The 119009-nt window shown below is 38.7% G+C and overlaps 9 protein-coding genes, 1 long non-coding RNA gene, 1 other non-coding gene and 1 pseudogene across 25 annotated transcripts; 7 read left to right on the forward strand and 5 right to left on the reverse strand.

Annotated features, from left to right (window-relative positions):
• Positions 1 to 1476: 1476 nt before the first annotated feature.
• On the reverse strand, positions 1477 to 3910 carry LOC104433494. 2 transcript variants are annotated; one of them, XM_010046299.3, is made up of 3 exons: positions 3769 to 3910; positions 2157 to 2608; positions 1477 to 1893 (listed from the first exon to the last, which is right to left on the reverse strand). In XM_010046299.3, the coding sequence occupies exons 2-3, from the start codon at positions 2601 to 2603 to the stop codon at positions 1738 to 1740; spliced, it is 603 nt and encodes a 200-aa protein (XP_010044601.2). In that variant the 5' UTR covers positions 2604 to 2608; positions 3769 to 3910; the 3' UTR covers positions 1477 to 1737. The 2 variants fall into 2 exon arrangements, with proteins under 2 accessions (XP_010044601.2, XP_039163023.1); XM_039307089.1 differs by lacking the exon at positions 3769 to 3910 and adding an exon at positions 3549 to 3724 and having other exon boundaries at positions 1477 to 1890.
• A 3606-nt stretch (positions 3911 to 7516) lies between these two features.
• LOC104433692 (eIF-2-alpha kinase GCN2) lies at positions 7517 to 34604 on the forward strand. Of its 11 annotated transcripts, none has more exons than XM_039309623.1 (30): positions 7517 to 7983; positions 8296 to 8361; positions 8448 to 8507; positions 8598 to 8703; positions 10932 to 11036; positions 18358 to 18780; positions 18984 to 19181; positions 19271 to 19357; positions 19438 to 19524; positions 19621 to 19732; positions 20908 to 21025; positions 22922 to 22976; positions 23222 to 23391; positions 24175 to 24356; positions 24849 to 24997; positions 25116 to 25365; positions 25596 to 25878; positions 25992 to 26085; positions 26891 to 26971; positions 27096 to 27152; positions 28261 to 28392; positions 28475 to 28558; positions 30303 to 30411; positions 30484 to 30620; positions 31145 to 31252; positions 31746 to 31831; positions 31937 to 32039; positions 32150 to 32272; positions 33873 to 34001; positions 34134 to 34604. In XM_039309623.1, the coding sequence occupies exons 1-29, from the start codon at positions 7865 to 7867 to the stop codon at positions 33981 to 33983; spliced, it is 3795 nt and encodes a 1264-aa protein (XP_039165557.1). In that variant the 5' UTR covers positions 7517 to 7864; the 3' UTR covers positions 33984 to 34001; positions 34134 to 34604. The 11 variants fall into 11 exon arrangements, with proteins under 11 accessions (XP_039165557.1, XP_010044869.2, XP_039165565.1 ...); XM_010046567.3 differs by having other exon boundaries at positions 18999 to 19181; XM_039309631.1 differs by having other exon boundaries at positions 18400 to 18780.
• A 560-nt stretch (positions 34605 to 35164) lies between these two features.
• Positions 35165 to 35236, forward strand: TRNAT-UGU. Its single transcript has one exon. It is a non-coding gene; the product is annotated as a tRNA-Thr (tRNA).
• A 307-nt stretch (positions 35237 to 35543) lies between these two features.
• LOC104450962 (serine/threonine-protein kinase-like protein ACR4) lies at positions 35544 to 39636 on the reverse strand. Its single transcript, XM_039311342.1, has 2 exons — positions 39115 to 39636; positions 35544 to 38892 (listed from the first exon to the last, which is right to left on the reverse strand). The coding sequence occupies exon 2, from the start codon at positions 38653 to 38655 to the stop codon at positions 35887 to 35889; it is 2769 nt and encodes a 922-aa protein (XP_039167276.1). The 5' UTR covers positions 38656 to 38892; positions 39115 to 39636; the 3' UTR covers positions 35544 to 35886.
• A 4145-nt stretch (positions 39637 to 43781) lies between these two features.
• On the reverse strand, positions 43782 to 50050 carry LOC104450969. 3 transcript variants are annotated; one of them, XM_039311343.1, is made up of 10 exons: positions 49885 to 50049; positions 49565 to 49786; positions 48589 to 48789; positions 48371 to 48443; positions 48118 to 48248; positions 46657 to 47745; positions 46378 to 46415; positions 46088 to 46289; positions 44812 to 44879; positions 43782 to 44150 (listed from the first exon to the last, which is right to left on the reverse strand). In XM_039311343.1, exons 3-9 carry the CDS (start codon positions 48721 to 48723, stop codon positions 44877 to 44879), a joined length of 1671 nt encoding a protein of 556 aa, XP_039167277.1. In that variant the 5' UTR covers positions 48724 to 48789; positions 49565 to 49786; positions 49885 to 50049; the 3' UTR covers positions 43782 to 44150; positions 44812 to 44876. The 3 variants fall into 3 exon arrangements, with proteins under 3 accessions (XP_039167277.1, XP_039167279.1, XP_039167281.1); XM_039311345.1 differs by lacking the exons at positions 48589 to 48789; positions 49565 to 49786; positions 49885 to 50049 and having other exon boundaries at positions 48118 to 48277; XM_039311347.1 differs by lacking the exons at positions 43782 to 44150; positions 44812 to 44879; positions 46378 to 46415 and having other exon boundaries at positions 46134 to 46289; positions 49885 to 50050.
• Positions 50051 to 53570: 3520 nt separating this feature from the next.
• On the reverse strand, positions 53571 to 55302 carry LOC104433838 (40S ribosomal protein S15a-1). Its single transcript, XM_010046747.3, has 4 exons — positions 55169 to 55302; positions 54434 to 54590; positions 54189 to 54349; positions 53571 to 53893 (listed from the first exon to the last, which is right to left on the reverse strand). Exons 2-4 carry the CDS (start codon positions 54564 to 54566, stop codon positions 53795 to 53797), a joined length of 393 nt encoding a protein of 130 aa, XP_010045049.1. The 5' UTR covers positions 54567 to 54590; positions 55169 to 55302; the 3' UTR covers positions 53571 to 53794.
• An 11048-nt stretch (positions 55303 to 66350) lies between these two features.
• On the reverse strand, positions 66351 to 68617 carry LOC104433920 (NAD(P)H-quinone oxidoreductase subunit T, chloroplastic). Its single transcript, XM_010046869.3, has 2 exons — positions 68216 to 68617; positions 66351 to 66879 (listed from the first exon to the last, which is right to left on the reverse strand). Exons 1-2 carry the CDS (start codon positions 68602 to 68604, stop codon positions 66456 to 66458), a joined length of 813 nt encoding a protein of 270 aa, XP_010045171.2. The 5' UTR covers positions 68605 to 68617; the 3' UTR covers positions 66351 to 66455.
• Positions 68618 to 69987: 1370 nt separating this feature from the next.
• LOC104450980 (protein FAR1-RELATED SEQUENCE 5) lies at positions 69988 to 74213 on the forward strand. 2 transcript variants are annotated; one of them, XM_039315660.1, is made up of 4 exons: positions 69988 to 70090; positions 71123 to 71547; positions 73200 to 73416; positions 73606 to 74213. In XM_039315660.1, coding segments are annotated over exons 1-3 (630 nt in total). In that variant the 5' UTR covers positions 69988 to 70089; the 3' UTR covers positions 73404 to 73416; positions 73606 to 74213. The 2 variants fall into 2 exon arrangements, with proteins under 2 accessions (XP_039171594.1, XP_039171612.1); XM_039315678.1 differs by having other exon boundaries at positions 73200 to 73410.
• A 3944-nt stretch (positions 74214 to 78157) lies between these two features.
• Positions 78158 to 94745, forward strand: LOC120292702 (annotated as a pseudogene).
• A 998-nt stretch (positions 94746 to 95743) lies between these two features.
• On the forward strand, positions 95744 to 98388 carry LOC108957825 (probable LRR receptor-like serine/threonine-protein kinase At3g47570). The gene is given in 3 exon segments (XM_039311019.1): positions 95744 to 97379; positions 97558 to 97953; positions 98324 to 98388. Coding segments are annotated over 3 exon segments (2037 nt in total). The 3' UTR covers positions 98329 to 98388.
• A 7336-nt stretch (positions 98389 to 105724) lies between these two features.
• On the forward strand, positions 105725 to 107661 carry LOC120292704 (probable LRR receptor-like serine/threonine-protein kinase At3g47570). The gene is made up of 2 exons (XM_039311022.1): positions 105725 to 107540; positions 107627 to 107661. The coding sequence occupies exons 1-2, from the start codon at positions 105725 to 105727 to the stop codon at positions 107659 to 107661; spliced, it is 1851 nt and encodes a 616-aa protein (XP_039166956.1).
• Positions 107659 to 108766, forward strand: LOC120290430. Its single transcript, XR_005548425.1, has 2 exons — positions 107659 to 108114; positions 108485 to 108766. It is a non-coding gene; the product is annotated as an uncharacterized LOC120290430 (long non-coding RNA).
• Positions 108767 to 119009: the final 10243 nt, after the last annotated feature.

The raw sequence follows: 119009 nt of genomic DNA on the forward strand, positions 1-119009 counted from the left end.
AGAGGTGTTAAAATGGGTCGTAGACCTATATATGACCCATTTAAATCATAAATGGGTCATATTTGAGTCACTTGTTTTTTATAAAATAAATGATTTACTTTGATAAGTGGATTTTAAGTGGGTCTTAAATGGGTTTGGTTTTAAGTGGGTCACGAGAGAGAGACTCTCTCTTCTCTTTTAACTTTACAAAAATAATTTTTACAAATACCAAAATTATAATTATTTTTTATTTTAATTTTCTTTTCTTTTTTTCTTTTTTTTTTCCTATTCTTTTCTTTTCTTTCTCCCTTTTTTTTTTTTTTCTTTCTTCTTCCTCCAATCGTCGGCACGGTAATGGCCAATGACTAGCTAGGCGAGCCTCGAGCTCGTCGGCGTCGGGCGAGCTTAAGCTCACCGAATTTGGTGGGGCGAAGGTCTCATTGACGAGTCTTGCCCGACGCCGGCGAGGTCGAGCATCGAGTGAGGCTCTAGCCTCGCTGATCTGGCAAGCCTCGAGCTTGCCGGCGTCGAGCGAGCTTGAGGCTCGTCTGTGGCCAACCATCGTCGTGATTGGCGACCGGCCAGGAAGAAGAAGAACCAAAAGAAAAAACGAAAAAGAAAAAAATATATATTTTAAAAATAAAATAAAAATAATTAAAGAATATTTTAAAAAATACAAAATAATTAAAATTCGATTTTTAAAATAATTATTTTTAAAATTTATAAAAATTTCCATTAAAATTATGTTATATAAATTTATTTTAGCAATACTATTTAAAAAATAATATATATATAAGAAATAAGCTTAGAAGTTTTTTAGTAATATAATCTTAAAAAAAAACATAAGAATAAGTTTTCCTAAAATTTGGTTAAATATGAAAATATTTTATTAATATGGATTGGGTCGGAATGGGTTGAAAAAATTTACGTTAGGCTTAAATAGGTCATAAATGAGTTAATGGATCCATTTGGATTGACCCATTAATTACCCGACTCAAACCCGACTCGACCCATCCGTTTGACACCTCTACTTTCATAATTCGCATCTGGGCCACACATAGTGTTCTCGACCTGCATCTTACTTAAGCTATGAGGTTATTAAATTATTTCATGAACGAGGGATTTATTACAAAATATTTATAATAAGCGGAGTTAAACTTTGGAAAAATTACGTTATATCTCATTGGGTTCTTGTTCAAAGTTTTCCTCGGAATCGTGTTCAACACTCTCTCAGCTATGGATGTACTATCATGCTGGTCCTCTTTCATCTGGACGACATCATCCCAAACTAAATCATGTTAATTACCATTTCACCCAAATCTTAAATGATACTGCCTATTCTAGGTCAATTGAAAACTCGAACTAACAATTCTCGTACGTGATCCCCACCGACATCACTAGTTCACCTGCTATAACGCTGTGTGACGCTAAATCGGTATTCGGGACACAGAGTAGCACCGACAGCAACAGCCATCCAAGTAGAAATTCAAACACAAGGAGATGAAAGGTTGTAGAAAAAGCATCGGTTTCAATGCCCTCAGAATGCTTTGGCAAACGCTCCCTCATTCCTAGTCTGTACATGAAGACTAAGCATCCTCGATTCTTTACGGGGCATGAGGCGAAAGTTAAAGAAGACTGACATTTACAACTCGTCCCTAGGGTTCATTCCATAATGACAACCTAAACTTTCTGCAGTTTCACCAGCCATGAGCATCCTCATCCACTGGCCATGAGGCGAAAGTTAGAGAAGACTGACATTTATGACTCATCCCTGAGGTTCAATCCATAATATTCAGCCAAACGCGCCGCAGTTCCATCTGCCATGATGGCATCGATCATTTCGTACTTGGCAAAGTTTGCCTTAAGATTGTCTGCCTGCTGCTTAGCAAGTTTCTCTTCTTCTGCCTTTTGCTGCTGAGAAGGTAGAAGTACAAACCAAATTAGAGAGATTATCTAGAAGTTATTTCCCTGGTAGGATACCAATCATAATTCAAAAGTTAAAGCAGTGCTGACGGACATGAGTTCTCACAGAGTGAATGGGTTTCTCTGCCATTTAAGGGGTGTGTCAAGTATACGTAGCATTTCTAATCATGGGTTCTTTTTGGTATTTTTTTATGTGAAATCACCCGTATGATTGAGATTCTATTTATTTACCAACCACTCATAAAGGAACTTACTTTGAGCAAAAATCGAGCTTCAGCAGCATGCCTTTTATCAATTTTCTTCCACTTCTGAGCTACCTCAAAGTTAGGATCATCTGCATCCAACCAGCGGACCTCTATTTTCCTACCAGGCTTTGCTGGGCGATCCTCAAACATCTCCACTTTAGCAGCACAAGCTCTCACAGGCCTTGGCATCCCAACTATCATCAGCGGGCAGCTAGCAATCAGCTTCACAATCGCTTTTGCCTGCTCCTCATCTTCCATCTCGACAAGAGCACGATTTGGGATGTGCTCCGGCTCTATGTAGTTCGTGATGAATTGAATATTTTTTACCATTCCAAACTGGTCAAGAGCAGTCCTCAAGACAGGTTCAGTGACCTGGGGTGATAGGTTGTCGACATAGACAGTCCGTTTCACCTTCTCCAGAAAAGCAGCATACTCTGTCTCTGTAGTGCTCGCCATGCAATCTAAACAGAAAATTCAAAGGCTCAATAACAGGTTGGCAGCAAACTAAAGATTTATCAGCAAAAGGTATTGGCTTTAGCTCCAGATTTTGTGAAGAATAAGGTGCATCAGTGCATGATATGATACACAAGTTCAATGTCATTCCTGGACAGTGGTCTCTTCTTAGGTGATAAAGCTCCCAACCAAAACCTAGTCCTATGTTGGTGCCGCACAGCGTCAGATGCAGCGACTGTATGAGCTACACAGCACCAAAACACCACTTGCAAAGATGCATGTACTGCTCATTTGGCGAGCAAGATGATTTGGTATTAACCACTCGCAATGAATGAAGGATGTGCGGAGAAAAACCTACTCCTGCATTTTTAATTCGTTAGAAAGGAGATGTACCACGACAACACTGATGCTAGGAAGGCAATGATCATGTGATGCGCAGCAGCAGCGCGTGGACCTTCTGGGCACATTTCCAAAACTCGCATGATGCTGCTGCTGCTGCACCATCATCCGATCAGAATGCCCACTTGTAAAGACGCAAATGCTACTGCTTGGCACGAGGAGATGATTCCGTGCTAGCCAAACATAAATACACAGGATTCATTTCGCATGAAAAGCTTGCACCGAGAACATGAATAAGTTCAGCCACGAGCACATAACACGAGAATGAACATGATGTAAACCCCAATCTCTTTCAGATCCATGAAAAGCACTCAAATTCAGGGAAAAGAGACCATTGGAGAAATTAAAAGAACTACTACCAGCGAAACCCCTTATTGAAATCAAATGCATTTTTCACTTCAAAACACCAATCTTTCATACTTGCGTGTTGCCTCTCGCCAATTCAATAAGCCAATATATCCAAACGCAAGAGGACACCACACGACTGCTGAACCTAAAACATTCAGAGCCAAAGGAAGAAGCATTGATCCCGCCCGCTCACTGTCGAACCTAAAAACATTCACGATGCAGGTTTCGCGCCCTCAAAAATTCGTCAAATCGAGCCAAGCCCACTTCCAATTCTCGAGCAATGGAGCCGAATTCGTCGATGATAGATTGATATACAATGCGCCGATGCATGACGATCCTTAGGGGAAGAACAATACTCGGCATGCAATTGAAAGAGAGAGAGCGCGAGAGAGAGAGAGAGAGGCGTTGCGCGAGGCGAAACCTGGTTGTAAGAGGAAGCGACGGAGGGGACGGTGAACCCAAAAGCTAGCCTCCGGCGGCGGCGGCGCGCGACGGTTGCTCGGCGGTGAAGGGGCGGCGAAGCCGAAGCTGGAGAACTTGTCCGGTTGTCTCTGTCAAGCGCACGCAATAGAGGGCTTATTCACGGGCCAGTTTTCTGGACCTAAAAAGCTACGTCCCGCCCGGCTCGGCCCAATTCCTCGTAATTGGTCGGACCGAAACTTTGGTTCGCTCGGGCCGGTTCGGGCCCGTTCTAATTCTTTTGAGGATATTTGATTTTTTTTCTGAGATATGCATATTGTTTTATGCAAAGATCAAAATTATCTTATCAACTTTAAAGAGAAACGTAAAAGTGACTGGAATTAGGGGGTGCTGACTAGGCAATCTTTAGGCATGATTTGGCAGTGAGGAATCTAATTTGCAAAATAGTTTTGGGAGAGATTTATTTTAAGAAAAACTTGTTTTAAAGAGATCTATCCTAAAATAAAAAGTCTTGCCAATAATATTAAAACGTGCTTCTTTGTTTCTCTTATTAACTAGTATTCCATTTAAGGGGAAATTAAAAGCATTATCCCTGTGCTATTAACTAAATTTCGATTTTGGTCCTTATACTCTATTTCATCATAATTAGTCCGGCAACTTAATCTTTAGTTACAATTTAAAGACAAAAATTCCGTTTTCCTTCAAAGTGTGGATGTTATATGCTAACCGTACTTGAGAGTTTCCTACCTCATAAGGCTCATCGTTCAATTCTTGTGGTGTCCCATTTTTTTTTCTCAGGTTAACCAAAAGCAAAAGAGGTCAATTCCATGAGTTTCAAACTTGAATTTTTATTAAAATAAAAAAGAATCAGTTTTTTTTTTTTTTTTTAGTTTTATCTTTTCTCCCACCTTCAGAAGAATAAAGCATAGGCATTTCCATTATTGCTAGAATTTTCTCAAATGTAACTATCTCGGTTTCATAGAGAAATTGATATAGAATCTTCGAAAAAGTCTTTTCTTCGTAATAAAGAAAAGACTTACTACCTTTGGGATCTGATGCTACACCGCTGCTCAATACCTTAGGGGATCGACTTTGTTACATAAATGGATTCCTAACTTTTATCTTCTATCATGACGTAAGTAAGTAGTTCTTATTGTATCGGCCCAAAACCTCACTAATTGATCTTTACGGTGCTTTCTCCGAAGAATGTAAACTGTACAACTTGCTAATAGCATTGATTAAATGAAGTAAGGGACTTCGGTATATATAGAGGACCTCACCGTTTAAGACATAACCATAGAAATGATGGAATCCACTATTTCGTTATTCATTTCTATTTATTACTTTTTTCTGTTTTTTGATACCTAGTATCAATACTCATTTTGAGGTGAAATGACTATAAAAAAAGAAAAGACAAATCGTGGTCGGGAAGGTTATAGTAGCAAAAGCCATTAGAATTTTTATTTTATACATTGGAAGAATTCATTTTGTTATTAATAAACTAGGAAAAGGGAAAAGAATAACTGAAAGAAAGGAAATCGATTAGTTATTCATGAAAGTATCATTTATTCAATGACTAGAATTAGATGAGGATATATAGCTCGGAGACGTAGAAAAAAAAATTCGTTTATTTGTATCAAGATTTCGGGGGGCTCGTTCAAGACTTACTCGAACAATTATTCAACGGAAAATAAGATTGAATGAATCCATCGACACAAACTGTTCATGGGAGAAAATTGAGTTATTTGAACCTTGGAGGATTAACAGGTGAACTGCTAGTTTTCGAATATGAGATATCCACCCTAGTCACTATGAACGTATTTGCCCAATCGACACGTTTGAAGGAATCGATGTTAGACTTATTGGATCTTTAGCAATTCATGCGAGAATTGGTCACCGATAAAACCAAAAGACCCCTTGTTTCAAAGAGAGGAGGACGGGTTATTTACGTTTCATTTGATGGTTAGAAGCGAATTGAAAGCTAAGCCGTGGTAATTCAAAAGATTCCCTGGGGGAAAAATAGAGATGTCTCTTACCCGTAATATGTGGAAGTATCGACGTAATTTCATAGAGTCATTCAGTCTGAATGCTACATGAAGAATATAAGCCAGATGAATATCGATATTGAGGATAGTGATGATATTGATCATAACCTTGATACGGAGCTGGAGCTTCTAACTAGGATGAATGCACTAACTATGGATATGATGCCGGAAATAGACCGATTTTATATTACCCTTATTCGAATTAGCAAAAGCAATGTCTCCTTGCATAATATGGATTCCAAACATTCATTATATGGATGTGAATGAGTCGAATTACTTATTCCTCGGTTTATTAGTGAACTATCTCTCAAGGGATTGTGAAAGATGTTCCACTCAAAATATTCTTGTTATTGTTTCGACTCATATTCCCCAAAAAGTGGATCCCGCTCTAATAGCTCCAAATAAATTAAATGCATGCATTAAGATACAAGGGCTTATTATTCCACAACAACGAAAGCACTTTGGCCCTATTTGGTTCAGCATTTGAAATAGGCTCCGGGGCTCTAAAGGGTTTGGCAAAATGCAAGTGGTGTTTGGTTCAATTTTTTGAGGACTCTGGGAAGATGCAATTGGTGTTTGGTTCAATTTTTCAAAGGCCTTTGGGGGAATACAGGGGTAGAGGTTCATTGGCAACTTGCATTTTTGGAATGTAAGTTCATCACTGTTCATCTTCTTCGGTGGAGAAGCCATTCGAGGCCGACAACTGTCGGTCAAGGGGTCGCACGTGCCGGCGACCGCTGCCTGAGAGTCGTGACCTTGATGACCGTTTCTAGACCTGAGGCGATGCCTAGGTCGTGTGACCCAAGCGATTGGTGGCCTTCGCCCGACTCGGGCGGTTGTTGCTTGGGGTCGCCCGACTCCGGCCGACCATCTAGGGGACAGATTCGACCATCCGGTCACCGGATCCAAAATTCGATGGCTAGACTTAAAAAAAAAAAAGTATAAATATTTATTTTGTTTTTTTAATTAATAAAAGCCTTTTACAAATGTAAATTTTATCAAACGATATTTGCATTTCGGAAAATCTCCTTCATCTAAAGGTATTTGCATTTTTGCAAATGCATTCCCTAAAAATTGAACCAAACGGGCCCTAATTTAGCATTGGCAAATTGACACATAGAACTTACGTGTATGAGTTTCTAAAAATAATTCACTTTTGTTCCATGTACCTTTAGAAATGTTCAAAACTTTGAATGTAGCTATTGTACTTTGATTTTAGTTATCAAACTAGTCCTCGCATTATATTCCAACAAAATCTATATTTCTTTCCTCACACCGTGATCCAAAATGTTATGTCAAGTTAAAACTAAGCATTAATTTGGCAATGCCTACCTTTACAAGTTTGCCCAATCTAATTGAAATTATATGCAGATCTTCATCGTCAATGTAATATGAGGATCAATAGTTTAATTCCTTAGTGGGTTAATGAAACTAACGAGCAATTTCTGATTTTAATTTTTCAAAATCAATTTTTAGTGGACAGTTCTTGATAGTCACATTGGGTAAATTTAGGATTTTTGCTAATACGTATAGTGATTTGACGCCGTGAGTAAAGTTTGAAGCTCTCTTTTTATGGTATTTTGCCATAGAAATTATAAATTCGGTATATGTTTATCACCATGATCAAGGTAAAAAAAAAAAAAATTATTAATGAAAGTAATTTTTTTCCTCCCTGTTCAAAAAAATCCACCGCATTCAGCGCTCCCTGCGTGAGCGCTCTCGCTTCCCTCTCCTTCCTGGCAAAAGCCCGTATTCATCCTTCCCTCTCTTCTCCACTCTGCAATTCCCGATCGCTCCTTCCCTCTCCGCTTCGCTCCCGCCATCGTCCCGGCGCGTCCCTCCGCATCTCCGACCGCTCGGCGCGGCACGACCTCGCCGCTCGAATCCGTCGCTCGCGCGTCTCTCTCTCCGCCACCTCGCGGATTCCCGGTCGTCGCGCCCGCTCGAATCGACCGGGGCAGTCGATCTGGCTCCGGCCTCGAGGAGGGTGGGGGAGTTGAGTTGATTTGATTTGATTCGCGCGGGGGAGAGCGGTGGATCGAGCGAGGTCAGATGGGGCAGGGCTCGAAGAAGAAGAAGAAAGGAGGGAAGAGGAGCAAGGGGAGGACGCCTTCCAAGGACAAGCATGCCGACGAGGACAATGAGCTCCTCGCCGAGGAAATCACTGCCCTGTGAGTCGATCCCGTTGCTTTGTTAATAATTCCGCATTCTTTTTTCCCAATGCCAGCCGGGTTTTCGTGTTCACGGTGATTTATCTGCTTGGAAGGTTTCAAGTTTGTATTTTTCAGCTGGGACACTTGCTCCTCGAGTCTCGTTTATTCTACTCTGCCATTTGTGGAGTCTGTGAAGTATAATGCTACTTCATTCTAGTTACTACGCGTGCATCGACTTGGCTTAGTTGATGGGTTGTAGCGAATGAACACTGGAAGCTTGTTGTCTTTCTATTTTGCGATTACTGAAGTAAGTGATGTGCAATGGTCCAGGTCCGCGATATTTCAGGAAGACTGCAAAGTTGCAGAAACCCCGCCGAAAATCGTCATTAAGCTCAGGTTTCTTTTTAGTCGGTGTTCTGTTAATCGCATGGATTTTGATTATCTATCGTGGTTATGGATATGTTTTGGCTGGAATTAATCAGGCCTTACTCAAAAGACACGGGTTTTGATGATCTGGATGTTTCAGCCCTTCTTTTTGTAAGGTCAGTGCTCTAAATTTGGTATTAACACTATCTCTCTTGGTGTCGATTATTATGGTTCTGCCTCTCCCTTAATGTCTTTTTCTGATACAGGTGCTTACCCGGGTATCCTCACAAGTGTCCAAAGTTGAAGATCATACCAGAGAAAGGTTTATCTGAAGCTGACGCAGATAAGCTTCTCTCTCTCCTACATGAGCTGGTATGAACTGGTTCTTGGTTTTATACAACCCTTCTCAAGAGGTCTTTCCCTTTTTATATTCCTTTTCTGGTTGGGTGTTGATTGGGAAGTGCTATACAATTTGTTTTTCCCAAACAAGACCACAGACACTCCCTCTTGTATGTAAGTCAGGATCTTTCATTTAGTATATAGAGTGTAGGCACAACTATGTCAACTGACGCATAAGCACAATAACAGGAATATTAAAAGGGTACCAAGCGGGTATCACCTCAGCACAAAGCTAGATACAAGAGACTTTGTCCTTACAGAATATCACGAGTTTGCCACTGGAGAACTGTTAATATTCCCCCTCAAGATGGAGCATGGATATCAATCATGCCCGGATTGCAAATATGGAAGTATATCGTAATTCTCCTCAATCCCGTTTGGAAAGTATCTGCTAACTAGTCTATGGACTTCACAAGGGGTACACGAATGAGAAACCATCTAATTTCTCCTTTATGAAGTTCCTGTCAGTCTCAACCAACTAGCTTGTTGTAGCTGTTGATCTTTTTCTTGGTACCTACATTTCTCCAAATAGATTTGTTTCTAATTTGCCCTCTATCGTGTGCCCACACATCCAGAGATGTATTATAATTTCTGCTACACTTTGTTTTGTGCACATATCGGTGTTTTAAATCATGCAGTGTTTTGTGCCATGGAGCATTGAAGGGCTTATTGCTGTCCCATGGAATTTTACCTTGGGCTTAAGGAGCATTTAATTATTGCAAAGGATGCTAGAAGCACTTTTGTAGTTCATGCGATTTGCTTGTACTCATGGGTGAGAAGTCATATGTTTTCTGCATCATGTGGCAAAAAATAGATCCAAAGTATAGACATTGTACTCTTTTTGGGACTACCTGGTCTTTGATCCTCATCAAGGGAATAGTTTTAACTTTCACTCTTACCTAAGTTAAACTCCTAATACTCTCGACTTTTGTGAAATTGGACATAAACACTCATTTTTGTTTGGCAAGCATGGAGGGGAGGGATAATTACTGAACATCGTAGCTTTCTTTCCCACTAAAATTTACTTCAATTTCCACACCCACCCAACAGTTTACTGCACTTCTCCTCCTTACCAAACAAAGCATCAGATTCAAATGTTCTTTTCAAAGCTCCAACTTTTGTTTGCTCCTACCTGGTTTGATGTGCTCACACTATAATGCAGAAGTCATACATTGAGGGATATCAAATCGTTTATAAATGGAGAAAAGAGGTTTTACTAATTAGAGCTCATCCTTGATGTAACTTGGCAATTTTTCTGTTTCTCCTCCACACGTCTGACTAAAACAATGGCACCATCGTATATATCCTGAGTATGGGATTTTATCGATCAACTAATGATACCAAAATATATAGTGATTTTTCAACAAATTCATCCCTGAAAGCAAAAATGGGACTCGCAATTCCCTTTAGAATTGGCACATACAAATGTGGCTGAAAATTTAATGGGAGGAACCTACTGAAAATGCAAGGAAGGAACAAAAACATGAATCACCCCCTTTTAACAAAATATTTAGTGATTTTTTAATAAATTTATTGCTGAAAGCAAAAGTGGGACTCACAACTCCCTTTAGCACTGGCACAAACAAATGTAGCTGAAAATTTCATGGGAGGAGCCTACTGAAAATGCAAAGGAGCAAAAACATGAATCATCTCCTTTTAGCTCTCAGTTAGAGTTGATAGTTGTGGGTGGGCATTTGGTGTCCGGATTATGTATACATTATCTTTGTTTGTCTTCCAGCTAGCTTTGCAGGTTTGTTATATGCCTTTCCCAGATATTGTCAAATTTATTGCAGTTGAGATAAACAGGCATTGGACATAATACATGCTCATATTTCAAGAATGCTATCTTTTTGTGCAGAAATTTGAAGTATGTACATATGCAAGTAATATGGATGTACTAGCGATAGAGCAGCTAAATCCATGGTTATATATTGTTAATGTCTTCAGTGTAATTCATTTACGGTCATTTTTGCCTGATAACCTTGATGAACTTTATAGGGCAGTGTCCAAGGAAGTGTTTACAGTTATAAAGGAATAGAGAAAAATGCAAGCCTGTCTACTCTACTAGGAATAGAGAAAAATGCGAGCCTGTCTATTCTGCTAGTCTATAACACGACTACACTTTACATTATGTCTCGTTCAACATGTGGAGACTTTGAGTACAATGCGTTTTGTTGATCATCACTCTCTTTTGTATTCAGGCAAATTCTAATGCTCGCGAAGGACGTGTAATGATTTTCAATTTGGTGGAGGCTGCTCAAGAGTTTCTGTCTGAGATTGTCCCACTAAACCAAGCACAAAAATCGGTATGCTTGAAGACTCCTTTGATGTAGTGCAATTCATGATTTTAATATAGCTATGGTGGAATTATCAATTTTGTGAGGTTTGTTTTCTGCAGTAAGTTTAATTTGACCTTTTCATCCTCTTCGGACCACTTTTGGAAAGAACAATTTGTTGTATGGCAGGGACGTTGTTTGACAGGATGAAAATTACCATGTATTTCTTTGTCCTGAAATTGTCAATGGTGCGAAAGTGAATTTTTATGCACTTTCATCAGTATATGCAGAATTAAACCTGTATGCGAAAATGTTGGAATGTATTAGGAAATCTTCTAGAATTTCTCCCTGATTATATTACGTGATTATATTACGTGATATTATGTGATTTGTTTTTTATTCTGATTGCTGTAAATTAGATATTGATAGATATTAGAGGCAACTTAGGATCTTTATCTATATAGGTTTCTTACCTAATTTAGATTCTCTGTTCATGTATTTATACTCATTGTAATCACTCTATGAGAGATAAGAAAACAGATTCTTTTCTTCATGGTATCGAGCTCAAAGGTCCTTCATCTATTCACCTCGAGTAATTTTTTTTTTTTTTCTTTCGTTCGATCACTATGTCGGACGAATCATCAACCACCCAATCTAACCCTCCATCACTTCTTACAAAATCCACCGAAGCTCATCCCATTCAGATCACTTCCATAAAGCTGAATGGTGATAATTTTTTCGGTGGTCTCAATCCGTTCGAATGTATATACGGGGTAGAGGAAAAAGTGGCTATCTGACGGAGATAATGCAGAACCAGCGACAGATGACCCCACTTGGGCTGTCTGGGATGCAGAGAATTCAGCGATTATGACGTGGCTGACCAACTCCATGGAAGAAGATATTGGTGCAAATTATCTGGCTATTATACCGCAAAGGAACTGGGATGCGGTGTGTGAGATGTATTCAGATTTGGGTAATCAATCTCAAATCTACGAGTTAACCTTGAAGCTAGGGAAGATGCGACAAGGAGAGGAAACTGTCACAAAATACTTTCACTCCTTGAAACGTTTGTGGCAGGAATTGGATGTATTCAATGATCATGAGTGGATGTGTATTGAAGATGGTAATCGATACAGGAAAATTGTAGAAGCGAACGTATTTATGCTTTCCTAGCGGGGCTTAGAGATGAGTTTGACGAAGTACGGGGCAGAATACTTGGGAAGCAGCCTCTTCCACCTATTGGAGAGGTCTTCTCGAGAGGTTCGGAGAGAAGAAAGTAGACGGGGAATAATGCTGGGCAAGTCGGCTACCGGCGGAAAGGATGGATCATTGGAAGGTTCAGCATTAACTATATTTGAAGACAAGAAGGGCCATGTTCCTACAACAATAGTTTCCGAGGCAAATATAAGCAAGATCCCCATTAACTTGCGAAGATCGATGGGAAATCTCGTATTTGGTGTGATTTTTGCAACAAACCCCGTCATACACGGAGACCTGTTGGAGGATTCATGGCCGTCCAGCTTCTACAACTAGTGAAGCAAGGAGACCAACTTCATTTAGCCGTGATAATAAGTCTTCTCGCGTATGCCTCCTACAGCTAATGAGGCCACTTTGCATTCTCTTTCAGCAAAGAACAACTAAACCATCTTCCGCAACTACTTCAGGCTGGGTCCGTATCGGGTAATCCTACTTTTGCTTCGATTGCCCACCAAGGTAGAAATCTAAATGCCCTCTCTTGTTGTTCACAATCTGTACCTTGGATCATTGATTCGGGGCATCCGATCATATGACTAATCTTCCATATTTGTTCAAATCCTATATTCCTTGTCCCGGCAACCAAAAAATTCGGATTGCCGATGGGAGTTTTTCATCTATTGCGGGCAAAGGATTAGTTCCACTTTCGAGTCTATTAAACTTCATAATGTACTGCATGTTCCTAAGTTAGCCTGCAGCCTCTTGTCTGTTAGTAAACTTTCTAAAGAGTCTAATTGCCGTGTTGTCTTTTTTGCTTCCCATTGTGAGTTTCGGATCGGATCTCGGGGAAGACGATTGGCAATGCTAGGATGAGGGATGGTCTTTACTATTTTGAAGAGTTTGTCTCTAATAAAAAGCTCGGGCGTATGGAACTTTCAGTTCTTCCCCTGTTCAAGAACAAATAATGGTTTGGCATCATAGATTAGGCCATCCTAGCTTTAGATATTTGAAACATTTGTTTTCTCATTTGTTCAAAGATGTGGATGTTTCTTCACTACATTGTGACAATTGTTTTTTTTCTAAAAGTCATCGTACTCATTATAATCCAAAACAGTATCGTGCATCATCTCCTTTTTACTTAATCCATAGTGATGTTTGGGGTCCTTCACCCATGTCAACAAAAACTGGAAAACGATGGTTTGTTACTTTTATAGATGATCATACCCGTTTATGTTGGACATACTTGATGAGCGCCAAATCTGAAGTTGAGTCATTGTTCAAAAAATTTTATCAAATGGTTATGACTCAATTCCGTACTACTATTAGTATTCTTCGTGCTGATAATGGTACTGAATATTATAACCAATTTTTGGGGAGTTTTTGACAGAAAAAGGCATCATTCACCAGTCAACTTGCCGAACTACACCCCAACAGAATGGCATTGCTGAACGCAAAAATCGCCATCTCCTTGAAGTATCGCGTGCCCTCTTTTTTTTCAATGCATGTACCTAAATACTTATGGGGAAGCTGTGCTAACAGCATCTTATCTAATTAATAGGTTGCCTACTCGGGTATTAAATTACACTACTCCCTTAAATTGTTTCAAAAAGTGTACCCCACAGCTCGTATTTTTTCGATATTCCTCTAAGGGTGTTTGGTTGCACTACATTTGTCCATCTCCCAATTCGGTGTCGATCTAAATTAGATCCTCGGGCTGAAAAGTGTGTGTTTATAGGGTATGCACCTAATCAAAGAGGTTACAAGTGTTACAATCCACATACTTGGTAAAACTCATATCACTATGGATGTAACATTTATCGAGTCACAACCGTTTTTTTTCTAACAAATCTCTTCGGGGAGAATGGCGAAGTTAGTGAAGAGATTAACTCTCTGTCCTTCCTAATCCTTTGTTTGAATCTTCGAAAACACCTCGCCAAATCTTGATGTGTCAAAGATAGGGAGAAAAGTTCAAGATCACAATGTGATCAATAAGCCCGAGCTTCAGGTTTATACTAGAAGGAAAACTCTTCAAAATATTGCAGATCGAACTTTGTCCCGGAGCCTCATCCGTCTACAACCCCGAGATGATCTCTTGCCTTCGTCATCGTGTGATCCTAGTAGTACTCTTTTTCCCTCCATTCCTATCTTAAATTCTGATACTAATGCTTCTAATCTTGATATGCCTATAGCTCTTAGAAAAGGAGTTAGATCATGTACTAAGCATCCTATATCAAAACATGTGTCATTCCAAAAGTTATCTCATCATCATAGAGCATTTGTGTCAAATCTGTCTCACATATCTATTCCTAGAAATATCCATGAAGCTTTGAAGGATCCAAAGTGGAAGATGGCTGTTGAGGATGAAATGCTTGCACTTAAGAAGAATGGCACATGGGAGTTGGTTGATACACCAGAAGAAAAAAAGATCGTTGGCTGTAAATGGGTATTTACTTGTAAATGTAAACCCGATGGGAGTGTTGAGCGGTATAAAGCAAGGTTAGTGGCAAAGGGGTTCACTCGGACTTATGGAGTAGACTATTAGGAGACTTTTTGCCCCGATTGCCAAGATAAATTCTGTTCGAATTTTACTATCTTTGGCTGCTACATTTGATTGGCCCTTACATCGGTTAGACGTGAAGAATGCATTCTTGAATGGTGACTTGGAGGAAGAAGTGTTTATGAGTTTACCACCAGGTTTTGCAGAAATCAAGGCAAAGTTTGCAGATTAAAAAGTCGTTGTATGGACTTAAACAATCTCCAAGAGCGTGGTTTGAACGATTCAGGAAGGTGGTTAAAAGATTTGGCTATCACCAAAGTCAAGGAGACCACACTCTATTCTATAAACACTCAAAGGAAGGTAAGCGTGCAATTCTAATCGTCTATGTTGATGATATAATATTAACTGGTGATGACAAAGTTGAGTTGAAAAGCTTGCAAGGGAAGTTGGCTGAGGAGTTTGAAGTTAAGGATTTGGGTGCCTTGAAATATTTTCTTGGAATAGAATTTGCGAGATCCAAAAAGGGCATTTTTATAAACCAACGCAAATATGTTCTTGATCTGCTTAAAGAGACAGGTCTATTAGGATGTAAAGCAGCGAGACCCCGTGGAACCAAATATGAAGCTTGAACTTGCCAAGGCTGAAGAAGTAATAGACCGAGAAAGGTATCAAAGGCTTGTTGGTCGACTTATTTACTTATCTCATACTCGACCTGATATATCGTTTGCTGTAAGTATGGTGAGTCAGTTCATGCACTCACCAGGGCCAAGGCATTTTGAAGCGGTATATAGAATTTTACGCTACTTGAAGGGAAGTCCTGGTAAGGGTCTAATGTTTGAAAACATGGACATCTGGAAATTGAGGTGTTCACCGATGCAGATTGGGCTGGAAGTACTATGGATAGGAGATCTACTTCAGGCTACTGCACGTTTGTTGGTGGTAATTTAGTCACTTGGAAGAGTAAAAAGCAGAGTGTGGTGGCAAGAAGTAGTGCTGAAGCTGAATTTCGATCGGTAGCACATGGTGTATGCGAAAGTTATGTGGATTAAAGGTATCTTAGATGAACTACAAATTCCAAGTTCCATACCAATGAAAGTATATTGCGACAATAAGGCAGCAATCGCAATTGCTCATAATCCCGTGTTACATGAACGGACAAAGCATGTGGAAGTTGATAAACACTTCATCAAAGAAAAACTTGATAGCGGACTAATTTGTATGCCGTATATTTCAAGTGATGATCAGACTGCTGACATTCGACCAAGGGATTACATAGAAGGCAATTCATTCGTCTAGTGAACAAGCTGTCTATGGAAGACATCTTCAAGCCAGCTTGAGGGGAGTGTTGGAATGTATTAGGAAATCTTCTAGAATTTCTCCCTGATTATATTACGTGATTATATTACGTGATATTATGTGATTTGTTTTTATTCTGATTGCTGTAAATTAGATATTGATAGATATTAGAGGCAACTTAGGATCTTTATCTATATAGGTTTCTTACCTAATTTAGATTCTCTGTTCATGTATTTATACTCATTGTAATCACTCTATGAGAGATAAGAAAACAGATTCTTTTCTTCAGAAAATAAATCTATTTTTTTCCTTATAGTGTCCAAGGAGGGGATGATATGTGATGTTCGTGGAAGGTGGGAAAGAATGCTTCATTAGAGTGATGGCTGTAGCTATATAACAGAGTTTATGCACTCTTAATATGCTGTTTCCTTGTTAAAATTTTACGATTTACGGCTATCATTGGAGGACTGATAATGTTGTTGAGATTTATGCAAAAATAAATTCTTTGATAGGGAGAACTCATGAAAATAATTAGGAAAACCTGGTCCTCATGGCATGTGTCAATGTCGTTCAATATGGTGCTTACGGAAGATTTTACCACTAGGACAGTGTCTTGTGAATGGAAACAATTGATGCAAGATCACTCACCTTTTGGATGAAAGGTATTGTTGTAAATACTGTTAGAATTTTCAACCAAAAAGCTTAAGCTTTTAGGTGAAGGGAGACTATAAGTATATGAGACCTGTATAAACCCCATACAAGGGATGTGTAATATTTTAAAATTCCCTCTTATGTGTAAATCGGAGGGAGAGAGGCACGTAGAATTGATGAACTGGGACCCATGGGCTTGCAAAATAAACTAAGGCTTGAATCTAGCTGCTAATACCATGATAGAAACTTCAACTCAAAAGTTTTAGTTTTTAGGTGGAGGGAGACAACATTTATTTAAAAGGCGGTCCTTTCATCTTTCCAAAATGGAAGTTTCTGTTTAGAACTTTTTCTGTTTCAGTTATTACTTCGGTTTCCTTATCAAATTTTTCAGTTCAAAGACGGTAGGTTGAGGGAAACATTTTTGTGTATAATTTTTTTTTTTTTTTTTAATTTTAATTTCGAGATGGTCAAATGTTGGCAACTTTTTTATGATCAAATTATGGAGGACGCCTGTCCATTGTTCAATTATCTAGGTACAGACTACAGTCACATATCCACAACAAATGCCTGAAACTTGCTCATGAGTTCAATGAGCTAATAAATTTGATGTCTAGTTCCACAATGAAAATTAAAGAATATTTTCTCTCTGTAGATTTAAACATTCAAAGAACTTTCCATTTTTATTCCTATTTTAGACTAAACTTATTTCATGATCAAGTCGTATAAAACTAAATATTTTTTTCTTGAAGCTCTCTAATTTTTTAATTTGGATGAAGTTTCCATTTTCTTTAGCAACTTCGGTCGTGTTAGTTAAGAAATATTTTAAGCAATCTAGTTTATTTATTTTCTCTTTCTTTCAAGTTATTATGTAATAAAATTTTTCCAACTTTACTAAGAATATCATTCCACTTGAGTAAGCATACTGTATTCATAAGTTTTAATATATTTTGAAAATTTGAACCTATCATAGTCTTTGTATATTCTTTATCTTGATGTTTTTCTCTGTGAGTTTCATTTGGTATTTTTCTCAAAAAAAACTTGTCAACTGCCACCCTTCATTGCTCATTGAGGGACAAATGCCCCTTAAACTGTTGTCAATTTAAAATCGAATACATGAGATATTCCAATGGATTGTATTTCATTAAATATGCTATATTGTCTCCTTTTTCCATAAAATTTAAATATGCAGTCTTCTTGATGCCATAATTGCCATGAATTTTCTTATGGAGGCAAGAGTAAACTTGTCAACATAGTAAGCTTGTGGGTCTAATGGAGTTGAATTGAAGTGGCTAATGCTCATCATCCTCTCTGATGGTTCTTGACAGTTGGTAGATGACATATATGATATTGAATGGTCGTCATAACTCTTCCTTACTTGAGGCATAGGCAAAATCTACATACACATTTTGTATCTTGTATGCAGCTTTCGGAGGTCCTCTAGCAATAGGTGTTTCCTTGATTGATGTGTTATTGCTATCGTGTATTTGTTCATAAATAAGTATGCTTACTCTTTAAGATTGTGACATGTAAAATTGGTTGTGTTTTAAAGGCTGCTCTTTTGCAGACCTAGGTCCGGTTCAACTTTTGATTGATGATTTTCGTTTGTTTCACCAATTTTAATGTTGATGATGATACTGGTGTGGAAAACTAGCAGATAATTTTGTTCTTATATTAAACCATATTGAGTGGTTCTATCCTGGCCTTTTTCTGAAGGTACCATGCTCAACCAAGGATGACAATGACCCGTTGTTTCAGAAGGACATGGCAGCTTCATTGAACAAAGGTGGCTCTTCCAGAGAACCCTTTGTATATGGTTTTGTAGACCTCTTTGGTAGCTCTGGAGAGTCATGGCATTGGGGTCTGAGTATGGATCAGAGAAGTGAGAAGAATTCTTCTGTACAGTTGCATGCATCAGGAGTTTCAAAATTTCGATCTGAGCTTCCGGATAAGAAGGTTAATAAAGGTTTAAAGCTACAAACAATGCTAGATAAGAAGCAACCATCAGTGCTCTTCCCTACTAACAATTTGGAAAAGCTTGAAGAAGAAAATGATAATGATGAGAAGAGTATGTCAACTTCCTCTTCTAGTGAAGAAATGATGGAGAAGTTTGTAGAATTTGGTTTTGGAGGCGTGGAGGTAAAGAATCTTATTTTTTGTTGCACAAATATGTGGAAGTAAAATGTTTGGTTTCCTTTATATCTTTTAACTGATTTTGATGAACATAAAATAATTCCTGCTTCTAGTTTCTAATACATCGACTTGGAGCCTATGTAATAGTGCATTTTCCATATCCTTTCCTGGTTACCGTGAATGAAACATAGTAAAGGCATGTAATGCAGAATGTGGTTTTCCAGGAACATGCCTTCGATGTTGGCTATGAAGATGGCAATAATGATGATGACGACGACGACGACAGCAGTGGCTGTAATTTTGCTGATGTGGATGATGATCACGATCATGTTCATTCCGATAGCCTGTCATCTGAGTCCATGATTCATCATCAAGCACCTCAAATTGTCAAGAAAGATCTGATACTGGTGTTGTTTTCTGCTCTATTTTTCAATGGTTTTACTTGCTTTGTAATTACACCAAGTCAAAGTAATGTGCATATCTATTTATGTTGCAGGTTCATCTCCTTCGTCTCGCTTGTGCTTCTAAAGGGCCATTGTCTGATGCTTGCCCTCAAATAGCCTTGGAACTATACAATCTGGGAGTATGTGATTAAGGTGCTTTTTGTCCGTATAATGTTATTGGTCCACTGACTAAACTGTGCTTTTTGGTGGTTTTGTTTAGATTCTTTCTGATTGGGTACGTGATTTGGCATTAAAACAGTCCTCACTGTTTAAGAGAACTTTTGATCTTGCTTTTCAGCAGCATGCGGTCAGCCTCTCTTCTCTCTCCCTTCTTTCATCTCCTATTATTTGACAGATTACTCTGGAGTATTTTCTGTAATCCGTCTTGTTGTTTGTTCTGCAGACTTCATCAAAAGTTTCTCAGTTTTGGAAGCCTACAGCTGATATTGTGCAGCCCAGTACTCTTCCTCCAAGTTCCCGCTATCTCAATGACTTCGAGGAACTTCAGACTCTTGGTAAGATATCACCTTCTCAACTTTTCTTCTTAAATTTTGGCATAATTTGAATGTCATGAAGTAAATCGCAACAATATAGTACCTAATAATTGATTTTGAAGTATGGGGTTGCACTATTAGTTGATATGAGTGAAGTTGACTGACTTGGGAAACACATTGAGTAACAGCAGTTTTATTTCTGTTTGGTTTCGCTACTGTCTTGAGAAATTGGTGGCTATCACTTCTCAGTCATTTTGTTTCTATGCATGACTCCCTTGGAATTGTTTCTCTTGTTTGGTATGAGAATTACTGCCTCATTTTTCTTTCTTCACATGGAGCATGAATAGTGGGAAGTGCTGTAAACTGGTGCTTTATATGCCTATTGAAATATACATTCTATATTTGAAGGGAACATTGGGATTAGAGCTTTATTAGTTGAATTTAGAGTTGATATAAAAATCCCAAGGATATCCCTTCTTGACCATGATCTTCTTAGGCAATCCATGTCGGGCAAACGGTTTCTTACTGGCTGCCCATTCTTTTCCATTTTAAATTACATGTTCACACTTTAAGCTTTGAAAGCTCTTTCATGTGCATAGCTAGATTTACAATCGATGATGAGGGAGGCAAGGCAAGCACTAACAAGAAAATTTTGGTCATGCTGGTAGGCCTACTTGGTCAGGAGAGCAAATAGTTGACAAATAAAGAGGGAGGGAGAGAGCTTAAGTTTTTGGCAAAATGGTTATTAAACTGGAATACTTTGGCAAAAATGGTTGTTGAACTGGAATACGATACCGGGACAGTGTCATGCTCAGACAATGCAAATTTTGCATTGGTGACGTTGTTAAGCTCGGACAATGTAGATAAAGTAGTGACTTCACTTATAGTCATTCTTTCAAATTTGAGGAACTCTACTCCAATTGAAATGTAACTATAATGACCTCAAAATGGATTTCTATACTAGTACCTTAATGTAAGAAGGACCAACATAAGCTGTGGTATCTGCAGGTCAGTTGTCCATTCAAGTTCGTTTTTATTACTTCTGCCATGCTTTGACGAGTGTGCCCTTTTCAAGTGAGAATAGTTTTAAGAAACCGTTTTTGCAAGTGAAGATAAGATTGAAATTGGACTACCTGTTTACCTTTTGATTTTGTTTTGTTTAAAAATTATATGTTTCCTCTCATTTAATGAAACAGGTCATGGTGGTTTTGGCCATGTTGTCCTTTGTAAGAATAAATTGGATGGTAGGCAATATGCGGTGAAGAAAATCCGGCTCAAGGACAAAAGCTTGCCTCTGAATGACCGTATATTAAGGTAACTTCTCACTGATATATGAAAAGCTATCTGAGAGTAAATTTCTCTATTGATGCAGAACTTGCACCATAATTTGAGTAAATATGTTGAAAACCACTTAATCTTGGATTGATGATATTTCTTTTTGTTGTTTCGGCCTATCTTTTAATCTTCTTAAGGGGAGTGTTTGTAGATTACAAGATTGACATGAAGGGGACTTTAGAAAATTACTGTTATTTTAACTGAATAATGTGATTGACTTTGGAGTGGAAAGTTACTATGCTTTTTTTTTTTTTTTTTTTTGGTAAAGAAAAGTTACTATGCTTTTGTAGACAGTTTAGTGCTTAAATGATTTTCGATCAGAAGGGTGTCTATAACCACTTCCATTGTAGCTGGGAGCTAGTTGTAATTATGGTGGATGGATCATTTTTGTATCAGTTGCATTTGGAAAAAGGAGGATCTCGGTGTGGTTATATGTGGTTTGTACGGTAGTCATCCAATCATCCCTTTATTTGTGGCCTATCAGCTTACTGTGATTGCTGGTGGAGGGAATTGTGAAGGGATGGCAATGAATTTATATAGGCCATTTCTTTAGGTTAATGATAGCTAGCTGATGATACTTGGGTAAATTACTGGCAGACTTGTCTATGATAGAGGCCCCCTTCTGATTCAATTTAAGGTCTAAGTTATTCAATAGCCTTGTTTGACTTTATAGAATACTTAATGACATGAAATTATGTCAATTCACTGCCAAATTCGTCAAATTTGTTGTGGCAATTGATGTTGCCAATTAAAATTTAGTCAGGTTCTTTCTTCTTCAATGCACCCTATTAATATCATACAAATAGAAGGGAAAATATTAACTTCTTTTTTCTTGTTTCATCATCTCAAGTTTTTAACAGTCCATTTACAGGGGAGAAGGCTTCATTCTGTTTAGTTGCACTTCTCTACCCAGATATCCTTTCCCTATATTGATATGAGCTTCTCAATTTTACGTAACGCGCTCAATTAGTTTTGTATTTTACTACTAATATGCTACTTAGTTATAAAACGATATTATTTTCTCTAAATTTGTGGTCAGGATTATCTGACAATGCATTGTTATTTTTTAGTACCATATATTGTGGGAATGGCTTGGGACTAGTATCTGCTTGGAAGGGAACATTGCTGGTTTTAAATACATGGATAATTGCACAATGTGTCCATGGGGAGTACAGTCGTCTTTTCTGTGCAGCCCAGTGGTTATATCATCTCTTCTTTGGCAATCTATTTTCCTTTAACAGAATGACTGATTGGATGGGGAGGTTTGATGGAGAAGCTGTAGTTTGCACGTTCATTGTCGTGCTTCTGTAGTATTCCTTGAGCAGTTTTTGTAATTATGTTACTAGCTGAACAGTAGTTGCTAAATGGCACAATAAGCAAGTCATAAAAGCTTTGCAGATTCCAGTACACTTGCTATGTACAGTTGAGCTTTTTGGTTCATGTGTAAGGATGTGCCATGCAAATTCTTGTACCTGTTAGAAACATTGCACATCGTTGACTGATTTTCTTGGTGATATTGTCTCACTTAACCCCCTGGAACATATAGATGACCAATCTGGAGAATGGAAACACTGTTGCATGAAATGCTTAAGCAAATGGAACAAGCAAAGAAAGTGATTATGTTTCCCATGTTCTCCGACTCCCATTGCCAAATGTCAATCAAGTGGCAAGCATTTGCTAATTCGGTTATCAATATATGACACAGTATTTTTACTCTGTAGGTTAGTATAGTTCATTAAATGTGTGACATTTGCTGGCTTGACTCTTTTTTTGGAGTTTTATTTATTTTTCAATGTAGTGCTACAAATTTCACTGTCCAGATTTCATGTGATCTTATGATGTGTGTATATGCATTAACAATGTGGTTGTGAACAGGGAAGTGGCCACTCTATCACGTCTGCAGCATCACCATGTTGTGCGGTACTACCAGGTAATAAGTAACCTTTTCATGGGATTTCTTTTCTTTACTCTACTGCTCTTACTTCAGGCTCAGGGATCAACCAGTTTTGCTTTTATAGACTGTTGTTACTCTTTGTTGACATTTGAACTTTTACATATAAATGAGCTTCAATTCTGTTGTTGATGGCAGTTCTATCCAAAATACTTGGTTTTTATTTGTTTTAATTCTGAATCTGTAAATTGTTTAATACGAATGTGATTTGGAAAACTTTCCAGGCATGGTTTGAAACGGGAGTTGCTGGTTCACATGGTGATGTTGCTTGGGGTTCTATGACTGCAGCAAGCGCCACTGTAAGTGACCGGAACACAAGCTCCATTGACGTCTATGGGCAAGATAACAAACTTGAATCGACGTACTTGTACATTCAGATGGAGTACTGCCCTAGGTATAGTTCTTGTATGTTTGACTAATAGAACTATTAGTCAACCATAATTTTTCCTTGGCCAAATATTGCTAGATGTACGAGTTGGGAAATATTAGTATGTCTGTAATCATAAGTGCTGATATTTTGGATGCATCTTTTTTTTTGGTCATGGGTGTCCATTATTCATCTAGCATAACACATTTACAGTATCCTATTAATTCCACTCCATTAGTGGCATTTCCCGGTTAAGCCATCTAAACAATTTTTTCCTTGTTTTGCCAGAGGTGTTTCTTCTTCTATCTTGTCTTCTAACTGGATTACTGTTGAGATACCTTAGCACCAGTTATCACGTGACAATATCATATGAAACTATTCTTGCAAGCAAATCACAAATTGGAATCCAAATCATGTGTAACCTTTGTGCAACTGACACTTTTCATCTTAAAGTGTTGTCGCACATCACTTACAATATTTTATTATAGTCTTACATCCATGTAGTCTCTTTCCAGGGTATGGCTTAAACTTTTAGTTGGACGTTATATGATGATGTTTTTCATGCCTCATTCAATATCTCATTTTGTGTTTTGACAAAGAAAACTGTAGATTATGTGTACATCTGAAATTTTCTTCTCACTTATGCCTTACAGTTATTCTTATAAATTCCTCTGCTTGAGTTCAAATATGCATGAGCTCTGGTGATTGATACACGTGTATTTTGTATAGAGTGATATATTATACCTGCTAGTAAGAAATTGCATCCTTATTTTATTATTATTATTATTTTTTTTTTTTTGCGGCTTGAAGGACTCTTCGCCAGGAGTTTGAATCATATCAGTTTGACAAGGAAGATGCATGGCATTCGTTTCGCCAAATTGTAGAAGGCTTGGTACACATACATGGACAAGGGATCATCCATCGGGATCTGACGCCGAATAACATTTTCTTTGATGCCCGTAGTGATATTAAAATTGGAGATTTTGGTCTTGGTAAGTTTTGGCAATTACATTTTCTTTGGTCTGACCTAAAAGGTTATGTAAGGTTTTCTTATGCATGGCAAATGTTCAATCAGAGATGTATTTGGAGTGATTTTGATAACTGCTATGTTTGCATGGAAAATGTTCAATCGGAGATGTATTTGGAGTGATTTTGATAACTGCTATGTTCCTGCCAAGCAACCCTTTTTTGATAAAGGCCATATGCACCTGTTCAAACTATCTTCTTTAAGAGTTGATATCAGTAATTGAGAATCTGTGGTATGAAAACATAAATGTGCTGCACATTTGACATTTACTTTTGAGTTCATCGTGAGGTTGAAATAGTTATCCTCCTATTTGTTCTTGGTGTATAGTGATCATAGCAATGTAATAAATAAAGCAGGAGCTCAAGTAAAATAAGATGTTCGAGCTTTTACTTAAGAGAACAAAAAAGTTGAATGGCAACAGTGAATTGATTTTGTCTATTTTGTTGTTGGCATTCAGCAAAATTCTTAAAACTCGAGCAGTTGGATCAGGACCCAAGTTTTATGACCGAAACTACTGGAGTTTCCATCGATCGTACAGGTCAAGTTGGTACCTATTTCTATACTGCTCCAGAAATTGAGCAAGGGTGGCCAAAAATTGATGAAAAGGTACATTGGCCAACTTTGTCTGACTTATTTAAGCAAGTTCTGGGATGAATTATCCAACTGCTTCACTGGCACTCTGCATTATCTGCATCTTTAAAATCTTGACTGGTATTCAATGCAGGCTGACATGTATAGTTTAGGGGTTGTGTTTTTTGAGCTGTGGCACCCATTTAAGACAGCTATGGAGAGACACATTATACTTTCAGATCTGAAACAGAAAGGAAACCTTCCACCTCTTTGGGTTGCTGACTTTCCAGAGCAAGCTTCCCTGCTGCGGCGCTTGATGTCTCCTAGTCCTTCTGAGCGTCCATCTGCAACTGAGCTTTTGCAGAATGCCTTCCCACCAAGGATGGAGTCTGAATTGTTAGACAGTGCGTATTCAAATATGTCATTTCTTTGTGTCTATGTGGCACACGTTACTACGTGCATGTTGCAGTTACCCTGTGCACAACCATGCCTGCATGCATGCACATCTTCTTGCAGGAGAGGCTAGGCCTCGGCTATCATTGGAAACTTGTTTTTGGTGAAATATTGAATAATTGTAAAACAGGAGCTGTTATGACAGTGTTTTACTCATGTCATACTCTATGAATATGTACAGATATTCTTCGTACAATGCGAAATTCAGAGGATACAAGTGTGTATGACAAAGTTGTGAGTTCCATCTTTGACAATGAAGCCTTGAGGATGAAAGACAAACATCAGAATGGGGATGGATTAAATTTGCATAAATTTCATGATTACTCTATCCAGTACCCAGAGTTTGACACTGAACTACGTGACCATGTCATGGAGGTCTCAAGGGAAGTCTTCAGACAGCATTGTGCAAAGCATTTGGAGATTATTCCTATGTGCTTAGCAGATGATTCTCCGCAGATCAAGAGGTTCCTTTTGTTGTGTTCCTGGTCTAATCATCTTACAATGAGAATTTTTTAGCATGCTTTCCTTTCCTTCGGAAAACCAGATGTCCCTGACTATCTCTGTTTTTGTTTACAAGGAGTTCTGTCAAAGTATTAACACATGGTGGTGATATGCTTGAACTTTGCTACGAGCTGCGTTTACCATTTGTTAGTTGGGCTGTCATGCAGCAGGTATCACTTATGAATTCCCTCTTTTTGATTTATTTTTCCTTAACAGAAGTTGTCAATGTTTTCTCTTATCATTGCTTTAATTTATGCTTTCCCATCAACTTGCATAATATCCTCATAAAAGAGGATGCAGATATCTTGTTTTCTTCCACTGAAAAAGTTCATTGTCTTCTTTCTTTCGCTTCAGCACATTCTCTTCGCCTCATCGTTTTTGTTTGTCATTGTCCACCCCCCTCGGACAATGCTTTTGTTCCTTAAACCACTAAAGAAAAGTAAGATTTAATGGAAAAATGGAGTTTTTACTTTGGTATATTTTTCCCTAATGTTGCTGTATATTTGTGAATTTTGGTTGGTAGTTAGCAGGTGGCCATAAATAAGGTTATTAGTGTTTTAAGTGTCTTATGCTCTATGGATGGTTATAGGCATCTTATCATCTCTTTTATTGATCTATTTAGTAAAGATATGGCCTTCGAATATTTTGTCTCTCCCTCTCTTGGAGATCCTAGAATATTTACATGGTGTCAGAGCCACCAAGAGAGGCGATAAACTAAATTGCATGTCAATGATCAGCTTGCTCTATACTTCCAACATGTTTGTTTCCCCTCTACTTGTATTATAGTGGTCTTATGGGGGTCATTTTATTTATACTGTTTCTGAACAGATACAACATAATTAAACATGAATTGAAATTTATCTTGCTGCTTTTGCTTTGGAGATTTTTGAGAACTTTCTCAAGCCATATTAGATCCTATGGCTACAGGATTTGGATTTAGTAATTGAAACTGACTGTGCTTTTGTCAATTTAAAGAAATCTTCATGCAAGCGATATGAAATTTCGTACGTCTTTAGGAGAGCTGTTGGTCGTTCTCCACCAACTCGCTACCTTCAGGTACTTGTGAACGTTTCCATAGTAATAACTCTTATGAATTCATTGTCTCTTGAAAAGAAAGCCCAGAAAGAAAAGTTAAACTCAAGTCAAGTCTTATGTCTTTTCTGTCTGTAATTATCAACAGGGTGACTTTGACATCATTGGAGGTGCATCTGCCTTAACAGAAGCAGAAATTATTAAGGTCTCTCTGTCTCTGACTCTCTCTCTGTGATTCCATTTATCGATAAACATATCAGTTGGACTGTAACAAGAGTCGTGGAGTCTTATTTTGGGCTAAAGTGATTGTTTGCTTGGTGTTGTCATTTGCTTTTTGCCTCTGATATCACCGTGCCTTAATCTGTTCCCCTATTTAACAAATATGTAGAAATTACACAAAACTTTTTATGCAATGCAAGTAATATCTACGGTGCAACCTCAAGCCCACATTCTCTGTTCAAACACTCTCAGCCCATCTTGGTTGTGAAGTTACTAGCAACTTATGTTTTTTCAAGCAACATATTTTAGATGGCTGTCTTCTGTTGAACAACTCAGCTATTTTGCACAGTAATGAAGAGTGTTTCCAAACGCAAGGGAGGCATCTCCTGGGGGCACCCATGCGCAGCATAGCGTAGCTTTGGTGCCATGTCTAGTGTGAGGTGATGGGACATCACCTTGGTGTCATTAGGATAGTGCCTCAGGCGAGGTGCTTCTCTGCTAAGGCAATGCCTCTGCAAAATGTTGTGCTTTTGGAAATTTATGCGCTTATTTAAGTGAAGATGAGGAAAGGATGGAAGCCCTGTTTTGTAAAAGTGAAATATTTTTCAATTTAATTGGAAGAGGTTGACAGTTTTGTGCTAACAGAATGTGCTTAGAAGCTTTTTAGCATCCATTATAGGGCAAAAATTTAAGTGAAGATGAGAAAAGGATGGAAGCCCTGTTTTGTGAAAGCGAAATATTTTTCATTAGAAGAGGTTGACAGTTTTGTGATAACAGAATGTGCTTAGAAGCTTTTCTGCATCCATTATAAGGCAAAAATCTTCATCGTCATCTCTCTCTCTCTCTCTCTCTCTCTCTGTGGCATGTAATTAATAAGAGAATACTTCACTTATTATTTCCCCCACTTCAGTTTTTGCTATACAATAAGTCAATCATCATATTGTTTAACACATTGTTTGTCTATTTGTAAAACGTGTCGCAACTTTAACTTTGTACCTTTATTCACTGAGGTGAGCCCCTAGCTAGGTACCTGGTGCAGTGGATTTCTTGTGCTCCTTGGGCTAATATCTGCATTTTTCTATTAATGTTCGTAGGTCACAATGGACATTGCAAGTCACTTTATCCCCCCTGAATCTTGTGATGTTCATCTGAATCATGGGGACTTGCTGGAAGCAATATGGTCTTGGACAGGTATCAAGGCTGAACACAGACATAAAGTTGCAGAGGTACTTGCATCAATGAGGGTTGTCACACACATTAGTTGTATGTAAATCTGAGCTAACAGGTTCTTCCAATATCTCTTTTAAGCTTCTCTCACTCATGGGTTCGCTGCGTCCTCAATCCTCTGAGTGGAAATCAAAATGGGCTGTGATAAGGCGCCAGCTTTTGCAGGTATAAGCAAATTCACATGGTCTTGTTAATCTCTATGTTTAACACTGCTTCTCTGGTATCTATATAGAGGTCCACATAGTAGATTTCTGAAGTTACACATCTGCAATCTTTTGTACTATCCCTTACTTGATGAGCTAAGTCTTTGTCTGCGAATTGGATCTGGGTTTTAGTTCTGATAGAATAATCTTTCCCAAGTAGTGCTCATATTCTTTTGTTTGGGAATTAATTTAACTTCCAGATGGTGTTGGACAAGAAAGTGGAAGTTGTCCTTTTTTATAAGTACGAGATATTCCTGTTAGTGCATAATTGGTGAGAACTCAACAGAATACTCATTTGAGGGGATATGAAGTGCAATATACATGTGTCCTTAGGCATTTATCCAGCATATCAGAAATTCAATTCATAAATTCATTTTTCTTTTTCGGGCAGCTAGCAACCTCAAAGGATCTACAGCATGTTCTGTACAATAATGGATTTAATGAAAGATCTCTCCTTAAGTAATTCTTCTGATAGAAATGAAGAACACCAAATTAATCATTTTTAGAGATTTAAAGCTCGTGGGATAATTTCTGAGAGAGCTTCATGAAAGCACGACTGAAGGATGGGGTCCTAATGAATTAGGGAGAGGAACTTTTGAACAATGATGAGGCATAAAGTAGACTTTACAGTTCATCATTATCATTAGTCTAGAATGGAAATTTGAAAAGAAAATGGTAGTGAATGTTGCTGGAGGCAAAGGATGAAGTGAACCATATTATTGGTTCAGACTTTGTTCCTGTGCCCAAACCTACCATATTGCAAAAAGCAAGTATCAAAAGATATATAAGTAAGCTCAATCACTAATTTTTCTTCTTTGGGCCAAAGGAGCACTGAAGCTGTTTTTGTATGGACAAATGGTGCATACTAGCATTCTTAATAAAACAGAAGTTTGTTGCTGACAAATGATGTTGGTGAAATGTACAAAATCATAGTGCATAGTATGACTGTTTTCCTCAAGAAAAAGACAAAGTGGATAAGCTGTATAGGATTAGTATCGAGACAGGAATTTCTCTGAAGATAGTTATCCAAAAAAAAATTCTCAAGATCTTATTAATGCCTAACATTAGCTCAATGCCTATATATCATCTTATTATAAATTTTGTGGAAGTGGGAATCAGCATGTATATCTATCAGGTGCTGATGAATGCATTGTAAATAGACCAACTTAAGTATCTTTAATGCTTCGAGTTATTCTTCTTTTGTTTATTATAACACTGGGAACACTGAAATTTAACATTTTCTTTGTACCTTTTCTTCTTATGTATTTTTTGGAGAAAGTGTTCTCGTCTACACATGACTAAACAAGAATTATCTGTTAAATTGGTTGAATGTTATACCACACATTCATTTAACAGTTTGACTTTATAGAGTAGTTGGCAATGGTTTGACAATTTACATGGTATTAAAGCTGAAGGTCCTAAGTTTAGATCTTTCCTTGCCCTTATTTGCCTGCCCAATTGTATGTTTTCATGCTTTAGTCTTATGCCAAAGTCTAGCGTATGCGTGAATAAGAGTTCTATAGTATTTAAAGATTGAACCTTGCCTTTATTAAATGACTTAAACTTTTATAACAGTTGCTGGTGGACTCGTATATGTAACATTTACAGTGTGACTAGTGTCAATAAGCAATCTAGTGGAGTATGCTAAACTTTTTTAATCGTGATTATCTGTGTACCTCTTCATGGGTCCTGTAAACTCTTTTCAGGAACTTAAACTGGGAGAAGGCATTGTAAATAGATTGCAAACAGTGGGATTAAGGTTCTGTGGAGCTGCTGATCATACTCTTTCTAGACTCCGGGGTGCCCTTCCAGCTGGTATAATTGATGTTGTGTATTTACTTTCTTTGATGGATTTTATTTTGGTCATTGACGGCACCTCCTTGGCAGATAAGCCTACTCGCAGGGCGCTTGATGAATTGTCAGTCCTCCTTAGTTATTTGAGAGTTTGGAGGATTGAGAAACACGTCTATATTAATGCCTTGATGCCACCATCAGAGTACTATCATCGAGATATATTCTTTCAGGTATTTGAATTTATACTGTTTATATGAACTATTCATTCATATATGAGTTGAGTACTTTGAACATCTGATATGTGACCATGTTGTGGTTCTGTAATATCATGTACTCCTATTTCTAGTCTCAAAATTGTAGATGCATGTGGCATTTGAATATGTAGCCATGTGTTGGTGTGTTTGAGGCTCAGCACTAATTGTTCCAGTTTGAAAAGATCACTTATCTTGAGTAGTCTAAATGTTTCAAATCTGCCTCTGAGCGACACTAATGCTTACAAAAAGGGTTTGGCAACTGAGATCCTTATGGTGACATATGGCTTGTTGCCTTTACTTTCGATGTGTGGACTATATTTTGTTGCCTTTACTTTCAATGTGTTGACTATATTAATTCTAAATTGAAATACAAATGCAGAATTTCAGATGCTTTACTCTATACATTATCCTGTTGCGTCAAAAATCTGAAAAATATAAGATAATCCATTTTCAAACTTTGGATAATTTATGTTGAGTTGTATGCTATTTTACTTTCCCAGGTACATTTAATACGGGAAAACAACTCTGGATCACTTTTGGAAAGTGCATTACTCGCTATTGGTGGACGCTACGACTACTTGCTTCATCAGCTGTGGGAACATGAACATGTAGGCTATGAGATTTTCCTTTTCTGCTCGATTCTCTATAACTCATAAGCACAAAAACACATATTTCCACCTGGCGAAATAAGTTTTCCTCTAGGATTTATTGAAGGTATTCAACTGGATAATTAAGTTGCACCTTGATTTAGCGGCTGGATGTTCTTATTTGCCAATTTATCTATGGTAGTCCTCAGTCTGGAACCCCAGAATCTGTCATTTTTTGATTCACTTAAATGGCGTGGTCTGTGCCAAGAATTGGTATTTCACTGCCCATATATTATTTCAGGATAATCCTCTTAGGTCACATCACCTCAGTCTTTAATCTTTTTAGGGGAAAACATCACAAGTCGTTATTTCTTTGAGACTTTGAATTTGGTTTTAATATTGGCCAACTATTGATTTGCTTCCTTCACCAATATGACTGATTTTTGGACATGATAGTTCCTGAGCTTGACTATTGTTGGGTTTTGCCGTTCTGACTGTGCCTTTTCCTGCTCAGAAAGCAAGTCCTCCAGGTGCTGTTGGGGTAAGTTTAGCATTAGAGATGATAATTCGGCATTCATCTGTGGAAATAAAACCTTTCAGGTAACATCTTTCTGAAATTTTCACTTGCTTCCTGCTTAAAAGTCATTGACCATAAGTTTTCTCATTTGATATTCATGTTCTTCCCTCCATTTCTTACTCCTGAAGAAATGAAGCTGGCACCAGCGTTCTCGTATGCTCAAGGGGAGGAGGTGGTTTGTTGGTTGACCGCATGGAACTTGTTTCTGAGTTATGGGAGGCAAATATTAAGGTTACCAAAATGAAAATTTCCAATGCTCTTTTTACCTTTCTTGTTATGCTGCAGTTATCGGTTGCTTTTCTGTCTGAAACTCCTTTCTTGCCAACTATCTGATGCAACAGGCAGAGTTTGTGCCGCTACCTGATCCAAGCTTTACAGAGCAATATGAATATGCCAATGAGCATGATATTAAGTGTCTTGTAATCATAACTGACTCAAATGTATCTCAGACTGATTCAGTTAAGGTAAGTCTACTATTTTTGTTGTTTGAACTCTGTAACTAAGTTTTACTGGTGAAAGTATGGACACACTGTGAAAACATACGTTGTAAACATCTAGAAGTCTAGGAAACCATACATTCTTATGCCAATGTTCAGTGTTCAGCATACCTGAAGTGCGAACTTGTACTTATTTGCATCTTGACCCGTGAATGAATTGCCTCTTTTAACCAAAAAGAGAAGCCAAACTTTGCTTCTCAACACAACTGTGAAGCAAATCAAACCATAGGATCTCCTCAGGGTAAGTGCAGAAGCAGAAGTTAATGTTTTGGTTGTTGATCAATTGAGGACTTAATTGTTTATTTTAGTTAATTAAGGACTTATGGTTTAAAAAAACCCAAATCAGGTCTCAAGTTTGTTGTCGGTGAAATTTAGGCATCGAAAAACTGACATGGTCCCCACATGGAATATTTAGTCATCTGCCACGTGTGATTTTTTATGCTTGAATCCCACTGACGTTGAGCTTGAGATCCAATTGTGACTTTTTAAAATTTTAAGTCCTTAAATAACCAAATTAAATTCTTAAAGTTTTCGATTGACCAACGGCAAAATCCTTAAGTTTTGTTTCTGCACTTATCTGGACCTTCTTCCCGCTAATAAAACAGACTTTGACTTAATGAACTGCTTTGTTTTGCTGCACCTTGGCCTAAGTTGGACTTTAGAGAAGTTAATATTCAATTAATTGCCAGTGAATGCATTTTATTAATATAAAAATTCAGAAAAATTAATAAAGAAGTCCAAGAATTAACTAATTAGGTTTTGGCAATTGCATGGATCATTATTTCTAGTTGGTGGATCATTTTTCATTAGGAGTAATGTTATAATTTTGTTAATTCTCTTATCCAAATAAGTGCTCTCTCAAAAGAAAATTGGAACTTGGAATTAGACCTTTTCCAGTTTTCATTTTGTCTTTTATTCATTCTTACTATTCTTTGGCTGTACTATTCTTGATTGCTTCATTCAGTGTCAAACTGATAATACCAGCTAATCAGAATGTTAAAGTTGATATTTTTTGCTTGCTCTTTGGTGGCAAATCAATCTACCAAATGATCCAATAGAATAAATTGTATTGAATTTCCACTTTAGGCCTGCATAGAATTATGTTTTCTGGCTACTCTGCGCTATAATTACCATCTCTTTTTGAGATTAAACCTAGTAAATGTGACATCTGATTTGCCTGAATTGTTGCACACGCTCTCAGATGCAGACACAGGTAAGTAGACATATATGTAGACATTTATATGGCTTCTCACACATAAACAATGTGATTAAAAGGCTAAAAAAAACTGTAACAAATCCTTGAATGCATGTTGGGATGTAAGCCCCTTGCGCCACAAGCTGAATTTACAGTTTTGATGTTGATGAATCATGTCTAAAGTGAAGCAAATAAGGAAGGAATGCATGCACTTGTTTGGAGAAGTCATCTGACAAAGATGTGGTTATCTATAGTTCCCTATAACTAGGCTTTTCAATATTAGTCTTCTACCTACTCATCACATTAGCGTATCTCAATTGTAGTACATTTGGTATCATCAGGGGTATTTGATTCAACGATCTATATCTCCAGGTTCGTCACATTGATCTGAAGAAGGAGAAGAATGTTGAGAGAGGGAGCCTTGTCAAGTTCCTGGCGGAGGCGATATCGACACAATTTAGAAACCCATCTATCTGGATTTAGGATCCAGGTTGTTGTCAGGTTCGTCACCTCTCTCACTTGTTCAAATGAGACTTAAGATGGTTCTCGGGGTTTGATACACGCTGGTTCAGTCTTGTTATCTGAACAATAAAGTTCAGCCCCAAGTCTTATTTTACATGGATTGTTTTGCAGATCTTGTGCCATACTAGTATTTAGGACCCCACTGGTGAGGGCCACCAGTCCAGGTTCCAAAGCAAGAGATTTAGGCCATTTTTGCAGGTGTTAGTTCATCTTCAAATTTTATCCCAGGTTCAGTCATCACCATATACACTGTACAGTCACTCGGAGAGGGAAACACAGGATACAAACTTTTCTCATACATGTAAATGACCATAGGCTTGTCTTCAATTTGTCAGGATAGGAATGACTAATAATCACCACCGTTTTGTTTTTCTTGTCTTGGGTATTTCTTTTCTCCTTTGTCCAGAAAAAGCATTGGCTTGACAGCGATGCGTTTATATTTATTGGACGGAGACGGTGTCTGTACAAAAATGTACATTTGGCTTTCTAGCTGTAAAACGGATTTTCTATATTTAGTCACTGCCTTCAACAGTGCGAGTGTAGAAAATGAAAATTGGTGGGGCTAATTTTTCCCCACTTTAAGCTCTTGTTTATTAGATGCATCGTAGCTTTTACATGTTGAAGGGAGAACGATATCGTGAAAGTGGGATTTGAAGCAGGAGATAGTAGTATACGAGATCCTTCTCAGCTACACGATTGAAGCAAAAATATTCTTGGGCATATTGAAGGGATTGAACCAGGTTAGAATGATCGACGAGTACTAAAATTATTGATGAGAGCCTAAAAATCCATTTGGACAAGTGAGTATTTAAAGGTGACAAACTAAACTAATCCAATTCACACGATAAACCGACATGGTTAATCCTCTCTAGTTTAAAGTGACACAACCTTGCAATTAAACGGAATAGGATGGTAGGCGATTTGCTGCGAAGTTTTTAAATAAAACTACTGAAGATATGCGAAGCTGCGTTTTTAGATTATCCTAGCTCTCGTTGGGGTTATCCGATAAAATCTGACCATATAATTTCCCAGTGGAAGCTGTTGTTTCAGGTCTTCTGAATAGTAACGGGGTAAAGGGACAAAGTTCAGAATTATATTATGTCACAATAATACTATTTTGAATGAGAATCCCACAGCGTAAAGCCCCTATAGCTCAGTGGTAGAGCGTCAGTCTTGTAAACTGAAGGTCCGTAGTTCGATCCTGCGTGGGGGCAATGCCTTTTCTTTTTCTTTCCGGTTTTGTTATCCCTACTTTTATTTGGATTTATAATCCGCAAGCAACTAATCTAATAATTTGTAGTTTCCGATGGCCGATCTTCTCTGAAAAAAAAAATAATAATAAGTACATAGATTATCTGGTGTTATTCATAATTAATTCTTTGAAAATTGAATTATTATTTATTTAGTATACTTAACAAGTGTCTTGAGCGCCGATTAGTATCAATTTTTTCATCATTTTATTTTATTATATTTTGTTGGAATTTCGTTTTTCCCATCTACAGAGTAAACGGAACCGTGCTATCCGAATACAATACCTCGAATTAGATATAAATTGAAATGCTTAAGAATTTCATGAGTGACATATTTCAACAAGAAGGGGCAAAATGTAAGAATATACCAGGAGATTGACTTATCCAACTCCTTGGCTGCCCCCAACATCATCTGCAAATTTATCACAGTGACTAGGTTCTACAGAGCCCTCCAAGAAAAGGGAAAATTGTAAAAGAGAGAAAAGAAGAAGATAAAAAGAAAGATACGTTGCAAGTCCTAGAAGGTGAGTCAGAAACCAATGCAAAAAAGAATTTTGACACCCTCCCTCCATAGTTTCTCCTCTTTGCCCCCCTCTTCATTCCATCCACCATCCTTAGAAATTGTGCTGCAAGAACAGCTTCTCCTGAGGAGAGGCGGGTCCTATCTCTTCCTCCAAGCTCCTCAACCCGTCCCCGACCCCCGTCGCGTTCTTCGCCTCGAAGTTCTTCCCCTCGATGTCGGCGTCCGAGACCGAGGACTTCCTCCTCTGTGACGATGTCACGCTCGGGAACGTTATCCATGACGGCGCGCGGAACTCAAACCTCTGGTCCTCGCCCTCCCCTGCGTCTGCCTCCGATATCGACCGGTTCGATGACCTTTGAGACGACTTCTTGTGCATCCTGCTGCTTCCCAGGACCACCTCGGTAGGCAATATCGGTTGCTCGATGCAGGGGCTGCCCATCAGCTGCGCGAGCGCTCGCTCCAGCGCCGTGGTTACTCTGTCCATCGAGGGCCGGTCCTTCCCTCGCATCCTCACGCATTTGCAGGCGATGTTCGCGATTCTTTTTAGAGCTTCAAGATCGGATGGAGGCTTCAGGTCCGGGTCTAATATATTCGAGATGTCCCCGGTCTTAATAAGAGGAACAGCCCATTCCACTATATTACCTTCCTCATATTGCATGTCTATTGCTTTCCTGCCGCTGAGGATTTCCAACAGCAGAACGCCGAAGCTATAGACATCGGATTTTGTAGTGAGGTAGTGAAGCCGATAGTACTCGGGGTCGAGGTACCCGAGAGTGCCCGCCGGTAGCTCGGCCAGCGGAGAGCCGGAGTCGACCGGGCCCAATAAGGACAGGCCAAAGTCAGCCACTCGTGCATTGTGCTCTTCGTCGATGAGTATGTTCGAGGACTTGATGTCCCGGTGGATCACCGGTGGGCAAGCATAGCCATGCAAGTACTCGATTCCTCGAGCGGCTTGGACCGCTATTGTGACCCTTCTCACCCAGTCTAATCTCTCTTTCAGGGCTTTGTTCTTTCCATGAAGGTGTTGGTGCAGTGATCCATGAGCCATGAATTCATAAACCAGAAGTCTCTCTCCACCTTCTTCGCAGTAGCCGAGCAAATTCAGCAAATGGGCGTGGTTGAGCCTAGAGAGCAGATCCAGCTCTGTGCGGAACTCTTTCGAGTTCTTTTGCTTATCCGAAGACATAATGGCTCTTTTCACCGCGACCACGGTGCCGTTTTTCAGGACCCCCTTGAATACGCACGAGAAACTCCCCTTTCCCACTTGTGACTCCTCTTTGAACCCACTGGTGGCCCTTTCGAGTTCCTCGTAAGTGAACGTCCGAGCCCTTTTGATCTTGAGCTCATCTAGCTCGGGATGGCTCATACTACCGCTCTGTTTCTGGAAACCAGAACTGCTCACCATTGCTTTCTTGGCTTTCGAATCCATTGCTAAGCATTGGCAGTTCCTCATTCGATAACGGACGTATATAGCTGCAGTCGTAGATACAACAATGACTAAGAAGACGGCAAACACAATTTCTGCAACAATGACTGGCAATTGCAGAGACCAGAATCTCCGGTTCCTCGTTCCATTAATATTGGCATTTGAATTAGCAGAGCAATTTGAGAAGCACTCGGTGGAGAAGCAGCTAGAGCAATTGTATCCACATTTCCTATCAGATTTTGAGGTACATTCAGCAGTTTGGTACATTTCGGCAGGACAGCCACTGCTGCACGGCATGCAAACTCTGGAATTTGACGAGCTGCACGGAGCATTATCTTGACTAAATTCGTAAGTGCCGGGAGCACAAGGAACTGATTTGCAGAGCCCTGGCGAGACGGCAACCGGAAGAGAAGTAGGAAACCCCAGACCCCAACACACAGGCAGCAGGGATTTCTCTGCCAGGATGCCACACATGAAGTAATTTCCGGCCGCTATTTGGAGGATCTTGGTTTTGCTTGGCGCCGGGGTGCTATGTTTCACCACGAAACCCCAACAGATTGCCTTCTGGTCAGCGCTCTTGATCCCACAAGCATGGAACTTTCCTCCCACAATGGAAGTCATTGGATCACGAGGTGGCAAGTCGACATTTCCTTGGCTGGAATACGATGAATATGCCACGGAGATTTCCTCTTCAAGCACCAAGCTTCTTCCCCAACAATAGACCCTAGAACTATCTCCAGCAACAATCCCACAGACATGGTATCCACCGGCTGCAATTGTCTTAAACCTCATGTCTTTTGGAACTAGACTGATCACGCGGCTGCTTGTCTCATCGCCCCAACAGTAGACCGATCCATTTTGCGCGAATAGCCCACAGTTAAACCCGGACCCAGCTGAGATAGAATGGATCTGCCCATCGATTGCATAGCTAGCAGTCATATTATAGCCCCAACAGTCCACAAGCGAAACGTTTCGGCGCCTCCCTGTTAAGGGCTTCCTCAAGCCACACAAATGGTAATCGCCGGCGCTGATTTCTTGGTACTGAGCTCCTTTCGTAATGGGCTGAGGCACACCCATCTGTATGTAGGCACTACTTCCCCAGCAATACGGTTGGCTAGAATCCAAAAGGAGACCACACACAAATCCGTCACCCGCAGTCAATCCAGCCAAAGGGAAATGACCTGGAATCCCGTATATTATTGCAGTGTTTGAGCCGTAACAGGTCGCAAGATGGGATCCGTCTGAGTTTAACCCGCAAAAAACAGGGCCATTCTCGCCGTAAGAAATGGCAATGGAGGACATAGAACCGAGACCCGAAACTAGTCTCAAGAAATTCAGCGAGACCACCAGATTCCACAAGAATCCCAGAAACACTCTGTTAATGCTGAAAGGGTTGATGAGGAGGTCTCTCACCAAACTGCTCAGAGATGCCATTACATCATAAAACCCAGCTCAACAAGTCAAAGACTCCCAAAACGTATGCCCCTCGCTACATTTTCTTTTACAACTTTCCACAGTGAATCACCAAGGTTGAGTTAGACACCAGCATCTCTAACCTCAAATGGGAGAAAACAGAACTTTCACTCCACAACTGGGAAATGTCTCCTTCATTTGACTAAGAAAGGCTGAAACCAAACTAAGCAATCTCACATTCCACCTAAAAACCAACAACTGTAGCACATGGACCCATGTCAGACCTTTCTAACAGCTTTTGCAAGAAATTAACCAGAAAAGATGCAAACTTGCAACAGTGTTTTTTCCCCTTCCAGAATCATTGACTTTTCCATTTTTCCTGTGCTCCTACCATGACCCAAGTAGGGAAAATCTAGTGCCTATTTCCACCCATTTTCTCCAACTTCATTTAAAAGGGAGACATTTTTACCACAAACCAACCTGCATGAGAGTTCTCAGAAGCTTGTGATGGCCAATGATCACACTGGATGTGAAGCCATTACTTTGAGCTTGCTCTTCATACAACTTCTCGTCTTCGAAGACACATCAGATTCTGAAATGGGCTTTAAAGCTGGTGGGGGTGAAATGTCCTACTTCCAATTCTTGTTCTGCTTCAGACAGTGTATGTTGGTGGAGTAGATGGGATGGGAAAATGCTCGAGAGAGAGAGAGAGAGAGAGAGAGGAAAATCACAATTGGTTAGAGATGGGAGTTTCTGGACGGTGGTTGCTTTGCTCTCTGGGTGGGTGCTTGAGAGAGAGAGAGAGAATTGCAGGGGAGTAATGGAAGGAGAGGGTGTACATGGAAAAGATCAAATGGGCATTAACTCTCTCATTTAATGTCCTCACCTACACTTTCCACCATCTTGGCGAACCTGCTGTTTCATGGCATTTATTCCTCTCTCTGTCTCCTCTCTCTCTCTCCCCAAAAACAGATAGTTTTGAAATTTTCTTACCCTCTCGGGTTTCGATTTCATCTTTTCTGGAAGGTAATTCCATCGCATCTTTGGTTTTTAGTTTCTCGCAAGTTGCATACATGCCGCGAGCAACACAGAGCAATCAGCTAAAGCTCTTTCAATTCCAGAATCCCCAGTCAAACAAAACAAAATCCAAATAAATAACTGGGAAAATTAAAACCGTTTCCACTTTTCCTGCTGGGACAAGGACAGTTTTTTTTTTCTCTCTTTCCAAAAGTGACACCAAATGTCAAACGTTTAGCTCGATTTACGTGAATAAATGCACTTAAAATAATCTCATCGTTTTATATCAAGTAAGGCTCCGTTTATAAACTAGCACCGCGCCTCTAAATTTACTTTACTGGGGCGTCGCGATTTCTCAAACAAGTCTTGGGAACTTAACATATAGACGAGTTACTTGTAGATATAGATATGTACATTGTCCACCATGAAAATTTCACCGTCAGGAGTGAAAAAAATATCATGAGTGCATTTTAGTAACAATGTGAAAAATAGACAATTATAAATAGTTACATACTCTACTTAAAATTACATACTATTGTTCATCTCAATAATTTTGAAAGTTCAGCAATAGCTACTTATTTATGAACTGAAGAAGTTATTAAATTAATTCTAAGTTTACCTACATCTACTTGTGTAGTCTAAACATTTCATGTAACATGGGAATTGGAAACTGACTAATTTATTATAAAGAAAACGGGATACTCGCACCATAAGTGCAGAGAAGAAAGGATAATCATGTCATTAAATTTTCATTTATTAGAATCAAATCCCAGTGATGGAAAACCGGATGCAACTTTCTTATATTAAACTCCTTATATATTTTCTATTTTCACTCGTTCATTCTTAATATTTTGCTGATAAGAAGAATCATTTCAACAAGGTAAAGTCACACGGCTTTACCGTTTGGACCTTACTACGAACTTTGTCAAAATAACAAATTACGGCAGCCTGATTTACAATTACAAATATTAATTTCGCTAGCATTTGGATGTGATATGAATTCAAATTAATCGTGTATTAAATTAAATTCATTAAAGTTTGAATACCTATATATACGCACTATAACTACTTAGGGATATTTCGTAAACATAAAAGGGAAGTGGAACGTAAAAAAAATAGGAACCCCCTTTCCTATGATATATTTGTGTGGACTAAAGACATTTGTATGGAAGAGTAGCCATACTGTAATGAAATGAAAACATAGTGATTTATTGGAAAATAGGTACTAATTCAATTTTTAAGATTCCATTTGTTTCATGAAAAAAAAATAATTTGAAAAACATGTTCCTCAAAATTATTATTTGTATCCTTTGAAATAATTAATTAAAAAAAATATTTTTATTATCGAGAGCAATTTTGTCTACATATTTTATGGGTGATGGAAATATCTATTATTCATTCATTTTTGTAAATAATACTAACAATATTTTTTAGGAAATATTTTTCAAATATTTAGCAAAACCAATGCACCAATAAGGTGGCACGACAATCATCAATTTATCTGTATCATCCTCTTTTATCTCCACTAGCAAATTCTTTGTATCCTTAGAAGACAAACCCTAATCAGATCAAGTTCCAAGTTTCTTCCTTTTAAAATATATATATATATATTTTAGGATCTTCCTTTAAAAACATCAATTTTAGAATTGATTTTTAAAAGAGCTACTGTACCCCGATTTTCCGGCAGCCAACTCAAACTACGATGAGAGTTCGAAGGTTAAGACCGAGTCTAACCCACTAATTAATTCACACCTTTGTTCTAATTCTTGTCCTCTTCTGATGACACTCCCATTAAATTATTTGTGGTTTTATTTATTTATTGATAAGCTTCCTGTGCCACCGTTATTTCAGGTTTAGAACAACATAAACAATAATCTCACTCTCGATGAATAATATGTTTATTTTTTTCAGAAAATGGAGAAATAGTTTTTATAGAATCCTTCAATGACTCTGCATCATGCATTGGTGGCCTCGGCAATAGAAATTGAACATTCTCTGAGGTCCTTTTCATGCTCTTTACGAAGACCTACTTTTGAGCGTGGTGTAGTTAATGATCTTGAATGTGATGTTTAAACCAATACCAATCATAGTCACCTTACCTCAATTAGCGAGGGCTAAGAGTGAAAAAAGAAAAGAAAAAAATAATTTGAAATTAGTTACTTATTTTTTTTGGAAATTTTTATTAATTCTTTTATTCAGTTTTTTTTTTTTTTTATAGATTTTTTAGGGCTGACCAAGCCCGACGACCCTTGTGAACCACTAGGCAAGGGCCCGTGAGCCCTCGCTCGCAGCCAATGAAGGGTTGCAAGCCCTCACTTAATGTCTAGTGCTCGCAGCAAGCCCTCACTTAATGTTCGGTGGCTCCCACTAGCCCTTAACAATTTTTCAAAAAAAAAAACTGATAAAAAATTAAATTTTTCCATGCTAGTGTCGATCCTGTCACGTAGGACGTCAGCGTCCACATCGTCAATTTCAAATTAAAATTGACTCAATGGATTACATTGGCAAATTGTTAAAAAAATTATTATTAAATTAGTCAACCTAAAATATTTAGAATTGAATTAACACAAATGCAATAGATTTAAAACTTTTTTTTTAATTTTCCGCGTTCCATGTGATTCAATGCAATACAAGGCATGGACCAACTTTTGTTTTATCATAAAAGAAAAATGATCAATCGATTTAAATGATTAACCGTACAAATTAGATTAAAGCCGTAAATAGAAACAGAAGCACTGAATGGCTGGGGGACCAATTAATGAGTACCTCAGACAAAAATAGAAATCGAATCTCGAATTTCCTTCAATTATTAGTTTAATAATATGGTGGATTATTGCCTTTTTTTTATTTTTAAAATACTACCAGTAATTTCCTGATCCACAACATGCGGATCTCTCTGCGCTGTCATCCGGAGGAAACTTTAATTTCTGTAAGTTTCCTCTGAATCCTCTCGCAAACGTCGTCGTCCAAGCGACGGTGAAATCTTATTTATTAGCTTAGAGCCCCACAAACCCTAAATTGCATTTAATTAGTCCTTGATTTTTTTTAAAATTTTTTTTGGGGGATTTTGATTCTGGGTATGTGTGTTTTCTGGTCAAGCCCTCATGCCCCTCATTAATAACCAACTTATGTCATTAATTAAATAATTGCGCAGGTGAAAGACAACTAACGTAACTTCCTACTAACATGTTCCTCTAAAATATCTTTTTGATTTCTGATATATATTTTTTCTAAATCCTCCTTTTAATAGGACCGATTTATAAAATTAGCTTTTTAATTGACACAACCCGCTTCTATTGTATTTGAAAAATATAACCCACTTATTTTGAAATTATTTATGATTTGTCAACTCATTTCATATGTCTCTGCATTAATTGCTACTTTATTTAGCATTATTACTGACATGATGAAATGCGAAAATTGAATTGACGGCCTAATAACTGACCTATTACGGACATTAGTTTTCATAGGCCCCAGCGAAATAATGAGGTAGTGGTCAATACTGGTCAACTACAATTCTGCCCTCACAACATTATTATCTAATTAGCGTACCAAAAAACTCGAATTGGAAATTCAACCCCAGGATTTGTAGACCCCCTTTCATTGCAGCCCATTCTGATATAAAAAACTACGACCTTCTGGCCGGTGCCACGTGGCATCGATCCGTTTAGGTCCCTCTCAAATTGAAATTTCTCGAGTCGGGAAAGCGAACAAAATAGACATTTGGACATGTTGCTCTACTGCAGGACATAATCCATGAAAATCTTCAAACGTTTGGAACGATTGATATCTTAATAATCTGCTGGCCAGACACGATGTCATGAAAATAAACTTCATTATCTCATTCCAAGATGTCATTTTTCTGTATCGCACTCAATTAATTGTCTTATTAATTATTAATAGCGACCGTTTTGTTTTATTAAGGAAAGGTCAATCTGCTAACGAAAATTAACATTCAAAAATAAGGATATCTTATAAACCCAAAACAAAACTCGACTCAGTGAAAAACATCGAGCGAATCCCGCGACTCTAGTTGAGATTGTTCATTGGCGTTGCGGCTCTTGATTAAGCTTCCGGTAACCAAACAATCGTGTCCGAAATTCGATGATCAAGAGAATAGCAAACCTCCCTTTTAAAGCTGTGATAAGTTCCATCTGATAATACTGAGGTGCTCAGCTGATTCTCCAAACTAAAGTGCAAAAACCCTAGTTGAAAATCCGAAAAAAGTACATCCCCTCTCAAACGGGTTGTCCCAAGTATGCAGCTAAAACACTTTGTTCCAGTGTAGAAGAAAGCACAAATTGACAGTAAATATCCTAAGCAAAAGGTTTGACAGATTATATGCATACTTATCGAAAAATAATAATCAATAGATTAATACACACAATGACAACACTGCATGAATCTAGCTCTTCTTGGTTCTTTCCAGTGACTAAAGTTCTCCAGTGCGCGAACAAAATTAGGAGAAAAACAGGAATTTCCCCGGTAAGCGAAAAAACCTGCAGTAAAGAGACACATCCTGGATCATTAGAAAAATAATCTCAGTTCAAACTGTAATGTTGTGCTAGCAGTAAACATGAGGCTCATTCAAACTCAAGACAGCGACAACATCTATTAACACGACTCATGTTGGTCAACTGCATATAAATCCACTTAGCACTCTTTCAAAGACTAAACATACATTAAAATAGGGCAAGCTAGAAAGCTGAAAGATATTTGATCTTTTTTCTCGTTCTTGGCCAAAATGAGTAATTTTTGGTTTACATGACGCATATAGAGAACAAAATCTTACCATGGAAACATAAATGTATTTCCAACTTTGACGCATATCGCATCACCAAGTTCTATTTGTGATAATTTTTACTTTTTACAGATCTTGTTACTCATAAGTTGACTTTTAATCATCGTGAAAAATCTGAAAAGTCTGAGATATATGAATATTACATATAAAATCATACATCACCCTTTCATAATTTTCTGAAACTTAGAATATATACATATAGGTTTTCTAATTCTCAAATTCTGAAGGGAATGACAAGAAGTTCTTTCTCCCTTCCAAACAAGCCCGCCTGCCACACTTGAGACAAAGGGAGCAGCATACTTATGATTCATATTAATGGCATATTCCTTCAAAAGTGACAAATGAGGCTCCACACTTACTCTAAAGCGTATTCCTCCTTACGATGAAGAACGCACATTTTGTTGCCGCAGCAGAGTACAAAAAGTCACTGCAGAAAAGAACTTAACCTCTAAGCAATAGACTTAAGGATAAGAACCTACAACTAGAATGGAAATGCAAACTAATTACACTGGAGCATAGGTCTATTGAACCAAAACCAGAAAGTAAGGAGAACCTATTTCAGAAGCAAGACAAGCAAATGATCACCCAGATACGTCGGAAGAAACTGAATAAAGATGAAAACTGGAAGAGATTAAGAAAAGAGTACAATCACTAAAATTCACATTATTTGGTTAGTATACTCTGTTGTTGGCCCTTCTTCAATCTAAAGACAAGGATGAGCACTGAATTAGACAAGGGCAATATACAGCAACTAGACAAGCATAAACGTTTAGCGCCTATCCTGTAGGTAGTCTTCCTCTAAGATGAATGCCAAAACACAGATTTCTTTGGGATCCCAAAAATGTCTATCGGTCTACTCTCTCACTCTATATTAATTACAAACAGTACTCTTGTCACATTTTAATTCTTGAAAAAAATTATGTAGAAATCCGACTAATCAAGAAGAGGATAACAAATTGATAAAATGTTGGCAGGCTGGTAGAACTTCCTCGCACTTCAACCACATGCCTATGGTCTCTCTCAAGATACTTGGTGCTTACCTCCTGTTTTCCAGAGAAAATAACTAAGATGACACAACTTCAGTGAGCTGCATATTTATTAAAGGATTTGTAAGATGCATTTAGAAACTCATTGGTAAATTGAAGCAATAATAATAATTCCCTAGGCAGACTTGTCACACGAAATACCAAACTATAGTGCTAAGTCAAATCAAAAGAACAACCTCACTGTGATTACAAGGCTCCGACAAGTGCGGGTATGAATCACAAATTTCATCTACAATGCGAAAGGTCCCCGAAAGAAATAAGGTTGCCAACAAAATGATGGACGCTAATGGCCAAAGATAGTAATGACGGAAGACAGCTTGTAATCGATAAGCACGAATGTCCTCATGTATCATCTTACCATACTTAGTAAATGATGTATAACCATTTATATAACATTCTAATACTCTATGACATTAGCATCATCCTCCCAATGATTGATTATAGGATGAGGCTATCTCAACATTTCTCCCAGATCTCTCCTCTAGCTTTTAGAAACATATGAAGTAATTGTGGAGAAACAAATGATAATGTGGCAAAGCTTTTGTTGATTTACCATTGTAAAAAACCAAAAGAGGTAGCAGATCCATACCTTGGGCACCAGCCGCACAGATCTTCTTGGTAGGACTTCCATATGAGGATGTTTGGAGCATCTAGAAATTCTAACATCTGTTCCAACACAGCCACTTTGGTCATCACTATCCACTCGTAGCCTCTTTTGTAACATTTCATTGGAATCAACATCATCAAATCTTGAAGAACTTCCAGCAGCTGATTTTTCAAATTGCAAGCATCTGAAAGAACAAGCAAACCTTTATACTCAGGCAACAATAATAGAAAAAATAATACAAAATGCAATGCTTCGTGGTGTCATAAACTTACACAATACTCTCCACCCCACTAGCAGTGCTGCTCCTCTCCTTAAGAACGATAGGATGCCGTTCAGATATATTGCAACATTTATATAGTTTCTTATTCATGTCTAATAACAAGAAGCTAAATGAAGTAATTATTGAAATGAGCAATAAAACAGAGATTTGGCAATTTAATATTCACCACCTAGAAAATATACATATTCGAACAAATTGTCCATAGACTGCAAAGCACTCTTTGTTTTTTCCACAAGGAAAAATAATCAAGGGAAAAAAAAAGAGAGAGCACCTCTATGTCAGAACAAGTTGGAACATTTCCATCATGGTCTTGCTTAAGCTCAAAGGTGTTGGCTGATTCAGCCTCTGATTCACTTTTGTTCTTCCAATCAACCAGAATGTCGATTGTATTAGTCTTGAAAGGTGAAAGTGAATGCCCCAGAACACTTGCAACTTTCGACAAGTGCAACTCTTTGGAACCAACTCTGTACCCTTCAGGAACCTTCGCACCAAAATTAGTGGGTTTGCAGTTGTTTTGGAATTCTGAATTTATACAAGTCTCGCCACCATGCTTGGCAACGTGATCTGATGTGATAAAACTAACTGTGGTATCTGATATTGTATGCGAAAATGAATCATTGCCAGACTTCATGTCGGGGTTATCGGAGATATTTGGATCAAAGCTGGCATTACAACCGTCCATGCCACAGGGTGCTGCCAGAGAAATTATCTGGCTCTGTGCAATTGATTCAGATTTGGATGAGATGGGCATCTGAACTTCTTCTAAACCCTTCGAAACTTCTGCATCCACGACACGTGGCACCTCAGCAGCGGAAATCAACAAACTGTCAACTCTATCAGGGTGAAGACAATCCCCCAAACTATTTCCTTTATCTTCATCCGAAGGAGCAGAAACCATTTGGCTGTTATCTGCAGTCTGAGAAAGGGAACTTTTCATCACAGTATTCTCCCCAGGATGTCCAAGCTTCTCATGAGAATTTTGATTATTCATATGATTGACACTCTCAAATATACAAACATCGTTTTTAAGTTTCTCAGCCCAGTCAGATGGGCTTGAGTTGAAGTCCACATGAAGATTAATTCCCTCTTCTGACCTGACATGAAATTCAAAGGTAGAGGAAGGAGCTATGGTAGAATATACAGATGCAGAAATAACATCTGCTGCACAAAACACACCAGCCTCTTTAAACTGGATTTGGGACACGCACTGTGCCGCGCCAGATCCATGCAACCCCACTTTTTTCTCACAAGGTATCATTCTCGGGAATGCACCACAATGAAAACCAGTCTTATCATTTTGTAAAGAAAACTGAGAATAGGATGTCTCTGCATGTTGAGGAATTGGGTCTCGAGATATGTCCTGTATATTCAATTACAAGAGAACACCACAAGGAAGTCATTCATTATCAGGCTATCAATGAAAATCAAACACATAAGCAGATGCAAAAGAACAGGCCAAAAAGATAAGGAATATTTAACACCTTTTACTACAAATTTGCATTTTTTCCAGAATAGAATTCTTTAGCATAAGAAAAGTGAAGAGAGTGAACCCTACAGAAAAATCTGAAATGGAGCTCACGAGCTTCAAAATACCAGAAACATAAAATAAGTATGACAGAAAGTGATGAGAAAAGACAAGTTGAAGGAAATGCTAAACACAACATAAGCCAACAGAACTTGCATACATTAGAGATATATATATATTTTAATCCAGTAGTTCAGTTAGTCTAACCTCATCAAACCTTTGATGAGCCTCTACAGATCCTTCTAACTGATTGGCTTTCACAGTATGAAGAAACCACTGCCTGACATCTTTATCTTGAGGAAAAGAAATTAATCCACAGTCACCGGCGACAGAAACCCCTGACAAAGTATTTCGTATAAACATCAAACTAAAAATGAGTCAAGAATGATGCCCTACCAAATGACAAACTTCAGAAGACTGAAATCAGAAATTTATCAAGGAAGCAGCAGAAAGTGCATACCTGGACCTTCCTTTTCTGCAAATCTTAATTGTAAGTCACGATGCACCTGAGATAATGGCCTTAAATTGCATTCCTGAAGATTATTGATAATCACCGCGTCAGTCTCATACACAGATTGACAGGAATAAGCTGCATCTAAAAATTCAATCTCACCCAAAAAAGGAAGAGAGAGAACAAGTGATTCTTGATCAAAAAAAAAAGAATTAAGAGGTAATTGCCTGCGAGCGAGAAGCTAGTAAATTTGCCAAATCAGATTTTGACCGGTTGGCAGGCAAACCATATTTTTTGCACAAAGTCTGAAGCTCTCTCCTAGAGAAGTTCATGTAGAAGTCTTCATTCCTTTTATCAAACATCTGCAACTATCTCAAGTGAGAGTACCGCACTCGCTGAGGAGAGGATGGATGAAGCCCTTAAAAGCACTGCGATAACATAGCACAGAAAAAATCACATATACGCATGAAATAAGCCATGAGGCAAATGCCAATTTGTTAATCTTTATCAACTTTAGGTTTCTTTGAATAAGTAGAAGGAATTCAGACGGAATTCAGATGACATGATTCACCTTTTTCACTCATGCAAATAATGATGGACCTTAGTGCCTTCTGTAAATTATAACCTATAAAATTTCATGTAACATTCTTATTTCTTGCCCCTGAACTAAATTTGTACATCCTCTTTTCTTTTATCTCGCTCCCCCTACTAAAAGTCCAGAAATGGAAACTTTTGTTTATCTAACAGCATCTATAGTAGCTTCAGCACACAAAAGAATGAAATAAAGAAAGCACATGGTTGGAGCAAGAATTACTGGTCCAAGGTCACATTTTGGGGCCATGGTGCATATTAGTAATCGACGGACCGAAAGACCAAGCTCATGCGCCATCGGAATTGCCAGATTTATGGACAATACTCCTCAAGTTTCGAAATTTCAGGCATAGAATCACATTGCAACAACAGGGGACAAAATACCAGCTTGAAGGAATCATCAGAGAAAGAGAGAGAGAGTACTAGGCTCCAACCAAGCCAAAAAGTGAAGAGTTTCAAGAAAGTGACAAAGGGTTGGTGTACGATACCGCCCAGCATCAGTCTTTCACCGTCTCGCTCACTAGTTGATAAAAGACACGCAACCCCAGAACCCAAGAACGATACAAACGACAATGGAAACCACCAAATCATTCAAAAGCTCAAGTTTTTCACCTCTAGATTTCACCCTTCGCTCGCCGCGGAACAAGGGCAAGCTCCAAGGTCCTATCGAAGCCGACGCGGCGCGCTGCAGAATCCGAGATTCGGACTACCACCACCTCGAGATCCAATGTACCGCGGGAAGGAGCGCGCTTTCACTCAGCCCTCCACGGACTCCGTCGAGAACGAGCCGGAGACGAATCGAACGGGGCCCGAGGCAAGAGCTCTTCCTGCAGCCTGCATTTCCGCGGGTCAAAGGAGACGAAAAGAAAGAGAGAAAAGAGAGAGGAGGGGAAGCGGAAACAGTAGAGGGGGAGCCGAAAGTGTTACGTTACCTGATTGGACAAATTTTCTCGGGAAAATCCGACGGAATCGCTCGGAAAATCGAAGCTAAAGGAAGAGAGAGAGAGAGAATGTGAGGGCGCGGCTGGCGAGCAGGAGGAGCGATGGAAGGGAAAAATGCCGAAACTCGAAGTTGAAAATCAGACAGTCTCGCTGCTCTCACTCGTTTTTCAAAGCTTTCACACTCGAAAAGCGGATTGAACCGCAAACTGGCGGAGAAGCAATCGCGTGGGCCCGTTGGACCACCATCCCCGGTGACCAAAATCTATCTCGACCGTTGATCGTGTGATACAGATCCACGCAAGATCTAAATAGTACATGCTTAAGATGTATTCGGTGCGTATAATTTTACTGACCGTGCAATAATTTTCAAATGGACAGCAAATTTGTGGCCTTAGAAATCGGCCAGCTACCGGCTATCTTATATGATATGATCGGTGTTGACATGAATAATTTTTATATTTTTATTTGTTTCTCCTTTTGTTTTCTTTTTTTCATATTTTTTTTCCTTTCCCCAACAATTTTCGATCAAAATTGATTGGAGGAATTATATTGATAATTTGTTAAAAAATTTATGATTAAATTGATATCAATATAATATATTTAAGACTTTTTTGGAAATTCCCCGTCATTCAATGTACCTATGAGTTGTACATGCTCATCACCTCTTCTCCGATGTGCTAGAAACTAGAGATGTGCATGGTCTAAGTGGTCAGTTCCCAACCTAAAACTGGAACCGCCCGCTAAAAACTGGTTCTGAAAAATTGGAACTGGAACCGCCCGCTAGTTGTATGGATCTACTTGGGAACCAAATTGCCGGTCCAATCCGGGTCCAAGTGGATCCTTAGAACTAGTCCAACATCCGCGCCTTCCCTTTTCGCCCTCCCCACATTTGCTTATTCTGGCTCTCCCGACTATGGTAACTTTATTCTCCTTTAAGTACTAGAGTTGTGGCGGTGTTCGTGGCGGCGGCAATCGTGACCCTCGCTTCGCTTCCGTCCCAGCCACTACCACCATCTTCGCCATTGCCTCTCCCGTCTCCCACTCCTCCCTCAAGACCAACAATGAAGAGGACAATGGGGATGAAGAGCCGTTCTTAGACTTGGAGTTCGCCCATCTCCGAAGATGAGGATGATAGGGAGAAGCATGAGGAGGGGGAAGAGGAAGAGGGGAGGTAAAAGCAAGACAAGCCCAACAACAAAAAAGATGATAATGACAATGAAGGCGGAGGTGGCAACGAGGATGGCGATGATGTGGAAAGAGTTCAAGTTCAAGGGAGGAAATGAGAATCAACTCATTGTTTCGCCAAGTTTGGACTAGGACTTGAAGGGAGATGAGTAGATCCGAAGGTGAATCGGAGAGGAAGAGGGAGCTTGGGGAAATTTTGAATTGAGAGAGACAAGATGGAGTAGGAAAGTAGTGAATTGAAATAGGATGGTGATTGGAGCCCTAAATTTTAGATTTGCTAATTTTGATTTTTTAATATTAAAAAAAAATATAATATAACCTATTTGATCTAGGTGGGAGGGTGGGCGGATCCGCCCATGGAATCGAGAACCGGACCGACTTCCTTAAGAACCACCGATTCGAGTGGTTTTGGTCTCGGTTCCGGTGATTTGGACGAGTCCCGATTTTTTTGCACACCCTTACTAGGAACCAAAAAGTTTTTTCATATGAGGTGGCAATACATTGCACAACTTTGCAAAAATTCACTCACAAACCCAGCTTAGATTTGTGATCCCGTAAAAGATAATGTGATACTACTAAATTAGCATACTCATCAATAGCCTTACAAATTTATCCGTTTGCTTTGGATATTTTTCATTTTATGTGGCGAATTATTGGAATGAACACAAACGCTTTGTTCAGAATTCACATCAAACCTTTCCATTGGGAGACATAATTAAACTTAGAGAGATTTAAGAGTTCAAACGAAGATAGAATGTTGAGGCGTTGAGAACCCATGTTTTCATAGTTTCGTTTTCGATTTTGCCTAGATTATGGTTATGCGCATGTACCAATGTAGACAATCTATTGAGACTAAACCTTCGAATCATGTGTGGAATGATCTGATTTGGGTGGCGTTGGCTATAATTCAATATCATATGAACTTAACTAGATCGATAGTTTTTTTTTTTTTGGTGAAGATTAGGTCGATAGTTTTTTATTTGCCTAATTTGTGAAGAAATTGATGATCAATATATAAGTATTTATACATATGTATATACCGATCTAGAAAAGATCACATTCTAGTTGTTACATCTTTCTTAAGCATCGTCTCTCTTCTTGTGATTGTTAAAGAAACTTTATTTTCCGTCTAGCATCGTGATTTACATTTGATTTGCAGTTGCATAATCGCGAGTTAGTGTAAGGCAAAAACAAAAAAGTTTATCCATAATAAACATATTCAAGTTTGATTAAAATCTAAAAATATGAATTTCACCATGGTTTCTTCGATTCCCCATTAGTTCAGAATGTATATGACAAAATATTTTCAGAGTATTTATAGAGATTAAAGAAATCCGAAAGGATAGGGTCCCATGATTGGTATCTAATGTTCTTTTCAGATGCACTTACCTTATCGTAAATGGACTCCTTAAAAGGGGTTAAACCGAGTCCCCCGTGTGCGATTTACACGCTCTTCATGCTCATTCTGCAATCAAGTTTTAAACTCTCTTGATCCGTGCCATCGAAGTCGTCGTAACACCATCACCGAACGCATCATCCACCATGCAGGGGTCACAGTCGATCTAGTCGGTACGGTCGATTTGTATTTGTGTTGGTTTAAACCATAAAATAAAGAGTGACCGTCTCCTATTCTTGTTCTTACTATTATGTTCATCCGCAGGATGATTTGCGCCTCTGATTTCCACAAACACGCTTCAAATGATGGGTCGAACAATGCCGTTGTCAAACAAAGTTTAAAGCCGAAAAAAAGTAGTACGACGAGCCGCGAGATCACATTTCGAAAGAAGGATTTAGCATAAGCACGCGCATTTTGCTTTAGGTGGCGCTGACTAAGAATAAATCACCACACCCTCATAAAAATCCTATGTTACTTCATTTTTCAGTGCCATGAAGCAGGCAAATCAACCTCATCAACCCCTTATAGAGCATTCCTGGTCAACAAGGTTTGGCTTATAACTCCCAGTATAAAACCTCTCCAGTCAAGTCAGTTCCAGCTAAAAGTTCAGAGGAGGGATAGAAATTAGAACAAATCTACCGAAGCATGTTACTATGCACAGGAGGCACCGTTTTTCCCCTGTCGCATTCCCAAAAATTATCAACTGTTCTATATCCATCATTTCAGCTAAAAACAATTCCACACAGAACAAAAATAAGCAAATAGAAACCACAGGCGAAACAAGCCCAGCAGATAGTTCAACAATGCATACGACCTGCCATTGCACTGCCCATTATCAAACACTTTAAATCATCGAGATATCCTAATAATAGTTGGGCAAATAACATGCATGAATCTTACCCCGTATCCAATGACCACCAAGGATTTTGCTCTCACTTCAAAGAGCAGTTCTAAATCAGCTTAAATTCATAGAACTACACAGAAAAGCCTCAATTCACAGGTGCTCCGGACAGTAAAGACTACTCCAAACTAAGAGGGTGGCTTAAAGATCCCAGAATAAACTCTTCCAGCTAAAGCCAAACAATCACCATCTCATCAGACAATCATCAGAACATCTGTATTTTAAAAGAAAATCCTGTATCTCTTTTAATTGCAGATAGAGCACTAGAGAAGCGGAACGAAAAATCAAAAGCTCCATTAAACAAAAAATGAAAATTTTGCCCAATAAGGTAAATCCCTATGGAAACCACTTCAAAAATACATAACAAAATCCTCAGCAAACTGAAATATCAGGGATTCATTGGCAAAACTAACTCCACCTAGTAAAAGAAGCCAAGTACTTTTCCACCAACATTCTTTCTCCTCGCCTCTTCATGATCCATGATGCCAGCTGAAGTTGTTAACACAATATAACCAAACTGCAAAATTCAGAGAACAAATTGATGTCAGACAAGAAAGGACGATGGGCTGCAAAAGTTCCGTCATGTTAAGCTATAAGCATTAGATTTACTATCAAAAGTTCAGTCAAAAAAATTGCTAGTGTAAGACCATATGAATGCGAAAAGCATTGTAGACCGCAAATGTAAGCTCAGAAAGCCATATACGAAATATAATAAACCTATCAAGGCGAACAAGAACAGATAAGGACAGCTTTGCAGTGAAGTAACTTATAATTGTAGATAGTGAGTATAAGTAGAAGCTTTTGGAACAAACCTGTCTTGAGGGAAGCAGCCTTGCTGTCCAGCCTTCAATTTCCTTGACACCAATATCGAAACGGGGACTGATAACTCCACACTTGTTTAGCCTTCCATTGAGTTCAACCACAATTTTGCCAGACCTGTGGTCGTCAACATACTCAAACTCTCCGATGTAACCTAGCAAGGGCCCAAAAGGAAGTACGATAATAAGTGCCAACCATACAAAGTATCAAGCATCAAAAGCGATTGATAAGAGCATACCATGCTTTTGCATCACCAGAAGAAACTTGATGATCACTTTCGAGGACGGTCTGATCATGACCTGTCTCTTTCCCCTCTTTTCAGCATTATACATGCTCTTAAGAGCGTCATTCAAAACGCTAACCTTCACCATCGTAAACAATCAACAAGCTGCAGCCTGCACCACAGAGAAGCTCACCATCACTATCATAAACGGGGGCAGCCGGTCTCAAGACAACCTCACAAAAAGGAAAAAAAGAAACGGGAAAACTAAGCATCTCTATGTCACGGGTCATTTCGGTCTAGTCACACGACACTGGGCGACCACACACGGATCCAGATATCAAAATCATGGGCAACAAAGCTGCCCCGTAATCATCTGGGTACGCAAAAACCACCCCAAACACGATTAGAGCACGACAACAAACGCGAGACATGATTTCGTTTTTCCTCAAAAGAATCAAGGCTTGAATCCACCACTTCAAGCTGTACGAATTAAGTAAATGCACGAAGATCTAAAACAGCAGCAGCGCTTAATCAGTACTAACGAGAACAGTGCACGAAGCATTCGGCGATAAGATCAAGAAACCACATCTGCCAACCTAATCCAAACTGAATTTACTCAAGCTCAGCTGCGGAAAAGCAAGACCAGGATCGAATTCTTTCTAGCGAGCAGGCGAGAAAGAATTCCTCAGAAACCGACAACAACATGCGATTGGCAGAAGGACGAGGGCTCGAAGGGTAGCAGCGTCGCACCTGAGATCGCGACGGCGGCGGAGGAAGCAAGACGGCGGAGGTCTGTCGGGTTGGAGAAGAGAGCGAAACCCTAGCTGTTTTATACTGTCTGGAGATAACGAAATGACCGTATTGCCCTTCAATCTTTGCGCCGGTTCTCATTTTTGACCTTATGAGTTGCTTCTCCAGTCCAAGAAATTCAAAATGGTCGCCAAAAGAAAAAAATTTGGCCTAGCAAATTCAAAAATACGAATTATTGACGCACCAAAAAAAAAAAAAACTATCTCTTCTAATTTTTTTTGTCGAAACTATCTCTTCTATTTAACAACGTGCATTTTTTTCTTTCCTTATAATGGAATTAATCAAGACTCCTCAAGGTTATCTTCAAAATCACTTAAAATAAAAGTTGTCCTGAAATTCCATTTGTATTAATATACATCTCATTTTGCAATCGATAGGTTTATGAAATTACCAAAATATACGAATTCATCTAGCAGCTTGACATGATAAACGTTGTGTAATCATAATGATGTTTAGTATATATATATATTACTTGTGTTGCTTTTAATTAAGAAACTTTTAAGTAAACTAAAAACAAGTTCAATGATGTATCGTCAAAATGTATTGAAATGGTTCCTATCTTAATAATAAAAATAGAAATAATGTACTTAAAAAAATATGATGACAACAACAAAAATAACAACAATAACAATAGCAAGGGCCATACCTAATATTATTTATAAATTGCAAGTTCGAGATAACTTAATTTTACTACTTATATCTTCTATTACGACTAGGCAAATCTAATTCCAAAGCAGATTGGAATTCCCAACTCTGGTGTCTCCTTCCTAAGCTGCAATTATTTTGATAATACAAAATCAAAAACTGTAGATACCAACCATAAGTTTTTTTTTCTTTCTCAATTTTGTGTTTATCTGAAGTTTAATTCCAAAGTTTTAAAACTAGCATTGATCCTACTTATAGGAGGAATCAAATCACGCATTATGGGTATCGCCACTAGAGTCGGCATTTTTCGATTCGATCCGTTTACACAACACGAAATTAAATAAATTTGAATCTGGCATGAGGGGTTTGTATCATATGACATGATAGAAACTGAGTTTTATTATATTTCACCATGAGTTGGTGAAAGATATATGGAAGTGTAAGGGGCAACTTGGCAAAGCTAAGAGGCATTTAGGTGCACAATTTTTGCAGCTCATTATTCGCAAGAAGTATGGAGGATACAAGTGCGTAACTCTAGGGTCCTAAATCGCGCGTCTTTTGGTGTGATCTTGTTCATATGAACCATAAGATTGGATTGTAAATCTATAATCATAAAAAAAGGTTTGCATGTGTATGTATAGGGTGCCTTCTTTCATTTTATTCTATCCAAGCAATACAAGCATTCTTGAAAGTTTCTCTCTAAACATTGGTTCTCTCTAAAACTCTATAGAATTTCAGAGTGCGAACAAGGCTTTTTGTTTTCGAAAGTAAAATAAGAAATATTTTTAGTTCGGTTATGGAGAAAATCAATTGTTTATTGCCATTTCTTTTCATAATAAAAAAAAAACGATTTTGACTATCTCTAATCCTCTAGATTAATAGACGAATAATTGCGTCATCTTAAAACTTAGTCTTTTGAAAATTTAGGGCAAACAAATAATAGTGTAGCATAATAGTGAACAGAATAACATAGTAACAGAATTGTTTCTAGCTCAGTCTCCTCCGATATTCGCAATGTACAAATAAAGTGACTTGTAGGTGACTACTGGTAAATCAATACAAGTTTGTTTGGCCTAAGCAATGTTATACGTGACATAGTAAAGAAAGAGAAACATGTTCCATTTAACAATTCCCAGTTGACGACCCTTCTTATGTGCATTTCCTACCCCAATTCTTCCTTTTAATCATTTGGATCATAACGTGTACCTCAAAAATAAATATGAGTTGCCTAAAGGAGTAGCTTGCAACCAATTGATGCAACCACCTGTAATGATAACTTGGGCGTCTTAATATTGCAGCTCTCATATTGTGTATATCCGTCTAGCTTAATACATCATGACTTGTTAAATTCTAAATTAATATCTGAATTAGCCATATTTCGGCGAACACTCCAAGACTTTGATGTTTGTTAACATCTCTCCTGAGCCTTCGTCAGTCAGCAAGTTGTATTGTTCTCTTCGCTTGTTCTAGATTAATATCTGAATTAGCCATATTTGGGCAAAGACTCCAGGGTTTTGACGTTTGTTAACATCTCTCCTGGGCTTTTGTTAGTTAGCAAGTTTTATTGTCTCTTCAATTTGCCGCGAAAGTGAAATTTCTCGCTGGACGGCAGCTAAATATCCCTAAGTCCTGCAGATTCTCGATGGAAGGTAGGGTCACCATATACCCATGCACCCTGTAGAGTCTTGATGGAGGTGTGACCGCCAAACAGTTTGCAAATGTGAATGGTCAAAATCCGAGACAATTTGTTGAAATTTGAGTCGGGTTCCATTCCTAAGTTGAGATAATGGGAACTGTGTAAAATGAGAATGTGGTTTATAGGCGTGAGCAAACTTTTTTCCTTTTTGTGGCAAATTTGCCGCTAATGAATAGTTGCTTCGAGTTGATTTCACAAAATCATGCTGACGGGTTAACATGCAGGCCAGGTGTCCTATTCATGTTGATCCATTTCTACACATCAGGAACAGCTCCTTCAAATTAAGAATATATACCATCAACGCCATGACAATGGTAATTCCTTGGACGGAAGATACTGAAAGAATATGAAAACATTATTGTTATCCATGTTGAGACCTTTTTTTTTTTTTTTTTTTTTTTTTCAATTTATAAATTTAGTTTCTACAGCTCTGGATGAATATGAAATCGAGCATGATCTGCAACATAAAGTGTCGCTCAGAATAGATGCACTATGGGCTGAGATTATGATGTTGTCCATAAGTGACCGAGCAACTTGTGCAATGATTTTACAGTCAACGATTATGGAAAGCTTATAAAGTCTAACTCCCAAGGCACGCCTTAAGAAGAAATAAAAAGCATGTAGATGTACGATCTTCTTTTCTTTATCTGTCGGTGTTCGGCCTGAAGGTTTTGGCCCGCTCAGGTGACCAACGAACGGCAGAGCCTAGGCAAGTGTTGTAGGCGTGGCCAGGAGTTGATGGGTTCGTGGCTACCTTTGTGCTTGTCCGCGGAGGCCACTAGTTTGGCAGGTGCGGGTGTTCGATGAGCGATGAGCGTGGCCGTCGTTAGGGTGTCGAGGGTTGAAGCCGAACCAGGGCCGTAGTTGGGTCCGTCATTGGCGGTCACCAAGAGTCCAGGGCCGCCGGAGTGTGCCCGTGGCCAGGCTAAGCGAGCGGCGCCGCTGGTTTTCTCTGCCTCCGTTAGAGCCAGGCCAGGCCTAGGGTCTGGCCAGGCTAGTTGGGGTTCGGTCCCCTTCTGGTCTGGGACGAGGTTATTGGGCTGGTCTAATTTATTTTTTGACAGAAGCTCATTTAGTTTAGGCTCCGGGCCGGTTTTGTTTAGTTATTGGGCCGGGCATAGGTTGTTAAACCTTCAAGGGGCCGGGCTGAATTAGGATCTAATTAGGTGTGGGTCATTGTAGTTTTGGGCTGGATTTGGTTAAATTTTATTCTTTGGGTTAGTATTTTTAGAGAAGGTTCTAGGCCCTTTTGTTTCGGACTAGGCCTATCCGTCAGGCCCATTGCAACCGTGGACCTCCGTACCGACCCGGATCAAATGTAAGGTACGACCCCGGTCCGTTTAGGCCATATCCCAATGGAAGATTCAATGATACCTGTTTGTTAGGCCTCAATTGAGAATCTAGAACATGCTTGGATGTTTGGGCTCAAAAGAAATGCTGACACCCATTGGGTCATTTGTTTATCGTTGGATGTTTGAGCCGCTTCCTTTTGTATCTTTTGAACTTGATTGAGGAGGCCCAATAATTTGGATCTTGCTAATTCTTTATTTATTATTGGATTATTTTCCAAGAAATATGGCTGCTATCATTTTAATAGCCACACATTTTTTGGATCAGTGCAAAGTTAACAATAGCAATATTAAGCTGTATTTTCCAAAAGGGAATTTCTTAAAAGTAAAAGTAGAAATGATGGCGATCCCATTAACTCAATTTTTGCACCGACGGTAAACAAATGACCCAATGGATTCGATTTTCATAAAAGAAAGATGTTGGGATCTGGAATTTTCACGAATTTGACTTAAGAGTAAATTGGCAATCCAATTATGATGGCTAGTAGTAAAGATTGTACTCTTTCTATAGTTTTGTTATTTCATTGATGCTCATCCCTCTTGATTTGCCCTACTCTCAGGCTACCCATAGAGTGGAATCTGATGACCGGCAACCACTTCTTCCTAGATGTTATTTCAGGTAGTATTTGTCTCTCCACCTCGATTACACTAGTGTATTCTATCCATCTGGGCCAGTCATCCATGAGATGAATGTCATGCGATGGAGAGTCTGAGACTGAATGTGCTGTGTGACATTAACTTTTAAGCTGAGTTGGGAATTTTGGAAGACTCCATCAGTTCTTGCGTTTGTGATTCTCTTGTTTGATATGATATCGATGTTTGTATGTGAAACTCATTTTGTATGATATGAGATGGCTACTACAGTTGAACATTTTTTCAACTTGGAAATTGTAGGTACTCCAATAATTTCTGTGATTTTCCAGCATCATAAATGTTGTAATGTGATGCATCTCGAGTTTTTCATTTCTGGTAATGCAAGCTGTAGCCTTTTTACATTTCCCTCATCTAGAAACTAATTAAAAGCATTCTTCTGGCAGGAGTGATTGGTGGGTACAAGATTAGCCATTTATTATAGAGAAGTAAAATAAAGTTATAGAGAAATCATTCCACTTCTTTGGATCCTTTATGCTGATCATGATGAAGAAGCTCTTGGAAAACTACACTGATGCCAAGCAGGGGGAGTGGATAAGTTAAGAGTGGATTGAGCAGGCTCTACATCAAACGACAAGCTTCGTGAACCTTTCATCTTAGACCAGCCACGAGAGGAGTTTTGTCCCCCTTTTCTTTTTTCCTTCTTGTTGTACGCGTGACTCTTTCTAGTATATTATAGTCACTTTCGAGTATCGTCTGATATCAACAAATGTTTATAGGATACCGTGCATTAGGGAAATGGATTATGCTAGAAATCTTTGAGAATGAAAGGTACTTGTACATCCTAGAGACTTCTAAAATGCTTAAATATAGCAAGACGCAGGATTAGGGAGTGGCCTTATGTTTTCTCATTTATCCTTGCGATATTCTAATGGTTTAAGCTTCTAGAAAAGCTAATGAAGAGGTTGGGCCAGCAGAGTCCTTTTGGTTTGCCATGGGTTGCGTTGAAACTCTCTCTTGTGCTTGTAAGTGTGGGTTGTGGAGCTCTTTCAAGATGCTGATACATACATATCGTTGAGTTCTGATTCATGTTTGAGGGAGAAAACAGGATGGCAAGCTGGTGAGTAATTTTGAAGCGGTGAGGTGGGCTTGATAATTGATATTGGAAGCATGCTCCTATTTACAATTTGGAGATCATTTTCCTTTTATGAGATATTTTCAGTTCAATTCTTACTTTTGATGCAAAATGGGTTTTTGAAAGGAAAGGAATATGACCGAGCTCGGATGAGCCCATAATTTAAAAGATATTAAAGCTTTCCTTATAAAGAGACCGAGCTTCCCGGGCCCATAAGACATGTTTGTGTAGGAACGCCAAAATCATGCTTTGATTCGCATTTCGAAACACTTTCTAATGTGTGTTAACGATTAATGGCAGTTGTTCCACTTGACTAAATAGCAAGAGCTTTTCTCACGTCTTTAGTAAGGTCTTGTTGGGCTTGTCTTGTGGGTGATGATAATGCTGAGTCGGCGATAGAGAAAGATTTGACATTCAAGCAAGCTGTGTAGTGGTGTTTTTCGACACTCAAGCAAGCTGCGTAGTGGTGTGGTATGTAGTGGGTTTAGTACACCTCTCCAAAATGGCTCCTCCACAAACAAAAAGGCGTGTGCTATATTCATGAAGGATTGCTAGTGATATACTCGAAGAAGGTGGGGATGAGTTCAAAGTCTGCATGCCCCTAATGAGCTAGCCCGCCATGAACATGTTGTTTTAGGAGTGAAGATCTTAACAAAATTCTCTATGGAAAGTTACTCAATTGCATTTGAGAATGCCAAGGTCTGAGGTTAGTGACATCAGCTTGTGGGTGTAGAAGAGCACAAATTTGTTAGGTACTTCCTTGTAACATGACTCAAATTAATGATCTTAGTAGAGACAACTTAGTGCAAGATTACTAAGCTAAACACTCCTTTTTGGATCTTTAGCGAGAAGAAAAAATTGTAGTATGTAAATAACAATTTTGCCCTAAACCGCTATAGATATTGGAGTCATCTAAATTTTTTTTGGTTAAAGAGTCATCTAATTTATGATTGAAAACATGGACTGAATTTAAGACAAGGTCATTTAGTAATTGTTGCTAGGTCCATTTAATTAGAAAATTGCCCGCCATTAGATTATGTCATTTGATAAACGTTGCGTGACATATAGTTCGCATGTTAGGTTGCACGTTGCATGTCATTGTAGTTAAAATTTCCGTACATTATTGCATTGCATTGCACATAATTTCATAGACGTCATTTAAATAAGAGAAAATTCTAAAAATTTGAAGTGACTGTGCGTTAATTAGAAATCATATCTAGGGTTGTCAATGTGAATTCTAATCTAACACTACAGATGCTTTCGTTGTTATGAGGTAAATTTTACAATTTATTCATTGCTTTGTCTAGATGTTAAATTGATGGTTTGCGCACCCGCATAATCGCTTCACATGTTAGGGAAGTAAATTGAAATCAATTCAAGCTGCTTGCCAAACATTTTTCAAAATAAAAGAGAAACGTATCGAAAGGGTGTTAGAGAAATCTAGTGTAACCAAGTCCCTGAATTCACAATCTCTGGTTCGTAGGGGTAAAATAAATCTTCTGTTTCTTTACTTGAGTTTCTAATCGATCCGCCAAAAATAGATTAGTGGTGACTTATGATTGAAAATTATTTGCATGTTAAGAACTCGAACCTAAGTCATGAATTGGTATGGGTTTGGGAGAGCCCGAACTAAATTTAAGCTTAGTAATCCATTAGTTAAATCATAGGTGGTTCACCCGAAAATTTGGTTGCAACAAAGCTATAAATATAAAAACCCAAGGTGTGTAATTGGTCATAGTATGGAGAAATTGAAATGACATGAGAGGATGACAAATGAATTAGTATTTTCTTTCTTGAGCTGGCAAAACTGCACTAATTTAAGGGCATTCAATTAACCTCATACAACATACAACTTGCAGATAATGTGCACAAATCATGACAGGTTTCTTGGAACAGAAAACAAAAAATGCAACGTATCCTTAGTTCTTAGAAACTGACCATGAATAAAGTTGTCCCGAAGAGAATTGCGCTTCCCTTGGTTATTTTAATTAATTTTACTTCATTATTCCAAATATCATGTTTAGAAATAATTGTGCACACTCTAATAATTCAGTGCAAACCTTCTTAATTATAATATATATATTTTTTTCATTTTGATTGCTGAAACTTAGAAATAAAAGAGCGACAGGAATTACAAACCCATAGGAATTATAAACAAGTCAACAAAATGCTTCATGCCAGATACCTAACAAGTCAAGAGGACTAACTTGAACTATGTCAGCGATCATGATGTCCTTTCCATGCAATCTATTGTCGACAATTTTTGCATAACCATTTTCGTGAGTTGCCTTGAAGACATAATTGAAGACAATCGCAATTGAGAACATATAAGCAATAAATGTTTCCCGTTCGCATGTAGAGAACCATTCAAATAATGTTTCAAAAATATTCTGGGAAGAAAAAATTTCCATCAAAGGCCATACGTAATCATAATAGCAGCAGACTCAAGGAAATTGGAAGCCTCAACAGCTATAATAAGTACAACAAGAATCTAAGCAAGAAGATACAAAGGCATATCCTTATATATGACCAGAAAGGCCTATAATTAACTCAACCATGCACCAACAGTACCTCCCATGCAAATTCCCTAAATCACTGGCTAGCTCGTATTCCCCATCATATGAAGTCAAGCAGTGCACAATCACTGAAGAAAGAACAACGCATATCATCTACTTGATCACAAGAGATAAGATAATGAAGACCGGACTGTTAGCTTGTATTGAGTGATGCATGGCATCCAAGAAGGCTGAGGTTAAAGCCTGCGAAAATCTGACTAAGGAAAAAGGAAGGGGACAAACAAATTTCTTCTGCATTGTAAATCCCATTTCTTTATAGGGTCAATATTAGTGAAGGATTCCTAAACTCTTTAACTGAGCAGTCTATGCCCTATTCATATCAACCCATGATTCTAGAGTTGAGAATCCAACTCCATATAGTCAAACCTTAGTAACAGGCACAAATTAAAGTTTAGCACGGTACACTATCTCTAACAGACTAGCAAGGAAACAACAAGCAATTGTATTTAATGTTGATAGAGCAGCAAGCATGGACCTCGCACCAATCTATTAGCCTCCCTCTGATAATACTCCTTATCCTCCTCCAAATTCATGGAAGATGAGGCTGTCGTAGCGGGCCACCATTCAGGCAAATTCTCTTCAAGCCGAGGCATGAAGTTCCTACGCCTTCTCAATGGAGACCTATCAGCAGTCCCCCGTAGCGCAGGCAAAAGGGGATTATCCAAAACCCTAGAGCCATCAATCTCCTTCCTCGTCCCAACAACCACCTCCTTGCCACCACAGTTTCATTCTTCCTATACCCGAAGCGTGACCTAAAACTCAGCACCAACAGAACCACGACCTTGATCGCAAAAACGACCACAAAGCTCAAAGCCACAATGCTCCCGATGAACTGGACGATGAGACAATGTAGAGGAATTCAAACATGGACTTTGTGGTTGGGGATGAGACAACGCAGAGGAGTCTGTCGACTCTTTTGGAAATAAAAATCTAACTAAAATGAGATATTATCTATTTTAAGTTAGGAAATAGACTAATCTAAATCCTATCTTAACTTAGAAATTTATCTTGACATGCAATTTAATTCAAAGAAATTATCTAACCTAGATACCATCTAAACATGCATTTTAATATAACTAGAAAAGAATCTAACTATTTTATCATGCAATTCTATCTAGGAAATCAATTCTAATCTACATGATATGCAAATGCAATCTTTTTTGTATTTTTGGGATAAATAAAGCAATTAAAAAATAAGCACTAAATCATCCATGGTCATCAAAGATATTATCCATTGTTCGAATTAGGAAACAATATCCAATCAATTTGATTATTTCGCTATTAAAATCGATAAATTGATCTTAAGCCTTAAAGATCAGAATATCAATTTTATTTCCGCGTAATTAATTATTCCATCTAAAGCTTTATAGATGAAATAAAAAATTAAGTGTAGTTGTGAATCGGGAAATAAATCCCAATTGGGAGATATGTCTATCACTCATAGATATGCATGTTAGATTAAATAGACATACATTAGGCAGTAAAATATGCAAATATACTAGAGATGTGCATCTTATCTAATTCAAGGATATTTTTTCCAAATTTGGACCAAGCGCAATTGGACCGAGATCGGGTATCGTCTGATATCAACAAATGTTTACAGGATACCGTGCATTAGGGAAATGGATTATGCTAGAAATCTTTGAGAATGAAAGATACTTGTACATCCTAAGGACTTCTAAAATGCTGAAATATAGCGAGACGCAGGATTAAGGAGTGGCCTTATGTTTTCCCATTTATCCTTGCAATATTCTAATGGTTTAAGCTTCTAGAAAAGCTAATGAATAGGTTGGGCCAGTAGAGTCCTTTTGGTTTGCCATGGGTTGTGTTGAAAACAGGATGGCAAGCTGATGATTAATTTTGAAGATATTGGAAGCACACTCTCGTTTATAATTTGAAGATCATTTTCCTTTTATGAGATATTTTCAGTTTAATTCTTGCTTTTGATGCAAAATGGATTTCCGAAAGGAAAGGAATATGACCGGGCTCGGATAAGCCCATAATTTAAAAGATACTAAAGTTTTCCTTATAAAAGAGCGGGCTTCCTGGGTCCATAAGACATGTCTGTGTAGGAATGCCAAAATCATGCTTTGATTCGCATTTCAAAAGACTTTCTAATGTGTGTTAACGATTAATGGCAGCTGTTTCACTTGGCTAAATAGAAAGAGCTTTTCTCACTTCTTTAGTAAGGTCTTGTTGGGCTTGTCTTGTGGGCGATGATAACGCTGAGTCGGTTTGTCGTCCTCTTCTTCGGCCACCAGCCACATCTATAAATAGACAAACCATTTTGCCTTTTTGTGTGATCGCGAGAGAAGAGGGAGTTTACATGGATAAATCGTGAGATACCAAATGTTATTCTCTAATTGATTAACTTGTACGAAGGGTTTACAGACTGCAATTTCTTCAATCAGATCCCATCCGTCCCTAAATCAAATTTCTAAAACAAGATTAAAAACTAGCAAAATTCTAATTTGACTTTTTCTTTTTCGGTCAAAGGTTAAATTCTTCGTTTTGACAAAAAGGTTAACCTTAGGCCATTTTAACGAAAATGTGAGATTTAAAAGTTAATTCTACATGCCCATACTAAATTGACACATATGCAATTGAAATATTGAGCAAACCTACTAATTAATTTTTGGGGAATGCCCAAATCTTGGATTTTCTATGAAGTTGACTGTCGAGAAAATTCGTGTCAACAGACATGAGCAAAAACATTTTATCTTGAATTTTTTCTCTTGCTATTAGAGTAATGTGGGATGCTTTTATTTTCTTCCTCAATGAGTACACTGAGTACCCCCTAGACCTGAGGCGATGGAATGGGTAATTGTCAATGGTCTTAGACGGTGATATCTGATCTTGCCAATGGGATTGTTTACTGGACCTTCAGCGGATGAAGTCGAGCCTACGAGCAGTTTAGTCCTTGATTCCCTAATCTCGATGATGGTTCCTTAGCACGTTGAAGCCCATATTTTTTACTTTCCACTTTTAACCGTTTTTCATCGATTTGTTATTATAGGTTTTGAGCTGTGATGGTTGGATACTCTTAATAATTTAGTAGTCACAGCAGCTGGGATAGCAGTGCATATGATCTTTTGCTTGCATCCCACATGTACTGGGCATTGACGATGTCTTGATATATGCAGGATGGAATTTTGTATACATGTTAAATCCTGCTTCTTTGAGTATGCTGAAAATAGTGAGTTGCTGTAATGTACATAAACTTCTCAAGAACAACCTAATAGTACGGTTCCTTAAAGTATATAACATAAATGATGCAGCATATTGCAAAGATGATAATGAACACATCGAATGTGAGAGCTGACATGGCCTGGTCACTCAAATCCATGTTCCTCCCGCTGAGCCGATCAACCATATCCGGTACAGGCTTGTAGTTCTGCAAGTCCTGCTCATAAGGATCCTCTAACCTCATCCTCATTTTCTCCGCTTGCCGGCTTGCGGCCTCCTGCGCGAGCGTCCAGTCATAAAATCTCCGGCTCTCTTCGTCGCTCAACACGTCATAAACTTCCCTCAGTTTTAAGAACTTGTCTGACGCAGTTTTTAATGGAAGGGAAGTCGTGTCTGGATGGTACTCTTTCGATAGTCTCCGGTAAGCGGCTTTGATTTCTTCCAGATCAGCATTGGCTGAAATTCCTAGGAACCTGCAGAGCAAAAACAAAAGAGAATTAGTAAAGTGGATAGCCCAAGTTGTAGTGATATTATCCGGTCTTCTCATAACCTAAACCTCGATCGAACCAGTAACAACAGATTCAACGTGTTCTTATCTATCAATAGAGCTGCAATTATGGTGGACTGACTATCAGCAATTAGAGCGACAAGTGAAGCAAAACTTTGCAATGAGCGGTACATGTCCCCAGTAATGCAAATTGCAGCTCCTCACTTCATATTGCAATAGTCGACTGACCTTAAATTATCGGAACAATCTGCCTGAATTCACTTTCTCGTAGTTATAGATTTCCTTATCTCATGCAACAATCATTTCCATTATCTACTCGATGCATCTTAAAAGAACCGAGAGAAGCCAAGGATCCCTAATTCGGTTAATTCTCTTCGGGCAAAAACTCTTTTGACACTGTGTTGCTGCAGTTACCTTACCACAGCACTGAACAACCAAAATTTAGGGCTTTTTAAGGGATTTCGGTCATTCTTTAATCGGGTTTCCTTTCTCCATAGAAAAGTATCATAAGAAAGACAGGCACAGGCATAAAGAGCACTAGCCACACATTCGGTAACTCCCCAACATCACAGTTTCTCAACCAAAAGGAGCGCTTCTGTTTCAGATCCAGTGTTGTCTGCTCATGAAACCCAATGGACCACAGTAAATTTCCTCCATTGCCTTCATTCTATGCCCACTACCAACTTCAATGTACTTATCCAAATGATTTTTTTTCCCCTCAAAGCAACTCATTCAAATGATTCACAAGACACAGAAAAAGAGACTGCATTTCCACAGTATTTGCATACTACTTGTTTACCTAATAAATTGACGAGCAAAGGCGAGCCGGTCCTTAATGAACCTTAAAATCCTCTCCCAAGCCCGCCTGAGCCTGGACAGCCTAGTGGGTTGCCAGGCATCATCTTAGCCAATTCCAAAAGTCACAACCAATCTCTCCCCTCTGTTCACCATGGATTTTATCAACTATTCACCTTTCAAGTTCAGCACAGAACTGACCTCCACTGTCAACGACCGACCTAGGACTGGGTGCTCAGTGCAATTCCAGCAGTTACTTCGTGAAATTTCATGTAAAGTTCCAACATTTCGGATTAATCTAAGTTTCTACCTACGCCACCGTAACGCTTCGGTTCTTTCCACATCACCGTGCCCTGTCTCCGCTCGAGCCAATCCGTGCAGCTCAAATCCACAATCCTCACTTCCGCTAATCAAATGATCGTAGGAGAAATAAACAGAACCGCAAAGTGCAAAAACAATCGAGAAACGAAGAAGAGAAAGCGATTATCACACAGAGTGATGCTCACTGGTAGTGGGAATCAGCGGACTCGTTGAGCAAATCGGCGAACTTCTCCCCCAAGAGATTCCTCTGCTCCTCCTCCGCGCCCAACTGCTTCCCGCCCTCCTCCGACCTCGAGCCGTCGCCGCCTCCGATCCACCCTTCGTCCTCGTTTTCCCAGTGGATCCTCGTGTCCACTCCCGGCGGCGGCCGCGGCTCCTGTGGGCCCTGCGTCGCGGAAACCCGCAGGCGGCGGCGTCCGGGAACGCCCGCGCCGGTCCCGCCTCCCCGCGCGGTGCCTGCCTGCGGCGGCGGCGGCGCATCTCCTCCGGCCGGCGAAGAGAGAGAACGAGGCCTGGGGAGGCGGAGCTGTGGAAGCCATGGCGCGAATGAGCCATGGCGTTTTCGATTTTCCATTTTTGGACGGGAGTCGAGAGGTCGAGGTTTTTTGTTCGATCGTGTGGCGGAGGTGGAGCTTGGAAACCCGCGTGCTTCTCACGTGACTCCCATTTCCTTCTTTTTATCTCTATAAATTCACAATTTGGCTTTTAATTCCAAAAATGTGAAAAACCAACTTGTAGAATCACTCGTGCATTTATTTTTTTGAATCTTGGCCAACATTATATTCAAATTTTCAAAAATTATGAAAAACAAAAATTTAAATGATTCTATATGTCAACTTTCATTTTTGTGAAAGTTTATGTGTTTTGAATATATAAAATGTTAAAATGTGTGAGCTGTAATATTTAGATTAAGCAAAAAATAAAGATAAAAGTTGACTTATACTAGCAAAAAATTAACCTCAGGACATTGCACTTCATAATTTATAATATAATTAAGAAAATATAAACTTTTATCTTTTCTTATGACAACACCTGACATGCTTTAAAGAATTTAAGAGTTTCGAATGTATCGATAATGAATAGAGTAATTGAGTGTGCCTTCTTTGGTAGCTAGCCCTAATGACCTTTGCACTAGATGATTTATTTTCCACATAGTAGGAGGAGTCCGATTATTTTCCCAAAACCAACTTTTAGAAAGGTGTTTTTGACTTTTCTAATTCATTATAAGTATCATCTAAAACGTCACAATTCTTCAAAAGTAACTTTTAGGAAGCATGCTCAATTTCAAGATTGCTACAAGAATAATTAGGGTCTGCCTTTTTTTTTTTTATATGATCTAAAAATATAATCCAGCTACTTACTACATTTTCTCAATTATGTTGCTATAATTATATAGTCCACCTTTTTATTTTCACATGGACCTTTGTTTTTTCTAACATGACTTGAGAGATCGATGTACATATAGCAAAATAAAGTCTCAAAATATAGTCACACAATGATGTGCTTTGTTGCTTAACCCTCGATGATTATGGTTTAAATTAGACTATATTTAAAAATGGAGAAATTTTATAATTAAGTTTGAACTTGGGTCTTCAAATGTAAAGTTTCTATAATTAGAAATACAATAAAAGAGACAATTTTATCCTGACACAGTTAGAGCGGTATGATAGACGTATGAATTTAAGTAATTTCGAGCCATACGATGTCGCTGATTTGAACATTTACGTGGGACGACTCAAACCGGGATTCACCGCCGCATGGCCACAAATTACAAGAGCAAATGAACAGACAAAGAATTTCTGAGGAATTGAATAGAACCAACAGATCAGAAGAAAAACCGATGACCGGGCATGGAAGTGGGCCGACGATGACGGGCCGGTCCGGCCCAAATCCCGTGACTGGCCCGACCCAAGCATAGACCCGCATCGAGCAGCGCTGCTGGTTATGGCGGTGTACCTCACTCTCTCTCTCTACGTTTTCGAGACTGGCGTTCTGCTCCTCGCGCCACCGAAGTCCGACGAAGAGATCGATCAAATCGCAGCCAATTCGAATCGAACCCAGTAAGTGATTTCCTCCGATTGGCATTCGGTTTCGGCCCCATCAATTACTCTTGCCATTTTCTTGCCAAAGCATTCGTGTCAATCGAAATCGAGCTTCGCTCCAGCTTCTAATCATCGGATTTCCAGCTTAAAGATCCGAGCTTTTTTATCTGTTTGATATGTTTGGGGTCATGTGGTTTGTTGAATTTGATACGTTCGATGCCGCTTCTTGTTGCTTTGATTTGGCTTTGGAGTGGATGTGAGATATATATATGCTTGGGTCTTTCTTGTTATGCTTGAATTTTGTTTAGCAATTAGGAGGAAACTGGTCTATGCTATTTGAAGTTTTCTTGTGCATACATAGAGGCTCTGTGGTAGAAGCTATAGAGAAAGTGATCAATGTGAGCTATGCGGTTGCTGAAGTTTCGGAGATGAAGATGTTTTGGTTTTTTTTCTTTTTGGTAACCCCCATTTTCGCAATCCCCGGACAAAGATGCGATAGAAATGACAAAAAACGAGACCCCGCTAGAGACAGTTGCAGGATCATTAGTTTAGATGATCTTTTGGTTTTGTTTTCTCATATTCATAATCAACTCAACTGAGTCTTATTCTATCTAATCGGGGTTGGCTTATAAATCCTTTTCACACTGTTCCGCGATAGTTTAAGGTCTAGTCCTTCGTGCTAAGCCAAAAAGTCTGGTATTTTATGGGGCGTATGTTCCCTCTGGTACTTTCTTTTTTCCCCAGTTTATACTGTAGGTAGTCCTCTTGTTCTTGCAGGCCTCAGGACATTCAATTTGGCTGTAGTCCTTTGTTTCTCATCATGTTGCCTACGGTGATTTTTTAAATGCATTCCTTTCTTCACTATCCACTCGTATGGTTTCTCAGACCTCAGCATTGGACAGCATCAGGGGCAACATGAATATCACCAGTTTTTCTTATTAGGTTTACTGTTTTTAACTTATCATCTATCCATTGTGAGAAGGTCCGTGCTATTTTGGGGCATCCAATGCATTGCTTATGAAAATTAATGGTAAAAATGATTCATGACAGTGGATCTAGAAGATGAAGCTGGAGCAGCTGAGAATTCTGGTGGAGTGGAATTGGTAGATTGCGAAGGAGATCCTATAGTGGAGCCATGTGAGGGTATGGAATTTGACTCTGAAGACGCCGCCAAGATCTTTTACGACGAGTATGCTCGAAGAGTGGGATTTGTAATGCGTGTGATGTCTTGCCGCCGTTCTGAAAGAGATGGCAAGATTCTAGCTCGCCGACTTGGATGCAATAAGGAGGGTTACTGTGTTAGTATACGAGGTAAATTTGGACCAGTTAGGAAGCCAAGAGCAAGCACTAGGGAAGGTTGCAAGGCTATGATTCATGTAAAGGTTGATAGATCTGGAAAATGGGTAATCACAAAATTCGTAAAGGAACATAACCATCCACTCGTCATCTCTCCACGCGAAGCTCGTCAAACAATGGTCAGTTTTGCCTATCTTACTTACTTCACATGACTGATCTGTTGCATGATACCTTGATTCTCCAAGTGCTCTCGATCTCTCTATTTGTTATTGAAAGAAGAAAGATGGACTTGCATATTTGATTTATTTTACTATAAGATACTGTATAATCTTTGAGAGTTGGCATGAGGAAAGCATCTTTCAAGAGTTTTGCCTCTGCGACTTAAAAGTGGATTTTGTGAGTGAAAAGGATGGCCTTATACTTGAGAAGCAAAGAAATGACTTTTGTCCCTCTACTGCTTTTGTTAATTTCTGTTGTCTAATGCATGGCCTCCAGATAGTACAGTTAAGGCAAAAGATTCATCGTCGTGCTTTTGGCATCTCTACTCACTGTTAAGGCCAGCTTTGTCAAAAGATATTGCTCTATATGTCTTTTGGGTGTTACTTTTAATTCTTTGATAATTGTTAGTATGGTGTTATGGTAAACTGATTAATAATACTTTTTTCCGTTTTCTGGTGTAAAACCACATTGCGAATATCAAATCTTATTAGTTGTATTATGAATGTTTGCGGGGGCTTTTACCTCCCAACTTGCAGTATTGTAACGTTTGAAATAATAGATGGGTTGTATGTAACTTCAGATACTAGTACTAGAGATCTAACACATTCCAAATAATTACTACAAGCAAAAGTTGCAGTAAAGGTCAGAAGCTAAACTGCAGCTAGTCTGGATCATACTTAAATTTTGTGAAAAACTTGGCCTGCCAAACTTAACTCTAGATTTGTTCCTGCAAGTGACATGACGAGATGCATGAGTATTTGGCAGGACAATCAGTCATATTAATGCCTTCTTATAGCTTAAATTGTGCAACCTTTTCTAACTTCTTTCTGTGTTGAAAAGCAGAAAATTTCTTAGAACTCTCACGGAGATGAAATGGTCTTCAATTGTGATGTTCGTCTAGTCATCTGTTTCTTCCTTATTTTCCTTTCCTTGATAATGGAATGGACCAGCTTTTATGACACGCAAAGTTGGACAGTTATTCAGTTACATTGACATGCACTCTGTTCAACTTGATCAGATTATGCTGTCTTCACTATCTTTCTTGTCTTTCCTATCTCTGACTACTTATCTTAGTGATCCTGGCTCTCAGCAGGGCAGCGCAACTTAAGAAAAATTGAATCTTGCCAAGAAAGTTTTCAGGAGCATGTTTTGAAGAAATAAGCTTTTTACTATGATTATTTTGTATTTTATCGCTTGAATGAAATATGCCATAATTCTTAGGGGCAATGCTTTGTGCTTCATAGAAAATAACAGCAACCCCTCTGATGGAAAGATGGATATTGATTCCCAGTAAAGTGGCTTTTCTTTCCGGTCCAGAGAGATGAGCAATTAGTGAATAGACTGGAGGAGAAACTTATAATTGAGCCAAAATGCCAAGAGCCAATCACGTTTCTGTATGAGCTGATCAATTACTTTTTCACCCCATGTCCCTGTGTCTTACTCATATTAATTCAACTGACTTTGGAACTGGCAGTGGTGGTGGTTGGTGTGCTTGTGTAAATTGGCCAAGACTTTCTGAATGATTGTAGTATAAATTTGAGGTATGCAGCGTCTATGGTGTATGTATGACTAATCAAACTATCATCCTCTGCATTTTCTTTTGTTAATGTAGGATGAAAAGGACAAGAAAATCCAGGAATTAACGGTTGAGCTGCGAAACAAGAAAAGGTTGTGTGCAGCATATCAAGAGCAGCTAACTGCATTTGTGAAAATTGTCGAGGAGCACAACGATCAGCTCTCGAAGAAAGTTCAGTCTGTGGTAAACAACATTAGAAAATATGAACCTGTGGACCCGGGCCTTATGAGGAGAAGTTAGCCTCAGTGTATGGGTATATCCCTATACCTTGTACCATGTCTTCTATTTCCTCGTACACTCTATGTCTTGCTTTTTGCCATCTCCACAGTTGCATCGGTCTATTGCTTTTTAGTATTTTCAGGATGCATTGTGGCTCTTCCGGTAGGAAAACAGAATTGATGTCTTCTCATCTCCAATCTTTTCCTCCTTTTAATAAGTGCAGATGAATGCAGAAGATGGTGGCAGGAGAGCGACAGGAGCTGTGCATATATGCTGTGGCATGTGCAATCCAAGGGCTTCTTTAAGAGGATTGATGGTTAATGATCACTAAGCAATCAGCAAGAGATGATTAGGGTGAAAGTACGAGTATACTGGTCATCAGAAGATTGCGTGACCATTGGCAGTGGTTGTACTACGCGCTTTATCTAGCGATGGAGAGCAGTCATATTGTGCTTTTGATCATGGAAGCAGGGCGATTGGAGCCAACAGGAGCCCAGTCAGTATGAATCCTCTAGACTTGATGACCATGTGATTTATGTTCAAGAGGCATATTATATAGTTCGATATGTTCCTAGGGGGAAAATAGCAAATTAAAAGCTGTAGTTAAATTGTTTAAAACTGATCTTTTTTTCTAGGAGTATTTTCAGATGTAGGCCTACTTTTCTGCACTTCTTACAAGTTTTTTCTATGTGAGGTACTTTGGATTGGTAGTAGAGATTGTGCTAAAAGAATTCATCACAAGGAACAACTATTCAATGCAAGGGTTATCCTTCTGCCTCGTGTCGTGAGGTGTTTTTCTCGTATCAAAAAGATATGAGAAGTGGTTACAAACTAAGAGGTGTTCTGTTTCGTATTGAAAAGATATGATTGTGTGACAATTACTTTTTATCTGTTCAATTGATGAAAAGATATACTGTGTATCTGTTCAATTGAAGATTATTTTTATTTTTTATTATTTTTAATTTCGAATTTTCAGTTAAAAAAATGAACTCGTGTCATTTTGAAATAGTACGTCGGTTCACAAAAGGATTTCGCTATTTGAGAGTTTTCAGAGTTTTCAGAGAAATACCAAAATTGCAATTTGATATTATCATTTCAGACTTTGTTGTATCTTGAAGAATTTTTGTCAGTAACCATTAACAATCATGTGGAGTAAATAATTCCTTAAAGAAAGTATCTTTTCACACTTGAAAGTCTGATTTCATTCTTCCCAATTGATTATTTCCCAGCATCTTGTTCTCTCATTCTTCTTTTCTTTCTCTCGTGCGATATCAATGGAGCAGAGAGTTTCATTGGTAAAACAATATCTCAAGGGAGGGTTAAATTTTTTTGTACGACTCAACTGCAATTCAGAATGTAATTTTACGTCATTGTTGAGTGTTAACTTCAGGAGTATCAAAGTCGTCACAATTGGAGTCTGAAGTCGTCATAATTGGAGTCCCCGCTTTATTCACGAAGTACTAAAGTGTGGGCGCGGGCGCTGCACTGACTGAGGTAAACGTTCCACCAATGGAGTGGGTAGCTTGGACTCGCACGCTCAAATTGCTCCAAATTGGTCTAATAGCTGATGCTTATATATCCAGTGATTCGTGTAGACCAGGGTCAATCACAGCTATCAGTCCCGTGAGTTTGACGCAAATCCCCCAAATTTAAATGGTTATATTCCATTTGGCTCTGTCCAAGTCTGTTCATTTCGCAGAAAGCAACATTTAGAAAAACGTTTTCCGGATTTTCTAGCGTTCATTCCACGTAAATCTCACAAATGTCAATGGTTATGCAGTCTATTTATTTCGCGGAAAACAACGTCTAAAAAAATATTTTCCAAATTTTCCGTTCATATTGCAGAAAATGACATTGAGGAGAACATTTTTTGAATTTTCTAGCATTTGTTTAACGTAATGTTCCATTTGGCTTTGTCAAAGTCCATTCATTTTGCGGAAGGCAACGTTTAGAAAAACATTTTCCGGATTTTCCGGCATTCATTTCACGTAAATCTCACAAATGTTAATGGTTTTGTGGTCCGTTTATTTCGTAGAAAACGTCTAAAAAAATATTTTCCAGATGTTCTATTCATATCACGACGACATTCAGGATAATGTTTTTCGGATTTTTTGGCATTCATTTCACCTAATGTTCCATTTGGCTTTGTCAAAGTCCGTTCATTTTGCGGAAAACAACATTTACAAAAACATTTTCCGGATTTTCCAGCATTTTTTCATTGAAAATGAACTAGTTAGGAAAACATTTTCCATCAACAAAAAAAGTCTTTTGGAAATCGGAAAACATTTTTCACTCACTTTCTCTTATCTCACACTTTCGCATAGCCTGCTAGCCCCCTCTTCTATCTTTTTTTCTTTTATAAAAATCCAATTTTTAATTTTTTTCTTTTTTTCTCCTTTTTCTTGACTGGTCACACGACCACGGCAATAGTTGGTGACCGATCATTGGCGAGCTTGTCGCTTGCCGGATCGGCGAGCACCACCTCAAGCTCAAGCTCGCCTATGGTAGGTCGTCGACGTCGTCATATTTGGTGATCGACCAAAGAAGAAGAAGGAGAAAAGGAAAAAGGAAAAGAGAAAAAGAAAAAGAAAAGAAAGAAAATAATTAAAATTTTGATCTTTTTAAAAGGAGCGCGCGGAGGAAAATTAAATTAAATATTCCATATCAAATGGCTTTCTTATATTTTTCACAAAATGAATTGACATAAGAGAAATCTCTATCGCTCATAAAAGTCATGAAGGGAATTTCTTAGCTCTCCGGGTTTTTAGCGTGCTTAGTTGATGAAAAATGCCTAAACGTTACGGTCCAACGGGGTAATGATCAGATGCAAAAAAAAAAAAAAAAAAAAAAAAAAAAAAAAAAAAAAAAAAAAATAATGATCGCCTTATAATTTCGTGGATGGTCCAATGTAGTTACAACCGTGACATCCGTTAGGAGAGTGGACGGGAGAGGAGAAGACGAACCAACGAATGGAGTAGCTGCGCAATGACCGCTCATTGTTCTTATAAATATGTCCCGAAAAATTGATACTTTCTTATAAATATCTTCAAAGTTTCCATTAGCACTGTTCCTGCCTCCTGTTTCTTCTTGCGTTGCTTTCATATCAACCCGCTTCCTTGAGCTTTGAGTCATGAAACACTTAAGCATTTGTTTTGCGGAATTCCCATTATGCCAATTGCTTCTTTGTATTGCTCTTGCCCTGTGCTTTAACCAAGTCTCCTCCAACACCAATGAAACAGACAGACTTGCCTTGCTCGCATTTAAGGCTGGCATAACTAGGGATCCTTTTGGCATGCTCAACTCATGGAACAATAGCATTGAGTTTTGCCAATGGTATGGCATTACATGTAGCCGAAGACACCAAAGGATAACGGTCTTGAACTTGCCATCACAAGGGCTTTCTGGATCAATCTCTCCTCATATAGGGAATCTCAGCTTCCTAAGGGAAATTTGGCTCCAAAACAACAGTCTCCATCATGAAATCCCTTTGCAGGTTGGCCAGTTGCGCCACCTTCGATTCTTACTACTACACAATAATTCGTTGGTCGGTGAAATTCCCAACAACATATCAGCTTGCTCTAACCTTGTCGAACTCAACCTTCGCAGGAATCAACTAAGTGGAAAAATTCCTTCAGAAATCAGTTCAATATTAAAGCTACAATCTATTTGTTTGAGTGAAAATAATCTCAATGGTGTTGTGCCTTCCTCCATTGGGAACTTATCTTCACTAGAGTTCCTTGTTTTTACCTTTAATGACTTGGGCGGGATGATTCCCCAAGTGCTAGGCCACCTCATAAACTTGCGATTCTTCTTCTTTGGAGGAAATAGATTCTCGGGTACAATTCCATCTTCGTTATTCAATCTCTCTTTGCTAACTCAATTTGATGTTGGACTAAATCAAATACAAGGGACTCTTGATGCAAGCATAGGCCTCAAACTTTTAGATCTTGAATTTTTTAGCGTTAGCTTGAACCAACTTGCGGGGCCAATTCCTCTGTCGATATCGAATTGCACAAAGCTAGAAAAGCTTCAACTTGTAGGTAATGTATTTTCTAGTAAAGTACCTTCTTTGGAAAGTTTGTATAAGCTTAGTGTGCTTCATATCGCTACTAATCAGCTTGGAAGTGGAAAACCTGAAGACTTGAGCTTCCTTTGCTCGGTAATTAACAACAGCAAATTATGGGGGGTAGGTATTTACGACAACAAGTTTGGTGGCGTGTTACCTAGATGCATGGGTAGTTCATCCACCACTCTCACAAGATTTTCTGCAAGCCACAATGAAATAACTGGTGAAATTCCCAAAGAAATCGGGAATTTTTCCAATTTGGAAGGATTGACTTCAGGTGACAACTCACTTTCTGGTGCTATCCCCTCAAATTTGAGGAATCTACAAAATTTAGCTAAATTGGAATTAAATCAAAACAACTCCGGGAGGGACTATCCCATCTTTTCTGGGAAATCTAACCAAGTTGTTTCAATTGTTCCTTGATGGGAACAACTTTCATGGGCAAATTCCTTCACATCTATCAAACTGTCGATCTCTTAATTTGCTCAACTTGGCCGAGAACAATCTTAGTGGTGCCATTCCCCCACGACTTATCGGTCTCTCATCATTAGCAATCATTCTGAACCTGTCTTGTAACCATCTGGCTAGGATTCTACCCACGGAAGTTGGCAACTTGAAAGCTTTGAGTGCGTTGGATATCTCGAACAATTTGTTGGTAGGTGAAATCCCAAGTAGTTTAGGTGATTGCATTGCATTGACAACGCTAAGGATGGGAGGCAACTTCTTCTATGGGTCCATTCCTCAATCATTCAGATGGTTAGGAGGTATTGAAGAATTAGATCTTTCACGAAACAATTTATCAGGCCAGATTCCAGCATTCCTAGTTGTATTTCATTCCTTGAAACTTCTGAATCTATCATACAATAAGTTTGAAGGCACATTACCACTTGAAGGAGTCTTTAAGAATGCTATAGGTACTTCTATTATTGGGAGCAATGAACTTTGTGGCGGTTTACTAGAATTTCACCTCCCCACATGCATCTCCAAAAGCTCTGAGAGTAGACAGATCCATATGGTGATTTTGTCCACTTCTGTTATATTCGGAGTTCTTGGGCTAGCACTTATTCTAGCTTTCATATACCTTTGTTGGTTGAAGAAAGTAAACGAAGAAGTTTCATGTTCGATGGATGATTCATGTCCAAACGTATCTTATGGAGCACTCTTAAAAGCTACTGATGGTTTTTCTCCAACAAATTTGATCGGTGTTGGAAGCTTTGGTTATGTTTACAAGGGGATACTTGTAGAAAATCAAATAGCTATTGCAGTGAAGGTGCTTCATTTAGCCCATCATGGTGCGCTAAAGAGCTTCATAGTCGAGTGTGATGCATTAAAAAGCATAAAACATCGAAATCTTTTGAAAATACTGACAGTTTGCTCGAGTAGTGATTACCAAGGAAGTGATTTTAAGGCCTTGGTTTTATGAATTCATGGATAACAGAAGCCTGGAATGGTGGCTACACCCAAACGCATCATCATCTCATGGGAATGAGCTTCCGAAAAGGTTGAATTTTGTTCGGAGGATAAATATTGCTATCGATGTTGCTTCTGCACTGGATTATCTTCATCACCAGTGTCATACGCCCATTATTCATTGTGATTTGAAGCCAAGCAATATCCTTTTAGATGCTGAGATGGTCGCACATGTTGGCGACTTTGGGTTAGCAAAATTCCTTGTTGGATCATCCCTTGATTCTATAGCTAATCAAGTGAGCTCAGCAAGTCTAATAGGGACAATTGGTTATGCTCTGCTAGGTACTCTCTTTCTCTCTCTCCCTAAAACCAAGAAATTTTATTAACGTAAAAGTTGTTGATGTGTCTTCTTGTGTGAAGTTTGGTAGCTATGATTGCTCTTATGGTCTTATGCACAATTGATTCTAATATGATGATTTGCACTCCAAGTCATATTGCAAATGATCTAGATGTGTGGCAGAATATGCAATGCGATGCGAGGTTTCGAGAGAAGGTGATGTGTATAGTTACAACATTCTCTTATTGGAGATGTTCACAGGGTTGAGTCCCACCGACAACACCTTTAGAGATAATTTGACTCTTCATAGTTATGTCGCAAAAGCTTTGCCTAAACAAGTGCTCGAAATTACGGACAACATCCTACGTCAAGAAAGAGAGAGCCATTTAGGCTCATAGAGTCCTCCGCATTGGCTTTCCAAAAGCGATGGCATATTTCAAGAGTGTTTGCTTATGGTGTATAATATTGGAGTTGCTTGTTCCTACGAAGTGCCGGGAAGACGGATGAGCATCAGCGGAGTTACAAATAAGCTACATCAAATTAGAGAGAAACTCTTTGCCTTGGGTTTACATGGATAAGGTGCTCCACTAATAGCTTATATTTAGCTGTTATACATTTAGTGTTGAATACGCAAACGGAAGTGGACAGGTAAAATCTATAACAAAGAACCAATCATTATTTTTTCCTTAAGATGACAGTTGATCATTATTCCCCTGCTGTAGCTATACGTATTTAAACTGGCACAAGGCCTATGGCAGCAAAATAGTTCCGTTTGTTTACTTAAAACTCTATTTTCCTGCCATAGTATTTTAAAATGAATCCAAAATAAATTGCCTTGCTTCTTCTTCTTTTTTTTTCGTTTCATTAGTATGATGCTCTTTAAGATGAATTGCAACCAATTAGCTATTCAAAATCTTAATTGAAGGAAATCTTGGTTTCTGCAGATTGACTAGGAATGGCTCGGCGTTGCTTTGATTCGAAATAATCCAATGCCAGGAAGTGAGCTCTGGCCCCTAAAGCTATGTTCAGTCAGGTGTAGGCAATAATGTTGTCCCGGTGGGTTAATAAGGATGTATGGCGCACGGATTCAGCATTCTAGCATGTGGTAATTTGAGGACACCTATCCGGGTTTGATGTGTGTAGCAGGAATTACTCGAGAATGCTTTAGTAAAATCATGTAACCTGTGTGTATTGGATTTTTCTTCGGGTGTTAGTGCAAATTCTTCAGCACTGTCATTTCTGATGTTTACTACTGCTTGTACTTTTATTTCCGCATTTAAGTAAAGTTGCCAAATGACCTAATCGCATAGGCTAAAGCTTAATATAGATATACTTTCTTCTTTTTTTTTTGACAGAATATAGATATACTGACAGTTACTCTTTTTATATGGGGATTCGTTAATCATATGGATAAGCAACTTTCAAGAATAGAAATTACTAACTACATCAAAAAATTACTAGTTGCCAATATGCTCAGTCTTACTTCGCAAACTAAAAAGTGACCATTAGCGCAGAGAAATTACTAAATATAATAGTTTAAAAGTAAAGTTACTTTTCTTCATGACAAAATCAGTAGTCATTGTTATACGCAAACCTACTTTCCATGGTGAAAAGTTATGTTGTTAAAAGACTTGGTATAATTCTGTTTTGCCAGAACAACACTTTGAGTTCACCACTTGACTATTATGACTTACCTAATTTTCACATGAAAGTTATTAATGATGTGGAGAAATTATCAATTATTAATAGGCCGAAAGTTAATTTTCCTCTTAAAAAGTTACTATCCAGGTTGAAATAAATCTAGTTATTAATAGACACATACATGCCTCACAATGATGTCTCTAAATGATGAGCAGGTTTACCGGTCAACTATGAAATGATTTGACTGATTAAGCTATTGTGAGTCATGACTCTGACCAGCTAAGGAATCGCGCTTGATCATCAGTCTTCGGTGTATTTTCCAAAGCGGAAGACTTCAGAAATTTGCGGGCTTTACATGACTTCAAGTCAAAATCTGGAAAGTCATCTAGATGGATCCACCATCCATCCACTCAATACACGCACTAGGATAGACAGAGTCAAAAAGAAACTCGCGCTATACACGCCAAAATCTTGACTAATCAAGCTTCCAGCATTCAAAAATGCACAAGCATGGCTGGAGACAAAACTGAGCTGCCAATAGGAACATCACATCTGCCTTATCATAGCATTCCTGTGGCTTCACGTCTTCCATATCTTCATTCGCCTTTCGAATCTTGTTTCTCTTCATTCTGGTGGACACGTTCTTTCGGAGCAGCTTCTTTCCACCTTCAGCGCGCAATTATCCTGAAAGAAAATGAAACGAGCCACGAAAGCAAAGACTGGCCGAACTATATATTAATCAGGTAAGAGGAACATTAAGGTGGCCAAACAGAAGGTTTAACTGAAATAATGTGTTATCTCCATTGTAGAAAGCCTGCACTCTTTTGGATAAGGGCTGCGATGCGGTGATCGAAAAGTCGTTTATCGTTCAGGAGAGCAGCATCATTTTATTTGGACGCACTTGCAAATTTAATTTCAAGCGAAGTTCGTGAGGGTCTTAACCCGGAGCTTAATAACATGTCGGTGTAATACTCTTTACTCGACATTTTATCGGATATTATTTTCGCCCTTTATTTTACGTCATTATTATCATATCTTTATTTAGTGATATTATGTTGTTTACATGATCAATGAGTGCAATTCAGTGAACTAGCAATGTATGGTCACATAGATAGATGTACATATGATTTCTAAAATGAGCAAGATTGCACAGGCAAATGCTTCCGTAAAGAGATATTGGTATCAAAATTGGGCGTTAGGCATTGCTAATGTAATCAAGTCCTCGAGCCTGAATCTTTAATTCGTAGAAATAAAACAAATGTTCTAAGTTTTACTCGGCCACTAACCGGCCTCTAATCGGATAGTGGAGGACTCATTAAGTATGAATAGATTTCCATTGTCATAAATGGGATTTGGGAGAACCCCAATCAAATTTTAGCGCCTCCTCATGAGAGGAATCGTCCCCGGTAGCTTGTCAATTCGTTAACCATCTCCTGGGTGTATCCATCTCGAGAGGATCTTACCGTTTACTCGCCGTTCACGTTATGTTCACTCGTTGACCGGATCTTACTGTTCACTCACGCTCAATCACTATTCAATCTTGATCGGATCTTGTCTTGACCTACCCTCGGGGGAGGGAATATGTTTAGGGGTATTGCCTAAAGGACGGGCCTAAGGCCCATGATTAGGCGTGGGCTCTCCCAAGCCCATACCCTGCGTGACATTGGGATATTTTTTATGAATTTTACAAAAAAGGAGTCGCCACTAGCCTATTGGGGTTGGCTAGAAACCAAGTGAAGCATGAGAGTATACCTCACTTCCTACGCTACCAGAGAATCTAGGGTCGGGGACTTGATTACACTAATTAGTCAATTAATGCCCTTCCGGTACCTAATCTTGTTTATTTTAACAAAATGATTCTTTGTCAAGCAGTTTGAATTGATTTTACTCATCCACAAACATATTAAAGTAATCATACGAGTGTAATCTAAACATGTACTATTAAACATACCATATGACTACACACATACCATTAAACATATCCACCAATAATCATAGCTAACAATGTCCTAATCACCATAAGTCTACACACATACCATTGAACATAACAAGATATACAATCTAAACATGCGATGTAATCAAAATAAATGCATAATTACACTTAAAATGACAACACCTAGCAATTCCTAACCAAACTCTATCATTTTTGAATTTTCGAAATTTTTTAATTTTTTTCTAAAATTTTTAAAATTTTAAAATTTAATTTTTAAAACTTTTTAAATTAATTAATTTTTTTAAATTTTTTAATGATTTTTTTAATTCTCTCAAAAAATTAAATTTTCGATTTTTTCAAAATTTCGAATTTAAAAAAAAAAAAAGGATTTCGATTTTTTTAATTTTTTTAATTTTTTTTAATTTTAATTAAAAAACAATATTTTTTATTTGAAAAAATGGGTGAATCAGGTCGGGTCTGGTCTGACCCAACCCGGTTCGGCCCGGTTTGCGGGTTCGGCCCACTAAAAAAAAAGCCACACGAATTTAAAAAAAAAAAAAAAAGAAATGAAGGCAATTTTCGGCCCAAAGCCCATCTTGGATTTTTACTTCAGCCCACCCGAGGGTCCATTTTATAATATCTATTTTCAGCCCAATCTATTCAGCCCACGAAACGAAAACCAGCCCAAAGCAAAGCCCATTTCCTATTTTCTAGTTTCAGCCCTTTTGTGTTTTCTTTTCTCTTTTTTTTTTTTTTTTTTTTTTTTTTAATTTTTCTTCTTCGCCCTTTTCCTTAGGGCATCTTCTTCGAGCCTTCTTCTTCCACAACCGCAGCTCGCCAAAGCTTCGCAGCTCCTCTCGTCGGTTTGACGCCGACAACGCCGCGAGTGCCGACCGACCTAAGGAAGGTCGCTAGACCACCGCCGCCCACCGATCATCCTTTCGACTGCGCCGGTCCTCGCCGGCTACTTATTCAGGCGACGACTACTCTATTTCCGACGGAATGAGTCGTCGACTCAAATACATTCAAATCTCGCGCAAACCGTCTGAAAACACAACAAATTAGACAAAGCAACAAGGATTCAGCAAGCATGGGGGGAAAATGAATGGGTCCGGTGTTAAAACGCGAGCTACTCCTCGGTTTTGTTTGAGGAATTTTGTCGAACACATGGTGTGCACTATCGAACTCGAAGGATTTTAGCTTAACCGAACGCCGAATACGCTTCAGGGGTCTTGGGGTACAACGCATAAGGAACACGGAGCAAACAATAAAGGCGATGAGGGCCGGAGCTTGCGCGAGCCGGTCGGCCGTGAGCTCCGGCCTAGCGTTTTCCAGAAATGAGGTTACGGGATTCAAGAGACCTACCTCGTTCGGCGATGGGCTACGGCGAACGACGGCGGGCGAACGTACCTCTGGCGACGACGAGCCGCTTCCTCGAGCTCCTACTTCTGGTTCGGTCTCTCCTTCCCTCGGTGTTCCTCTCTCGCTTGCTCTCAGCTTGGTGGTTTCTCGGTCTTGACGCTCCCTGTGCTGCTGGGTTCCGAAGATTACAGCGGCGGCCGGCAGTTCACTGGCGGCAGCTGGACGTCCGAGGCTCCTCGGCTCCTTATCCGGCCTATTCTCCTCCCTTTCCTCTCGATTTCCCCTCTGTGTTCTCTCTATTCTCCCCCGCTTTGTGTCTCGTGTTCCCCCTCCTTTCATTCCCGTTGCCCCTTCCGATTTTATACCCTGATGGTTTTATGTGATGGGCTTAAGGCCCGTCCGCCCATGTTGGGCCTAAAAGCCCGGCCCACAAGATTAGGGCCCATGGATGAAGGGGTATGTTTCTTTGTTTTTTGGAGGGACGTATATAAGGGAGGAGAGAGAGGGAGAACGTACCTTTTGGCATTCAACGTACGTACGTCCCTCTCCCTCGCTCTCTCTCCAAAAAGGAAAATAGTAAAGCACAATGCGATGTTTTTCCTCCCTTCCAAGCGAATTGGCGTCATCGAAACGAATAGGGCCAAATTCTTTTCCTCATATCGGCGTCAGTGTTTAATCTGTGGCTAACAAGGTACGCTCGAATCCGTGGTGTGCTTTAGAATCGGTGATACGTGATTTTCCCGGGCTTGTCTTCCGCATTCGTTTTAGGGGTTCGATTTAGTGTCGAATCCGGTTTTCGGGGATCCGATATTCCCAACATACCCAGCTAGCAAGCGCGCATGGCCTCTGCGGCTACCAGCTTGCCGACCGAACTGCCCCCTCCAACCCACGGATCACGCTGGCCGCCTGCAATCCCGATCCCCTGCTCCCGGTTGCTGCTCCATTTTTCTGTTTTTCTACGCAGTCGTCGCGCGAAGGACGACAGGAGGGAGACGACCGGTTCGTGCGCGGGCTGGGCTGAAGGGAAAAGGTGGATGGGCCGAGCCGGTGGGCCGCGCGAGGGAAAAGGAAAAAGAAAGGGAGGAAGGGGCCAGCCTATGGTTTTTCTAAACCCAGGCCTAGTTGCCCTTTTGTTTTTTTTTTCGAAATTTTCTTGTAATAATTTTTTTGATTGATTATAAGACTAGTGACACAAATTCTCCTAATGTCTATATGTGATGCAATTTTAATGAATTTTTTTTGTTAAGGGGTTAGAAATCAATCCCCAATTTTTTCAATGCAATTAAGAAACACTTAAACAAATCGCCAAAATTTAGGTGTTAACAGATCACACTATCTACTCATTGATCATAATACTGTTCAATCACTTGATGGTATTTACTGTTCACATCGACCGTATTTATTTGGCCAAAAGACAAAGGAGTAGGAGTCTGTAACTATGAAGTTGTACAAATACATGAAAAGTCTACGAGTGAAAATGTAGGTGTCAACAAGAACTCCTAAAAGTAGCTAATGGTTTTTCTTCAATGAATTTAATTGGTATTGGAAGCTTTGGTTCTATTTACAAGGGATACTCGAGGACAATGGAGCTATCATTGCCGTAAAGGTGCTTCATTTAGTCCATCATGGTGCTCTAAAGAGATTCATAGTCGAGTACGAGACATAAAAGAATTAAACATCGAAATCTACTGAAGATATTGATTGCTCAAGTAGTAATTACAAAGCAAGTGATTTTAAGGCTTTGGTTAATGAATTCATGAACAATGGAACTCTAGAACAATGGCCACACCTAAATGCAACATCATCTCATGGGAATGAGATTTCGAAAATGTCAAATTTCACTGGGTGGGTAAATATTGCTTCCGCATTGGATTATCTTCATCATCAATACCGCATTCTCTTCATTAGTTGTAATTTAAAGTAAAGCAATATCCTCTTAGATGTTAAGATGGCTGCACATGTGACAACTTTGGATTTTGTGAAATTCCTTCTTAGATCATCCCTTCATATTATAGCTCAAGGTTTGTTGGTGTTGGATCTATCCCTTACTTTCAATTTTTGACTTTTTACTTGACCTTAAGATAATCTAAAATAGATAATTACACTCCTCCATTTTGGGAAATTTTTAGAAAAAAAAGGACTTTTTTATTGGATGAGAATGAATAGGAGCGAGCATGGACTGGGTTGGGCTGATGCACCACCTAACCCAAGGACCAACTTGCACATTATTGATCCCCAAGTTTTGGGATTGAGGACTAACTCTGTTGAGCTTGGAGTCAAGGATTGGACCAATTTGTGGGTCCGGTCTGGTTCCAGGATCAACTCGAGATCAATCATGTTTTTGTATGAGCTGATCAATTGCTTTTCCGCCCCAAGTCCCTGTGTCTTACTCATTAATTCAACTGACTTTGGAACTGGTAGTCGTGGTGGTTGGTGTGCTTGTTTAAATTGGCCGAGACTTTCTGAATGATGTTAGTATAAATTTGAGGTATGCAGCGTCTAAGGCTTATGTATGACTAATCAAAGTATCATCCTCTGCATTTTCTTTTGTTAATGTAGGATGAAAAGGACAAGAAAATCCAGGAATTAATGGCCGAGCTGCGAAACAAGAAAAGATTGTGTGCAGCATATCAAGAGCAGCTAACTGCATTTGTGAAAATCGTCGAGGAGCACAACGATCAGCTCTCAAAGAAAGTTCAGTCTGTGGTGAACAACATTAGAAAATATGAACCCGTGGACCCGGGCCTTATGAGGAGAAGTTAGCCTCAGCGTATAGGTATATCCCTATACCCGGTACCATGTCCTCTATTTCCTTGCGCACTCTGTCTTGCTTTTTGCCGTCCCTGCAGTTGCATCAGTCTTTATTGCTTTTCAGTTTTTTAAGGATGTGTGGTGGTGCTTCCGTTAGGAAAACAGAATCGATGTCCTCTCCTCTCCTCTCTTTTCCTCATTTTAATAAGTGTAGATGAATGCAGAAGATGGCGGCAGGAGAGCGACAGGAGCTGTGCATATATGTTGTTGCATGTGCAATCCAAGGGCTTCTTCAAGAGGGTGGATGGTTAATGATCGCTAAGCAATCAACAAGAGATTATTAGCGTGAAAGTACGAGTATATTGGTCATCCCAAGATTGCGCGACCGTCCGCAGTGGTTGTACTACACGCTTTATGTAGTGATGGAGAGCAGTCATATTGTGCTTTTGATCATGGAAAGGGGGCGATTGGAGCCGATGGGAGCCCGGTCAGTATGAGTCCTCTAGACTTGATGACCATGTGATAATGGTCAAGAGGCATCTTATATAGTTCAATATGTTCCGAGGGGAAAAAATAGCAAATCAAAAAGATGTAATTAATTATTTAAAACTGATTTTTTTTCTAGGAGTAGTTTCAGATATTTCTATCTCGATCTGTAATGAAAATATGGACGCTTAATTATCGCATTTGATGATATTTATCTTAATTGGGCTATCAATTAGATTGTGCGCACTTATAAACGTAGAAATCACGAATTAATATTTTGTTTTTGAAATTGACATTTTCATGATGTTTTAGAAATGCGGTGAATAATTTAAGGACTAGTTTTGTAACTAAAGTAGCGTACAAAAGGACTAAAACGGAACATTATCAAAAGTATGAGGACCGAAGGTGTAACCTTTCTGTTAGAAACTTGTAGATGTAGGTATAACGTATCGCGGGTGCTGACTCAACATGCCCGTCCTTATTTGGACTGAAAGCTGAAGAATTGTCGCCGAGATACGTTGGAGGATTCAATTTTTCAGAAGTATAATGCAGGGACCAAAAGTAAACATTCCGCCAATGAAATGGGTGACTCGGACTCGCACGCTCAAATTGCTCCAAATTAGTCCAATAGCTGATGCTGATGTATCCAATCATGATTCGTGTAGACCGGGGTCAATCACAGCTATCAATCCCGTGAGTTTCACGCTGATATATTCAATCATGATTCATGTAGATCGGGGTCAATCACAGCTATCAATCCCGTGACCCACAGCTCTCAATCCCGTAAGTTTCACGCTGATACGATTCGTGTAGACCGGGGTCAATCACAGCTATCAGTCCCGTGAGTTTCACGCAAATCCCACAAATGTCAATGGTTGTGTCCCATTTGGCTCTATCAAAGTCCATTTATTTTGCAGAAAATAACGTTCAGAAATTTTTTTTCCAGACTTTTCGACGTTTGTTTCACGTAAATCCCCCGAATGTCAATGGTCATATTCCATTTGGTTATGTCCATTCATTTCGTGGAAAATATCGTTCAAGAAAAAGTTAAGGAAATGATTTTGACTGATTAAGCTATTGTTAGTCATGATAGTGACCAGCTAAGGAATCGCGCTTGATCATCAGTCTTCAGTTTATTTTCCCAAGCGGAAGACTTCAGAAATTTGCGGGCTTTGCGTGACTTCAAGTCAAAATCTGGAAAGGCATGGTGGACACGTTCTTTCGGAGCAGCTTCTTTCCGCCTTCAGCTGGCTATCATCCTGAAAGAAATGAAACGAAGCACAAAAGCAAAGACTGGCTGACCTATATATTAATCGGGTAAGAGGAACATTAAGGTGGCTAAACAGAAGGTTTAACCGAAATAATGTGTGTTATCTCCATTGAAGAAAGCCTGCACTCTTGTGGAAAAGGGCTGCGATGCGATGATCGAAAAGTCGTGCATCATTAGGAGAGCAGCATCATTTAATTTGGAGGAACTTGCAAATTTAATTTCGAGCGAAGCTCGTGGGGGTCTTATCCCGGAGCTTAATAACATCTTAGTGTAATACTCTTTACCCGGCATTGTATTAGATATTATTTTCGCCCTTTATCTTAAGTCATTATTGTCGTATTTTTATTTATAGTGATATTATCTCATTCACATGATCAATGAGTGCAATTTAGTGAACTAGCAATGTATGGTCAGATAGATAGATGTACATACGATTTCTAAAATGAGCAAGATTGCATGGGCAAATGTTTTCATAAAGAGATACCGGTACCAAAATTGGGCATTAGGCATCTCTAATGTAATCAAGTCCTCAAGCCCGAATCTTTAATTCGTAGAAATAAAACAAATGTCCCAAATTTTACTCTGCCACTAACTGGCCTCTAAAGTTAAACTTCTATTCAAAAATAATTTAAGGACTAGTTTTGTAACTAAAGTAGCGTACAGAAGGACTAAAACGGAACATTATTAAAATTATGAGGACCGAATTCTGTTAGAAACTTGTAAATATAGGTATCATGTATCAATTCACCGGTGCTGACTCTACATGCATGTCTCATATCGAAAAGTTATGAGTGTGTGACTATTATTTTTTATCTATTCAATTGATGAAAAGATAAGTGTGCATTTGTTCAATTGAAGATTATTTTTATTTTCTATTACGAATTTACAGTTAAAAAATGAATATTTGTGTCATTTTGAAACTATCTGTTCACAAAAGGTTTCGCTTTTTTTATTAAGAACGGTTTTGGTTCAATGACTAACTATCAATTTTTTGTCTCTTTCTTATTTTTTTATTGTTTTCCTTTCGAGAGTTTTTGGAGAAATACCAAAATTGCAATTTGGTATGTCTCATTTGAGACTTTTTGTACCCTAGAGAATTTTTGCCAATAATCATTAGCAACCGTGTGGGGCAAATAATTCCTTAAAGACGGTATCTTTTCACGTCTCAATCTGATTTCATTCTTCTCGATCGATGATTTCCCAGCATCTTGTTCTCCCATTCTTCTTTTCTTTCTTTTGTGCGATGTCAATGGAGCAAAGAGTTTCATTGGCAAAACAATATCTAAAGCGAGGATTAAATTTTTTGCACGACTCAACTACAATTCGGAGCGTAATTTTACATGTCATTATTGAGTCTTAACTTTGGGAGTATCAAAGTCGTCACAATTGGAGTCTCCACTTTATTCATGAAGTACTAGCGTAAAGTGTGGGCGGGGCGCTTCACTGATTGAAGTAAACGTTCCGCCAATGAAGTGGGTCACTTGGACTCGCACGCTCAAATGGCTCCAAAGGAGTCTAATAGCTTATGCTGATATATTCAATGATTCGTGTAGACCAGGGTTGATCTCAGCTATCAGTCCTGCGAGTTTCCAGCGAATCGCACAAATGTCAATGGTTATGTTCCATTTGGCTTCGTCAAAGTCCGTTCATTTCACAGAAAACAACATTTAGGAAAATGTTTCTGGATTTTCCGGTATTTGTTTCACATAAATCCCACAAATGTCAAGGGTTATGTTCCATTTGGCTTTGTTAAAGTTCGTTCATTTCATAGAAAACAAAATTCAGGAAAATGTTTTCTGGATTTTATGGCATTCGTTTCACTTAAATCCCACAAATGTCAATGGTTATGTTCCATTTGGCTCTGTCAAAGTCTGTGCATTTCACGGAAAACAACATTCGGAAAACATTTTTCGGATTTTCCGGTGTTCGTTTCATGGAAAATGAATCAATCAAGGAAAACATTTTCCATCAATGGAAAAAGTCTTATGGAAAACGGAAAACGTTTTTCATTCACTCTCTCTTATCTAACACTCTCACACAGCCCTGTTAGCCCCCTCTTCTGTCTTTTTTTCTTTTTAAAAATTCAATTTTTAATTCTTTTTTTTCTTTTTTTTCTTCCCTCAAGCTCACCTTTGGCAAGTTGCACGGAGGAAAATCAAATTAAATATTCCATACCAAACGGTAGAAAATATTTTTAAATGCATTTTCAAATTTCAGCTAAACACTAGAAAATATTATTATTTTCTTGGAAAATGACTTTCTGACATTTTCTACAAAACAAATTAATGTAAGAGTAAGAGAAACCTCTTTCGCTCTTAATAAGTCATGATGGGGATTTCTTAGCACGCTGGGTTTGCAGCGTGCTTAGTTGATGAAAAAATCATACCGTCCAACGGCATAATGATCGCCTTATAATTTCGTGGATTGTCCAATGTAGATACAATTGTGACATCCGTTAGAGGAGTGGATGGAAGAAGACAGGACGAACCAACGAATGAAGTAGCTGCACAATGACCGCTTACTGTTCTTCTTATAAATATGTCCTGAAAAATCGACACCTTCTTATAGATCTCTTCAAAGTTTCCAGTAGCGCTGTTCCTGCCTCTTGTTTCTTCTTGCCTTGCTTTCATATCTACCCGCTTCCGTGGGCTCTGAGTCATGAAACTCTTAAGCATTTGTTTTGCGGAGTTCCCATCATGCCAATTGCTTCTTTGTATTGCTCTTACACTGTGCTTTAACAAATCTCCTCTAACACCAACGAAACGGACAGACTCGCGCTGCTTGCATTTAAGGCTGGCATAACCGGAGATCCTTTCGGCGTGCTCAATTCATGGAACAATAGCATTGGGTTTTGCCAGTGGTATGGCGTTAGGTGCGGTCGGAGACACCAGAGGGTAACGGTCTTGAACTTGCCATCGCAAGGGCTTTCTGGATCAATCTCTCCTCATATTGGGAATCTCAGCTTCCTAAGGGAAATTTGGCTCCAAAACAACAGTCTCCATCATGAAATCCCTTCACAAGTTGGCCAATTGCACCACCTTCGATTCTTACGACTACATAATAATTCATTGGTCGGTGATATTCCCCAAAACATATCAGCTTGCTCTAACCTTGTTCAACTCATCCTTCAAAGGAACAAACTACGTGGAGAAATTCCTTCAGAAATCAGTTCATTATCAAAGCTACGAATTTTAGCTTTGTATGGAAATAATCTCACTGGCACCGTGCCTTTCTCCATTGGGAACTTATCTTCACTAGAGATCCTGTATTTAACCTTGAACAACTTGAGTGGGAGCATTCCCCAAGTTCTAGGCCACCTGACAAACTTGCGAGTCTTTGACCTTGCAGGAAATAGATTCTCGGGTACAATTCCATCTTTGTTATTCAATCTCTCTTTGCTAATTGCGTTTGATGTTGGAAAAAATCAGATACAGGGGACTCTTTATGCAGGCATAGGCCTCAAACTCTTAGATCCTGAATTTTTTAGCGTTTTTGAGAACCAACTTGTGGGGCCGATTCCTCCGTCGATATCGAATTGCACAAAGTTAGATAAGTTTCACATTGCAGCTAACGCATTTTCTGGGAAAGTACATTCTTTGGAAAATTTATATAAGCTTTTTCAGTTTACGGCCTTTACTAATCAGCTTGGAAGTGGAAAACTTGTGTCGCGACCAATTTTTCGGGGTTTGGACCACCTAGGATTTGGCTAATGGACTGTTAAGCCTAAACTTAACTCGGGCTCTCCCAAGCCCATACCCAATTCGCGACTTAGGTTCAAGTTCTTAACATGCAAATTGATTTTATTTAGGAGTCGCCACTAATCAGTTTATGGTAGGTCGATTAGACACCTAAGTAAAATAATGGGAGAATTACTTTACTCCTACGAACCAGAGACTAAGGGTACGGGGACTTGATTACATTAGATTTCTCTAATGCCCTTTCGGTACCATTCTTTTTATTTTCAAAAATGTTTAGCAAGGAGTTTGGATTGATTTAAAACTAATTCCCTAACATGTGAGGTGTTCATGCAGGTGCGTAAACCACCAATTTAACACTCAAGAAAAGCATAAAATAAATTGCAGGACTTACCTCAAAGCAACGAAAACATCTGCAATGTTAAATTAAAATCCATATCAACAACCCTAGATATGGTTTCTAATTAACAAGTAATTACTCAATTTTTGTTTTCACTTATTAAATGAGATTATAATCCATATGCAATGCAATGCTTTTAATCTAATATGAAATGATATGGCATGGCAACATGTCCTAAACCATATGAATAAAAATTTTATGATCTCTTAATGAACATGCAATTGTTAAATATGCAATCTAAATTAACCAAAATGACTTAATTCTAATGACGTGCAATGCAATGCAATGACGTACAAAATTATTTCATCTAAAATGACATGCGACATTGCAATTTAATATACGAGCTATATGTCACGCGACATTTATTAAATGACCTAATCTAATGACGGACAATTTCTAATTAGAAATGAACCTAACAATAATCACTAAAATGACATGCATTTCATGAACCTAATTCTATATGACATGCAAATGACATTTTTTATTTTTAAAAATGCAATCTATCCTAGAAATTGCAACTAATTTATCCTAAGACAAATTTTATGAAATTTGAAATGATCTAGCTAGATTAAGATTCTATCTAATTTAAACTAGGGATTAAGTCATATTAAATCCTAATTTAAACTAAGATACTGTCTTAACCTAGCAAGCTCTAACCTAAGATGCAAAAATCAATCTAAACTTAATATGCAATTTTATCCTAATATGTCATGACGTGCCAAGGATGCCTTAATTCTACATGACGTATGCATGATGATTTTGTTTTTTTGTGTTTTTATATTAATTTCGAAATTAAAACTAATACATAATTAATATGCAATTCAAATAAAAAACTAACAACCTAAATGAATGCACTTTCTTTTTTTGATTTTTTATTTAAAAATTCATGATAAGATTGCAATCTTAAATATGCAAGATAACAACAAACCTAATCCTAATTAAGATTTTTTTTTTTTTTATTTTACGAAAATAAGATTTGACTCAACCAACTTGACGATAGCAAATCAAATAAGATAAGATTGATATCCAAAATTGGCGAACCATATCTCGCGCATGAGATCGGGTTGACCAATTTTAAAATTAAATCGTGAATCGAATCTCGGGCTTGAGATTGGATTGTCGATTTTTGTAAGGATTGCGAGTCGGATTTCGGGCGTGAAAATCGGACTGTCAATCCCTAGCTTGAGACTTTTTCATGTTGGAATCTCAATCATATACATTGATGATTATTTCAAATAAATAAACAAGATAAATAATAAATAACTAAATAAATAAATAAGAAATCTACCTAATTGGGATTTTGGACTCCTAGGGTTAACCAACGGAGGCTCGTGACGGTGGCTCAGCGTGGCTCGACGATGATGAACGCGGCTTCACGACCCACGACCAAGATTGGCCAGCGGTGTACTAGCGGTCAGGGGACCCGAAGTCTATTCTCTATTCTTCCACTAAAGAATATCTCCACACGTCAAATTTCTTCATGAGCTCTTGGCCTAAAATTAATCTCCTTCTTGCATGAAGTGAAACCGTAAAACCCACCAGTTGTATATACGAGACAAAACTCAACAGAAGACAAATTTACCGCTTGCACTTATTTGACCAAATTGTGATCTTTTTCCACCTGCGGCAACTTTATCCCTCTTTTCAAAACACGTGAGAGGCCACGGTTTTGTTGCTGGACGTAGACAAAGGCACCGGTAAACCTGCAAAAACAGAGAGTAGTAATCTTTGGGGCTTGGCTCAGCAATTCGTGGTGCTGTTGGGATGCTTGGGATCAGCCGGAGATGTTACGGTGGTGCGGCGATTTCTAGCGTCGGGTCACAGCCAGCGGTGGTGCTCGGAGACGGCAAGCAAGGGCTCAGCTATTGCAGGTCACGGGCGGAGCAGAGGCGCGGGATCTGGAGGTTGTGAGCGGCGCAGGAGCAAGGGCGCTGGGTCGTGTGGCGGTGGCGTCTGCAGAGCTACGAGCAGAGGCGCTTGGGTTGTGCGGCGGTGGCGTCTGCGACGAGTAGGCGTGGCTGCAACAGGCGTTGGCGAGGCAGAAGCAGCGGGTCGTCGGGAGCAGCAGAGGCTTCGCGGTGGTTGAGACGCGGTAGCGTTGGTCAGAGAGGCGTCGGGCGAAGGCAGGTCGCGGCGGCAGGGATTGGCGCGGCGTCTGGCGAGGCAGCAGACCAGCGGTGTGGTCTCCGGTGGGGCTTCGGGTCGTCGTGAGGAGGCGGGTCGCGGCTGGTGGAGACCGGCGGTGTGAGCGCAGCGCGAGTGAAGAGAAACTGGCGATTGGGGCAGCTAAAGTGGGGAAGATGATGAACAGTAGGAGTCAAATCACCTCTGCTTTTTTTACTTTTCTCCTCTCTCTTTCTCACGTTCTGACTTTTCTCTTTTTCTGCTCTTCTTTTTCTGAATTTTTTTCCAAACGAAGCCTCCCTCTATCTCCACATACCCGATTGCTTTTTATAGGTGAAAATATGTAATCTTCGTAGAATATTTTATCTCGTTTTTTTCAATATACACGAAGATAATCTATAACCTCCCGATCACCCAAAATCTTCTTATTTTCCTTATCTCATGAATATCTCTAATGATTTTATTGCTTTATTGATAAAGATGAGATTGCGAATGCGGTTTTCTCAATCTTCAAAAAAAAAAAAAATCATCAGAATATTGCATCAAATTTCAATTTTTCACAAGATAATTGATTTAAAAAAACAATGGGCTTGGGCTAATTTGCTCATTTCACGGGCTTAGTCCGACTTGTCAATTTAAGCTCAGAAACATTAATTCGAACCCATCCACCAATGCTCCAATAACTAAAAATGCAAATTAAAATAAAATGCACCTAAAACTATATGCTATGCAATTAATTAATTAACTAATATTTTTTTTTTTGGGGTTAAAATTAATCCCTAATTTTTAATGCAACTAATAATTAAAAGGGTCACCAAAATTTAGGTGTCAACAACCTGAAGACTTGAGCTTCCTTTGCTCACTAATTAATAGCAGCAAATTACAGATGTTGGGTATTGACGACAACAAGTTTGGTGGGGTGTTACCTAAATGCATGGGTAGTTTATCCACCACTCTTACAATATTTTCTGCAAACCTCATTGAAATATCTGGTGAGATTCCCAAAGAAATCGGGAATTTGTCCAATTTGGAAGCATTGTCTTTGAGTGGCAACCTGCTTTCAGGTGTTATCCCCTCAAATTTGGGGAATCTACAAAATTTAGCTGCCCTGAGCTTAGGTCAAAACAACTTGGGAGGGACTATCCCATCTTTTTTGGGAAATCTAACCAAGTTGTTTGAATTGTTTCTTTACAATAACAAATTTCATGGGCAAATTCCTTCACATCTATCAAACTGCCAATCTCTCAATCAGCTCGATCTATCCAATAACAATCTTAGTGGTGCCATGCCTCCACAACTTATCAGTCTCTCATCATTAGCGATCATTCTGAATCTGTCTTGTAACCATCTGACTGGGATTCTACCCACAGAAGTTGGCAACTTGAAAGCTTTGACCGTGTTAGATATCTCGAACAATTTGTTGGTAGGTGAAATCCCAAGTAGTTTAGGTGATTGCATTGCATTGACATCGCTAAGGATGGGGAGCAACTTCTTTCATGTGTCCATTCCTCAATCATTCAGATGGTTAGGAGGTATTGAAGAACTAGATCTTTCATGCAACAATTTATCAGGCCAGATTCCAACATTCCTAGCTGTATTTCATTCCTTGAAACTTCTGAATTTATCGTACAATAAGTTTGAAGGCATGCTACCATGTGAAGGAGTCTTTAAGAATGCTACATGTACTTCTATTATTGGGAACAATGAGCTATGCGGCGGATTGCCAGAATTTCACCTCCCCATATGCATCTCCAAAAGCTCAGAGAGTAGAAAGATCCATATGGTGATATTGTCCACTTCTATTATATCCGGAGTTCTTGGGCTAGCTCTTATTCTAGCTTTTATATATCTTTGTTGGTTGAAGAAGAAAGTAAATGAAGAAGTTTCATGTTCGATGGATGATTCATGTCCAAATGTATCTTATGGAACACTCTTAAAAGCTACTGACGGTTTTTCTCCAGTGAATTTGATCGGTGTTGGAAGCTTTGGTTCTGTTTACAAAGGGATGCTTGAGGAAAATCAAATCGCTATTGCGGTGAAAGTGCTTCATTTAGCCCATCATGGTGCTCTGAAGAGCTTCATAGCCGAGTGTGATGCAGTTAAAAATATAAAACATCGAAATCTTTTGAAGATACTAACAGTTTGCTCGAGTAGTGATTACCAAGGAAGTGATTTTAAGGCGTTAGTTTATGAATTCATGGATAATGGAAGCCTAGAAGAGTGGCTACACCCCAACACATCATCATCTCATGGGAATGAGCTTTCGAAAAGGTTGAATTTTGTTTAGAGGATAAATATTGCTATTGGTGTTGCCTTTGCATTGGATTACCTTCATCACCAGTGCCATATCCCCATTGTTCATTGTGATTTGAAGCCAAGCAACATCCTCTTAGATGCTGAGATGGTCGCACATGTTGGCGACTTTGGGTTAGCAAAATTCCTTGTTGGATCATCCCTTGATTTTGTAGCCAATCAAATGAGCTCAGCAGGTTTAAGAGGGACAATTGGTTATGCTCCACCAGGTACTCCCTTTCTCTCTCTCCCTAAAACCAAGAAAAATTAATAACCTAAAAGTTGTTGATGTGTCTTCTTGTGTGAAGTTTGATAGCTAATGATAACTCTTATAGTCTTATGCACAATTAATTCAAATATGATGATTTGCACTCTGATTTGAATTGCATTATGATCTATGTGTGGTAGAATATGCAATGGGATGCAAGGTTTCAAGAGAAGGTGATGTGTATAGCTATGGCATTCTCTTACTGGAGATGTTCACAGGGTTGAGTCCCATCGACAACACCTTTAGAGATAATTTAACTCTTCATAGTTATGTTGCAAAAGCTTTGCTTGAACAAGTGCTCGAAATTACGGACAACATCCTACTTCAAGAAAGGAAGAGCCATTTAGGCCAATATAGTCCTTTGCGTTGGCTTTCCAGAAGCGATGGCATATTTCAAGAGTGTTTGCTTATGGTGTATAATATCGGAGTTGCTTGTTCCTACGAAGTTCCTGAAAGACGGATGAGCATAAGCGGAGTTGCAAACAAGCTACATCAAATTAGAGAGAAACTCTTTTCCTTGGGTTTACATGGACAAGGTGCACCACTAACAATTTATATTTAGCTGTTATACATTTCGTGTTGAATACGCAAACGGAAGTGGACAGGTGAAATCTATGATTAAGAACCAATCATTCTTTAATCCTTAAGATGATAGTTGATCATTCTTCCCCTTCTGTAGCTATACATATTTAAACTGGCACAAGGCCTATGGTGCACGCGCATTCTCGAGTTCCGTTGGTTTACTTAAAACTCTATTTTGCTGTCATAGTATATTAAAATGAATCCAAAATAAATTGCCTTGCTTCTTCTTCTTTTTTTAATTTCATTTGTATGATGCTCTTTAAGATGAATTGCAACCAATTAGCTATTCGAAATCTTAATTGAATGAAAGCTTGGTTTCTGCAGATTGACTAGGAATGGCTTGGTGTTGCTTTGATTCGAAATAATCCAATGCCGGGAATTGATCTCTGTCTCTAAAGCTATGTTTAGTCAGGTATAGGCAATAGTGTTTCCCCGTCGGTGAATAAGGATGTACAGCTTTCGGATTCAGCATTCTAGCATGTGGTAATTTGAGGACACCTATCGGCGTTTGACTTGTGTAGCAGAATTATCCGAGAATGCTTTAGTAGAATTATGTAACTTGTGTGTATTGGATTTTTTCAGCATTGTTATTTCTCATGTTTACTACTGCTAGTACTTTTATTTCCGCATTTAAGTAAAGTTGCCAAATCACCTAATCATGTAGGCAAAAAACTTAATATGGATATATTGATAGTTACTCTTTTTATATGGGGATTTGTGAATCACACGGATAAGCAACTTTCAAGAATAGAAATTACTAACTACATCGAGAAATTACCAGTCGCCAATATGCTCAGACTTACTTCGCTAACTAAAAAGTGACCATTAGTGCAGAGAAATTACTAATTATAATAGTTTAAAAGCAAAGTTACTTTTCTTCATGACAAAATCAGTAGCCATTGTTATGCGCAAGCCTACTTTCCATGGTGAAAAGTTATGTTGTTAAAAGACTGACTTCGTATATTTCCATTTTGCCAGAACAGCACTTTGAGTTCACCCCTTGAGTATTATGACTTACCTAATTTTCACATGAAAGTTATTAATTATGTGGACAAATTATCAAGTATTAATAGGCCGAAAGTATATTTTCCTCTTAAAAAGTTACTATATAGGTTGAAATAAATCTAGTTATTAATAGATACATACATGCCTCACAATGCTGTCTCCAACTGATGAGCAGGGTTATCGGTCAACTTGAAATTATTTTGACTGATTAAGCTATTGTGAGTCATGACAATGACCAGCTAAGGAATCGCGCTTGAATCATACTTAAATTTTGTGAAAAACTTGGCCTGCCAAACCTAACTCTAGATTTGTCCCTGCAAGTGACATGACGAGATGCATGAGTATCTGGCAGGACAATCAGTCATATTAATGCCTTCTTTGTATAGCTTAAATTATGCAACCTTTTCTAACTTCTTTCCGTGTTGAAAAGCAGAAAATTTCTTAGAACTCTCATGGGCATGAGATGGCCTTCATTTGCGATGTTCGTCTCGTTGTCTGTTTCTTTCTTATATTCCTTTCCTTGATAATGGAATGGACCGGCTTTTATGTCGCGCAAAGTTGGACAGTTATTCAGTCACATTGATGTGCCCTCTGTTCAACTTGATCAGATTATGCTGTCTTCGCTACCGTTCTTGTCTTTCTCATCTCTGACTACTTATCTGAGTGATCCAGGCTCGCAGCAGGGCAGCGCAACTTAAGAATAATTGAATCTCCCCAAGAAAGTTTTCAGGAACATGTTTTGAAGAAATAAGCTTTTAGTATGATTATTTCGTATTTTATCGCCTGAATTAGATATGCCAAAATTCTTAGGGGCAATGCTTTGTGCTTCATAGAATTTAACGGCAACCCCTCTGATGGATAGATGGATATTGATTTCCAGTAAAGTGGCTTTTCTTTCCAGCCCAGAGAGACGAGCAATTAGTGAATAGACTGGAAGAGGAACTTATAATCTAGCCAAAATGCCAAGAGCCAATCACGTTTCTGATCAATTACTTTTCCGCCCCAAGTCCTTGTGTCTTACTCATATTAATTCAACTGACTTTCGAACTGGCAGTGGTGGTGGTTGGTGTGCTTGTTTAAGTTGGCCGAGACTTTCCGAATGATTGTAGTATAAATTTGAGTTATGCAGCGTCTATGGCTTACGTATGACCAATCAAACTATCATCCTCTGCATTTTCTTTTCTTAATGTAGGATGAAAAGGACAAGAAAATCCAGGAATTAACGGCCGAGCTGTGAAACAAGAAAAGATTGTGTGCAGCATATCAAGAGCAGCTAACTGCATTTGTGAAACTCGTCGAGGAACACAACGATCAGCTCTCGAAGAAAGTTCAGTCTGTGGTGAACAACATTAGAAAATATGAACCTGTGGACCCGGGCCTTATGAGGAGGAGTTAGCCTCAGCGTATAGGTATATCCCTATACCCGGTACCATGTCCTCTATTTCCTTGCGCACTCTGTCTTGCTTTTTGCCGTCTCTGCAGTTGCATCAGTCTTTATTGCTTTTCAGTTTTTTCAGGATGTGTGGTGGTGCTTCCGTTAGGAAAACAGAATCGATGTCCTCTCCTCTCCTCTCTTTTCCTCATTTTAATAAGTGTAGATGAATGCAGAAGATGGAGGCAGGAGAGCGACAGGAGCTGTGCATATATGTTGTTGCATGTGCAATCCAAGGGCTTCTTCAAGAGGGTGGATGGTTAATGATCGCTAAGCAATCAGCAAGAGATCATTAGCGTGAAAGTACGAGTATATTGGTCGTCCGAAGATTGCGGGACCGTCGGCAGTGGTTGTACTACACGCTTTATGTAGTGATGGAGAGCAGTCATATTGTGCTTTTGATCATGGAAAGGGGGCGATTAGAGCCGATGGGAGCCCGGTCAGCATGAGTCCTTCAGACTTGATGACCATGTGATAATGGTCAAGAGGCATATTATATAGTTCAATATGTTCCGAGGGGAAAAATAGCAAATCAAAAGATGTAATTAATTATTTAAAACTGATTTTTTTAGGAGTAGTTTCAGATATTTCTATCTCGATCTGTAATGAAAATATGGACGTTTAATTATTGCATTTGATGATATTTATCTTAATCGGGCTACAATTAGATTGTGCACACTTATAAACGTAGAAATCACGAATTAATATTTTGTTTTAGAAATTGACATTTTCATAATATTTTAGAAATGCGGTGAATAATTTAAGGACTAGTTTTGTAACTAAAGTAGCGTACAAAAGGACTAAAACGGAACATTATCAAAAGTATGAGGACCGAAGGTGTAACCTTTCTGTTAGAAACTTGTAAATGTAGGTATAACGTATCGCGGGTGCTGACTCAACATGCCCGTCCGTATTTGGACTGAAAGCTGAAGAATTGTCCCGAGATAAGTTGGGGGATTGAATTTTCAGAAGTATAATGCAGGGACCAAAAGTAAACATTCCGCCAATGAAATGGGTGACTCGGACTCGCACGCTCAAATTGCTCCAAATTAGTCCAATAGCTGATGCTGATATATCCAATCAAGATTCGTGTAGACCGGGGTCAATCACAGCTATCAGTCTCGTGAGTTTCACGTTGATATATCCAATCATGTTCGTGTAAATCGGGGTCAATCACAGTTATCAGTCCCGTGACTCATAGCTCTCAATCCCGTAAGTTTCACGCTGATATATCCAATCACGATTCGTGTAGACTGGGGTCAATCACAGCTATCAATCCTGGGAATTTCACACAAATCCCACAAATGTCAATGGTTATGTTCCATTTGGCTCTGTCAAAGTCCATTCATTTGCAGAAAATTATGTTCAGGAAAATGTTTTCCAGATTTTTCAATGTTTGTTTCGCGTAAATCCCACAAATGTCAATGGTCATATTCCATTTGGCTCTGTCCATTCATTTTGTGGAAAATATCGTTCAGGAAAAAGTTAAGGAAATGATTTTGACTGATTAAGCTATTGTTAGTCATGATAGTGACCAGCTAAGGAATCGCGCTTGATCATCAGTCTTCAGTTTATTTTCCCAAGCGGAAGACTTCAGAAATTTGCGGGCTTTGCGTAACTTCAAATCAAAATCTGGAAAGGCACGGTGGACAAGTTCTTTCGGAGCAGCTTCTTTCCGCCTTCAGCGGGCTATCATCCTGAAAGAAATGAAATGAACCGCAAAAGCAAAGACTGGCTGAACTATATATTAATCAGGTAAGAGGAACATTAAGGTGGCTAAACAGAAGTTTTAACCGAAATAATGTGTGTTATCTCCATTGAAGAAAGCCTGCACTCTTGTGGAAAAGGGCTGCGATGCGATGATCGAAAAGTTGCGCATCATTAGGAGAGCAGCATCATTTAATTTGGACGAACTTGCAAATTTAATTTCGAGCGTAGCTCGTGGGGGTCTTATCCCGGAGCTTGATACCATCTCAGTGTAATACTCTTTACCCGGCATTGTATTAGATATTATTTCGCCCTTTATCTTAAGTCATTATTATCGTATTTTTATTTATAGTGATATTATCTCATTCACATGATCAATGAGTGCAAATCAATGAACTAGCAATGTATGGTCAGATAGATAGATGTACCTACGATTTCTAAAATAAGCAAGATTGCATGGGCAAATGTTTTCATAAAGAGATACCGGTACCAAAATTGGGCATTAGGCATCTCTAATGTAATCAAGTCCTCAAGCCCGAATCTTTAATTCGTAGAAATAAAAAAAATGTCCCAAGTTTTACTCGGCCACTAACTGGCCTCTAAAATTAAACTTCTATTGAATAATAATTTAAGGACTAGTTTTGTAACTAAAGTAGCGTACAGACCGACTAAAACGGAACATTATTAAAATTATGAGGACCAAAATTGTAACTTTTCTGTTAGAAACTTGTAAATATAGGTATCATGTATCAATTCACCGGTGCGGACTCAACATGCATGTCTCGTATCGAAAAGTTATGAGTGTGTGACGATTATTTTTTATCTATTCAAATGATGAAAAGATAAGTGTGTATTTGTTCAATTGAAGATTATTTTTATTTTCTATTACGAATTTACAGTTAAAAAAATGAATATTTGTGTCATTTTGAAACTATTTGTTCACAAAGGTTTCGCTTTTTTTATTTTATTAAGAACGGTTTTGGTTCAATAACTAACTATCAACTTTTCGTCTCTTTCTTATTTTCAATTATTTTCCTTTCAAGAGTTTTTGGAGAAATACCAAAATTGCAATTTGGTATGTCTCATTTGAGACTTTTTGTACCATAGAGAATTTTTGCCAATAATCATTAGCAACCGTGTGGGGCAAATAATTCCTTAAAGACGGTATCTTTTCACGTCTCAATCTGATTTCATTCTTCCGGATCGATTATTTCCCAGCATCTTGTTCTCCCATTCTTCTTTTCTTTGTTTTGTGCGATGTCAATGGAGCAAAGAGTTTCATTGGCAAAACAATATCTAAAGCGAGGGTTAAATTTTTTGCACGACTCAATTACAATTCGGAGTGTAATTTTACATGTCATGATTGAGTGTTAACTTTGGAAGTATCAAGTCGTCACAATTGGAGTCTCCACATTATTCATGAAGTACTAGCGTAGAGTGTGGGCGGGGCGCTGCACTGATTGAAGTAAACGTTCCGCTAATGAAGTGGATCACTTGGACTCACACGCTCAAATGGCTCCAAAGGAGTCTAATAGCTTATGCTGATATATTCAATGATTCGTGTAGATCGGGGTCGATCTCAGCTATCAATCCCGTGAGTATGTTCCATTTGGCTTCGTCAAAGTCCGTTCATTTCACAGAAAATAATGTTTAGGAAAATGTTTCCGGATTTTCCGGTATTTGTTTCACATAAATCCCACAGATGTCAAGGGTTATGTTCCATTTGGCTTTGTTAAAGTTCGTTCATTTCATAGAAAACAACATTTAGGAAAATGTTTTCTAGATTTCTAGCGTTCGTTTCACTTAAATCCCACAAATGTCAATGGTTACGTTTCATTTGGCTCTGTCAAAGTCTGTGCATTTCACAGAAAACAACATTCAGGAAAACATTTTTCGGATTTTTTTTACTAAAAATGAATCAATCAAGGAAAGCATTTCCATCAATGGAAAAAGTCAAACGTTTTCTCATTCACTCTCTCTTATCTCACACTCTCGCACAGCCCTATTAGCCCCCTCTTCTTTCTTTTTTTTTTTTTAAAAATTCAATTTTTAATTCTTTTCTTTTTTTCTTTCTTCCTTTTTTAGCTTCTTTCTCGGTCGGTCGCATAGCCATGGCCATGGCCGGCAACCGGTCATTGGCGAGCTCGCCGCTTGCCAAATTGGTGAGTGCAAGCCTCAAGCTCGAGCTCACCTTTGGCAAGTTGCATGGAGGAAAATCAAATTATATATTCCATACCAAATGGTAGAAAATATTTTTAGATGCATTTTGAAATTTTAGCTAAACACCAGAAAATATTATTATTTTTGTGGAAAATGACTTTTTGACATTTTCCACAAAACAAATTAATGTAAGAGAAACCTCTTTCGCTCTTAATAAGTCATGACGGGGATTTCTTAGCACGCTAGGCTTGCAGCGTGCTTAGTTGATGAAAAAATCGTACCGTCCAACGGCATAATGATCGCCTTATAATTTTGTGGATTGTCCAATGTAGATACAATTGTGACATCCGTTAGATGAGTGGATGGCAGAAGAGAGGACGGACCAACGAATAAAGTAGCTGCGCAATGGCCGCTCACTATTCTTCTTATAAGTATGTCCAGAAAAATCGACACCTAATAAATCTCTTCAAAGTTTCCATTAGCAGTGTTCCTGCCTCTTGTTTCTTCTTGCCTTGCTTTCATATTCACCCGCTTCCTTGGGCTTTGAGTCATGAAACTCTTAAGCATTTGTCTTGTGGAGTTCTCATCATGCCAATTGCTTCTTTGTATTGCTCTTGCACTGTGCTTTAACCAAGTCTCCTCTAACACCAACAAAACAGACAAACTCGCGCTGCTCGCATTTAAGGCCGGCATAACCAAAGATCCTTTCGGCGTGCTCAACTCATGGAACAATAGTATTGGGTTTTGCCAATGGTATGGTGTTATGTGCAACCGGAGACACCAGAGGGTAACGGTCTTGAATTTGACATCACAAGGGCTTTCTGGATCAATCTCTCCTCATATTGGGAATCTCAGCTTCCTGAGGAAAATTCGGCTCTATAACAACAGTCTCCATCATGAAATCCCTTCACAAGTTGGCCAGTTGCTCCACCTTCAATCCTTAAAACTACACAAAAATTTGTTGGTAGGTGAAATTCCCAAAAACTTATCAGCTTGCTCTAACCTTGTTGAACTCATCCTTGAAGACAACCAACTAAGTGGAGAAATTCCTTCAGAAATCGGTTCATTATCAAAGCTACAAATTTTTTTCTTTGTATGGAAATAATCTCACCGGTATTGTGCCTTCCTCCACTGGGAACTTATCTTCACTGGAGATCCTTTCTTTAACCCTGAACAACTTGGGCGGGAGCATCCCCCATGTTCTAGGCTACCTGCCAAACTTGCGAGGCATAGCCTTTGGAGGAAACAGATTCTCGGGTATAATTCCATCTTTGCTATTCAATCTCTCTTCACTGACTCAGTTTGACATTGGACACAATCAAATTCAGGGGACTCTTTATGCAAGCATAGGCCTCAAACTCTTAGATCTTGAATTTTTTAGCGTTTGGCAGAACCAACTTGCGGGGCCGATTCCTCCGTCAATGTCGAATTGCACAAAGCTAGATAAGCTTCAACTTGGAGGAAATGCATTTTTTGGGAAAGTACCTTCTTTGGAAAATTTGTATAAGCTTAGTTGGTTTGTGGTCCCTTCTAATCAGCTTGGAAGTGGAAAACCTGAAGACTTGAGTTTCCTTTGCTCGTTGATTAACAATAACAAATTAAAGTGGGTGGAAATTGACCACAACAAGTTTGGTGGGGTGTTACCTAAATGCATGGGTAATTTATCCACCACTCTTACAATATTTTCTGCAATCTTTAATGAAATATCTGGTGAGATTCCCAAAGAAATTAGGAATCTTTCCAATTTGGAAGCATTGGCTTTGGATGGCAACCTACTTTCAGGTGCCATCCCCTCAAATTTGGGGAATCTACAAAATTTAGTTTTGCTGAGCTTAAGTCAGAACAACCTAAGAGGAACTATCCCATCTTTTTTGGGAAACCTAACCAAGTTAATTAAATTGGATCTTTACGAGAACAACTTTTATGGGCAAATTCCTTCACATTTATCAAACTGCCGATCTCTTATTCAGCTTGATCTGTCCTATAACAATCTTAGTGGTCCCATGCCCCCACAACTTATCGGTCTCTCATCATTAGCTATCATCCTTAACCTATCTTGTAACCATCTTACTGGGATTCTACCCACAGAAGTTGGCAACTTAAAAGCTTTGACTGCGTTGGATATCTCGAACAATTTGTTGGTTGGTGAAATCCAAAGTAGTTTAGGTGATTGCATTGCATTGACATTGCTAAGGATGGGGGGCAACTTCTTCCATGGGTCCATTCCTCAATCATTCAAATGGTTAGAAGGTATTGGAGAACTAGATCTTTCACAAAACAATTTATCGGGCCAGATTCCAGCATTCCTAGCAATATTTCATTCCTTGAAACTTTTGAATTTATCGTACAATAAGTTTGAAGGCATGCTACCATGTGAAGGAGTCTTTAAGAATGCTACAAGTACTTCTATTATTGGGAACAATGAGCTTTGTGGTGGATTGCCAGAATTTCACCTCCCCATATGCATCTCCAAAAGCTCCAAGAGTAGAAAGATCCATATGGTGATATTGTCCACTTATGTTATATCCGGAGTTCTTGGGCTAGCTCTTATTCTAGCTTTATATCTTTGTTGGTTGAAGAAGAAAGTAAACAAAGAAGTTTCATGTTTGATGGATGATTCATGTCCGAACGTATCTTATGGAACACTCTTAAAAGCTACTGACAGTTTTTCTCCAATGAATTTGATCGGTGTTGGAAGCTTTGGTTCTGTTTACAAGGGAATGCTTGAGGAAAATCAAACAGCTATTGCGGTGAAAGTGCTTCATTTAGCCCATCATGGTGCTTTGAAGAGCTTCATAGCCGAGTGTGATGCAGAAAAAAATATAAAACATCGAAATCTTTTGCAGATACTAACAATTTGCTCAAGTAGTGATTACCAAGGAAGTGATTTTAAGGCATTAGTTTATGAATTCATGGATAATGGAAGCCTAGAAGAGTGGCTACACCCCAACACATCATCATCTCATGGGAATGAGCTTTCAAAAAGGTTGAATTTTGTTCAGAGGATAAATATTGCTATTGGTGTTGCCTTTGCACTGGATTATCTTCATCACCAATGCCATATCCCCATTGTTCATTGCGATTTGAAGCCAAGCAACATTCTCTTAGATGCTGAGATGGTCGCACATGTTGGCGACTTTGGGTTAGCAAAATTCCTTGTTGGATCATCCCTTGATTCTGTAGCGGATCAAATGAGCTCGGTAGGTTTAAGAGGGACAATTGGTTATGCTCCACCAGGTACTCCATTTCTCTCTCTCCCTAAAACCAAGAAAATTTAATAACCTAAAAGTTGTTGATGTGTCTTCTTGTGTGAAGTTTGATAGCTAATGATAACTCTTATAGTCTTATGCACAATTGATTCAAATATGATGATTTGCACTCTGATTTGAATTGCATTATGATCTATGTGTGGTAGAATATGCAATGAGATGCGAGGTTTCAAGAGAAGGTGATGTGTATAGTTATGGCATTCTCTTACTGGAGATGTTCACAGGGTTGAGTCCCATCAACAACACCTTTAGAGATAATTTAACTCTTCATAGTTATGTTGCAAAAGCTTTGCCTGAACAAGTGCTCGAAATTACGGACAACATCCTACTTCAAGAAAGGAAGAGCCATTTAGGCCAATATAGTCCTCCACGTTGGCTTTCCAAAAGCGATGGCATATTTCAAGAGTGTTTGCTTATGGTGTATAATATCGGAGTTGCTTGTTCCTATGAAGTTCCCGAAAGACGGATGAGCATAAGCGGAGTTGCAAACAAGCTACATCAAATTAGAGAGAAACTCTTTTCCTTGGGTTTACATGGACAAGGTGCACCACTAACAACTTATATTTAGCTGTTATACATTTAGTGTTGAATACGCAAACGGAAGTGGACAGGTGAAATCTATAATTAAGAACCAATCATTCTTTAATCCTTAAGATGATAGTTGATCATTATTCCCCTTCTGTAGCTATACATATTTAAACTGGCACAAGGCCTATGGTGCACGCGCATTCTTGAGTTCCGTTGGTTTACTTAAAACTCTATTTTGCTGTCATAGTATTTTAAAATGAATCCAAAATAAAATGCCTTGCTTCTTCTTCTTTTTCTAATTTCATTTGTATGATGCTCTTTAAGATGAATTGCAACCAATTAGCTATTCGAAATCTTAATTGAAGGAAAGCTTGGTTTCTGCAGATTGACTAGGAATGGCTCGGTGTCGCTTTGACTCGAAATAATCCAATGCCGGGAATTGATCTCTGTCTCTAAAGCTATGTTTAGTCAGGCATAGGCAATAGTGTTTCCCCGGTCGGTGAATAAGGATGTACAGCTTTCGGATTCAGCATTCTAGCACGTGGTAATTTGAGGACACCTATCGGCGTTTGACGTGTGTAGCAGAATTATCCGAGAACGCTTGAGTAGAATTATGTAACTTGTGTGTATTGGATTTTTCTTCAGCATTGTTATTTCTCACGTTTACTACTGCTACTACTTTATTTCCGCATTTAAGTAAAGTTGCCAAATCACCTAATCATGTAGGCATAAAACTTAATATGGATATACTGATAGTTACTCTTTTTATATGGGGATCTGTGAATCACATGGATAAGCAACTTTCAAGAATAGAAATTACTAACTACATCGAGAAATTACTAGTCGCCAATATGGTCAGACTTACTTCGAGAACTAAAAAGTGACCATTAGTGCAGAGAAATTACTAATTATAATAGTTTAAAAGAAAAGTTACTTTTCTTCATGACAAAATCAGTAGCCATTGTTATGCGCAAACCTACTTTCCATGGTGAAAAGTTATGTTGTTAAAAGACTGACTTTTAGTATATTTCCATTTTGCCAGAACAGCACTTTGAGTTCACCCCTTGAGTATTATGACTTACCTAATTTTCACATGAAAGTTATTAATTATGTGGACAAATTATCAATTATTAATAGGCCGAAAGTATATTTCCTCTTAAAAAGTTACTATATAGGTTGAAATAAATCTAGTTATTAATAGATACATACATGCCTCACAATGATGTCTCCAACTGATGAGCAGGGTTATCGGTCAAATTGAAATTATTTTGACTGTTTAAGCTATTGTGAGTTATGACAATGACCGGCTAAGGAATCGCGCTTGATCATCAGTCTTCGGTTTATTTTCCAAAGTGGAAGACTTCAGAAAGTTGCGGGCTTTGCTTGACTTCAAGTCAAAATCTGGAAAGGCATATAGATGGATCCACCATTCATCCCCTCAATGCACGCACTAGGATAGACACTAAGTCAAAAAGAAACTCGTGCTATGTACGCCAACATCTTGACTAATCAAGCTTCCAGCATTCAAAAATGCACAAGCATGGCTGGAGACAAAACTGAGCTGCCTGCTTTGTCATGGCATTCTGTGGCTTCACATGTCTTCCATATCTTCATTCGCCTTTCGAATCTCGTTTCTCTTCATTCCTGTGGAGACGTTCTTTCGGAGCAGCTTCTTTCCACCTTCAGCGCGCAATTATCCTGAAAGAAATGAAACGAACCACAAAAGCAAAGATTGGCTGACCTATATATTAATCTGGTGATCTTGATTTCTCTCTTTGTTAATTGGAAGAATAAAGATGGACTTGCATATTTCATTTATTCCTTTTACTATAATATACTCTGTAATCTTTAAAAGTTGGTATGAGGAAAGCATCTTTTAAGAGTTTTGCCTGTGCAACTTAAAAGTGGATTTGAGAGTTAAAAAGATGGCCTTATACTTGAGAAGCAAACAAATGACTTTTGCCCCTCTACAGCTTTTGTTAATTCCTGTTGTCTAATGCATGGCCAACGGATAGTACAGTTAGGGCAAAAGATTCATAATCGTGCTTTTGGCATCTCCACTTCCTGTTAAGGCCAGCTTTATCTAGAGACATTGCTCGATATGTCTTTTGGGTGTTACTTTTAATTCGTTGATAATTGCTAGTATAGTGTTATGGTAAACTGATTATTAACTTTTTTCCGTGTTCTAGTGTAAAACCATATTGGCAATATCAAATTTCATTAGTTGTATTAGGGAGTGTTTGTGGGGGCTTTTACCTCCCAACTAGCAGTATTGTAACGTTTGAAATAATAGATAGGTTGTATGAAACTTCAGACACTAGTACTAGAGATCTTACGCATTCAAAATAACTATTACAAGCAAAGGTTGCGATAAAGATCAGAAGCTAAAGTGCAGCTAGTCTGAACCATACTTAAATTTTGTGAAAAACTTGGCCTGCCAAACCTAACTCTAGATTTATCCCTGCAAGTGACATGACGAGATGCATGAGTATCTGGCAGGACAATCAGTCATATTAATGCCTTTTTTTTTATAGCTTAAATTATGCAACCTTTTCTAACTTCTTTCTGTGTTGAAAAGCAGAAAATTTCTTAGAACTCTCATGGGCATGAGATGGCCTTCATTTGCGATGTTCGTCTCGTTGTCTGTTTCTTTCTTATATTCCTTTCCTTGATAATGGAATGGACCGGCTTTTATGTCACGCAAACAGTTATTCAGTCACATTGATGTGCCCTCTGTTCAATTTGATCAAATTATGCTGTCTTCGCTACCGTTCTTGTCTTTCTCATCTCTGACTACTTATCTGAGTGATCCTGGCTCTCAGCAGGGCAGCGCAACTTAAGAATAATTGAATCTCCCCAAGAAAGTTTTCAGGAACATGTTTTGAAGAAATAAGCTTTTAGTATGATTATTTTGTATTTTATCGCCTGAATTAGATATGCCAAAATTCTTAGTGGCAATGCTTTGTGCTTCATAGAATTTAACGGCAACCCCTCTGATGGAAAGATGGATATTGATTTCCAGTAAAGTGGCTTTTCTTTCCGGTCCAGAGAGACGAGCAATTAGTGAATAGACTGGAAGAGGAACTTATAATCTAGCCAAAATGCCAAGAGCCAATCACGTTTCTGATCAATTACTTTTCCGCCCCAAGTCCTTGTGTCTTACTCATATTAATTCAACTGACTTTCGAACTGGCAGTGGTGGTGGTTGGTGTGCTTGTTTAAGTTGGCCGAGACTTTCCGAATGATTGTAGTATAAATTTGAGGTATGCAGCGTCTATGGCTTATGTATGACCAATCAAACTATCATCCTCTGCATTTTCTTTTGTTAATGTAGGACGAAAAGGACAAGAAAATCCAGGAATCAACGGCCGAGCTGCGAAACAAGAAAAGGTTGCGTGCAGCATATCAAGAGCAGCTAACTGCATTTGTGAAAATCGTGGAGGAGCTCAATGATCAGCTCTCGAAGAAAGTTGAGTCTGTGGTGAACAACATTAGAAAATATGAATCTGTGAACCCGGGCCTCATGAGGAGAAGTTAGCCTCGGCGTATAGGTATATTCCTATACCTTGTATCGTGTCCTCTATTTCCTCGCGCACTCTATGTCTTGCTTTTTGCCGTCTCCGCTGTTACATCGGTCTTTATTGCTTTTTAGTTTTTTCAGGATGCGTGGTGGCGCTTCCGCTAGGAAAACAGAATCGATGTCTTCTCATCTCCCTTCTTTTACTCCTTTTAATAAGTGCAGATGAATGCAGAAGATGGCGGCAGGAGAGCGACAGGAGCTGTACATATATGTTGTTGCGTGTGCAATCCAAGGGCTTCTACAAGAGGGTTGATGGTTAATGATCGCTAAGCAATCAGCAAGAGATTATTAGCCCGAAAGTACGAGTATATTGGTCATTGGAAGATTTCACGGCTGTCGGCAGTGGTTGTACGACACGCTTTATGTAGTGATGGAGAGCGGTCATACTGTGCTTTTGATCATGGAAACAGGACGATTGGAGCCGACGGGAGCCCGGTCAGAATGAGTCCTCTAGACTTGATGACCATGTGATTAATGGTCAAGAGGCATATTATATAGTTCGATAAGTTCGGAGGGGAAAAATAGCAAGTTAAAAGCTGTAGTTTAATTATTTAAAACTGATCTTTTTTTTTTCTAGGAGTAGTTTCAGATATTTATATCTTGATCTGTAATGACAATGTGGACATTTAATTATTGCATTTGTTGATATTTATCTTAATTGGGCTATCAATTAGATTGTGCACACTTATAAACGTAGAAATTACGAATTCATAATTTGTTTTTGAAATTGACATTTTCATGATGTTCTAGAAATGTGGTGAATAAAATTAAACTTCTATTGAAAAGTAATTTAAGGACTAGTTTTGTAACCGAAGTAGCGTAGGACTAGTTTTGTAACTAAAGTAAGCGTAGAAAAGGACTAAAGCGGAACATTATTAAAAGTGTGAGGACCAAAAGTGTAACCTTTCTGTTAGAAACTTGTAAATGTGGGGTATCACGTATCAATTCACCGGTGCTGACTCAACATAACCGTTCATATTTGGACTGAAAGTTGAAGAATTGTCGCCGAGATAAGTTGGAGGATTGAATATGTCAGAAATATAATGCAGGGACCAAAAGTGAATTCGAGTAATAGTACAAGGACGAGTTTTATAATTCCCCCCTTAATTCTGACTATGCAGCTTATGAGTGAAAAGTATTATGGAGCAATAAAATGGAAATGACGAGTCGTTTAGTCAAGATGATCTTAAATAAATATGTACTACTAGAGGTAACTAAGCATTGCTTTGAATTATAAAACATTCAAACAAACTAAAACCAGGTTCCATGATTCTGTCGTTCATAAGTGAAAATAAAAATGAATGTATCCAAAGTAACTAATTTAATAAAAAGAATAGGGATAACGAACTAAAAAAAAAAGGGGGGCATATCTAAAATCATCATTTATAAATAGCAAGACCGTTCGTTTTATAGCCTCCAAAGAGTGGGCCCAAGAGATATATATATATTGTCTCTGACTCTAGTGGGATTCCCATCATTTTTTTTTTTTTTTTGGCCATTCTATTAACTCCGTTTAACTTAATAAATAGAAAATCCCAATAAGTTTTAGGACTTGATTTGAAGGTTTCACATTAAAACTGTTAATTGAACTGTACGGGCATTAGAAGTTCACGTAATACAGATTGTAACACTCTTTGGTCTTTGCCACAACCTGGCACACCAGACGGTGTGCGTTTTACCTACCAAAACATAGCCTCTCCTCCTCAAGATCCATTTTGATGTTTGTCTAATTTGTGGTTTAAGTCGGCTTCCAAATGTAATAAATGTTCTATTAGAGATTCTTTCAAAGCCTTGTCTTCTCCCATCAGATGAGAATGAGATGACCTTCGTTTATTCTTGGAGTCATTTTATTGTTATGTTTACTCTGTGCTCTTTCAGCACAAAGCACCATTGTAAATGAAGTCAAATCAATTAGTCACACTTGAGCCCAAAAAGATTGCTAGTCATCAGTCATATGTCGATATCGATAACCATGACTTGTGCTGTTCACCAGACTCTGCTACTATTAACTAAGTCTATCATTGTTGATTATATATAATTGGTCAATTTGGGGTGTCAACTAATCAACGTATGTTGGTTTCAGTATCTTGGAGATGAACATGCATCATCTAGAAACGGTTCCAAGTTTCAGAGGTTCATCGAAGGACCAAAGTACAGCCGGGAGCATCGAGAAGGAATGACATACTCCAGTAATTGAAAGCATCAACAATTTCCTTTAAAATACCATTGCAATTGGAAGAGCTTCAACATGATGTTCAAGGTGCTTCAGTGTTGCTCATTGTAAGGGCTGACCTCTGGCCCCACTTGCCAACAATATTGTCTACCCTGGTTGTAGGACTCACCAGCCTTATGCCCTCACTGTTTTGTTCCAAAAAAGGCATCGTTGGTAGTTAAAACTAGTATTATTTTTTATATAACACGTTACCTCACCATCCCAAGGTAATGTAGGATTAGTTTCATTCCTACCCCCTTCACCATCCTCGAGGTGGAGCTGCATTCCCATCCCTCACAAAACCGGCTGGTTACACTCGTTGTCTCATGCATCAATGAATTAGTAGCAGTTCTTTGTAATGTATGCTAGCGAAGCAACTACATTTACTGCCTAATTTTCTGCATTTCGTACAAATTTTTTCTATGTGAGGTACTTTGGATTGGTAGAAGAGATTATACCAAAAGAATTCATCACAAGGAACAACTTTTCAATGCAAGAATTATGCCTCTGCCTCTTGTGTTGAGAGGTGTTTTTTCTCGTATTGAAAAGATATGAATAGAGATCACAAATTAAGAGGTATTCTGTCTCATATAAAAAAGATACGATTGTGTGACAATTACCTTTTATATATTCAATTGATGAAAATATGTGAGTGTGTATCTGTTCGATTGAAGATTTTTTTTTTTTAATTTCAAATTTTCATTTTAAAAAAAAATGAGCTCGTGTTATTTTGAAATAGTATGTTTGTTCACAAAAGGATTTTGCTATTTATTATCAACATTTTTGGTTCAATAACTATCTCTCTCAAATTTTCGTTTTTTTTTTAAACATTTAGTTTCAATTGTTTCCATTTTGAGAGTTTTCGGAGAAATACCAAAATTGCAATTTAGCATACTCATTCGAGACTTTGTTGTATCCTAGAGAATTTTTGTCAGTAACCATTAACAATTATGTGATGCAAATAATTCCTTAAAAACAGTATTTTCATGCCTTAAAGTCTATTCTCATTCTTCCCAATCGATTATTTCCCGACATCTTGTTCTCCCATTCTTCTTTTCCTGCTTTTGTGCGATGTCAATGGAGCACAGAGTTTCAATGGCAAAACAATATCTAAAGTGAGGGTTAAATTTTTTGCACGACTCAACTACAATTCAGAGTGTAATTTTAAATGTCATTATTGAGTGTTAACTTTAGGAGTATCAAAGTCGTCACAATTGGAGTCTCCACTTTATTCATGAAGTACTAGAGTAGAGTGTGGGCGGGGCGCTGCCCTGATTGAGGTACGTGTTCCACCCATGAGGTGGGTAACTTGGACTCGCACGCTCAAATTGCTCTGAATTAGTCTAATAGCTGATGCTGATAAATCCAATGATTCATGTAGACTGGAGTCAATCACAGCTATCAGTCCTGTGAGTTTCATGCAAATCCCACAAATTTCAATGGTTATGTTCCATTTGTCTCTGTCAAAGTCCGTTCCTTTTGCAGAAAGCAACGTTCAAAAAAATATTTTCCAGATTTTCTAGCGTTCATTTCACGTAATTCTCACAAATGTCAATGGTTATGTAGTCCGTTTATTTCACAGAAAACAATGTCCGGAAAAATGTTTTCCTAATTTTTTCATTCATTTCACAGAAAACAACTTTGGGATTTTCCGGCGTTCATTTCATGTAGTGTTCCATTTGGCTTTGTCAAAGTCCGTTCATTTGTGGAAAATAATCCACCCTTTCAACATGGAAGGGGGAGGTGAGGGGTTCAAATCCCCACCTTCTCAGGGGGAGAAGGGGTGGGGACGAGTAAATTTCAGGAGTGGCTTTCGACTCCCACGCCCTGCATGAGACATGGCAAAAGTCTGAGAGTGAGTGTAGAGTAGGCATAGAGTAGGGCCCGACAAAAAAAAAACGTTTGGGAAAACGTTTTCTGGATTTACTTCCGTTCGTTTTACAGAAAATGAACTAGTCAGGGAAAACATTTTCCATTAACAAAAAAAGTCTTTTGAAAAATGGATAATGTTTTTCTCACTCACTCTCTCATCTCACACTTTCGTAGAGCCTTGCTAGTCCATTCTTGTATCTTTTTTTCTTTTTAAAAAAATTCAATTGTTAATTATTTTTCTTTATTTTTCTTTCTTTCTTGGCTGGTCGCACAGCCACAGTGACGGTCGATGGCCGGTCACTGGCGAGCTCGCCACTTGCTAGATCGGCCCTATCGTAGCATTCTTGTGGCTTCACATGTCTTCCATATCTTCATTCGCCTTTCGAATCTCGTTTCTCTTCATTCCGGTGGACACGTTCTTCCGGAGCGGCTTCTTTCCAACTTCAGCGCGCAATTATCCTGAAAGAAAATGAATCGAACCACAAAAGCAAAGGTCGGCTCACCTGTATATTAATCAGGTAAAAGGAACATTAAGGTGGCTAAACAAAAGGTTTAACTGAAATAATGTATTATCTCCATTGTGGAAAGCCTGCACTCTTGCGGAAAAGGGCTACGATGCGGTGATCGAAAAGTCGTTCATCGTTCAGGAGAGCAGCATCATTTAATTTGGATGCACTTGTAAATTTACTTTCGATCGAAGCTCATGGGGGTCTTATCTGGACCTTGATAACATGTCGGCGTAATACTCTTTACCCGACATTGTGTCGGATATTATTTTCGCCCTTTATTTTAGTCATTATTATCATATCTTTATTTATGAAGTACTAGAGTAGAGTGTGGGCGGGGCGCTGCCCTGATTGAGGTATGTGTTCCGCCCATGAGGTGGGTAACTTGGACTCGTACGCTCAAATTTCTCCGAATTAGTCTAATAACCGATGCTGATCAATCCAATGATTCATGTAGACTGGGGTCAATCACAGCTATCAGTCCCTGAGTTTCATGCAAATCCCACAAATTTCAATGGTTATGTTCCATTTGTCTCTGTCAATGTCCATTCATTTTGCGGAAAGCAACGTTCATAAAAATATTTTCCGAATTTTCTGACGTTCATTTCACGTAAATCTCACAAATGTCAATGGTTATGTGGTCCGTTTATTTCACATAAAACAATGTCCGGAAAAATGTTTTCCGGATTTTTTCGTTCATTTTGCGGAAAATAACTTCCGGATTTTCCGGCGTTCATTTCATATAGTGTTTCATTTGGTTATACAAGGGCTAATATAGTCAAAACACTTGGGAAAAGGAGTGTTTAAGCCGAAAGAGAAGTGAAAAAGTGTGATCCTCTTTAATATTATTTATAAATAGTAAGACCGTTCATTTTATAGCCTACAAAAAAAGGCCCAAGATAACTTCCTTTGCTATCTATATCTCTTCTATTAGGGAAAGGTTACATTTTGGAGTCCATCGCCCTTTCATCGCTATATTATTTTTAAAGTTGGAAATTGGGATGCGGGCTTGCCTGGTTCCATTTTTTTCTCCGACTTCGTGGGGTTTTCACCATGTTTTTCGTCATTTTATTAATTCCGTCTAACTAAATAAATAGAAAATACTAACAAATTGTAGGACTTGATTTGAAGGCTTCTACATTAAAACCATCAATTGAACTATACGAGCATTAGAAGTTCATGGATACGGGCATTACCAAAAAAGTCCTAAACCTTTTATAGTTTTATCAATTCAGTTATAAACTTATTTTTGATCAGTTGAATCCTAAATATTTTACAATTGTGCCACTTCAATCCTTCCGGATAAAATTGGCTAGCCGGCGGCGGCAACAAATTTTTTTAATAATATTTTTATTTTTTTGAACTATTTTATTAATTTTTAATCTTTTTACCTTTTTTTCTCTCTCTCTTTTTTTTTTTCCCTCCCTTCTCCCCCTCCCCACTCCTCCCTCCTCCCTCCTCCCTCATTCTTCCTTTAGCTCCGGCAAGAATCGACTAGCCCTCACCGGTTGTTGGGTGAGGGCGAGCCCCCGTGGCTAGGCAAGCCCCCCGTTTGCTAGATCTCGGCAAGGGCTCACCTCGCCGTCGGCCGGGCGAGGGGAGCTCCCCCAATCATTGGCAAGGCAAGCCCCCATTGGATCCGGCGAGCCCTCACCGGATCCATTGGGGGCTCGCTTGGCCGCCTCAATCCGACGATCGGCGAGGGCTGGCCGATGTTGGAGCCAAAGGAAGAAAGGAAGAAGGAGGAGAGAGAGAGAGAGAGAGAGAGAGAGAGAGAGAGAGAGAGAGAGAGAGAGAGAGAGAGAGAGAGAGAAGAAGTAAAAAAGATTAAAAATTAATCAAATAATTCGAAAAAAAATAAAATATTATTAAAAAATTTGTTACCAACGCCGAGAGAAGTAAAAAAAGATTAAAAATTAATCAAATAATTCGAAAAAAAATAAAATATTATTAAAAAATTTGTTACCAACGCCGATTACTCAATTTTGCCAAGAACTAAACTGGCACAATTATAAAAAGTTTAGGACTTAATTGGCTAAAAAAAATAAATTTAAAACTGAATTGACACAATTACAAAAGGTTTATGACTTTTTTGATAATTTTCCCGCCATTCTTTGGTCTTTACCACAACTTGGCACACCAAATGGTGTGACCTACCAAAACATAGCCTCTCCTGCCCAAGATCCATTCTGATGTTTGTCTAAGTTGCGGCTTAAGTCACCTTCCAGATGTAATATGCTGTTAGAATTTCTTTCAAGGCCTCGTCTTCTCCCATCAGATGAGAATGAGATGACCACCGTTTACTCTAGTAGTCATTTTATTGTTATGTATACGTTGTGCTGTTTCAGCACAAAGTTTCATTGTAAAAGAAGTCAAATCAATTAGTCACACTTGAGCCCGAAAACATTGCTAGTCATTACTCATCCGTCGATGTCAATGTCTATGACTTCTACTATTCACTAGACTTTGCTACTATTGATTAAGTCTATCATTATTGATTATAATTGGTCAATTTAGAGTGTCAACTAATATACATCTATGTATGTTCGTTTCAGTACCTTGGAGATGAACGTGCATCATCCTGAAATGGTTCCAAGTTTCAGAGGTTTGTTGGAGGACCAATGTACAGCCAGGAGCATCGAGAAGGAATGATATACTCCAGCAATTGAAAGCATAAACAGTTTCTTTAACGATACCATTGCAACTGGAAAGAGCTTCTACACGTTGTTCAGGGTGCTT

This window comes from Eucalyptus grandis, chromosome 1 (assembly GCF_016545825.1).
Source record: "Eucalyptus grandis isolate ANBG69807.140 chromosome 1, ASM1654582v1, whole genome shotgun sequence".
Taxonomy (NCBI): domain Eukaryota; kingdom Viridiplantae; phylum Streptophyta; class Magnoliopsida; order Myrtales; family Myrtaceae; genus Eucalyptus; species Eucalyptus grandis.

What these genes read in the sequence shown, in the direction of transcription:
- LOC104450962 (XM_039311342.1), bottom strand. Translation starts at nt 38,655, where the DNA reads ATGGCATCTCTGAGCAGTTTGGTGAGAGACCTCCTCATCAACCCTTTC.
- LOC104450969 (XM_039311343.1), bottom strand. Translation starts at nt 48,723, where the DNA reads ATGTTTGATAAAAGGAATGAAGACTTCTACATGAACTTCTCTAGGAGA. An exon ending in TGCAGAAAAGGAAGGTCCAG is followed by an intron (nt 48,249 to 48,370) that starts GTATGCACTTTC and finishes ATACTTTGTCAG; the next exon opens with GGGTTTCTGTCGCCGGTGAC. An exon ending in CAACTTGTTCTGACATAGAG is followed by an intron (nt 46,416 to 46,656) that starts GTGCTCTCTCTT and finishes ATCGTTCTTAAG; the next exon opens with GAGAGGAGCAGCACTGCTAG.
- LOC120292704 (XM_039311022.1), top strand. Translation starts at nt 105,725, where the DNA reads ATGTCGAATTGCACAAAGCTAGATAAGCTTCAACTTGGAGGAAATGCA. An exon ending in AATTGGTTATGCTCCACCAG is followed by an intron (nt 107,541 to 107,626) that starts GTACTCCATTTC and finishes GAAGTTTGATAG; the next exon opens with CTAATGATAACTCTTATAGT.
- LOC104433838 (XM_010046747.3), bottom strand. Translation starts at nt 54,566, where the DNA reads ATGGTGAAGGTTAGCGTTTTGAATGACGCTCTTAAGAGCATGTATAAT. An exon ending in TCTGGTGATGCAAAAGCATG is followed by an intron (nt 54,350 to 54,433) that starts GTATGCTCTTAT and finishes GGCCCTTGCTAG; the next exon opens with GTTACATCGGAGAGTTTGAG. An exon ending in GGCTGCTTCCCTCAAGACAG is followed by an intron (nt 53,894 to 54,188) that starts GTTTGTTCCAAA and finishes TGAATTTTGCAG; the next exon opens with TTTGGTTATATTGTGTTAAC.
- LOC104450980 (XM_039315660.1), top strand. An exon ending in GCGAAGCTCGTCAAACAATG is followed by an intron (nt 71,548 to 73,199) that starts GTCAGTTTTGCC and finishes TTGTTAATGTAG; the next exon opens with GATGAAAAGGACAAGAAAAT.
- LOC104433692 (XM_039309623.1), top strand. Translation starts at nt 7,865, where the DNA reads ATGGGGCAGGGCTCGAAGAAGAAGAAGAAAGGAGGGAAGAGGAGCAAG. An exon ending in TCAGCCCTTCTTTTTGTAAG is followed by an intron (nt 8,508 to 8,597) that starts GTCAGTGCTCTA and finishes TTTCTGATACAG; the next exon opens with GTGCTTACCCGGGTATCCTC. An exon ending in CTCAGACTGATTCAGTTAAG is followed by an intron (nt 32,273 to 33,872) that starts GTAAGTCTACTA and finishes CTATATCTCCAG; the next exon opens with GTTCGTCACATTGATCTGAA.
- LOC104433494 (XM_039307089.1), bottom strand. An exon ending in AAGCTCGATTTTTGCTCAAA is followed by an intron (nt 1,891 to 2,156) that starts GTAAGTTCCTTT and finishes CCTTCTCAGCAG; the next exon opens with CAAAAGGCAGAAGAAGAGAA.
- LOC104433920 (XM_010046869.3), bottom strand. Translation starts at nt 68,604, where the DNA reads ATGGAAAATCGAAAACGCCATGGCTCATTCGCGCCATGGCTTCCACAG. An exon ending in TCCGCTGATTCCCACTACCA is followed by an intron (nt 66,880 to 68,215) that starts GTGAGCATCACT and finishes TTTGCTCTGCAG; the next exon opens with GTTCCTAGGAATTTCAGCCA.